A 144,179-nucleotide genomic window follows, 5' to 3' on the forward strand; every position below is an offset into this window, starting at 1 on the left:
GACTACTTTACAAACCTTGCATCCCCAGACTAAATCTCACTTGATCATGGTGTATGATTTCTGCAAATGTATTACTGGATCCAGTTTGCTAATATTTTGTTGAGGATTTTAGCTTCTATGTTCATCAGAGATGTTGGTCTCTAGTTTTCTTTGTAGTCTTTATCTGGTTTTGGAATTAAGATAATACTGGCCTCATAAAATAAGATTGGGAGTCTCCCTCCACTTTAGTTTTTTGGAATAGTATGAAAAGAATGTTAGTTTTCTTGGACTGCTTGGTAAAATTCACCTGTGGAGCCATCCAGTCCAGAACTTTTGTTTGTTGGAAGTTTTTTTATTACTGCTTCAATTTCACTATCTGTAATCTGTCTATTTAGATTCTCTGATTGACCTGATTCAGTTGTGGAAGATTGTATGTTTCTAGGAATTAATACATTTTATCCAGACTGTCCAATTTATTGGCATATAGTCATTCATAATATTTTCTTAGAGTGCTTTGTATTTCTGTGGTGTTAGCTGTTACTTCTCCTTTATCATTTCTGATTTTATTTATTTGGATCCTCTCTCTTTTTTCTTGACAACTCTGGTTAAAGGTTTGTCAATCTTGTTTATCCTTTCAAAGAACAAGCTCTTGGTTCCACTGATCTTTTGTATTGTGTTTTTAGCCTCTATATCATTTATTTCTGCTCTGAACTTTATTATTTCCTTCCTTTCTTCCACTCACTTTGTCCTTTGTTTGTTGTTCTTTTTCAAGTTCCTTAAGTATAAGGTTAGATTGTCTATTTGAGATTTTTTTGTCTTGAAGTCCTAGCCACAGCAATCGGACAAGAAGAAAAAATAAAAGGCATCGAAATTAGAAAGCAAGAAGTAGTTGTCATTGTTTGCAGATGACATGCTACTGTACACAGAGAATCCTATAGACTTCACCAAACTACTAGACCTGATGAATGAATTTAGTGAAGTAGCAGGATACAAAATAAATATCTAGAAATCAGTAGCATATATTTTTTTTTAGAGAGACAGTCAGAGAGAGGGATAGCTAGAGACAGATAGACAGGAAGAGAAAGAGATGGGAAGCATCAATTCTTTCTTGCAGTTCCTTAGTTGTTCAGTGATTGCTTTCTCATATGTGCCTTGACTGGGGAGCTACAGCAGAGCTAGTAACCCCTTGTTCAAGCCAGTGACCTTGGATTCAAGTCAGCGACCTTGGGCTTCAAGCCAGTGACCTTTGGGCTCAAGCTAACGACCATAGGGTCATGTCTATGATCCCACACTGAGGCCAATGACCCCTTATTCAAGCAAGTGAGCCTGCGCTCATGCAAGTGACCTTGGGGTTTCAAACCTGGGTCCTCTGCATCCCAGTCCAACACTCTATCCACTGTGCCACTGCCTGGTCAGGCTATGGTAGCATTTTTATACACCAATAATGATCTATCAGAAAAGAAAACGAAGAGAAAACAACCCCCTTCAAAATCGCTTCAAAAAGACCCTGACCAGGTAGTGGTGCAGTGGATGGAGCGTCGGACTGGGATGCGGAAGACCCAGGTTCGAGACCCCGAGGTCGCCAGCTTGAGCGTGGGCTCATCTAGTTTGAGCAAAAACTCACCAGCTTGGACCCAAGGTTGCTGGCTCGAGCAAGGGCTTACCTGGTCTGCTGAAGGCCCATGGTCAAGGCACATATGAAAAAGCAATCAATGAACAACTAAGATGTCGCAAGGAAAAACTAATAATTGATGCTTCTCATCTCTCTCCGTTCCTGTCTGTCTGTCCCTATCTATTCCTCTCTCTGACTCTGTAAAAAAAAAAAAATCACTTTAAAAAGAATAAAATACCCAAGAATAAATTTAACCAAAGATGTGAAAGACCTATACTTGGAAAATTATAAGACAGTGAAAAAAGAACTTAAGAAGATACAAATAAATGCAAGCATATATATACGTATGTGCTCATAAATAGGAAAAATTAACATCATTAAAATGTCCACATTACCCAAAGCTATCTATAGATTTAATGCAATTCCTATCAAGATACCAATAGAGTATTTCACAGAACTAGAATAAATATTCCAAAAACTTATATGGAACCATAAAATACCCCGCATAGCCCCAGCAATCATGAAAAAAAACAAAAACAAAGTTGGAGGAATGACACTACCTGATATAAAACTATGCTGCAAGGTCACAGTAAGCAAAACAGCATGGTACTTGCATAAAAGACAGACCTATAGATCAATAGAACAGAATAGAGAGCCGAAAAATCAACCCATGCCTATATGGTTAACTAATATTTGACAAAATATGGCAAGAACATACAATGAGGTAAAGACAGCCTATTCAAGAAATGGTTCTTGGGAAACTGGACAGATATGTGCAAAAAAGAATGAAACTAACCACTTTCTTAAATGATACACAGGAATATGCTCAAAAAGGATTAAAGACAAATATTAGACATGAAACTGTAAAAATTCTAGAAGAAAACATAGGCAGTAAAATCTCAGACATTTATTTCCTTCAGGTATATCTCCTCGGGCAAGGGAAATGAGAAAAAAGGTAAGTGATTGGGACTACATCAAAGGAAAAATTTTTGCAAGGAAAACCATTAACAAAATGAAAAGAAAACCCACTGAATGGGAGAACATATTCATCGATACATCTGATAAGGGGTTAATATTCAAAATTGATAAAGAACTTATAAAACTCAACATCAAACAAACAAAGAATCCAATTAAGTTATGGGCAAAGGGCCTGAATAAACACTTCTCCAAAGAGGACATACAGATGGCCAATAGACATATCAAGATGCTCAACATCACTAGTCATCAGAGATATACAAAAAGCCCTGGTCGGAGAGCTCAGTCAGGTGGCGCATCATCCTGATACGCAAAGGTTGCCGGTTTGATTCCCAGTCAGGGCACATACAGGAACAGATCAATGTTTCTGTCTCTCTCTCTCTCCCTTCCTTTCTCTCTAAAATCAATTTTTAAAAATCCCACAATGTGATATCATCTCACACTTGTCAGAATGGCTATCACAGATAAATCAACAAACAAGTGCCGGCGAGGATGTGGAGAAAAGGTTACCCTCATGCACTGTTGGTGGGAATGCAGATTGGTGCAGCCACTGCGGAAAGCAGTATGGAGTTACCTGAAAAAAAATAAAAATGGAACTGCCTTATGACCCAGCTATTCCACTTCTGGGAATAAATTCAAAGAAATCTGAAATAGTAATTTGAAAGAATATCTGCACCCCTATGCTCACTGCTGCATTATTGACAATAGCCAAGATGTGGAAGCAGCCCAAGTGCCCATCAGTAGATGAGTGAATAAAAAGGCTGTGGCACATTCACACAATGGAAACACTTACTCAGCAGTAAAACAGAAGGAAATCTTACCTTCTGTGACAGCATGGATGGACCTGGGGATTATTATGTTAAATGACTTAAGCCTGTCAGAGAAAGACAAGTTCCATGAACAAAGCAAACAAAATAGGAACAGACTCATACATACAGAGAACAGACTAACAGCTGTCAGAGGGGAAGGGGCTTGCGAGGGCTGGGTGAAAAAGGTGAAGGGAGTAAGCAAAGAAAAAACCTCATAGACACACACGACAGTATGGGGATTGAGGGGAAGGGGTGGGGAGGGAGAGGGGGTGGGGAAGGCAGAGGAGGGAGAGGGGGTGGGGGAGGCAGAGGAGGGAGAGGGGGTGGGGGAGGCAGAGGAGGGAGAGGGGGTGGGGAAGGCAGAGGGGGTGGGGAGAGGTTGGGGGAGGAAGAGGAGAGAGAGGGGGTGGGGGAGGCAGAGGAGGGAGATGGGTTGGGGGAGGCAGAGGAGGGAGAGGGTGGGGGAGGCAGAGGGGGTGGGGAGAGGTTGGGGGAGGAAGAAGAGAAAGAGGGGGTGGGGGAGGCAGAGGAGGGAGATGGGGTGGGGGAGACAGTGGAGGGAGAGGGGGTGGGGGAGGCAGAGGAGGGAGAGGGGGTGGAGGAGGCAGAGGAGGGAGAGGGGATGGGGAAGGCAGAGGGGGTGGGGAGAGGTTGGGGGAGGAAGAGGAGAGAGAGGGGGTGGGGGAGGCAGAGGAGGGAGATGGGGTGGGGAAGGCAGAGGAGGGAGATGGGGTGGGGAAGGCAGAGGAGGGAGAGGGTGGGGGAGGCAGAGGGGGTGGGGAGAGGTTGGGGAGGAAGAGGAGAGAGAGGGGGTGGGGGAGGCAGAGGAGGGAGATGGGGTGGGGGAGACAAAGGAGGGAGAGGGGGTGGGGGAGGCAGAGGAGGGAGAGGGGGTGGGGGAGACAGAGGAGGGAGAGGGGGTAGGGGAGGCAGAGGAGGGAGAGGGGGTGGGGGAGGCAGAGGAGGGAGAGGGGGTGGGGGAGACAGAGGAGGGAGAGGGGGTGGGGGAGACAGAGGAGGGAGAGGGGGTAGGGGAGGCAGAGGAGGGAGAGGGGGTGGGGGAGGCAGAGGAGGGAGAGGGGATGGGGGAGGCAGAGGAGGGAAGAGAGGGGATAGATGGTGATGGAAGGACAGTTGCCTTGGGGTGGTGAACACACAATGCTGTATACAGATGATTTATTATAGAATTACACCCCTGAAACCTGTATAATGTTATTAACCAGTGTTACCCCAGTAAATTCAAATAAAAAAATAGAGTATACGGTTGAGGAAAACAGAAAGGTTGTCTTTTTGATACTTTCAGCCCATTGCTTGCAGGCTCCGTGAAAAAACCAGAGGTTAATGCATTATTCATCATCCACTCACTGCCATGCCCCAGGTCACCACTCACCTTCATTGACAACTTTGATACCCCAATACAATGCCAGCCTCAGCTTAGGTGGAGTTTTGGTTTCTCTGAGGGAGACTTGGCCAGTGCCCTATCGCAGTTCTCTGATCTCAGCTCCAGTCGTTCTGGATAGTAGGAGCAGGGCCGGGGAGGAGGCAGCTCCATTGGAAAGTCATGGGCCACTCAGAATACGTGTGCAGTGCCCGTTCTGGGATCACATCAAGGCCTCCAGTCTGAGGACCACTCTATTTCTTCCTCATTTTATCACTCACCTCATTTCTGCTCTCTCCCCACAGTTGGTCATCAGTTCCTCAATCCCTCAAGTTCTCATCCTTTGTTCCTGCAAACTCCCAACCCTGGGTCAATTTAGTCTTTTGCCTACACACACACACACACACACACACACACACACACACCCTTCCTCCAAGGTAACTGGGTTTTCATCCTATTGGCAATCTTTGTTCACCTTTTCTTGGTTTCTTTTTTTTTCTTTTTTATAGTGACAGAGAGAGAGAGAAAGAGGGATGGACACGGACAGACAGACAGGAAGGGAGGGAGATGAGAAGCATCAATTCTTTGTTGCAGCTCCTTAGTTGTTCATTGTTTGCTTTCTCATATGTGCCTTGACCAGGGAGCTATAGCAGAGCTAGTGACCCCTTGCTCAAGCCAGCGGCCTTGGGCTCAAGCCAGTGAATTTGGGCTTCAAAGTAGTGACCTCTGGGCTCAAGCCAGCAGCCATGAGGTCATGCCTATGATCATGTGCTCAATCAAGCTGGCGACACCATGCTCAAGTCAGATGAGCCTGTGCTCAAGCCTGCAACCTTGGAGTTTTGAACCTGGGTCCTCAGCATCCCAGGCTGATGCTCTATCCACTGTGCCACCTCCTGGTCAGGCTCTTGGTTCTTTTATTAGTTGGTCTTTCTTTGTTATTTACCAATGTTGAAACTCTTTCCATGGTATGCATGACATCACTATCTTCTGTTTCCCACTACTTCTTTGACGACTAGACAGCTCCCTCACAAACTTCTTCCCAGGTTCTTCTCTCTGTTTTCTTTCCAAATGTTGAGCTTCCATGGGGTTCCATCTTGGCGTGCCTTCCCTAGCAGTGGTTCTCAAACTGGCTTCCTATCAGAATAACCCAGGGAGCTTTAATAAAGGATCATGCCTGCCCTTGGCTGGTGGCACAGTGGATAGAGTGTTGTCCCAGAGCACTGAGGTTGCCAGCTCGATCCGGGTTCACTGGCTTAATCCTTAGGACATTCGACCCTGAGATCACTGGTTTGACTTCTGGTCAGGGCATGTGGGAGAAGCAATCAAGTGGAACGAATTGATATTTCTCTCTCTCATCTCCCCCACTCCTCCTCTTCCTGTAAAAATTAAAAAATGATCATGCCTGGGTCCCATCATTGATTTGATTGACCAGTGGTATGGCCTGGGCACTGGGATATTTTAGTCCCTTCAAGTGATTTTAAGGTGTAGCCAAGGTAGAGAGCTTCCTTCTCCAGGTAATCTCATCTACTCCTACAATTTTAGCCGTCCCTATGCAGAAGATTCCTTAATCTCAACCCCTGGCTCCCAGTTTGTCTCCTGAGCTTTGGACCTTTGTGTTGGTAATATTCAGCCCCTACAGAGTCAAAGTCAAATGGTCAAGCTGAACACTTTTTTTTACCTGCTTTTTCATCTTGCTCTTCCTCATGTAATCTCAAACTTGAGATATTTACACATTATTAAATAGTGATTAAAAACAGACTCTATACTCTGGCCGGGTGGTTCAATTGGTTAGAGCGTCGATCTGATTCACCAAGGTTGCAGGTTCAATCCCTGGACAGGACACATACAAGAAACAACCAATGAATACATAAATAAGTGGAACAACAAATCGATGTTTTTACCTCTCTCTCTAAAATCAAATTTTAAAAACCAAAGCAAGCAAACAAACAAACAACACCCCCACAACCAGACCGTACCATCATCCACTGAGCTGACCACATCAGAAACCTCAGACTTATTCTTTCAGACTTCTTCTTGACTATTTCCCTTTACTTCCCCTGCTCCATCGATCACTAAATCTTTCTTAAACCCATCTGGTCATTTCCCCAAGTCTCTCTCTTCCAGTACCTAAATTTGGGTCTTTATTTGTTGTATCTTGCACAGTGATAACTGGTCCCCTGCTATCCATGCCCCAAAGGCTACAAGAATTATCGCTCCAGAATACAGTTCTAATTATATAACTCCCCTGCTACAACTCTCCAATGGCTGCCAATTGCCTACAGAATGAAGATCAAACGCTATGTATGGCTTAAAGCCTTTTCAGGATCTGACCTGATTCTTCCTTTTCTCACTCACCTCCCATTATTCCTCCAAAGAAACAAGTTCTAAACCTGTTAATTTCTCCAAGTCTCAGATACATCATGGTTTTCTTTTCTTTTTTTTTTTAAATTTTATTTATTCATTTTAGAGAGGAGAGAGAGACAGAGAGAGAGAGAAGGGGGGGAGGAGCTGGAAGCATCAACTCCCATATGTGCCTTGACCAGGCAAGCCCAGGGTTTCAAACCGGCAACCTCAGCATTTCCAGGTCAACACTTTATCCACTGCGCCACCACAGGTCAGGCCATCATGGTTTTCTATGACATAATAATGTTAAGAAAATTATATAAAATTTGGGAGTAAGATTACTTATCAAATAATAAAAATATTATTCCATGTTCTTTCTTTCTTTATTTTTTTTTTTTTTTTTTTTTTTTTTATATATATATAAATAAATTTTTATTTTAATGGGGTGACATCAATAAATCAGGGTACATACATTCAAAGAAAACATCTCCAGGTTATCTTGTCATTCAGTTATGTTGCATACCCGTCACCCAAAGAGAGATCGTCCTCTGCCACCCTCCATCCAGTTCTCTCTGTACCCCTCCCCCTCCCCTCCCCCTCTCCCTCCTTCCCTCCCCCCACCCCCCATAGCCACCACACTCCTGTTCATGCCTCTCAGTCTCGCTTTTATGTCCCACTAATGTATGGAATCCTGCAGTTCCTGTTTTTTTCTGATTCGCTTATTTCACTCCGCACAATGCTACCAAGACTCCACCATTCCACTATAAGTGATCCAATGTCACCATTTCTCCTAGCTGAATAATATACCATGGTGTACATGTGCCCCTTCTTCTTCATCTAGTCCTCTATATTTTTATAGTGATTAAAAGCCTTTAAGCAAACTCTTGGCCAATACAGCAAGAATCCATAAATGAGTAGTGTCCTTAACATGTTCCCCAAGTCCAAGTTGGCCCCCTCACCATGCCAAATCCCTGAAAAATGCAACCCAACCACAGTTCAGTCTGTTAGGAGCTGTCACAGGGAGCAGGAGTCCAGGAAAGTTCCCCACAGGAAAAGTCCGTATGGCACTGGAATTGTTGTCACCATTCTATACTTTGCAGCTCATGTCCAAGTCCCAATGACCGCTGCTTCTAGCTGGTAATGATTCAGGTAGACTGGAAAAAGCCATTTGCAGCATGCGTGGATATGGAGCTTCTGTTCTCCTCTGCCTGGAGAGTTGAGACCAGGTTGCTTTTCCCTGGAGCTCTGTGACTGTGGCCTGGTAAAGAGAACCTTGGGGCCCTGGCCGGTTGGCTCAGCGTTAGAGTGTTGGCCTGGCGTGCGGGGGACCTGGGTTCAATTCCCGGCCAGGGTACATAGGAGAAGCGCCCATTTGCTTCTCCACCCCCCCTCCAAAAAAAAAAAAAAGAGAACCTTGGGATACACTAAGCTGGGTGGCAAAGGTAAATTCATAATACAAGTTGGCAAAAGGAGGAAAGAGAGCTCTAAATTAAGAGTAGGTCCCAGCCTGAAATATGAGTGGGGCATTGAGGTAGGAGGAATAAAGGAAACACTATATATTAAGCAAAGCAGCAGAAAATAGGACTATCAACACCCACAACAGAGATCTTTGAGGGAAGAATAAAGAACCTGACTATTCAGGCAAAACATAGTTAAGTGGCCCTTGTGCAAATGAGATCAGTTTACCTGCTTCTTGGAAGAAATACCCTAGGCTCGTCCAGTGTCGTAGATGGGGTCGACGGCCCTGGGCACCTTCAGCCTTCAGTGGCAAACTCCAGCATTCTGGGCAAGGTTAGGTCATAGGTGGCTGGAGCAGGCCTGGAAGAGACTGAACCCTCCCTTAGAGGAGCGAGGGGGAAGCCCACCTTCCAGTGTCCCTGTTTCCTCACAGCAGAGGTGTCTAAGCCTGGCAGGCTTTAGCTCAATGACCTTCCTTTCCACTATTGAAGCAGGACCCAGATGGCATCCTATGAGACCCCTTTGGGGTGCTGGAGCCTTTAAGGGTGTATCCTAAAAGCTGGTAGTTCCCCCTGATCTCTATTGGGCTTTTTCTGCCTCTAGGTATCTTAAAAGCCATTCTCAGAAGATCTCGCTGAGGGGTTTGAGGATCCCCATCCGCCTATATAAATCTTTTCCGTATATCTGGAGCTATTTGGAAAAAAGACAGAACAGTGTTATTAGCTAGATCTAATAAAGAAGGTAGATTTGGTGTCTCCTGTTCATCAGCTTTCAAAAGAAATGTAAATTTTTTTTTTAAAGTAAAAAGCATGATATGGTAGACCCGTCGGAGTCATTGGCCTGGTGTGCAGGATTCCCGGATTCGATTCCCAGCCAGAGCACACAGGAGAAGCGCCCATCTACCTCTCCACCCCTCCCCCTCTCCCCCCTCCCGGTCCCTCTCCTCCCGCCCACAGCCAAGGCTCCACCGGAGCAAATCCACCCTGGGCACTAAGGATGGCCCCATGGCCTCCGCCCTAGTTGCTAGAATGACTCCGGTTGTAACAGAGCAACATCCCAGATGGGCAGAGCATTCCCCCCAGTAGGCATGCCAGGTGGATCCCAGTCAGGCGCATGCAGGAGTCTGTCTGCTTGCCTCCCCATCCCCATCCTCAGAAATATACAAAAAATAAATAAATAAAAGAAAAAATACAAAAAAAAATACAAAAAAAAAAAAAAGGGGGGGGGCATTCCCTTGTGCTAAAGCACCAGGAAGCATGGAGTGAGCTTGAGTATGTCCTATGAAACATGGAGCTCTATGTTTACATATAAGTCTTTGAAGAAGGAGGAACTGCTGAAATAGTTTGTCAGCATTTGTCCCTAAGACAGCAGTCTTTATAGTGGGAACACCATACGTAAATATTTGCTGTCTGTCTATAGATTAAGGGGGGAATATGGCCAATGCTGAAAAGCCATGATCTTTGTGCCCCTCCCCTCCCCCAACCCCCTCCCTCTCCTCCCCCCACCCTGTAACCCCAACACTGTTGTTCATGTCTCTGAGTCTCATCTTTATGTCCCACCTATGTGTGGAAACATATAGTTCTTAGTTTTTTCTGATTTACTTCTTTCACTCAGTATAATGTTATCAAGGCCCATCCATGTTGTTGTAAAAGATCCTATGTCATCATTTCTTATGGCTGAGTAGTATTCCATAGTATATATATACCAAAGCTTTTTAATCCACTCATCCTCTGATGGACACTTGGGCTGTTTCCAAATCTTTGCTATTGTGAACAATGCTGCCATAAACATGGGGGTGCCTTTCTTCTTTTCAAACAGTGCTATGGTGTTCTTGGGGTATATTCCTAACAGTGGTATAGCTGGGTCAAAAGGCAGTTCGATTTTTAATTTCTTGAGGTATCTCCATACTGTTTTCCACAGTGGCTGCACCAGTCTGCATTCCCACCAGCAGTGTAGGAGGGTTCCCTTTTCTCCACATCCTCGCCAGCACTTATTCTGTGTTGTTTTATTGATGAGCGCCATTCTAACTGGTGTGAGGTGATATCTCATTGTGGTTTTAATTTGCATTTCTCTAATCATTAATGATGTTGAACATTTTTTCATATGCCTATTGGCCATCTGTGTGTCCTCTTTGGAGAAATGTCTATTCATTTCTTTTGCCCATTTTTGGATTGGATTGTTTGTCTTCCTGGTATTAAGTTTTACAAGTTCTTTATAAATTTTGGTTATTAACCCCTTATCAGACGCTATGTCAAATATATTCTCCCATTGTGTAGTTTGTCTTTTTATTCTGTTCTTATTGTCTTTAGCTGTGCAGAAGCTTTTTAGTTTGATATAGTCCCATTTGTTTATCCTGTCTTTTATTTCACTTGCCTGTGGAGACAAATCAGCAAATATATTGCTGCGAGAGATATCAGAGAGCTTACTGCCTATGTTTTCTTCTAAAATGCTTATGGTTTCATGGCTTACATTCAAGTCTTTTATCCATTTTGAGTTTATTTTTGTGAGTGGTGTAAGTTGGTGGTCTAGTTTCATTTTTTTTGCAGGTAGCTGTCCAGTTTTCCCAACACCATTTGTTGAAGAGGCTGTCTTTACTCCATTGTATTGTCTTACCTCCTTTGTCAAATATCAGTTGTCCATAGAGCTGTGGGTTTATTTCTGAGTTCTCTGTTCTGTTCCATTGATCTATGTGCCTGTTCTTATACCAGTACCATGCTGTTTTGAGTACAATGGCCTTATAATATAACTTGATATCTGGAAGTGTGATACCTCCCGCTTTTTTCTTCCTTTTCAGGATTGCTGAGGCTATTCGTGTTCTTTTTTGGTTCCATATAAATTTTTGGAATATGTGTTCTATGTCTTTGAAGTAAGTCATTGGCATTTTCATTGGTATTGCATTGAATTTATAAATTGCTTTGGGTAATATAGACATTTTAATGATGTTTATTCTTCCTAACCATGAGCACGGTATATGCCTCCACTTATTTGTATCTTCCCTGATTTCTTTTATCAATGTTTTATAATTTTCTGAGTACAAGTCTTTAATCTCCTTGGTTAGATTTATTCCTAGGTACTTTATTTTTTTGGTTGCAATGGTAAAGGGGATTGATTCCCTGATTTCTCTTTCTGACAGTTCATTATTAGTGTATAAAAATGCCTCTGATTTCTGAGTATTGATTTTATATCCTGCCACCTTGCCAAATTCTTTTATCAGGTCTAGTAGTTTTTTGACTGAAACTTTAGGGTTTTCTATATACAATATCATGTCATCTGCAAATAATGATAGTTTTACTTCTTCTTTTCCAATTTGGATGCCTTTTATTTCTTTTTCTTGTCTGATTGCTGTGGCGAGGACTTCCAGAACTATGTTGAATAAGAGTGGTGAAAGGGGGCAACCCTGCCTTGTTCCTGATCTTAAGGGGATAGCTTTTAATTTTTGCCCATTGAGTATTATGTTGGCTATGGGTTTGTCATAGATGGCCTTTATCATGTTGAGGTATGTTCCCTGTATTCCCACTTTGCTGAGAGTTTTGATCATGAATGGGTGCTGGACTTTATCAAATGCTTTTTCTGCATCTATTGAAATTATCATGTGGTTTTTCTCCTTTCTTTTGTTTATGTGATGAATCACATTGATTGATTTGCGAATATTGTACCAGCCTTGCCTCCCAAGAATAAATCCTACTTGATCATGGTGTATGATTTTTTCCATATATTGCTGGATCCGGTTTGCTAATATTTTATTGAGGATTTTTGCATCTAAGTTCATCAGGGATATTGGCCTATAATTTTCTTTTTTTGTGTTGTCTTTGCCTGGTTTTGGAATCAGAATTATGCTCGCCTCATAAAAGGAGTTTGGAAGTCTTCCTTCCTCTTGAATTTTTTGAAATAGCTTGAGAAGGATAGGAGTTAGTTCTTCTTTGAATATTTGGTAGAATTCACTTGTGAAGCCATCAGGCCCAGGACTTTTCTTTTTGGGGAGTTTTTTGATAGCTGTTTCAATCTCATTTGTTGTAATTGGTCTGTTTAGGTTTTCTGATTCTTCCAGATTGATTTTTGGAAGATTATATGATTCAAGGAATTTGTCCATTTCATCTAGGTTGTCTAGTTTTTTGGCGTACAGTTCTTCATAGTATTTTCTTACAATATTTTGTATTTCTGTTGTGTCAGTTGTTATTTCTCCACTCTCGTTTCTAATTTTATTTATTTGAGTCCTCTCTCTTTTTTTCTTGGTGAGTCTTGTTAAAGGTTCATCGATCTTGTTTACCTTTTCAAAGAACCAGCTCCTGGTTTCATTGATCCTCTGTATTGTTTCTTTAGCCTCTATGTCACTTATTTCTGCTCTGATCTTTATTATTTCCTTCCTTCTACTAGCTCTGGGCTTTACTTGCTGTTCTTTTTCTAGTTCTTTTAGATGCAGGGTTAAGTTGTTAATTTGAACTTTTTCTAGCTTCTTGAGGTATGCCTGTAATGCTATAAACTTCCCTCTCAGGACTGCTTTTGCTGTGTCCCATAAATTTTGAGTTGATGTATGCTCATTATCGTTTGTTTCTAGGAATTTTTTAATTTCTTCTTTGATCTCAATGTTAACCCATTCATTGTTTAATAACGTGCTATTTAGTTTCCAAGTGTTTGAATGTTTTTCAATTTTTCTATTGTGGTTGATTTCTAGTTTGATGCCATTGTGATCAGAGAAAGTGTTCGATATGATTTCAATCTTCTTAAATTTGTTGAGCCCGCTTTTGTGCCCTAACATGTGGTCTATTCTAGAGAATGTCCCATGAGCGCTTGAAAAGAATGTATATTCTGCTCTTTTAGGGTGAAAGGTTCTGAAGATATCTATTAAATCGAGTTCATCTAATATGTCCTTTAAGTCTGCTGTTTCTTTGTTAATTTTCTTTCTTGAGGACCTATCTAATGATGTTAATGGGGTATTGAAATCTCCTACTATTATAGTATTGCTGTTGATCTCGCCCTTTAAGTCTATCAAAGTCTGCTTTATATATTTAGGTGCTCCTATATTAGGTGCGTAGATATTTATAATTGTTATATCTTCCTTTTGTATTGCTCCCTTTATCATTATGTAGTGGCCTTCTTTATCTCTAACTATGGTCTTTGTTCTAAAGTCCATTTTGTCTGATATAAGTATTGCTACCCCAGCTTTTTTTTCATTTCCATTTGCGTGAAATATTTTTTTCCATCCTTTTATCTTCAGTCTGTGTGCATCTTTTGATTTAAGGTGTGTCTCTTGTAGACAGCATATGTATGGGTCCTGTTTTCTTATCCACGCAGCTACCCTATGTCTCTTGATAGGATCATTTAATCCATTAACATTTAAGGTTATTACTGATATGTAATTGTTTATTGCCATTTTTTTTCTTTAAAACTGTTTTTCTCTTTTGCTATATTCTTTTTTTCCTTTGATCTGTTTACAACAGGTCCCTTAGCATTTCTCGCAGCCTTGGTTTGGTTGTAGTGAAATCCTTTAGTTTTTTTTTGTCTGTAAAGCTTTTTATTTCTCCTTCAATTTTAAATGATAGCCTTGCTGGATAAAGTAGTCTTGGTTGTAGGTTCTTGTTCTGCATTACTTTGAATATTTCTTGCCATTCCCTTCTGGCCTCAAGTGTTTCTGTTGAGAAGTCAGAAGTCATCCTTATGGGGGCTCCTTTGTAGGTGATTGTCTTTTTTTCTCTAGCAGCTTTTAATATTTTCTCTTTATCATTTAGCTTTGGTAATTTAATTATGATGTGTCTTGGTGTTGGTTTCTTTGGATTTCTCTTTAATGGAGTTCTCTGTGCTTCCTGAACATGTGAAATATTTTCCTGCCTTAATTGGGGGAAGTTTTCCGCTATAATATGTTTGAACAAAGTCTCTATCCCTTGTTCTTTCTCTTCTTCTTCAGGAACCCCTATGATGCGGATGTTATTTCTCTTCATGTTGTCACAGAGCTCTCTTAGAGTTTCCTCAGACTTTTTGAGTCTCTTTTCTTTTTTCTGCTCTGCTTCCATGCCTTTATTTATTGTGTCCTCTAACTCACTGATTCGATTCTCTGCTTCATCCATCCTGCTTTTAATTCCTTCCATTGTATTCTTTATTTCAGATATTGTATTTGTCATTTCTGTCTGATTCTTTTTTATTATTTCAATGTCCTTTTTTATATTTGTTATCTCTTTATTTAGGTTTTCGTAATGGCCATCTATGGTGGTTCTAATATCTTTGAGCATCCTAACAATCGTTATTTTAAACTCTGCATCTGGTAATTTGGTTATATCTGATTCACTTAGGTCCTTTTCTGGGGATTTCTCTTGGTTTATTTGTGCTGTATTTCTCTGCCTCCGCATTTTCTCTTCACGAGAGTGGCTGTGATCACGTGCTCGGGTGCACAAGGGTTGGTGGCCTTGGCCTTTGCCCCGCCCCCGTGTGTGATGTTATGCTCGGTCCTGAGGGCACTGGCGAGCACCTTTGCTCAGCTGCGGGTCTCTGCTTGTTTCCGAGCTTTCGCCCTGCCTTTGCAGGATGATCCCACTCAAGGAACAGCTGCTAGCCTTGGCTCTACCACCAGGAAAGGCTGCGTGCCCAAGCTCAGCTTCGTAGCAGAACTCCGCCTCTTCTGGGCTTTTGGCTCCACCCCCGCGGGAGGAGCCTGCTGCCAAGTCAGACCGCAAGCCTGGGTTGCACAGGCGGGGCAGGGATGTGCTCCTCTGCCCTTGCTCCGGGGCTGGTTTCTACCCTTTCTGGGTTTCCCGCCCTTCTCCCGGAGGCTGGATTACAGGCTGCCGGCAGCTGAGCTTAGCCGCTTTTGCACGCCCCCTTCTCCCTAGCCGGGCAAGATTGAGCTCACACCTGAGCCCACTGGTGGCCAGCCGGCTTCCGCCCCTGCCAGCAGAACCGCAATTTGTCTCCCGCTGCTGCCCGCTCTCCGGTGCGCCCTCAGCCGTGTGGGTGGGGGCGTTGCAGCTCGGACCCTAAGACTCACTACCGTAGACCCGAAAGCTCCCTCCTTCTATGCGACTCTGCTCTGAATGCCGCGGGGGAGCTTGTTTGGCTGCTCTCCTGCTTCCCTTTGCTGGTATTGCTGTTTCCGGGGGAAATATTCACTTCAGCTTTGGGGAGTGACTCGTCCCAGGGGTTAGAGTGGCTATCTCCCAAAAATGTTTCTCCCTATGCCTCCTAGATTGCACTCTCTTCCTGTTACTGTGGTTCTCTCCCCTCTCCCTCCGTCTCCAGGAGCCCCGGGTGAGTGTTTGTGAGAGAGATGTTCTGCGTGGTCCCTTTAAGAAGGATCCTGGGTCTGAGAAATCAGACTCTCTCACAAACAGTATCCTGACTTGTTTCAAGCTAAATACTGTCCTTATGCTTCTTCTGGGCTCTGGGGCTGCAGGCTGTGGCTTTGTTCCTGGGGCTCAGGGCCCTTTCCCCTCTGCTAAACTCACTTCCCGCCACGCGAGTCTCTCCCTGCTGCCGTTCGCTCCGAGAAGCTGGGCAGCCCTCTCCGCGTTTCCGCTTTTCCTACCAGTCTCTGGGTGGCTTCTTCAGCGTTCCTGGGTTGAAGAGTCCTTTTAGTTTAGTCCAAAGTTGGTTTTTCCAGTTGATAGTTCATAAAATTAGTTTGTAATCCACATTGGTTCTGGGAGGTAGATGCTGGTACGTTCGCCTACTCCAGCGCCATCTTGTCTCTCCCCCTCTTTATTTTTAAAGATTGTATTTATTGATATTTTAGAGAGAGGAGAGAGTGGGAGGTTGGAGAGGAGCAGGAAGTGTCTTCTCATAGCTGCTTCTCGGATGTGCCAGGGAAGCCTGGGATTCGAACTGGCGATCTCAGCGTTCCAGGTCGACGCCCGTATCCACTGCGCCACCGCAGGTCAGGCAATTCCATGTTCTTTCAATGCTGTACTGAAATATTCTCAAATAAGTACTCCTGTGTTACAGCAGTACTGTCCAATAGAGCCACAATAGAAAAAGAAGTAAAAATAAACTGGAGAAAAGGATATTAATAACGTGTATTGTTTTACCCAGTATATTCAAAGTATAAGCCTTTCAATATGTTAAAAAAATTGAGATATTTTAGATTTTCTTTTTTTATCCTAATAATTCTTTAAATCCAATATGTGTTTACCCTTATGGTGTATCTTCAGATGCTACATTTTCTTGAAAAGCATTTAATCTGTATTCAGATTTCATAAAATTTACAGTTGAAAGAAAGTAAGTTTAGATATATCCAAGTTGCATCAACATATCTACAAATTTTCACATAACTGCATTGAGTACCAGAAATCATTTCCCTTTAACATTTACATCCATATGAATAAAACTCATTTTTTTGAAGAATTGATTTGACTTTGAAGCAAAACATGTCATTTTCAAAAGCACATCTGTACAAGTGAAGTAAATTCACTAATTTGTGTCAACTCAGTATTGTTACTGTTAAATTGAAAGCAGTATTGTGCTATTTAAGTAGCAATTCTAGATTTATCAATACAAACAAAGCATTCTTCAAGTTTCCCTACAGTTTTGACAGCTGATTTTCCTAATGCTGCCTATAACAATCTTCTGCGTATTGTTTCATGTTTAAAAATATATATAAAAGTAATTATTATTGATTTAAATCAAGCAAAGTTTCAATTTCAACATAAACTCTTGTACTTGACCTGTCAAGCTAAATCACAAATAAGCTTTTCCTGTCTGTGGAGCTTTAAATTTATCTTGTTCATATGCAGTGTGATATCCATGAAAAAAAAAACATGTAAATCACATGATATTTTTTTTTTATTAATGAGTTTTTGGTAAGCATTCCTTTTGTTTCAAGACAATCTCGAATTGAAGTTAATAGCCCAGTAAAACTTTGTAAAACTGTTTGTGGCTCAACCAACGAGCATTGGCAATGAACACAAGCTCATTAAATTCATTGTCTACTTCTCTCAGTGCTTCCATAAACTAGCGATGAGTCATACAGTTTGCACATATGTGCTCAACAGTTTTAACAACCGTTTCCATGACGATTTTCAGAAATTGAACACAAATATTTTCAGTGTATAGCATAAGTGACATGAAGTCACCAGAAAACATCAGTCTTTTCTTTTAAAATTCCAACAAATCCAGAATCTTGACCTAACAGCTAGAGTACCATATGTCATGATATTTAAAACAAAATTATATGACTAAAGTTCTGTTTTGACAGATGGAAAAGGTTTTAAAATATCTATGCCATAATGTTTTTACGGTCTGAATTGGCATTTCTTTGCAAGTATTAGAGAGTCATCCTAATATGCCAAGGTTGTGGGCTCAATCCCTGGTCAGGGCTCATAAAAGAATCAAGCAATGAATGAAACAACAGATCTCTCTCTCTTCCTAAAGTAAATTAAAGAAAAGAAACCACTTGCCTGACCTGTGGTGGCACAGCAGATAAAGTCTCTATCAACCTGGAAATGCTGAGGTTGCCGGTTCGAAACCCTGGGCTTGCCTGGTCAAGGCACATATGGGAGTTGATGCTTCCTGCTCCTCCCCCCTTCTCTCTCTCACCTGTGTCTAAAATGAATAAATAAAATCTTAACAAAAAAAAATTTAGTGTATAAAAAAAAGAAACTGCTTGTCTGTGTAACAGACTGACTATGCAGGTACTTAAAGCATTTAAAAAGCAATTTAATGGTAGAGACGTAAATTCAATAAGTTGTTTAGCTATATTTAGTCAATTATTTGGTTCACCAAATATTTTAGAGCCTCACTCCATACTTTACAAAATGTATATATTTTTTTATTTTTTATTTTTTGTGACAGAAACAGAGAGAGTCAGAGAGAGGGACAGACAGGAAGGGAGAGAGATGAGAAGCATCAATTCTTTGTTATGGCACCTTAGTTGTTCATTGATTGCTTTCTCCTATGTGCCTTGACCGGGGGGCTACAGCAGACTGAGTAACCCCTTGCTCAAGCCAGCGACCTTGGACTCAAGCTGGTGAGCCTTGCTCAAACCGATGAGCCTGTGCTCAAGCTGGCGACCTCAGGGTCTCGAATCTGGGTCCTCTGCATCCCAGTCTGATGCTCTATCCACTGCACCACTGCCTGGTCAGGCCAAAATGTATATTTTTTAAAAAGTTAAATTGCCTGACCTGTGGTGGCGCAGTGGATAAAGCGTCGACCTGGAAATGCTGAGGTCGCCGGTTCAAAACCCTGGGCTTGCCTGGTCAAGGCACATATGGGAGTTGATGCTTCCAGCTCCTCCCCCCTTCTCTCTCTCTGTTTCTCTCTCTCCCTCTCTAAAAATGAATAAATAAAATTAAAAAAAAAAGTTAAATTAAAAATAACCAGAATGCACCTGGCCAGGCGGTGGTGCACTGGATAGAGCATCGGACTGGGATGCAGAGGACCCAGGTTCAAAATCCTGAGGTTGCCAGCTTGAGTGCGGGTTTGCCGGCTTCAGCACGGGGTCACTGGCTTGAATGTGGGATCTTAGACAGGACCCCATCATCACTGGCTTAAAGCCCAAGGTCGCTGGCTTGAGCCTAAGGTCACTGGCTTGAGGAAGGGGTCACTCAGTCTGCTGTAGCCCCTGGGTCAAGGCACATATGAGAAAGCAATCACTGAACTAAGGAGCTACAACAAATTGATGCTTCTCATCTCTCTCCCTTCCTGTCTGTCCCTATCTGTCCCTCTCTCTGACTTTCTCTCTGTCAAAGCAAAACAAAACCAACCAACCAACCAACCAACCAACCAACCAACAAAAACACCAGAATGCAATTCAGGTGAATTTGTATCACAAACCCATAACCAACATTACTCTTTTTTATTTGAGATAGGATTGGCATATAACATTGTGTTAGTTGCAAGTATACACCATATTATTTGGTATTTGTACATACTGCACAGTTACTTCCTATTGTTGACATTTATTCAAAAATTAATCATGTCTTTTTGTTCTCAGTACAATACAGGATAATTTACTGAGGTATCAATGTAGGTTCTATTCATTTTTTATTTTTTAGTGATTTGAGAGAGAGAGAGAGAGAGAGAGAAACACTGACTTAATGGTTTAATTCTTGAATGTGCCCTGATTGGGGAGTCAAACCTGCAACCTTGGCGTATTGGGATTATGCTCTAAACAACTGAGCTACCCAGCCAGGGCTGGATTTTATTCTTTGCATCAAGCAGGATTTAGGGAACAGGGACACTGTGCAGAAAGTAGAAATGATTTAAAGGCAACTTCCCTTTTTCAAGTCTTTATTTTTAAGCCCAAGCTCCTTGAGGGAAGTGTGCTAGGTTGAGCAATGCCCACCTCTAGACTCCATCAATGGTTTTCTTTGAATTCTTTCAACATATTTCAGATAAAACATTCCTTCCTTGTAAAGAAGAGAGATTGGCCTAACCCAGAGATTCTCAACCTGGGGTTCAGGAGATCAGTGACCTTGAAAGACACTTCCCTTCATTTTCACTGATCTCTAACAGAAGTGTTTCCTTCATCTGAAAATATAAGCATCAAACCACAGTCATGTTAGCAGGCCCTGTGCCTCATCACCAATGGAAATCACAAGTACTTTCATATCACATGACAGTTGTGGTAGATATCTTGAAATATCTTTTACACTGCCACTTAAAAATTATAGTAGAGTGCTGCTAGATCTAGTTATTTAATAGATCAAATAAGGAAGTATATATAGCCTGACCTGTGGTGGTGCAGTGGATAAAACGTCTACCTGAAATGCTGAGGTAGCTGGTTCAAAACCGCAGGCTTTCCCCATCAAGGCTCATATAAGAAGCAATTGCTACAGTGCTACAAGTTGATGATTCCTGCTCCTTCACCCCGACCTTTCTCTCTCTAAAAAAGTATATATATGACATGTATATATTTAATACCTTGATAACCACATTTTTAATGTATTGGTTTCCTTTATATTCCTATATATGATGTTTTAAGCATGCAAACACATGATTTTGAAAAGCCAAACTGAACAGGCTTCTTGGCCTTTGAAACAAAAACATTTTGAGCCCTCAGACTAAATACTCTCAGGCTGTCCGTGCTCACATTGGTGTGCACACAGAATCTCTTTCCATCCCTCTGGGAAAATAGCTCACAACTTAGATGATTATCTCTGTGACAAGGTTACACTGACATTTCAATCATTCCCTACTGGTCTCAAAGTGCCGCCACCTAGTCTGCAAGCTGAAATGGCCAAACCTTTAAACTCAACCACAGAATGGACCAGAAAAGCCAGGTCTTCCCCCTGTTCTGCTGTCTAATCCTGAGAAAGTCATTTAACTTCTCTGAACCTCATCCATATACATAATTAGATGATCTTTAAAGTCTGTAAGTTGCCTTTCCAGTTGTAAAATGCCCTACTTCTGAACTTTTCTGTCCTTCTGCTGGTATGTTCCTTGGGATTCGGTTCGTAGTGCTTCAATTCATTCATTCATTTATCAGATATCGAGGTGGGGATGCTTACAAAACTAAGCTAGAGGGTTCTGGGAAATATTTCCAATGACTCATCTTGGAAAGGTTTTGAAGGATGAATAGAAGTTCATTAAGCGAGGAGGGGATCAGGACATTCCAGGCAGAGAGGACACTTCCAAGGCCCAGTGTGCTCGGGGCACATAGCACCCAAGGGGCTTGAGACAGGTTCAAAGGGGACCAGATCTGTACTGAGTCTGGATTCCCTGGCTTATAAAAACTGAAAGAAGGATAAAAGCAGGCAAGGTAGCATGGCCAAGTTTGTGTTTTGGAAACATTGAGCCCTGAGATCAATGTGAAGAATGGAGAAACAGAGATATCACTTAGAAAAGAAGATGCAACATTTGAGCTAAGAGACAACAGAGACACGAATCAAAGCACTGGCAATGAGAACAGAAATGAACGAAAAGAGCGGCAGGAGACGATCTTGATGAGGAATTGGGCGTGGTGATGAAGAATCAGCGGGGCCCCTCGTTTCCAGTGAGGACAACTGGGTGAAGGGTGATATGGGAAGGGGTGCTGTTATTAATCAGAACGGGCAATACAACAAAAATAAAAGGCTCTCTGGGAAAGAAAGCTCCATTTTGAAATGTTGGTTGAAGGAGACTGTTTGAGTTCTGGTGAAGGTATGCCTGGAGACCCAGAATTATAAACATCAAATGAGGCAACTGAGGCCATTTCACTGGCTTCCCCTTCACCGCCATCTGCACCGCCATCTGTCCAGCCTGGGCACTGCTTCACCTTACCCCGCCCCTTGGGTCCCACTCCTGACTTGCTATGAAGGCTCACAACTGCCTCCTCCTCACTCCTACCTTTCCAACGGACCTTGTGTTACTCCCGAACACATCTATGCGCTAGAGCACAGGCAAAACTGTTGTTGCAAAGGAACCGCAAAGTCTGATAGCTGCTATAAGATAGGAGTTTCTCTCTCTCTTACACAGTACAGGGCCTGCAGGGCAGCTCTGTCCCACCAGCACATATAGGAACCTTGGCTGATGGGCAGCTCTGCCCTCCTCATCCTCCCTGTAGGGCCCAAGGGACTGTCCCAATCATTGCTATTTGCCAGTTCGTGGGGGGAAAAATCAGGGCAACCACCTTCATCTTTAGGGAGATGAATACACATCAATTCTGTTGACATCCCATTGGTCCAAACTTGGTCATCTGACCACACCTACCTTCAAGGGAGATTTACACAGTTTCTGGAGTCTCTTTGAGTCTGTTCTGTTGTTTATTTTTCCTGCTGGTCCTTGCTCAAGGTTTTCTGTCTCGTATGAAGGCTTAGTTCTCTTTGTGTGCTGGACATTATATAGAAAAAATTATTTGGAGAAATAATTTGATGTGTAGGTTGATACAAGCTTCCTCTAGAAAAGATGTTTTGTTTTTTCCAGGATCACCTTGGTCCGTGTTCAAGACTGGAAACTTTCTAAAGGAACCATCTGCAGTTCACCCTTACTTCTAAGGGGTGTACGCAAGTGGAACAGGGACCGGGTTACCAAGTCTCCACCCTTGTTGGGTCCTGATCTGACCCTTGTCCCCCTAATCCCATGAGGTTGCTAAAAAAGACAGCTCACCCTGTCGGTTGTTTCCTTATGATCAGCTAATGACTCCAACACAAAAGCGGTCCAGAGTGGCAGGCTTGTTCCCCCTGGGTTCTCGTCCTCTACTGCACCTCATCCCAGTAATTTGTCAGCACTTCGTTAGCTATTGATGCTTTTAAAAATGTTTAATTGATACGTAAAGACACATGCAGCCCCATGTTCATTGCAGCATTGTTCACAGTGGCCAGGACATGGAAACAACCAAAAAGCCTGTCAATAGATGTGAAGATGTGGCACATATACACTATGGAATACTACTCAGCCATAAGAAATGATGACATCAGATCATTTACAGCAAAATGGTGGGATCTTGATAACATTATACAAGGTGAAATAAGTAAATCAGAGAAAACCAGGAACTGCATTATTCCATACGTAGGTGGGACATAAAAGTGAAACTAAGAGACATTGATAAGAGTGTGGTGGTTATGGGGGGAAGGGGGAGAGGGATATGGAATGGGGGAGGGGGAGGGGCACAAAGAAAACTAGATAGAAGGTGACAGAGGACAATCTGACTTTGGGTGATGGGTATGCAACATAATTGAACGACAAGATAACCTGGAGTTGTTATCTTTGAATATATGTATCCTGATTTATTGATGTCACCCATTAAAAATAAAATTATTCAAAAAAAAGATGTTTAATACATTATGTTCAGCAGGAAGGATGATCTGAGTTCGCTAGTGTGACATTATGAAAATTGGAAGGGTCACATCTTTATAGTTCCCAGAATAATGTTCCTCAGGATTAGGTCCACGGACCACGATGGCAAAGTCACATGTCATGCTTGCTAAAAGATGAGATTCCAGGGATGCCATCACAGATTCCCTTCAGAACCTATAGCACTAAAACTCAGACAGATGCACTTTTGATAGCTTCTTAGCCTATAATTACAAAGATTTACGTTTGAGAAATTTTGCCCCCGAGCCTAGCCCAGAACCCTTGGCAATAGGTACGAACAGAACTTGGGCTGACTCTTGTTTAAAGGTCAGGCAGGGCAGAGGAAAGCACATGTGCCTCAGTAAGAATTTGATCAATGTTTAAACCTCCTATCTCTTCTCCATTTAAAAAAAAATCCTCCTTCAGATAACATGATCCTAACAAAACACTCTCAAGAACCAAGCCCCGACTGAAAGCCAAAGTCTAACCCTGTGACACTCACCTGTCTCAGGAGGAGCATTCATTTTGATCGGTCATGGATGGCAGCAGGTATTTCAAGCACCTGTTAGTCACTAATGAAAGGTTTGATAAAGAAGTTAGATTACCCGCCCCAGATGGTCCAAGCATCAGCCCCACATGGGGGTTGCCAGGTGGATCCTGGTCGGAGCACATGTGGGAGTCTGCTTTTCTATCTCCCTTCCTCTCACTTAAATAAAAAGATAATAAGAAAAAGAAGTTAGGTTACCTGAAGTTATCTTGACCCTAATTCTACTGGTAAATCCAATTATGAACTAGTCTCAAAAAAGGAATCTGTGAAGCTGTATCTTTTATAAAATGTTGGCAATGATGAAGTCCCCCTCCCAATATTATTATCTGGAAAAATAAAGACATTAATACTATGTTAGTCTGCAACATTATTCGGAAATTTTACTGGTCTAAGAAATCTATAGCCTGATCTGTGGTGGCGCAGTGGATAAAGCGTCGACCTGGAAATGCTGAGGTCGCCGGTTCGAAACTCTGGGCTTGCCTGGTCAAGGCACATATGGGAGTTGATGCTTCCAGCTCCTCCCCCCTTTTCTCTCTCTGTCTCTCTCTCCTCTCTAAAAATGAATAAATAAAATAAAAAAATAAATCTATAGATCTCTGAATCACTGACTGGAATTTGAGTGGCTACCCAAGCCACTCCAAATTCCAGTATTCAAGACATTCCGCCTGCCTGCTAATGTCTCTGCAAATAGCTGGCTAATCTGCATTCCACATGTCAGGAACATGATTAATTATCTATTTGGATTAGCCAACAGAATCGATGTTCCCATGTTTCTGTGACACGGTTACTTAAATTTCTCAGCTTTGGTCATGCTTTTGAGTTACAACGCTTTCCAAAATGTTTGCCTTTGCTTTCTCGCAAAAAAATAAAATAAAATAGCCAAGCAGTCTGTGAGCGACACGTTTAGATTTCTCATTCTGCACCAACAATGTAGTGTCTCAGATTCCTCCAGCTTTAAAAAGGCAAAGCTTTGCATGAGTTCTGGTGTTTTCCACAGCTGAATAACCTTAATATGGAAACATGCTCATGTTACACAGCATAGATTTCAACAGAAAGGTTTAGAAAAATGTGAGCGTTTTAATCAGATGATCTTACTCTCTCCATGGAAAATGCAGCTCCGTGGGGAATCCGCTTGTCAGAGCAGGCTTTGTTCCTTCATAATTTTCGTTTCCTTCTATTTTTCTCTAATCAAGGGGATACTTCACAAACCATCTAAATAGGGAGGATGGTATTACAAATGAGCTGTTATGAGGTTTTTAAAAATCAGACCTGTTTTGAAAACCACTGTCAGTGGGAGAGCGGCTTCCAAGTGAACTGTGCCAAATTCCTTAAACTTCAGCCAACTCTGACTATGCGTTATCGATGAAATAGTGTTTGTTACTTCAGGAACCTAATAGGCTAGCGCACATTTCATGGGCTACGGTAACCCCTGTAACCCATGGAGACGGAAAAATAGCACATGCCTCTATGGTTTCGTTTAACCAGATTAATTTGCTTTAGTAATGGAATAATTTAGACCTAATTAAATCTATCAAGATTATGATCCTAAAGAATGGGTAATTTGTGAGTAACAAAATAGCTCTAAAATCTGTGGGTTTGGAGCAACATCATAACTTTAGGTTTTTAAACATAGCCAATCTAAGGCAGAAACCTGGATTTGCTTTAACCCCGCCTCCTGTGTTTCCCTGGGCTCTTTATAAATTCATTCTTGGCTCTTCGTTGCATCAGCTCTCAGCAGCCTGGGTTGTGTGTCTATTAAGATGGGTGGGATGGCCTGACCTGTGGTGGCGCAGTGGGATAAAGCATAAACTCGGAACACTGAGGTTGCCGGTTCGAAACCCCAGGCTTGCCTGGTCAAGGCACATATGGGAGTTGATGCTTCCTGCTCCTCCCCCTTCTCTCTCTCTCCTTCTTTCCCTCTCTCTCCTCTCTGAAAATTGAATAAAGTCTTTAAAAAAAAAAAGATGGGTGGGATGGATGCAATGTTTGATTATGTTAAAAAATTACCTGATACTTGAAAACAAGGCAAAAGGATGAGTGCTTGTCCTTTTCATGTTGGACGAGGCCCACCCAAGGATTATTCAGTTTTCCAGGGGAGAACTGTTGCTTAATTAACGCTCAGACATGTTAACTTGGAGATTTTTGTCCAGTGGAGATGCAAAAGAATTCTGTGCAAGGGAAGTGATAGCCCCAAAGGTTACTTCCCATTTTGCTTCTCATTTAGCAAACTTATTTCAGCATGTTTTTCCTTTCTGAACATATCAATTTCTGTTCTTTGAATTCTCCTTTGTACCAGAGTTACATAAAACCTGTGACATTCTATAGTTGCATTAGGGTTGTGTTTCGAAAATTACATTGTGCCCATATGAAGAAAAGACACGGAGCTCACAAAACACCACAGAAAATGAATCTCATTACTTTACTTCATCCAATTTCACCTCTCTGGGGAACACATTTTATAAGAATGAAATCAATGCATTTTGATTCTACCCTTTAAATGCTATTTCCTGGTAGCCTTCTGACAGAGACAGAGTCATCAAGCTTATTGTCCTTGGAAAGAAAAGGACAGACAGGTGCTTGCCAGAGCAGAGGGGCCAGTCACCAGTCAAAGCTGATTTTCTTGACCGCTTTTTAGTAAGACAATGTACCTAAATACCAGGCATTTTTAGAGAAAGGGATTTCTAAATAACAAAGCCTCCTTTTTAATACACAGGCCCTGTGTTCAGAATAAAAGGAAGCCCCCCCCCCCAGGCTGTAAAGAAGAGAGGGGAAAAGTACTCTCCCACTTCTGGACTCAGCTGTAGGGAAAAGAAAAAGGGAATGGATTCTGGGAGGGAGGTATTAAGACACAATTGTCCCGATCTCCTGCTTCTAGGTCGAAGTAACAGGGCAGAAAGTATGTCAGCTGTGTTGCTGGGAAATCAAGGGAGAGAAGGGGGCAGGTCTGGATCTTGCTTTTCTTTGGGGAGATTAACACCTGTCCTTTGCCACTATGAGGTCAGGAAACCACAGCCCTCCCCCAGATACCCAGATGCCTTCTCGGAGAGGAGCAGAGGGAGTGGCAGAACTCTTACCTGTTGAGCCCTTAACTGAGTCATACAAGTACAAACTGTTTACCTACAAAGACATTTTAAATTATCAGATTAAACTGAGGTTAATAAATTGGACACAATATTGTCCCCCTCCCCCCACTTCTACCTAACAGATGGAAGCTTGTGAGGCCAATCAGAGTAAACTTAGAGAAATAAGGAAGCTAGTTTTAGCCCAGCTGAGTATGTCGTAAATTTTACAGGTTACCCCCTCTGCCTGTGAAGCACGCTCCTCTACCCTCTTGGGGCCATACACAACCAACAAATCCATCGTTACTTTTCCACTTCATGAAGAGCACTGTCCTATTTCCTTGTGATCTCTTGTCTCCATGTGACATATCTGTGAACTTTCTACAATTCTTGTATCTAACAAGATCAAGTTGGCTACCAACTCCAGGAGCAGGTACCAGAAGCACAACCACTTGGATAACGCATTTGTTGATGTCTCCCTTGAGTTTTTTCAATATTTGGTTACTAAATTTTGAGGCTGTTATTAGGTGCCATTCATTAAATATATCCTCCTCTCTCGGCCCCCTTTGGGCTGGATTAGGACCACGTGACTAATTGTGGAGCGGAGCGCTGTGCTGCCGGTGTGTGACTCTCCAGAGCTCTTTTCCCTCTGATGTGGCAACTGGCAAAGCTTGAAATGGCTTCTGAGTCACCGTGAGGAGCGGAGCTCCCAGATGACCTGTGATGGACAAGTAGTGGGCGGGAAATACACTGTGTTCTCTGGGCTTGCTTGATACCACACCAGGATTTAGCCTGTCTGTCTAAGACAGGTGTTTTAATGAAGGGAAGGGATTTGCAAGGGATTTCTTCTAAAGATGACAGTGCCTGGTGCCTTCTTCTAAGGGGTCACCTCTTTATATGTGGATGTTCTTTCAGAGCAAAAAAAAGGAAAGACAACTAAAAATAAAAATGTCAAGGTGAGAGGCAACAAGTGTTTATTTCAGATCCAAAAAACAAAACAAACAAAAAAAACCACAACAACTTCTGAAAGCTCTTATTCAGACAGAAACATGAACAGTGTTCCAATTAGGAAGTGAAGGTGAGGGATATTTATGAGAAAAGAGAAGGGGAATGATGACATGAATAGAAGGAAGGAATGTCTATGGGTGTTAATAAGTTAAGGAAGGAATTTCAATAGGTACAGATAAACTAATGGGGAGAACAAATAATTTTCCTTCCTCCTACCTTCTAAGTTCTTTTGGCTAGACTAATAATCCATTTATATTATATTTATATTTTTAAAAATTCACACAAATGAAAGTCACACAAATGTCAATAAAAATTCAGGAACATAAAGCACATTCTCCACTTTATGTGGCCTGCTAGCTGGATGTCCTTTGCCATAATGGTTACACGTTTGGCATGGAGAGCACACAGGTTGTTGTCCTCACAAAGGCCAACTGCACAGGCCTCACCTGCCCCTGCAAAGCACCAATAGCTGCACGCTGGAAGCCCAGATCTGTTCTGAATCCTGAGCAATTTCTCGCACCACACACTGGAAGGGTAGTTTGTGACTCAGAAGTTCAGTGGACTTCTGATAATGTCAAATTTCAATAAGCGATACAGTACCCTGGCTGTAGCCACAGGTTTTTTCACGCCTCCAGTGGAAGAAGCGCTCTTGGGAGTGCTTCAGTAGCCAGCAGCTTTTTCCACAGTTCACCACCTGTTGGTTTGTGGGCATTCACCTTTCTAGGAGCCATGGTAAGGAGACCTCAGGACTTAACCCCTTTCTCCTTCAGCTGGTGCTCGGCGAGTTAGAGGTGATGCTGGCGTCAGACAGCGATGGCTGTTCAGTGGCTGTGAATACCCTGAGTCTTTCATTTCTTAAAAATAATCAGCCTGAGCCCTGATCACTTTCTCAGTGGGTTAAGGCACCATCCAGAACAGCAAGGTTGCAGGTTCGATCCCGGTCAGGGCACATACAGGAAGTGACCCATGAATGTACAACTAAGTGAAACAACAAATGAATGCCTTTTTCTCTCCCTTCCTCTCTCTGTCTCTCTAATATAAACAACAACAACAACAACAACAATAATAATAATAAAAGAATGTCAAGAAAATAACGTAAAATAATCTTTTTTTAAAAGGCATATTTTGGGGTTGCAATATCTGTTTCTCTTCACTAACATAGTGATGCTAATTCTAAACAATGTCTTTAATTTTCTATCCTATAGTCATGTCTGTTTTCCTTTTATCTTTGCAAACAGTTGTTTGGGATACAATACTGCTTTAGGTCCCCAGAAAGGTTATTTTGCTCTAATGTTTTTTTGTTTGTTTGTTTTTTCTGTATTTTTCTGAACCCGGAAATGGAGAGAGACAGTCAGACAGACTCCCGCATGCGCCCGACCGGGATCCACCCGGCACGCCCACCAGGGGCAACGCTCTGCCCACCAGGGGGCGATGCTCTGCCCCTCCAGGGCGTCGCTCTGTTGTGACCAGAGCCACTCTAGTGCCTGGGGCAGAGGCTGAGGAGCCATCCCCAGCACCCGGGCCATCTTTGCTCCAGTGGAGCCTCGGCTGCGGGAGGGGAAGAGAGAGACAGAGAGGAAGGAGAGGGGGAGGGGTGGAGAAGCAGATGGGCACTTCTCCTGTGTGCCCTGGCCGGGAATCGAAGCTGGGACTTCTGCACGCCAGGCCGACGCTCTACCACTGAGCCAACCGGCCAGGGCCTTGCTCTAATGTTTTAACATTGCAAAGGTTTGAGGAGTGAGATGTGCAGAACAGTCCTCTGGGATGGCAGCTCCAACTCCATTTTAAAGTGTTCTGTTTATATTATTTTCCACATAGGAAAACAGAGGAAACAAAATGTAGAAGAAGACCCTGGCCGGTTGGCTCAGCGGTAGAGCGTCGGCCTGGCATGCGGGGGACCTGGGTTCGATTCCCGGCCAGGGCACATAGAAGAAGTGCCCATTTGCTTCTCCACCCCGCCCCCCTCCTTCCTCTCTGTCTCCCTCTTCCCCTCCCGCAGTCAAGGCTCCATTGGAGCAGGGATGGCCCGGGCGCTGGGGATGGCTCCTTGGCCTCTGCCCCAGGCGCTGGAGTGGCTCTGGTCGCGGCAGAGCGACGCCCTGGAGGGGCAGAGCATCCCCCCTGGTGGGCGTGCCGGGTGGATCCCGGTCGGGCGCATGCGGGAGTCTGTCTGACTGTCTCTCCCCGTTTCCCGCTTCAGAAAAATACAAAAAAAAATGTAGAAGAAAATAGGTCCACCATCCTATTCTGCAGTCGTTGCTATCATTTTGATGTATTTCCTTTGTCTCTTGTTAAATACAGGGGTCCTCAGTTTATGACAGCTCCATTCCTACGACAGTGGCGTAATCCAAATTTCGGTGTGAGTTGAAACACACCCTAAGCCTAAGTCACTTACCTATCCCAACACAGTTGTAAAATCATAATCTAGAACAGAGGTCCCCAAACTTTTTACACAGGGGGCCAGTTCACTGTCCCTCAGATCGTTGGAGGGCTGGACTATAAAAAAAAAAACTATGAACAAATCCCTATGCACACTGCACATATCTTATTTTAAAGTATAAAAACAAAACGGGAACAAATACAATATTTAAAATAAAGAACAAGTAAATTTAAATCAACAAACTGACCAGTATTTCAATGGGAATTATGAGCCTGCTTTTGGCTAATGAGATGGTCAATGTGCTCCTCTCACTGACCACCAATGAAAGAGGTGCCCCTTCTGGAAGTGCCGCGGGGGCCGGATAAATGGCCTCAGGGGGCCACATGCGGCCGCTGGCTGTAGTTTGGGGACTCCTGATCTAGAACATAAAAACACAACTAAGCCAAAAATGGTGTAGGTAAGCATACTGGGGGATGCCAACTCCCTCACTCACATGACACTTGACTAAGTATCCTTTTGCCGCATGCAAACAAATTAGTCCACCATGTAGCCCGTAATGGCATAAGCTGAAACACTCAAGTCTCAATTTTTTAAAGTTTTTACGGGCGTGAGCGTTGTGAATTTGAAACGTCTTATGTCAAGACCCTCGTAACCTGAGGACTGCCTGTATAGATAATTCACACTTACATATAATCCCTCCACTGAAATACCTACCTATTTGGGGAGAATACCTTTCAGACATATATTTATGGAAGTAAACATTCTTACCTCATCCTATTCCTTTAAGGAATTTTTAATGTATGCACTTTTTAACCTGCATTTCACTTTAAAGGCATATTTTGAACATGCTGTCAAATTAATAAACATGTTTCTACATAATTTTATTGGCTTTTCATTTTTGTGTTGCATAGATGGATCATAATTAATTTGACTGGTCCCTATATTTGAGGTGTTGGACAGTTGAGTTGTTTCTACTTTTTTACTGCAAACCATTAAGACTGTTTCTACTTTTTTTGCATGGTGACTAATTTCCTTCTAGTCAATCATTTCTCGAGGATTATCTCTTAGAAGTGGAATTTCTGGGTACACAGCTTTGATTCTACTAGTTTATAGGATTTTACTTGATTTCTTTTTTTAAGCTATAATAACCATGCAGTGAACAAAGCTCTCATATTCTGTTCTATATTTTAACAAAAATATTTTCCCATGTTATCATGTATTTTGTAAAAGAAAATTTAATATTGTTCAGTGGACATAAATCTGAGTAGATTAGTCAGTTTAATTTATCCATTCCACTATTTTAGTTGTTGGACAGTCAGGTGGCTTCCAGTTATTCAATGGGATAAAACACTTTTAGGATCACCTTACTGTAGGGAGCCTAGTACATATTTAGGATGATTACTTTAGGATAAATTCCCAGAAAAGTAATTAATGCCTCAAAGGCCATGGACATGTTTGAAGTTAGTTAATAAGTACTGATGAGTCGCTTTTTAAACCAGTTATATCAATCTACATTGTAATGTGTCATGTCTTATCATGACAAATTATAGGCCATATTACAACAGCCTCATAGAGTGCAGAATAATATTCCTTAGAGATCTTTAAAAAGAATGCACACTTTCTTCTCTGTGTTCCAAGTCAGACTTTAAAAGACATAAATGAAGTTTGCCAATTCTCAATTAGAAAGAAACGGCCCTGGCTGGTTGGCTCAGTGGTAGAGCATAAGCCCAGTATATGGATGTGTTGGGTTTGATTCCGAGTCAGAGTACACAGGAAAAGCGACCAGCTGCTTCTCCATCACCCCCCCTCTCCCTTCTATCTCTCTTCCCCTCCTGCAACCATGCCTCTATTGGAGCAAGTTGGCCCCAGGCATTGAGGATGGCTCCATGGTCTCACCTCTGGCACTAGCTTGGTTGCCGAGCAATGGAGCAGCGGCCCCAGATGGGCAGGTGATACCCTGGTAGAGGGCTTGCCGGGTGGATCCTGTTGGGGCGCATGCGGGAGCCTGTCACTCTGTCTCCCTGCTTTTCACTTAAGAATAAATAAATAAGTAAGTAAAAAGACATTTAAATTACAACTAACAAAGAGGTTAACATGAACATGGTGTTCTTTACCTTCTAAGACTTGGACGGTGGCTTTCTTTCCAATTGAAATGTTTTGATATTATCTCTACAAGCTAGGTAAGTGTCTATTCTACAGACAGAAAAATATTAAGGCACAAAAACATTTTTAAGTGACTTTCTTAGGGTTATGTAATTTATACCAAACTCACATCTAGAGTCCACACCTTGGGGAGACTCTTTGCAATGTCAGTAAAGTTCAGATTCACCACTGGGGTAGGAACAAATTTTCTTCTATCCTTCTGGGTTCTTCTGGCTGGACTAAAAATCAAATAGACATGAAACAGATTAGCAAGTGAAAATTACCAAATTTAATTACATATGAACATATAGGGAAACCCACATACATGAGAGGTTCAAAGACAGAAAGGGAAAATGAGGTACATATGACATTCTGTGCTAAGGATGAGGTAGGGTGCCTGCGGCTTGAAAGGGGAGGAAGGTTGCTACCAGGATAAGAAGACCGGATGTTTGGTAATGAGAAGTTTGTCAAAAAAGTTACTTTTGATGGTAATGCTTATTACGGGTAAAGCCCCAATTTATTTTTATTTATTTATTTTTTCATTTTTCTGAAGCTGGAAACAGGGAGAGACAGTCAGACAGACTCCCGCATGCGCCCGACAGGGATCCACCCGGCACGCCCACCAGGGGCGACGCTCTGCCCACCAGGGGGCGATGCTCTGCCCATCCTGGGCGTCGCCATGTTGCGACCAGAGCCACTCTAGCGCCTGAGGCAGAGGCCACAGAGCCATCCCCAGCGCCCGGGCCATCTTTGCTCCAATGGAGCCTTGGCTGCGGGAGGGGAAGAGAGAGACAGAGAGGAAAGCGTGGCGGAGGGGTGGAGAAGCAAATGGGCGCTTCTCCTGTGTGCCCTGGCCGGGAATCGAACCCGGGTCCTCCGCACGCTAGGCCGACGCTCTACCGCTGAGCCAACCGGCCAGGGCTAAAGCCCCAATTTAAATTAAGGGAGAGATGAGTTTCTCTTGAGCGGAATGGAATCAGGGTCTTGATTCCACTCAGCTCAAACATGTCACAGTGGCACACCTTAGACAGCCATCTCCTGAACCCCTTTGCCTCCAGACAGACCAGGTAAACATTTTTTTAAAAGAGCGAGTTCCAGGAAGGAAAGCTCCCTCTAGATTTCATCTTTGCAGGAAAGAAAATATTATAACACCAAAGGAAGAAATTCCTAACACAAAGCAATACATACAACCTAGACTTCGACCTAATACTTTGTAGTTTATAAGAAGCCAAGCTTCCCCTGAGAAGCTGTTGAGATGATTTTAAAAGGATAATGATCTATTCTTTTCTTTCTATGAATTCTAATGAACAAAGAACCAATTTGTGTTATATTCTAAATATCCAGGTGCTTGGCGTAGTAGGCCAGTTTCTCAGTCCTGGTGCTGCTGACGTTTTACACTGGATCATTGTTTTTGGGGGGCTGTCCTGTGCACTGTGGGATGATTAGTAGCATTCTTGGCCTCTACCCACTAGATGCTAGTGGCACCTTGATCCCTCCCCCATTGTGACAATCAAAAGTATATCCAGACATTGCCAAATGTCCCCTGGGGGACACAATCATCCTAGTTGAGAACAACTGGTGTGGTACATATGGTATACTTAATTCTATTTAATAAGCTCTGATTATGCCTAGATGAATGACAGATGGAAAAGAGGGAGCACTTGGACACTAACACACTTTAACAGGTAGTTTCATATTAATTTTTTCAATAAAATTGTAATGTTTTGAGAAAAGTGTCTTAGCAAATAAATGGGAAAGCAAAAATGGACATCAATCGCTAAGTATAGTGTTCTAAATCTGTAAACTAAATGTGTGAGTTCCATATAAATTACAGTAAATCTGCAATGTTAATGCAGTTTTCTAGCAAAAATGTTTTTGTTCATATTGTAGTTACCTGTGAATAGCTATTTTATCATTAAATTTGGCTTTTTCTGTTTTATTAAGGTATTACCCAAACAATTTTCAAAGCTGCTTTGCTTATGAATTCTACTTTCAATCTGGAAGACTCACATGGCATTTCAAATAGGACAATTTAAAACCTTCACTATAATAAAAATAAATGCCACATTTGAATTAGAATCATTAGCAAAGACCTTAACTAATAAAGATTGGCAGTATTAACTTTTTTTTTTTTACATGCTGCAAGAGAGAGAGAAATAGACAGACAGGAAGGGAGAGAGATGAGAAGCATCAACTCATAGTTGTGTCACTTTTCAGTTGTTCATTGATTGCTTCTCATATGCCTTGATGGGGGGGCTCCAACTGAGCCAGTGACCCCTTGCTCAAGCCAACAACCTTAGGCTTCAAGCCACTGACCATGGGTCATGTCTATGATCCCACACTCAAGCCGGTGACTCTGCACTCAAGCCAGTGACCTCAGGGTTTTAGACCTGGGTCCTCAGTGTCTCAGGTCAATGCTTTATCTACTGCACCACCACCTGGTCAGACAGCAGTCTTATCTTTGCCCTTAAAATTTAAAACAATTATTTTCTGAATACATTCTAATAACCATGTCAATAAATTTGGCCCAAAGTTTCCACCAATACCTATCTTCACCATTGTGGTGTGTCTTTCTCATACATGATGAACAACTCTTTCTGACACTGCAATACCCAATGTGTCGCCAGGGCACCTGTCAGGCCTGTATCCTGAGAGCCTTCACTTACTCCAATGTCATAAGGACTTCCTCATGTTTATGCTCAGTAACTGCCCTCCAAATAGCTGAGGGGAAATTAGTAAATATTTGGCAGAAAATAGTTTTCTCCTGCACTGTATTTAAAACCTCCTTAGAGCAGTCAAGTTGCTTTCAGCTGTGAATAATAATCTCCAAGTAAAAACAGGGAGCTGTATGGTCTTACCTAACGAGGTGAGGCAGATGGGCGTCCCAGGCTAACCAATGTCATTGGGAAGCCACTCTTTCCATCCCCATTCGCTGCCAGCCTTGGCACGTTCACTTTTGTCTACTGCTTAACGGCTGCAGTGGGCCTCCTGGCTCCCAGAGCCCAGGAAATGACAGGAAGGAAGAGGTGGGAAAGCAAGTTCTTAGATCACTTCTTTTATTTTTTTCTTTAAGATTTTATTTATTTTACAGAAAGAGGAGGGGGGAGTGAGAAGTATCAACTCATAGTTGCTTCACTTTAGTTGTTCATTGCTTGCTTGTCGTTAGTGCCTTGACCGGGTAAGCCCAGGTTTTCGAACCGGCGACCTCAGCATTCCAGGTTGACATTCTATCCACTGTGCCACCACAGGCCAGGCTTGAATAGCTTCCTTTCATCAGGCTGGAAAATCTTTCTAGAAGAAGTGCTGCTGAAAGGCTCATTGACTAGACCTGGGCACATGGCCAGCCCTACCTGCAAGGAGGGTGGGAGAGAGTGTCCGGTATTTTTAGCCTCGGCTATGGGACAGACCCTGCTGGAAGGGAAGAGAGAGGAGTGGTTTTTGGGTAGGCAACCGAAAGTGCATGCCAACTCATATTTTCAGAGAATGCCCCTCAGTCTAAACCCTGTGATATGACCAACATTCTAAGAGCATGTGAAAGAGCTGCCCCTTCTCTGTATTTCCTGTTTTGATTTGAAAACTGAAAATGAGCTTCAAGAAACCCAATTCAGTATGAGAAATATTAAATACTACATAAAGAAACCACAAGGAGGTTAAGGTTTTAAGTAGGTGGCTAAAATAAAAGCCGGCTTGATTTTCCGTTCATAAAGGTAATTTTTTTTTAAACAGAGACAGAGAGAGAGTCAGAAAGAGGAATAGACAGGGACAGACAGGAACGGAGAGATGAGAAGCATCAATCATTAGTTTTTCGTTGCGACACCTTAGTTATTCATTGATTGCTTTATCATATGTGCCTTGACCACGGGCCTTCAGCAGACTGAGTAACCCCTTGCTCGAGCCAGCGACTTTGGGTCCAAGCTGGTGAGCTTTTGCTCAAACCAGATGAGCCCTCGCTCAAGCTGGTGACCTCAGGGTCTCGAACCTGGGTCCTTCCACTCTATCCACTGTGCCACCGCCTGGTCAGGCTCATAAAGGTAATGTTTTTAAATCCTGTGTGTTGCTTTACTTCCACAGAGCTTGTAATGTTCAAAAACATGCCCCAATGGGATTTTTACAGACACACTAACAGGAAATCAATTAGTATATGCCAAAACTTTCCTTTTCAGATCGAGACGTTATTTAACATCATCTCTCCAAAGCGTGCCAGCAGTCCCGGCTCAGAAACACTCGGGAGATTCCCTTCTGTTGCAGGTCTTCTGGGCACCCTGGCTCCAAGTAGACTGAGGCCGGTTGGAACACGGCCCTTCTTCTTTGGGGCACACAGTGGATGTTCTACTTCAGGAATGGTGGCGAGTGATCCAGCAGCAGCTCTTACCAGACAAGGAGATGAAGACCTTCCGATTTCCCGGGGCTTCTCCTGACTTGCCCACATTCCCTGCTGGGCTCTACAGCCGGGTTGGCCTCTGAAACTGTGTGGCTTGATCGAGGTGAAGGCCTGGGCATGCTAGTGAGAAGGGACCGACCGTCTCACCTTCTGAAAGTCAAGGGGGGTGGTGGCAGAGCCAAAACTCGGACCGAAAACATTTCAATTTCTCCTCCTTTTAGCCTTTAATGTTTACGTGAATTAGGTAATAATCAAATAGCATGCAAAATAAATGTATTTCCAGTGCACTCAGAAGACATCAAAGATTGAGACCAATCATCTGAAAAGTTCATTACCATGTGACGAGTCACCTTTATTTTTCTCAGAGAACAAAAAAATATACAAAACACTTACCAAAAGACAAGCCCTTTTCCTCTCTTCAAAGAACACTGCGTGCACAGTTTTTAGAGTGGGGAGCTAACTCCACATGCCTACAACCCACATGCCCGCTGTGTTTGCCAGGTGCGGACATTTCGGAAGTTACGTCTGGCTCCCGTTGCAACAGAACCAAGAACAATTGTGCTTGTCCATCTCCTGGTCTCCGGGAGCTGAGAACAGGAGGGAAACTGGAACAGACAGGTATGGAAAGGATCATTTTCTACTTTAGAGTGGCCCGTGTCTATCCACAAGAGCTCACTGAGCGGTGTTAGGAACTAAACGCTATGAGGGTGGCCACAAGAATAAGCAGGGTTGCAGTGTTGTGGCCCTCAAGGAGTTTATAAACCAGGAAAGGAAACAGGCCTCATAAGGTCATAGGTGAATGTCATGGGCACAGATGAACTCGAGTAGGTCACATGCTATGAAAAGGATAAACCTTGCAAACATTATGCTAAGTTAAATAAGACATTACAAAAGGGACAAAAACCGTATCTTCTACTTATATGAGGTGCCTAGACTAGTCAAACTCACAGAAAGAATGATAGTCAGGGACTGGGGGTGTGGGGACAAGTGGCGACCTCAGGGTCTCGAACCTAGGTCCTTCCACTCTATCCACTGTGCCACCGCCTGGTCAGGCTCTTTTGTTAGTTTCCTGTTCATCTTTTTGAGCATTGCAAGCTCTGTGGAGGTAAAGCAACACACAGGACTTAAAAACATTACCTTTTTTTTTTTCAAACAAAAAAGTGGAGTTAGTGTGTAATGGGCATAGAATTTCACTTATGCAAGATGAAGAGTTCTGGAGATGGATGGCGGTGATGAGACAATGTGAATACACTCAACGCCACTAAACTGGGTACTTAAAATGGCTAGAATGGTAAATTTTGTCATGTGTAGTTTACCATGATTACAAAAAACAAAACAAAACACTTGAGGAGAGATATTAAATTTTGGTGTAAAATAAAGAACACAAGATTTTGCCTTAAAACAACCTGAATTCTCATCTTTGCATTTCTACTGTGTGGTCTTAGCCAAGCCATTTAACTTCATTAAATGTCCTAACCTATAGGGCAGAGAACATGATTTTTTAAAATTGATTTCAGAGACACGAGGGAGGGAGATAAGAGAAAGAGAGAGAGAGAGAGAGAGAAGCATTCACCAGTTCCACTTAGTTGTACATTTATTGGTTGCTTCCTGTGTGTGTCCTGACCAGCTAAGCTACCCAACCAGGGCCTGGAAATAATTGCTTCTAAGGTTATTGGGAGAATTCAGAGGTATGAAAAAGCCACTTAGCTAAATGTATGGTATGATACAAAAGAAGGGGAGGAGGGTAGCTTTCATAAAATGTAGAATAAGCAAGTTAATATGCATTAGGGAATAGCATTTATTGAGTGCCTACTATGTGCTTATCTCAGTTTATATAGCAAAGTTTGAAGGTATCATCCTTGCAAAGATGAAATGAAGACATGGAGATATAATTTGCCTAAACTGAAAAAGCAGCTGTCTTTCAAACAGCCTCCCTGTTTCCACTCATAGGGAGTTGTGAAATAAAAAGGTGTGGAACTAGGAAGTAGAACAAAATAGAAAGTTAAAAGGTAGAGATGATCAATAGATGCAGAAGCTGGTTCTTTTCTTCATAAAATCATTTTATTTTGAACTAATTTCAAACAAAAGCTTCAAGGAGAATACAAAGAACTCCTTCATACCTTTCATCCAAATTCAATGACTGTTACCACTTTGCCGTATCTGCTTTGCTATCTCTCTCTCACGCCCTCTCTGAACCATTTAAGAGTCAGTTTCAACATCATAAGCCTGTATTCTGCCAGAGAGAAATAACTTTCCTCTACCCTCTTGGGTTAATGATTTTGGGCCTGCAAATTAAACTAACAAAAGACAGATTAGCAAGAGAAAAAAACATATTGAATTATATACATAGCACAGAAGTTTACAAAGAAATGTGACTGGAGGCGGTTAGAATTTGGGGCTTATCAACCCTCTTAGTAGGGGATAGGGAGATACAGGCCCCTTCTAGGAGAACAAATGACCTCTTAGAATGTGGGAAGGAAAAGGCACTTATGGGAAAACAAATAACTTTTTGGAAAGATAAATGGGCCCTTAGATTAGGTAGGTGGGAGGTATATTCTCTAAGATTTTCTTTTATTCTTTCTTTCTTTCTTTCTTTCTTTCTTTCTTTCTTTCTTTCTTTCTTTCTTCTTTCTTTCTTTCTTTCTTTCTTTCTTTCTTTCTTTCTTTCTTTCTTTCTTTCTTTCTTTCTCCTTCCTTCCTTCCTTCCTTCCTTCCTTCCTTCCTTCCTTCCTTCCTTCCTTCCTTCCTTCTTTCTTTCTTTCTTTCTTTCTTTCTTTCTTTCTTTCTTATTAAGTGAGAGAAAGAGAGGCAGACAGACAAACTGCTGCATGAGCCCCAACTGGGATCCACCTGGCAAGCCCCCTACAGGGGCAATGGTCTGCCCATCTGGGGCCGCTGCTCTGTTGCTCAGGCAACCTAGCTATTTAAGCGCCTGAGGCGAGGCCACAGAGCCATCCTCAGAGCTCCGGGTCTATTCGCTCCAACACAGCCATGGCTGCAGGAGAGGAAGAGCAAGAGAAAGAGAGAGAACCGAGAGTGGGAGGGGTGGAGAAGCAGATAGGTGCCCCTCCTGTTTGCCCTGACCGGGAATTGAACCCAGGACATTGACACGCCAGGTCAATGCTCTACCACTGAGCCAACCAACCAGGGATGATAAACATTTTAAAGAAAAAATAATTTAAGCATTCTATTCAATTAAAACACATGAGATACATCTCAATACATTGTTTACTGAACTGAAAAAGTATAATTGCCTCATATAAATAAGAATGATTTATCAAATGAGAGACATTCTACTTATTAAATTTATTCTCTCTAATGCATGTAAATTTATATCTTTTCCAGGCTAGTATAAAATATCATGACTGGTTAATCATTTGGGAATAAAAAAACACAAGATTATATCCCGCCGTGGGATATTTGCCCTGGTCAGATAGTTCATTTGGTTAGAGCGCTGCCCTGAAGCACAGAGGTTGTTGGTTCAATCCCTGGTCAGGGCACATACAGGAGCAGATCAATGTTCCTGTCTCTCTCTCTCTCTCTCCCTTCCTCTCTCGCTAAAATCAATAAATAAAATTAGGAAAAAAAAGATTATAGTCTGGCCTGTGGTAGCTCATTGGATAAAGCACCAACTTAGAATGCAGAGATCATAGATTCAAAACCACAGGCTTGCCCGGTCAAGGCACATACGAGAAGCAACTACTACAAGTTGATGCTTCCTGTTCCTCCCCCATTTTCTCTCTCTCTCTGAATCCTATCTCTAAAATTAGTAAATAAAATTTTATTTTATTTTATTTTTTTATTTTTGCATTTTCTGAAGCTGGAAACAGGGAGAGACAGTCAGAAAGACTCCAGCATGCGCCCGACCGGGATCCACCCGGCACGCCCACCAGGGGGCTACGCTCTGTCCACCAGGGGGCGATGCTCTGCCCATCCTGTGCATCGCCATGTTGCGACCAGAGCCACTCTAGCGCCTGAGGCAGAGGCCACAGAGCCATCCCCAGCGCCCGGGCCATCTTTGCTCCAATGGAGCCTTGGCTGCGGGAGGGGAAGGGAGAGACAGTGAGGAAGGCGCAGCGGAGGGGTGGAGAAGCAAATGGGCACTTCTCCTATGTGCCCTGGCCGGGAATCGAACCCGGGTCCTCCGAGTAAATAAAATCTTAAACAAACAAAAAAGATTATATCCCTACTGTGCACCAACATCAAAATATTTATACATTGCAAGTAGATGAAAGATTTGAATGTTTGAAAAAATAAAATCACAAAATTATTATAAAATTGTATTTATGAAATCTTAAAAAAGACTTTGAAAATATACCATCAAAGGCAAAGATAAGGCAAAGATTGACAGACCGTGATATAGAAAAACATAAAAGAATTATATTTTAATAAAGTTTTAATATGATATATTCACATGTAACAAATCAAATGCCAAATCTGGACAAAGGATGCGGATAAACTAAAAGAAGACAATGGCCAAAACATTTATAAATGTTCAACCTTTTCTATAATCAAAGAAATGCAAGTTAAGATGAGATGTCACTTTTGCATACCCAATTACCAGAAAATGGGCACAAGGCACTATGGATATATAAAACTCTGTCCACATTTCAAAATAGCAATTTTTATTTCAGGCTTATTTCAAGAGTTTCTAGAATTAAACCAAAAAAAAAGTGAAAGAAAGAAAACACCCATAGATATGTAAAAATATTTAGGTATAAGGATATTCCTTATAGATTTGTTTTTAATTTTGTAAAATTAGAAATAATATGGGTTGATTAAATTATGGTATATTTAACATTGCAATATTATATCGCTATAAAATAACGCTAGAATATAAGTAACATTGAAAAATGCTTGTAAAACATTGTCAGGTTGAAAAAACAGCCTACCAGTTCATCAACAATTGCTTTGATTTAACATGTTTCTTACAATAAAAGTGTATTTCTTTTCTAGTAAGAACTGTTTCACTATAAAGGCCAAAATTACATTATATATCTCCTTCTCTTCCAATTCTGTACTCCCCAAGCAAACTGATTACCAACCTTTTTCCTAGATATTTGCATCACACAAGAGCAGTGCCCTGAACACGAGAGATGAACATGCTGTAAATTGCAAAGTTCTAACCTCCACTGTAGATTTCTGGTGATGCATAAAGCCTAGAAAGAAAATTAGAAGCTATTCAAGATGGAAACAAAGTGGTTGAAAGGCAGGAGAATGCTAGGGATAAAGTCAGAAAGTCAGAGACCTGTAGAAGAAGCTATGGTGTAGATAAATGGTTAAATGTTTGCAAACCATTTGTAAAATTGTGAATCCTGGGTGATGAACAGGAGTAGGAAGGTGATTAGTATTGCAGGGAAGTATGGGCAAAGGATGATGATAAAAAAATCTACAAAACAACACATTAAAAAAAATTTTAACTCCTTTTCTAAACAAAAAAAATGCAAATGAAAATAAATGTTAAGCCCGACCAGGCAGTGGCGCAGTGGATGGAGCGTTGGACTGGGATGCGGAAGGACCCAGGTTAGAGACCCAGAGGTCGCCCGCTTGAGTGCGGGCTCATCTGGTTTGAGCAAAGCTCACCAGCTTGGACCCAAGGGTGCTGGCTTGAGCAAGGGGTTACTCGGTCTGCTGAAGGTCCACGGTCAAGGCACACATGAGAAAGCAATCAATGAACAACTAAGGTGTCAAAACGAAAAACCGATGATGCTTCTCATCTCTCTCTGTTCCTGTCTGTCCCTATCTATCCCTCTCTCTGACTCTATCTCTGTCCCTGTATAAAAAGAAAAAAAAGAAAAAAGAAAATAAATGTTAAAAAAGCATATTTGGACAGAAAATATCCAGACTGTCCACAGATAGCTTTCTGTTGCCTGACTTAGTCCTCAAAGTCCATCCCACCATGAATTCGCTTCTATACTGGTTTGTCTTAGTGCATCTTTTAAAGATACCAGATTTAAATGTTTGTTATTATCAATAAACACATCCATGAACACAGGTTATTTTAAACCAAGTCTTTAGCCAACATCTTAAATATTATGACTTTAGGTTCATTTTGATTGGGAGAAGTTTAAAAGGGTCAAGGCCTGGGAGATATTCTGGACAACCAGAGCCAGCTTGAAGACACTGGGACAAGGCATACCAACAGGAGGCAAGATTGAGCACCAGGGTAGGCTGACATGGCAGGAAATTCATGTCATAACTCTGCATTCAGAAAATAAGGAATTTAAGTATATAATAACTGGGGCATGACAGGCACCATGGGATGAACTTTATGTAAACTTCTGTTTACAAACCTTATAAAGAAAAAAGAATTATGACATGTCTATTTTGGAGATAGTTTACATTATACAGAAAAATAAACCTGAATTTCCTGCCTCTCACCATATACAGAATGAGGCAACAGTAGATTTACAGTTGTTCATGTGGGAAATATAGTAATTAATAATAATTAATACGAGAATAAAGTTTCGCATACTCACAATTGTAAACCTACTTTTGCCCCACCCTGCATTCTATAAATTAAAGATCTCACTATGAAAGTACAAGCTAAAGCAAACAGAAGAAAGTGTGGACTACTATGATTTTCAGATAGGGTAGGACTTTTTTAGTAAACCCAAAAAACACAAACAATGAATTAAGAAATCAATGGATCTGATTACATCAAACTAAACACCCTTGTTCAACAAAGGACTTCATAAAATTTTCAGATGGGTAATGGGCTGGGAAAAATTACTTGCAACATCTAAAATGGATGAGATAGATATTTAGAACATGGGTTGTTCCGTAAACAGTTAATTGGTAAGTATTTTAGGTTCTGCGGGCCATATGGCTCAACTCTGCTGCTGTGGGATGAAAGCAGTCCTAGATAATACATAGATGACTGACTGCGACTGTGTGACAATAAACCCGTATTTACAGAAATAGGTGGTAAGCAGGGTTTGGCCTGCAGGCTGTAGTTTGTTAACCTTTAATTAAGAACATTCAATGGATAACCAGGCAGAGGATATCAATAAGCAATTGGCAGAATAAAAAATCTAAATTGCTACACAAGTATATGGATGTGCAACTTTATTAATAATCTGAGAAATACAAATGAAAAAGAATTGCATTTCACACCCAATAGATGTCAGAACATAAGCCCTGGCCGGTTGGCTCAGCCGTGGACTGTCGGCCTGGCGTGCGGGTCACCCGGGTTCGATTCCTGGCCAGGGCACATAGGAGAGGCGCCCATTTGCTTCTCCACCCCCCCCCCTCCTTCCTCTCTGTCTCTCTCTTCCCCTCCCGCAGCCGAGGCTCCATTGGAGCAGGGATGGCCCGGGCGCTGGAGTGGCTCTTGTCGCGGCAGAGCGACGCCCCGGAGGGGCAGAGCATCGCCCCCTGGTGGGCAGAGCGTGGCCCCTGGTGGGCGTGCCGGGTGGATCCTGGTCGGGCACATGCAGGAGTCTGTCTGGCTGTCTCTCCCTGTTTCCGGCTTCGGGAAAATGCAAAAGGAAGAAAAAGGGGAAGGGTGTAGGGAAATGGAACCCTCATGTGGCACGCGGATGAGTGTCAGTTACAGAGAGCCATTCCGGAGAGCAATCTGAAGTGCTAAGGGAAATTCAGTATGCCTTTCTGCAATCCACACAAAGGCAAGCTCTTTGATAAAGGGCAGCAGGCAACCTTACGACACATAGACATTTTTTACTTTGTAATTAGAGAAAATCTACATTAGCTTTATTTTTCTCATTTCAATGATAAACAAAAACATCATCAAAGACTCATTAGTTTCCAAACCAAATATTATAAACTATTTTCTACCAATGTGCTTTAGACATGAAGAAAATCTTAATATTCGTTTGTTTGTTTTTAAGTGAGAGGAGGGGAGATAGAGACTGACTCCCGCATGAGCCCCAACCAGGATCAACCTGGCAACCTCCGTGTGGGGCCAATGCTTGAACCAACTGAGCTATCCTCAGTTCCTGAGGTCAATGCTAAGACCAATCTCAAGCCACTGGCTGCAAGAGGGAAAGAGAGAAGGGGGAGAGTGAGGGGGAGAGAAGCAGATGGTTGCTTCTCTTGTGGACCATGACTGGGGATCAAATCCCGGACATCCATATGCCAAAGCCGATGCTCTATCCACTGAGCTAACTGGCCAGGGCCAAAATCTGAATATTCTTAGTGTCTAATTTCTTTTTATAACTTAGAGTTTAATATCTTTAAGAGGGGAATTGGCTTTATGAGGCCTGATTAATGGAGAGCAAAATTCACATGAATTTAAAAGAAAGTGAGATTATAATTTTATAGGATGCAGAACCAATTACAGGGCTCCAGTCATAGATCCTTCTGGGTTTTCCCTACTCTATGGTGTCAGGAACACTTCAGTAGAAAAATTTGAGAAACAGTAAGCAGGAACAATGATTGAATATCCACCAATCTTTAGCTAAATAAAACTAAGATATAAGTGTGTTTTTCTCTCTTTAACGGGAAATTGCATAAACAATATAACCTGCTTGGTAATTAGAACTGCAACTTCCTTTAGCTATTTTTCTCTTACCTCCACCCTGAGAATAATCTATTGTATTATTCGATTCTGAAATAGAGGGTTTCCTTTCATTGAATTCATTTGCCATGGTCTGATAAAATAGACAATGGATTACTTAAATTACTTTGGCCTAAACACTAAGAGTAGCTGGCAAATTCAGTGATTAAAAAGGCTGTCTCAAAGAAAGTATATCACATGCTTTACCTTAAAAATAATTTGTTAGGCCCTGGCCAAGTAGCTCAGTTGGTTAGTGTCACTCTGATATCTTAAGGTTGTGGAATGGATCCCTGGTCAGGGCACATACAAGAACCAACCAACAAATACATAAATGGAAAAACAAATTGATATACTCTGTCTGCGACCCCATCCTTTCCTTCTCTCTCAAATCAATCAATCAATAAATTTAATTTTTAAAAAAAATGTTATTCCACTTTGTCCCAGTGCTTAAAATCACTTCAGAGTTGAAACAGCTATGACATCAAGGAAACATTTTTCTTCCTAGCCTTTTATCACACGCTCATTTAAGGGTCTGAATATATTAGAGCAGGGGTCGGGAAACTTTTTGGCTGAGAGAGCCATGAATGCCACATATTTTAAAATGTAATTCCATGGGAGCCATACAACGACCTGTGTACGTTAGGCATTATCCAATAAAAATTTGGTGTTGTCCCGGAGGACAGCTGTGATTGGCTCCAGCCACCTGCAACCATGAACATAAGCAGTAGGAATGAATGGATTGTAATATATGAGAATGTTTTATATTTTTAACATTATTATTTTATTATTAAAGATTTGTCTGCGAGCCAGATGCAGCCATCAAAAGAGCCACATCTGGCTCGCGAGCCATAGGTTCCCGACCCCTGTACCAGAGCATATGAATACCACTGTTTGATTTGTTATTAAAAGAAAAATGGCCTGACCAGGCAGTGGCACAGTGGATAGAGCATTGGACTGGGATGCTGAGGACCCAGGTTCGAGACCCCGAGCTCACCAGCTTGAGCACGGGTTTATCTGGTTTGAGCAAAGCTCACCAGCTTGGACCCAAGGTCGCTGGCTCAAGCAAGGGGTTACTCGGTCTGCTGAAGGCCCACAGTCAAGGCACATATGAGAAAGCAATCAATGAACATCTAAGGTCTCGCAACGCGCAACGAAAAACTAATGATTGATGCTTCTCATCTCTCTGTTCCTGTCTGTCTGTCCCTATCTCTCTCTCTCTCTGTTAAAAAGAAAAAAAAAGAAAAATGGTTTTACATGGAATCACACACTTTAAACAGGTGAACATTATGGTATTTAATTGCATCTCCATAAAGTCACTAATAAAAAAAGGTGGCTTAGAGGTCTAACCTATGATGGTGCAGTGGATAGTGTCAAACTCAGACGCTGAAGTCACTGCTTTGAAACCCTGGGCTTGCCTGGTCAAGGCACATATGAGAGATGATGCTTCCTGTTCCCCCTTTTCTCTCTCTCTCTCCTCTCTAAAATGAATTTTTAAAAAATTTAAAAAATGTATAAAAAGGTGAAATAAGCCAGGCAGAAAAAGAAAAATATCATATGACCTCACTCACTTAAGGAATCCAATGAACAATGAGAACTGAGGAATGGAATTGAGACAGAGGAGGGATCAAAGGGACCAGAGGAAAAGAGGACAGAGGGAAAGGGGATGATAGATGGGATAAACCTGAAGGGAAGGGGAATGCATTCGGGGCAACACTAGAATCTATGTAAACACAATAAATTAAAATCAATGAAAAAATAAATGTAAAATCTAAAACTAAAATATTTCTAGATGAAAACAGAGGAAAAATCCCTTTAACCTTAGGTTGGGCCAATAATTTTTAGTTTTAATGCCAAAGCACAATTCATAAAAAAAATTATAAAAAGGTGGTTTAGATCAGTGGTTCCCAACCCCCGGTCCGTGGACCGGAACCGGTCCATGGGCCATTTGGTACCAGTCCACAGAGAAAGAATAAATACTTACATTATTTTCATTTTATTTATATTTAAGTCTGAACGATGTTTTATTTTTTAAAAATGACCAGATTCCCTCCGTTACATCCATCTTAAACTCACTCTTGACGCTTGTCTCAGTCACGTGATACATTTATCCATCCCACCCTAAAGGCTGGTCCGTGACCCAAAACAGGTTGGGGACCACTGGTTTAGATAATCAATTACCTAGTCCAGTAGCTCTTAATTGTAGCACAATGGGGCAGAGGTAAGGAAGAGTGGAATGAGGCCAGCCAATCAAGAGCTGGGCTAGATTTCTGGCCTATTTTATCTGGCCCTCAGTAACCTAGAAAGAGGATGTTTGCATGTGTGCATGTGTGTGTCTGTGTGCACACATGTGCGTGTGTACGCATGGGAGAGAGACAAGCTCTGTGCACACAGGAGGAAGCAATAGGGCAAAAGGTCAAGGAGAACCAAATGTCAGAATTGAGACAGTTTTCTTTCATGAATATCTAATAACAGACTCACTCAAAGAAGACTTCTGTCAGACACTAATGAAAGGAGACACGGTAGTCCTCTTTCTTCATTCTTAAACAGGCCATTTTCAAAGCAGCAGCGAGAGCACAGGCGTCTGATGGGAAAAAGACTTCTTTCCACAGCCTGTAACAGCTTTCACATGCAGACTGCTTGGGGTGAAACCTGAAAGCTGCTTTTCGAATCAAGAATTTAAAACCACTCAGATCATACTGTATGTAAAGGGGACAATTTTGATAGAAAAGAATACACATATTTTAAAAAAGACAACACACGGATGATGATGAAACGTACAATGCCAGTACACATTTATTTATTTTTTTATTGCTAAACATCAAATGCTAGCAACTAAGATATCTTCAAGTTAAATCCTAATGAATTACAGAACAGTCAAAAGATTTAGAGAAAAAAATCTCTGTGCACCATTAGTATTTGGACATTCAATAAATACCATAGGACAAACTGATGACCAAGAGCCACATATCCATGACACACGTTTACAAGTTACTGTGAGAACAAACCAAACAATGACCTACAAGAGTGATTATCAAAAGGTCAAGTTTAACTTTGTGTCTTTCCAAACTGAGATGCTGAAAAGAATAGACATTCTTTACAGGTTGTAGGTGATTTTAAAAAAATCCTCAAAAATGTAAACAATGCAGAGTAGGAACACTGAAAATGAGTTTTGTTGAACAAAGTGACAATACAGAAAGTACACGTTCTTCAAATCCTCAAAATAATTCATTTTTCTAATTGCTGTACAGAAACCAAAATGGATTTTCATAAAAATGGTAACACACCAGGGACACACGGACCTTCTGAATTATTTTTTGTTAACAGATATTTACAGTAAAGAGTCAATAGTTTCTATAGCTTACTTAAATAGATACATGCTTTCCTAATCCATAAATAACACTAATCGTCATCCATTCCACCACATTTATTAAGTAGTTATGATGTCTCATGCACTGTCAGGGCTGCAAAGAGGAGTATGACATGGTCCTTGCTCTCCAAGTGCCCTCAATCAAGCTGACGAGATAACACGTAACATTTCATTCCTTTCTCACGTGATGACACCATTTCTATGCAAATGGACTGATCTGCTCAACACCCTAATAGAGTGGTTCCCAAATCCTGACCCTATGGAGCAACAGACCAAAGTGTTTAAAGGCTACAAGAAAGTGATATTTGGTTGTTGTTTTTCTCCACCCAGAAAAAGAAATTAATGGGAAGGATTTCCTCTATTGTTTCTCAGTTAAAAACAAAAACAAAAACAACTGACCTGCACATATACATTTTCATTAGTAAACTGCTTAGTTCATGTCATCGAATTCATTATGCAAGTATTTCATGGCATTCCCTAAGTTCTACACAAACAGGTCTGATCATTACTCTGCTAATACACTTTGATCCTGAACGACTATCTGTCTGCATAAAGAACAAGTGCTTTTTTCCTGGGATAAACCAATAATGTGTATGGTTTTACTAGTGGTAGTAACTGATGACCTTCAGTCATTAATTAAATGTTAAAATCATGCTCAATACATAATTTGTATAAGAAGGCAGGCAATTGTGTGATAGAATCTAGTTTGTTGAAAATAACAAGTTTTAGTGCCTGAACAGCTTAGCAAGTCAATGATTTGAAAAAGATGAAGCCCACGGAATACCCCACTTAGGAAGAAATTGGCTACAGGACTGAGTGTTCCTGAGTGTATGAGAGAAGTATATATTTGTCATCAAAGAAAAGCATGCTCACACACTCCAAGAATGGTGGCCTGCTGCCTTTCCAGACTTCCCAGGGCTGCACCTCCAGCCCAAAGCCCTCAAACTAGGCGGGGCTTCTCAGGGCTTTAGAGCCGGTTCCCAGTCTCAGGCAAATCCATGTTTGAACTCCTGGGTAGCCGTTCTCGCTGTACTACCGAGTCTTCTGTGGACCCACTGAGGTAGCTAAGGGGAAAGATGGAAAGCCAGGACTAGATGTTTTATTGCCCAACACAGAGAAACATGGAAGCTGCTGGTGAAAACAGAGCATAGCTCAGAGCTGAAGGTAGTTGTTTCTTAAAGATAGGAATCCAGAAGCTAGGGCTCAGATAGGCCAGCAGCACAAGAGAAAATGTCTACCCTGGAAGGGTTCCAAGCTTCAAAGCTCTGCAGAGAATGGTAACCAGGACTGCAGAGGTCCTGTGTTGTGTCTCGTGATGTCAAAAGCCCCAGCTCAGTTCTGAGGTTCAACCTTAACTGCCGCAGCTTACATGCTGCAAGTGGAAGACACTTCCTGCAGCATGGAAGCCATTCTAAATGTCAAGGCTAAGTATAAGTATTGCTTTGAGAAAATGCGTGCTCATATATCCAAGAGGTAACTTGTGAGGTGAAACTTGTCTTGAGATATTGTAGGCCCTACTTCCTACCTACTTTGTTCACTTAATTGGTATCATTTGACAAAGATTTTCCCTTTCGTGTCAGTAGATTCTTTTATAGAATTTTATCAATTTAATTGTAATCAGACCTCACTTATCAGAGTACAAAACAATACAACATTAAATTTTAAAATACTTTTCAAACAAGACAAAGGGCAAGAGATATAGGCCAAGAAAATGCTCACTCTTCCACTTGGCCAAAATCTGGTCTCCTTCAAATCTGGACTCATGATACTTTCTTAAGACGTCTCCCCCAATTAATTCCACCCAATTCTGTTCTCCTTTAAACTTTTGCAACATCATATGTGGTCACACAAAATGGCTTAACAAGATTCTGCACTTGTTTAAAAGTTGTTCCCTATGCATCTGCAGTTTGTAAGGTCAGTCTCTGAAACTAGAACACAGCCGAGGACTACACCTTGCATTTCCTCTGCTTGTCCCCATCCCAGAGTTTGGCTACTCTGCATATAGGAGGAGATGAAAAGTTGTTGGCTAACATGTAATTTTAAGGGAACACTTTATATTTCATACCAAGTAATGGTTTTCTATATTGCATATTGTAAGTCAGAGATTCTGTCAGATGAGTGTAAATATTACCGTGCTGTAACCATCCAGAGTCCCAGGGTCACGTTGGCAGCCAAAAGCACACTGCCACCAAGCAAGATGAAAAACCCTATCAGATCTCTCACATCATTGTCTCCAATCACTGTGGTAAGGGTAGCATCCAGGAAAGAGTTTAAAATCCACTGTCCATCCAGAGCAAAGCAGGGTACTGCGTTAACAATAGCCAGAGCTCCTGAGAGAGAAATTAGGTACCTGGTTAAAATCAGTTAAGGAGCAGACTATGAGGTCTGGGTGGAAATCACATTTCCAGGAGTCAAAAGAAGGTATTTTACTAGGACTGGATTCAAGATTATGGGTGACTTCCCTTCTTTCTTTCAATCCCTGCGCACCAGTACAGGCCATTTCTTCTTAGGTCTCTACTATTTAAAACAAATAACATATTATTTTGAGGTTCAAAACCTTGACTAGAAAAATAAAGGCCAACCATTTGTAGGCTAAGGTAATTTATAATAAACTCTTAGAAGGACTGTCTTTCTAATTCTTTAATGATATCATAAGGAACGAAATTTGCAAGGAGTAAGACATAAAAGAAAATTATCTTTTGATCCTGATAAAGTATTACCTTATATTAAAACAAAGATTAACTCATTGAACTCTATTTTGTGATCATCTACAAAGCTATAATGTACATTTAATGATAATGTAAATAAAACCATTTTACTATCATTTATAAGGTTATAGTGTAAATCTGAGTCAGAGCTGCAATCTACAAGGTACAATCTCAATTCTATGCATTTTTAGTAACTGTTCATCTGTTTTCCATTTCATTTTTATGCATATCATTGAGGAAAGAAATTAAAAAGATTTAAAAATAGCAAAAAAAAAAACCCTTCAAACAGTTCAGTTTATTTTTTATTATTATTATTTTTTTTTGCATGTTTCTGAAGCTGGAAACAGGGAGAGACAGTCAGACAGACTCCCACATGCGCCCGACTGGGATCCACCCGGGACGCCCACCATGGGGCGAGGCTCTGCCCACCAGGGGGCGATGCTTTGCCCATCCTGGGCATCGCCATTTTGCGACCAGAGCCACTCTAGCGCCTGAGGCAGAGGCCACAGAGCCATCCCGAGCGCCCGGGCCATCTTTGCTCCAATGGAGCCTTGGCTGCGGGAGGGGAAGAGACAGAGAGGAAGGTGCAGCGGAGGGGTGGAGAAGCAAATGGGCGCTTCTCCTGTGTGCCCTGGCCAGAAATCGAACCCGGGTCCTCTGCACGCTAGGCTGACGGTCTACCACTGAGCCAACCGGCCAGGGCTTTAATTTTTTTAATTTAAAAAAAATTTTTTTTTTCTTTTTCTGAAGCTGGAAACAGGGAGAGACAGTCAGACAGACTCCCGCATGCGCCCGACCAGGATCCACCCGGCACGCCCACCAGGGGGTGAAGCTCTGCCCCTCCAGGGCGTCGCTCTGTTGTGACCAGAGCCACTCCAGTGCCCGGGGCAGAGGCCAAGGAGCCATCCCCAGCGCCCGGGCCATCCTCACTCCAATGGAGCCTTGGCTGCGGGAGGGGAAGAGAGAGACAGAGAGGAAGGAGAGGGGGAGGGGTGGAGAAGCAGATGGGCGCCTCTCCTGGGTGCCCCGGCTGGGAATCAAACCCGGGACTTCTGCACGCCAGGCCGATGCTCTACCACTGAGCCAACCGGCCAGGACCTTCAGTTTATTTTAATACTACATAACAATCATTTAAAAAATTTCATCTTGTAACTGTAAACATAATAAGCTAAAGAACACAAGAGAGCCTGACCTGTGGTGGTGCAGTGGATGAAGCGTCGACCTGGGAACACTGAGGTCGCCGATTCGAAACCCTGTACTTGTCTGGTCAGGGCATGTATGGGAGTTGATGCTTCCTGATCCTTCTCCCCCCCCCCCTTTCTCTCTCTCTCCCTCTCTAAAATGAATGAATAGATTTTTAAAAATCTAAAAAAACAAACAAACAAAAAAAAAACACAAGAGATTTTGTCTGCTGAACCGCTATTTCTGCACCAGAAACTGGTTTGCCTTCCCTTGTGCATTCAGTTCCTCCATTTGCTCAGGACCACAGGCTCAGAGGAGGCGGACTTCATCACTGCACTAGGAACTGAAGTTTTCATCCTTCATAATTCAACTCTCAATTTCTATTCTGGGTTCCTTCCCTTGTGTATCCTAAACCTTTCTCCCTCCCTGATCAATCTCTCTCCTCTGACTTCTTCCCTTCTAGATACAATCTGATCTTTCTCAATGTTGAAACCTCTTTTTTAGTTGCTAGTAATTAACTGATATTTTTAAGGTCTATACATCTTAGTTTCTCCCCTATCAACTGTATTCAAGGTAAGACTGATCAAGTCCCAAGTAACACACTTTTAAAACATTTTCATACCAGAAAGGATACTTGACAAATGTCTCCACAACCACAGGCAGATCTATGCTTAGAAAGTTAAAACGTGGGATAAAACTGGTGATGCTCACTAAAAAGAGAAAAATAGGAAGAATGCATATTATTCATAGAGAAACAACAGCATTATGAATTTTACCATAAAGTCAAAGGTGGCCTAGGCTATTAAATTGGTTGAGAAAACCCTTCTCAAACATTTTCTGTGGGCTAGCCCCAAATTGACTATATACTAATACAGAGATTGACTTAATAAACACAGAATTTACAACAAGGGACCTTACCCTTTCAAAGAGATATAACTTGAAAATCGCATTAACTACAACTACTATACCTTTCTTGTCCCGTTTTTTTCTTCACTGCCAAAACAAGGATTAAGACTAGAGAATTTTTAAGGTCTTTCACTCTGGATTCCATCGTCTTGCTTTTGTTTCAAACATTTAAAAACTTTCCTGTAATTAGGTAGAACCCACAGTACACATTTCTGAATTACCCTAAGAGGGCACCTTTCTTCCTTTGACGATATGAATATTTGTAACCTAGTCACTTACTGTAAAACTCCAAAATAAGAATGACCTGGGTTGTATCTCAGGATATGACCATGAAGCATGAGAACCTTTTAAAGCAGTGGTCTCCAACTTCTTTTGGGCCACAGACCAGTTTAATGTCAGAAAATATTTTCACGGACCGGCCTTTAGGGTGGGATGGATAAATGTATCATGTGACTGAGACAAGTGTCAAGAATTAGTCTTAGATGTAACAGAGAGAATCTGGTCATTTTTAAAAAATAAAACATGGTTCAGACTTAAATATAAATAAAACGGAAATAATGTAAGTTACTTATTCTTTCTCTGTGGACTGGTACCAAATGGCCCACGGACCGGTACCAGTCCGTGGCTCAGGGGTTGGGGACCACTTTAAAGAGTAATATAAAACCCACATGTCCATCAACTGATCAATGAACAAAGAAAAATATACAATGGAATATTATTTGGCCATGAATATGAAGGCTACAACATGAATGAACCTTGAAAACATTATGCTAAGTGAAAGAAGCTGGTCAGTAAATATTCCAAGTATGTGAAATGTGAAGAACAGACAAATTTATAGAAACAGAGAGCAGATTAATGGTTGCCAAAGGCTGGGTGGCAGTGGGGAGAAATGAGGAGTGATTGCTTAATGGCAACGAGGTTTCTTTTTGAGGTGAAAATATTCTGGAACTAGATTTTGATAATGACTCTATTAAAAACTACTGAATTGTACACTTTAATCGTGTGAATTGTGTGGGACATAAATTATATTTTAATAAGTTATGAAAAAAGGAACATAAAAATCTTATAATACAAAATGAGTTAGACTATCTGATCTTCAGTCCAGTCCTGTTGCTACTGTTCAAATAATTATGCTGGCCCACTTTTGAAATGATGTTCACATAAAATTCATGTGCCATACACAAATTACTTTATTATCACATCCCTATAGCGCCTGGCATTCTCTGGGGCATGCTGCTCTTGCCACTGTTTTGGGAGCTGTGATATATTTACTAAACTTTCACCAAATATCTGAGAGATCAGCTGTGTGACTTGGGCATAAATGGTGGAGAAGGAAAAATGCATTACTCTCCAAAGGCAGACATGGGATTCAGCTCCATCTTGCTTTATAAATTCAGATTACTTCCCTACTGCCTACATTTTATTTAATGCTTTAGAATAAGTGAACAACACCTGAAACTAATATGACACTATACACCAATTGTAACTGAAAAATTTTAAAAGCAAGTTAACAAGACTTTGAAAAGTGATCAAATTTATAATAAATAAAACTAATGCAAGGATTTATACTGAGTTCCTACGACTGAGAATACATGTCATCTTACTGATTTCCGAGGCTCTACCACCATAATACTCACCTGTGTAGTGCAGGTGCAGTGGATGTCCTACGTACAGCATATCGATTTGAGGTGGGTGCTTCACTTTTATTAAGCGAGTGTGTGTTTCCAAAGAGGGTATTATACAGAAACTTGAACTTGAACCTTTCTTACAATCTTTATTGGTTCTACAAACTTGGGTGGCTTCAACTGCTTTTCGGGCAGGTAGGCATGTATGCTAGGAATAAAATATTAAGTAGTCAATACTAAAAATGATGAAAAGAAAAACACCAAGTTACAGTTCTTCAATATATTTCATGTCACTCATCATTTTAGGAAAGAAGTTCATATAAAAGTGATGCCATTTATGTGTACCTACTATAAATGAGATTTAAGTATTCTACTTTGTGCAAATAAGATACTGCCACTATAAATTTTTAAAGATTCTCAGATGAAATGTAAATTTTAATAAAATGATACAAAGCAAAAGGGAGACATTTTCATAGATTCTATTTAGCTCTATCTGTTTATCTTATAATAATCATATCAGACAAGCAAGACAGTGTCAGGGACAACTTACCAAACGCTTGTTAAAATGATTTCTGTAGGAAAAGCACACATCTGTAAGGCTCTGATTGTTACAGCATTCAGTTGAACCATCTAGCCGTTTGTATGCTAAAGAGAAATAGTTTATTAGAATCTGTTATATAGAAGTACATTGTAATAAAATTTTCTCTTGAGACAAGAGCAGTAAGCAAAAATGCATATGAATTCAGAAACAACTGGAGAATTCAGAGCTCATCTTGATGGCTACTCACTATAGAGTTTACTTTTATGTTAAAAAATATGTCCAATTTGAAATTAAGAAGCAGCATTTAGGCCCTGGCCAGTTTGCTCAGTGGTAGAGCATTGGCCCAGCATGTGGAAGTCCCAGGTTCGATTCCTGGCCAGGGCACACAGGAAGAGCACCCATCTGTTTCTCCACTCTTCCCCCTCTCCTTTCTCTCTCTCTCTGGCTTCCCCTCCTATAGCCAAGACTCCACTGGAGCAAAGTAAGCCTGGGCGCTGAGGATGGCTCCATGGCCACTGCTGCCTCAGGCGCCGGAATGGCTCTGGTTGCAGCGGAGCAACTTCCCAGATGGGCAGAACATCGCCCCCTAGTGGGCATGCCGGGTGGATCCTGGTCGGGCACATATGGGAGTCTGTCTCTCTGCCTTCCCGCTTCTCGCTTCAGAAAAAAAAAAAAAAGCAACATTTACCCGAAGTTAGCTATCTTCATATAACTTGCCCACAAAGCTGGATCTATAGAGTCTCAGTGGGTTTTGCAATAACTCAGACTGGTCAAACAGATATTTAATGAGCCACTATTAGCTGTCCTAATGCCACTGATCCAGTATCACTACTGAGCTCTTGTGCTGTGGTGTTAGCAAAGAGGGTAGGCCAAGAAGGCCCCAGAGGCTCTCATCCCTAAGGATATCACTGTTGTAGCTGTCTCAGTTCCAGGCTTACCCTGGGCTCTCGTCCTGGAACCCAGGCAGCCCAATTTCACCCAGAGCTGTGTACACATCTGCCCGCACACCAAGAATCCAGTTACTATTTTTGGAAGACGACAGAAACTGTTTAATCCCACAATGAATTTATTTTTTAAAGTTCTTTGGTAGACTGCTTCTCTGCTATCTGGAGCATAAGGAAGCTAAATCATGGACACAGCTGGCACAGAAAAGGATTTCCATGTATTTATTTTGGAAGATTTCCTGCATTCAGCACATCAAATATGTAAAGCAAACGTTGATGTATGTCAAGGACCAATTAAATTTAGAATCTTATATTCATGCTACCACATGCTTAGATGTGCTGAGGAAGACAGACTCAAGAACAAAGTTTCCAGTATAAAAAAGCTTTCCTAGCACAATGTCTTCAAAACACAAGCATGGAAATATTAGTTGCTACGTAATGTGATTTTATAAGCACTATATATCTTAGCCAAAGGTTTTTGTTTGTTTTCAAATAGTTATTTTTTAAACTAGATTATTTAAGGAAGATATCTTGCATTGGCCACACTGGATCTCCCCATCCACCGTTGCTCTCTCTCCTTGATCAATACAAAATGAAGAACAAATCAGGTAAAGCAAACTAACAAATGCATCAATTTCTCCTCTGTAATGGTTGACTGTATAGATAGTTTTGTTAAGTTCTGGGTGACAAATCATATATAAATATCCATTGACCACTTTGATGATGTTCTATACCAGGGATCCCCAAACTTTTTACACAGGGGGCCAGTTCACTGTCCCTCAGACCGTTGGAGGGCCGCCACATACAGTGCTCCTCTCACTGACCACCAATGAAAGAGGTGCCTCTTCCGGAAGTGCGGCGGTGGGCTGGATAAATGACCTCAGGGGGCCGTAGTTTGGGGACGCCTGTTCTATACCATTTGCCTTTGTATTAGTAATCATTAAAAAAATTTACATTGGATGCTTGATCCCTAACTTTCCTTGGAAGATGGTATATGATACAGAATGCAAGCCAAGAATTTGATATTACTGTTGATACAGTACTGTGGTGACACAAATGCTTAAAGGGGCCAAGAAAATACCAAATAAATGAGGTAGATAGTACATGGAAAAATAGGAAGTGGCGGGGACTGTAATCAATTAGAAAATATATATCACAGTCTAAGAGGTTAGCAGGCAGGCTAAACAACTTAGGGCCCAGTTCAACAGCTCATCCATTTTATTCCAAGATAAATCAGAAAAATAGACCTTCATGTAAACCCTCTTGTCGGGAGCCGATCCACAACTGCTGGCTGACAAGGTCACAGCAGGAGAAGACCCACAACTGCTGGCTGACAAGGTCACAGCAGGAGAAGACCCACAACTGCTGGCTGACAAGGTCACAGCAGGAGAAGACCCACAACTGCTGGCTGACAAGGTCACAGCAGGAGAAGACCCACAACTGCTGGCTGACAAGGTCACAGCAGAAGAAGATCAAAAACTGCTGATTGACAAAGTCACAGCAGAGAAGACCAATGGCTGCGGGGTGACAAAGTCACAGCAGTGAAGACCAATGGCTGCGGGGTGACAAAGTCACCACTAAGGATAGGCACAACGATACTCCCCCCTTTGACTTTTTAAATTAATCTGGCCTTATATCCCCCCTTTTCTGGGTGTGTGCTATTATTTGTGACACAGGGATAATAATACCGTACTTTCCCTGTAGATTCGTAGTGATTTCTTTGGAAATGAGACAGAGGATGTGAGTTCCACAGAAAAGCCTGTAAGCCCCTTGAACTGGGCTCATAGACATAAGAGGCTGGCTATGATATCCCTCGTAAAGGGTTAAGTCTGTAGGAGAATTCCTTCTTAATCATGTTAAAAAGAATAAATTGTGTCTTAGGAGGCAGTGGCTGTGCACAAAGCACCCTTCAGCCTTCACTTAACATTTTTTCCTCCCTAGCCTTTTCATGTGATAAGTAGAGAAACATTCCTTTCTTCCTGCTTCTTTAATCTGCAAATAGTGTTATATTCTGAGAAGAATAGAGTTAGAACTTAACTAGTGTTTAAATATAATAAATAAGTAATATTTGATTAGACAATAGTATCTTATATAGATATAGTAGGATGGCCCATTGTGTGGCCTAGGATGAGAGCGTAGTTAGCAAGAAAAGAATGTTTTACTAAGAGAATTGTCTTTTGACTAAAGGCAATTGCTAGGCTTTCTCAATGAGATGTTCTCATGAGATTTAAAAATGTAGGGAAATCCATGGAATGTCTTGTGTTGCTGCTGGGCTATCTTGCAAGTGCACTCTGCATATCTTTGGGTGAAAGCTATTCTTGATGTTATGTTAATTTCTTTAGAGGCAAGCCTTTTAGAACTAATACTCTAAAAGCTTTTACTGATGTTGTTATCGCTATTCAAGTTATTTTGTATTTTGAATGATTTGCTACCTGGTTTGTGACTCATAGATGTAAATTAACTGTTATCCGGAAACATGAAAACATAGTGAAACAAAAGTAATAATTAACACCATGTGATTGTAACTTGGTGTGCGTGTATAAAAAGGGAGCTATACTAGCATTTGGTAGAGATGCCTGGCAGTAAATGCTAACCGGAGAATAAAGAGAAAGAAAAGAATTCGGCTCTCTCACTCGATTTCGCCGACGCCGTCTCCTCCTGTGGGACCCCTGGATCCCCCCCGGGGCTGGACCCCGGCACCCTCTTGAATTTTAAATATTAGCAGCCACTTCTTTTTTAAATGACAGTGGAAGCCAAACCAAATACATCTGCTCAGGCTGGATTTGGCCTCTAGGCTCCCGCCAAGTTTCAAACTCAGGGTAATGGCTTCTTCCTATGGTGATTATTCCAACTAAAACATAAATCCATGACCATGGCTGTGCTGACAAGATAAAGTATTTCCTGACACGCAGAATTTTCCAATAAAAAGTTAAATATTTTGTTACCATGTGAGAAGTAAACTAGTTCTTGTTTATCAATTTTGAGCCTGACCAGGTAGTGGCAGAGTGGATAGAGCATCGGACTGGGATACAGAAGACCCAGGTTTGAGACCCCAAGGTCGCCTGCTTGAGTGCGGGCTCACCAACTTGAGCGCGGGCTCACCAGCTTGAGCGCGGGGTCACTGACTTGGCATGGGATCACAGACATAACCCTATGGTTGCTGGCTTGAGCCCAAAGGTCGCTGGCTTGAGGAAGGGTTCACTGGCTCTGCTGTAGCCCCCCCCCCCCAGTCAAGCCATGTATGAGAAAGCAATCAATGAACAACTAAGGTGCTGCAACGAAAAACTGATGCTTCTCATCTCTCTTCCTTCCTGTCTGTCCCTATCTGTCTGTCTCTGTCACACACAAAAATATATATTTTTTAAAGTTGTAAGTCTAAAAAATATTTTATTTTAGATTTTTTTTTCTACTGGGTCAAATTAAAAAACAAGTTACTGAATCAATTTCTTAACATAAGACGAGGAGGCCACAGACAATTTTCACATTAAGGTACTTCTATTAATTACGAGAGGTTTATCCAATTCTGCTGCGGAAAGAGCATTCAAGACTGCAACAAGAGGTTCCAGAGGCATTCATGAGTTCAGTTTAACTCGATATAAAGATTAGAATTGTCCCTTAAATCTCCTCAGTCTGGAAGACAGGAAAATTTAAGACCAGACCCGTTTCGCAATTCCACTACAGGGAGAACGTACATATTCTGAATGTACTCTAAGATGGGCCCTAAGATAGAGAAATCGCCTAGTCTTCAAAGGATATTCTAGACCAGAGGTGATTCTGGAATAAGGTTGGAAAGAGATTTTTCAATCTATAGTTCAAAGTCCCAACTACTTTCTATCTCACTAAAATGAACAGAACAATGTTCTTATCCTAGCTTATTAAACACATAAATATAGTTAGAGCTCCAAAACAGGGAGAGGCAAGACGATTTATTCTAAGTTCTGCAGTAGACTTTATACCAGCATCACCTAGTAACAAGTAGTTTAAAAATTATAAAACAAACACACACACACTCCCACTCTCTCTTTACCATTTAGGATAGCAAAGAAACCTTGGCTTATAACTTGATGTTTACAATGGGAAAAGACACATTTCCCCCCAAACATTACAGATTTGGGTATTAAAAACAATCTGGGTATTCAAAACATGGGGAAAAAAATTCCTGTTGTTTTCTTTTTATTGTCTTAAACTAGGTCGGGAAGGGTCTTTTCTCACTTTAGTTAGATATGTAAGACAGAGTAATATTCCTGTCACCAAGGAGTTATGGGCATATACCCTCACCTCTTCTTAATGGGAATAGGCTTTTCAAGGGGAATGCCCGAGTCTGTATGAATGGAGTAGTTGTATTCAGTACTCAGTATCATTCTTCTTAAAATGTAGTTCAAACACTGGACTCACTGAGTATAGTCTTTCTTACTCAAGGTAATGCTTTCAGAAAAGAATAAAGGAATTTTGTTTTATGCATATATGAAATGAACAGTGTTCCTTCAAACTAAAAGAGAGAGGATGCAAACTACTTGTTAGGAAAATAGCCCCCCAAAAGAGCCAGATTAGTAGGTCTTGTCCTGAACTTTTAGTTCCATTCAAATCACTAGGTAGCATACGAACACCCAGCAATCTTGAAAGCAAAGGCTGGAATGAAAACGGGGAAAACGTTCTTGTTTTCTGTTCAGACTGGAAATAGACTGGAGATCTATTTCAGGTGCAAAGGGCTCCAAGCCCTCACCCGGTGTCCTTGGCCAGGCTTCCGGGAAGGGCACTCTGTCTCCAAGGAACGTACGGAGTAAGCTCCTTAGGCCTGCCCCATGCACCGAGGGCAGAGGCGGCAATCAAACAGCCTTGGCTCTGGTGCTGGCACTCACAGTTTAGCAGGTGAGTGTTTAAAAGTAAAAAAGGAAAGGATTAATATGGCTTTAGATAAGGAAAGAGTAAAAGAAAAAAAAGTTCCAACAATTTAATAAAATAAAGTAATTTCAGGTAGATTTACCTCATTTCTCTCATTTCCCAGAAATATGTTAGTACAGAGGGTCCTCAGGTTATAACATAGTTTTATTCCTACAACAGGGACGTGACCCGAATTTTGGTGTGAGTTGAAACACACCCTAGCCTGTCACTTACCTATCCTAATGCAGTTGTAAAATCATAATCTAGAACATAAAAACACAACTAAGCCACAGTAAAAGGAAAAGGACATAAATATGCTGTTTTGTAGTAACAGAAAAAATGATTCACGTCTCAATTTCTTAAACTTTTATGGGAGTGAAACATCTGAAATGCAGATATCCTAAATAAAACAAACCTATTGGAGAGAACTTTATCTGATTTCTGAGTCATTCTATACAGATTATACTAAATTTAGAGAAACTGGAGGAAAATGATAAATATTTAAGAAGTATGAAATAATGGATTATTTCTCTTAGAGAAGAACACATTGTGGGTTTTTTTGTTTTGTTTTTAGTGAGCGACAGAGACAGAAAGAAAAGCGTGATAGGAAGGGAAAGAAATGAAAAGCATCAACTCATAGTTGTGGTGCCTTAGTTGTTCATTGATTGCTTCTCATGTTTCTTGACAGGAAGGGGGTATTGCAGCTGAGCCAGTGACCCCTTGCTCAAGCCAGTGACCATGAGATCATGTTGATGACCCCACTCAAGCCGGTGACCTTGAGATTTCTAACCTGGGACCTCAGCATCCCAGGTCAATGCTCTATCTATGCCTGACCAATGCTACCACTGGTCAGGCACGTTGCGGGTTACATACTAACCTTCTGTCAACGGAAAAGTTTTGAAAGATGGTAAGTTGCTACTGAGAATAGGAAAAACTTACATTGCTTCTCAGCCTTTTGGCTAAGATCAAGTGGAGAATAGAAAAAATTTACAAATATTTCAATCTTAAAGAATCAGGTTAGCCCACTAAACAACCAACATCACCACAAGGAAGAAAACCAGCCACTATGTGCCTCTTAACATGATGAGCTAGAAGTACTGAGTACTATCTAGGAGTATTTCCCCCTCCCTGCCCAAATGGTTCTGAATATAATCAAGCCTCTAGACCTAATCACCACTTATAGGAAATATGGGAGATGTCTGAACATATTAATGACATTATGAGAATAAGATATAACCAGACAAATCCAGAATATGGGAAATCGAAAAAAAAACAAATTTCAACAAACAAATGAAATTTCTGAAACGAGAGAGAGAGAGAGAGAGAGAGAGAGAGAGAGAGAGAGAGAAAGGTTTAAAAGAGATACCATCCAACTGAAACAAACTAGCTACAAAAAATGATTAGGGGAAAAAACATAACAGGGAAAACCAACCTGTTATTAGAAATTATTGTTAATTTTGTTAGTTGTGATAACAGTGCTGTAGTCCTTTAAAAAGTCACCATCTGGGCCCTGGCCAGCTGGCTCAGCGATAGAGCGTTGGCCTGGCGTGTGGGGGACCCGGGTTCGATTCCTGGCCAGGGCACATAGGAGAAGCGCCCATTTGCTTCTCCACCCCCCCTCCTTCCTCTCTGTCTCTCTTCCCCTCCCGCAGCCGGTGCTCCATTGGAGCAAGGATGGCCCGGGCGCTGGGGATGGCTCCTTGGCCTCTGCCCCAGGCGCTGGAGTGGCTCTGGTTGCGGCAGAGCATTGCCCCCTGGTGGGCGTGCCGGGTGGATCCCGGTCGGGTGCATGTGGGAGTCTGTCTATCTCTCCCCATTTCCAGCTTCAGAAAAATACAAAAAAAAAAAAAAAAGTCACCATCTGCTTAAGACATGCTTAAATTTGTGGATGAAATGATAGGATGGATGCCTGAGATATAATTAAATACTCTCCCCAAAAGTGTGGTGCTTGGATAAAAAAGTTGGCAAACTGTTGGTAATTGCTGAGGCCCTAGCAGGCAGCTCAGCAGATAAAGCACCAGCCTGGCATATGGATGTCCTGGGTTCAATCTGCAGTCAGGACACACAGAAGAAGCAACCATCTGCTTCTATCCTTGTTCCTCTCCCCCTTCTTTTCCTCTTCCCCACCCACAGCCAGTGGCTTGATTAGTCTGTTGGGCTCAGGTGCTAAAAATAGCTCAGTATTTGAGCATCGGTCCTAGACAGGGTTGCTGGGTGCATCCCTGTCTGGATGCATGAACGAGTCTTCCTCACTTCACTATCTCCCCTCCTCTCACCTAAAAGAAAAAAAAATTGATAATTGCTGAAGTTGCAAGAAAGGGGCATAAGTTCATTTATACCACTCTCTTGACTTTTATGTATGTTTGAAAAACGTTTACAATAAAAGTTCTAAAAATTGCAAAATTACATTTGAAAATAATTTAAAAAATAGTTCTAACTACTTTGTCATTGTTGCACACAGCACTTTAGTAAAGTTACTCTTGATTATTAAACATATTTCCTAACCTCAGTAAATGTGGACAAGTATCCAGGGCATTTCTTGATTTAATGATATAGGTTGTGAGCATAATTTGTATTTTCCAACACTTTCAATAATTTGAGACTCCATAATTTTACATAAATCGTTGAGAAGAGTGATCTTTCAGAGCTAAAACAACTCAAAATAAACTTGGCAGCTTTTGAGAATAAACTTGCTTCACCCTGCCACCTGCTACACAGAACAACAAATCTGACTTCAGGGGATATTTTCAGAAGCCAAGATTACTTCCTCTGGATGCCTGCCACATAAAATAATTCTACCTCAAATAGCTCTGGACATGCCATCATCCATACAGCACAGGGATATTTAATTACCGACTTTAGTTAATTGGCTATGGTTGAGCTTGAATGCTGACTTAACCCAAGTTGTTTTTTTTCTCAAGAGTTTATTTAGAAAGTAGCACAATGTAAACAAATTGATGACAAAGAACATACATGTACCTATCTTAAGGGAGCTTAGTCCTATGGTGGCTTATTGCCATATATGGTTACAGTAAAAATGTTTAATAACCAGGATGGCATGAATTATAAGGACACTAGCTTTGATGGTGACACGGCCTATTTTAGCTCTGACTCAGCTCTGCTTACTTCATTCACTGGTTTTTAGATCAAGTTAATCCCACTCTTCATACAGCGGAGGGTCAAGATCCGCGAAGGCAGATGATGTCGAGTGAGCGTCTAAAAGGACTAGCTAGGTGCAGAACGGAGACTGCTTCCCGTTAGGGCCCTGGAGCGGGGCTGCAGGCTCCCCGGTCCCCGATACCCGGACCAAGAACAGCTCATCTAGTCCTCTTGCCCCAGGTGGTAGATAGAACCAGAATCTTTCTATGAGTTAACAGAATAGTCAGGTCAAGCCTTTTGGAACTTTCCATGCTCGGATTTTTCATGGGAGACATAAAATCTCAAACATAGATTTAAACATGGATTTTAAATCTTAAAAATCTTCCCATGGACCCTGACTTAATGTTGACATAGTTAATGAAATCTTTCACCCATGAGAAACAAACAGAAGTATCCCTTGACCAGTAATAACTTGCCAATATCGACACACATACACAAGATTAGGGCATCAGCGTTATCTTACTCAGGCACATGTCAAACGAACCACTGCTTTCACTGTGGCAAACCTCTTGTGGTAAGAGAAGTACGAACAGAAACCAAATCCAGGAGTGGCCGTGAAGGTATATCTTTCAGAGGCGCGGGGTTTTTGTTTTTAAATATGCTCCATGCTACAGGCCAACCACATTATTAGGAAGGCATTTGTGACCTTCAGATCAGAGGAACATCAAGACTGCCCCGCAGTCACCTTTTCAGAACTTGTGGGCAGTTCAAAAACTATGCATTGGATAGTGTTTGAACCGATATCACTCAGGAACCCAAAATAATCCAGCAATCTGATTTTCCTCAACTCTATTTTGGTCTTGAAGGAAACCATTGAGAGTTCATCGAGAGAAGGTTAAAGGGAATGGTATATTGCTACTGAAAATAGTTTACAAAGGGATCATGTGTTACGTGTTTACTTAAAAGAGCTTAATAAAGAATCTGTAGAGTGTGTTGGCTTAAAACACACACAAAGAAGATACCACTAGTACATTCACCTTTCTGAATAACCACCACTTGCAAGTCGGCCGCATCTGCACGGTTTAGCTCCTTCACAAGGTTCCAGGAGTCCAGGCGGGAGAGGCGACTTGCATCTGTATTTTTATAGTTGTCTTTCACCTGGCACAGAACAAAGTGGTGCAACCATTCAAGGTGTCTGCCCCCACTGTGCTCACTGACCCTTTTTCCTCCATGGAAAAGCAGTAATTAATGTGAGATAGCCTCCTACCCAGCAGTTGCTGCAAATACAGGGGTGGGTGGGCAAAAGGAGGTCTACAGTTGTTTGTATGAAAAATACAGTAATTAGTAAATAATAAACTCTTTTGCGTACTCACAACTGTAAACCTGCTTTTGCCACCTCTGCATTCCATTCAGTACAGTCCACTTCAGTGATCTTGGCCTCTGTCTAACCAGGGAATTCCCTTTTAGCGAGTTCTTCCCAAGGAGGAGACAGACTCTTATAACGACTACACCATGGAGCACAGAACTTGGTGATGGTCACTCCTTCTGCAGCGGTGTCATCTAAGTTATTTTCTGAGCGCCAACAGTGCCCTCGTCGGCCTCGGGCTGGGCAGCCTCACAGGCCTCTGAGGGCTGCAGTCTCAGGGGTACCTGGTCCGCACACTGGAGCTGCGATGCCACAAACTCTCCGTGAGTCCAGATACGGCTTTCCCTTGGACTGGTCAATATTTGTTTTACTGTCTTGGAACCAGAGGAAAGTAGGAAAGCCACAAACCTGGCAGCCTGTATAGAGTTCATAGTGTGGTTGGTGGGCAGTCGACTTTGCCAATCTTGGCAGTTTCGGAATGTTCAAGGCCTAGAGCCAGCGGCTCCCAGGTCGGAGCCAGAGCTTTGTAGTGAGCACACCATGGAGTGAAGAACTTGATAAAGTGGTCATGGCGTGTGACCTGCAGCTCAAAGTTGCTTGCTAAAAGCTCATATAGCCTCTGGTCGGTTCTATTTGGGACTCTGGTGTGGTGGAATCCTCATTCAACGTCTGCAGTATCAAATCATCCAGTGTCCGGAAGTCCTGAGGGCTTTGGTACTTTGCAGCTTCTTCCCAGGCTTGAAAAACTTCAAGGTGGGGTATCCTCCCATGCCCTGGAAAGTGTACCTGTCAGAGATGGCCATGCAGTCCCTTTAGCCACATAGATGCTGATATCGTCCATGCTGTTTTATTCGTCCTCCAAGTCATTCCAAGTAGGGTAGAGCTGTTGGCAACGCCCACACTAGGGCACAAAGAGTGTGACAAGTGTGTGGAGCTCTGGATTCCACGCATGAACATGCCGGCCATGTACAAGTGCTTGGTGTGCAGGTCCTGCCCAGCCCCGCAGTAGGCCCAACCGCTGCCACATCAGCTTCTAGGACCTGGTACCCCAGTGCCTGCCGCCATCATGGCCAAACAGCGGCACCGCAGCTGGCTCTATTGCAGCTGGGTTGGGTGCTCTGGCAGCGGCAGTGGGGCTGTTGGTTGTCGCCTGGGCAGGGGGTAGGGGGTGGGGGGTGGGGGGAAGAAACTGGTGCATTCTTGCCACTGGGGGTAGGGAGCTGGCGCATTCTTAATGCAGTGTGGGGGGGGGCTGGCACGTTCTCACCATATGGGGGGCTAAGGAGGGCTGGCGTGTTCTCTCCATGGGGGAGGGGGCGCGGCAGGCATGTTCTTGCTGTGGAAGGGGTGGGGTCTGGCGTGGCCTTGGCGAGGGGCTGGCGTGTTCCCTGCCTTGTGGAGGGGCTGGAAGACACCAGTTTCTTCCCCCCACCCCCCACCCCCTACCCCATGCCCAGGCTACAACCAACAGCCCCACTGCTGCTGTGAGAGCATCCAACCCAGCTGCAATAGAGCCAGCTGCGGTGCCGCTGTTTGGCCATGGTGGCGGCGGGCACTGGGGTACCAGGTTCTCCCCATGCGGGTGGGGTGGGGGGCGGAGGGGGATGTGTGGCTGGTGAGGTCTTGCTGCAGGAGGGGGTAGGGTGCGGTCTGGCGCAGTCTCAGTGAGGGGCTGGCGTGTTCCCTGCCTTGTGGGGGGTCTGGCGCGTTCTACCCATGCGGGGGGTGGGGCGGAGGGGGATGTGTGGCTGGCGAGGTCTTGCTGCAGGAGGGGGTAGGGTGCGGTCTGGCAGTCTCAGTGAGGGGCTGGCGTGTTCCCGCCTTGTGGGGGGCTGGCGCGTTCTACCCATGTGCTGGGGTGGGGGGGGCGGAGGGGGATGTGTGGCTGGCAAGGTCTTGCTGCAGGAGGGGGTAGGGTGCGGTCTGGCAGTCTCAGTGAGGGGCTGGTGTGTTCCCGCCTTGTGGGGGTCTGGCGCGTTCTACCCATGCGGGTGGGGTGGGGGGGTGGGGTGGAGGGGGATGTGTGGCTGGCGAGGTCTTGCTGCAGGAGGGGGTAGGGTGCGGTCTGGCGCAGTCTCAGTGAGAGGCTGGCGTGTTCCCGCCTTGTGGGGGGCTGGCGCGTTCTACCCATGCGGGGGGTGGGGTGGAGGGGGATGTGTGGCTGGCGAGGTCTTGCTGCAGGAGGGGGTAGGGTGCGGTCTGGCGCAGTCTCCGTGAGGGGCTGGCGTGTTCCCGCCTTGTGGGGGGCTGGCGCGTTCTATCCATGCGGGGGGTGGGGTGGGGGAGGATGTGTGGCTGGTGAGTTTTTGCTGCAGGAGGGGGTAGGGTGCGGTCTGGCGCAGTCTCCGTGAGGGACTGGCGTGTTCCCGCCTTGTGGGGGGGGGCTGGAGTGTTCTCCCCATGGAGGGGGGGTCGCAGTGGGGTTGGCGCAATCTCAGCGAGGGGCTGGAGTGTTCTCGCCACAGCAGGGTGTGTGGGCAGGGTGGGGGGTGCAGTCTGGCGCAGTCTCAGCGAGGGGCTGGCGCATTCTTGCCTTATGGGGGAGCTGGGGGGGGTCTGGTGCATTCTCCCCATAGGGCGGGGGTTGGGGGTCACAGCTGGCACGTGCTCCCCGCAGCAAGGGGCAGGGTGGGGTCTAGCGCAGTCTCCGCTAGGGGCTGGCACGGTCAGGGCTCGCGCCTTTCCGTAGCGGTAGCGCAGCTGGCGCGAACACAGCAGGGAGAGAGGCTGGCGTCTTCATGCTGCGGTGGAGGGGGCGAGGGGCTGGCGCCTTCTTGCCATTGTGGCTGGTCTCCCTAACGGCGCCCACCTGCCACCCTCAGGGTATACAAGTGTTTTTTTGCTTTTTCTTTTTAAATGCGTAAACAATTAAGATACTAGACCCTGGCCAGTTGGCTCACTGATAGAGCATGCACCAGGCATGTGGAAGTTACCGTTTGATCTGGGTCAGGACACACAGGAGAGGCGACCATCTGCCTCTCCACCACCCTTCCTCCTCCCCCTCTGTAGCCATGGCTCCACTAATTATAGCATGTGGGCCCTGGGCACTGAGGATGGCTCCATTGAACCAGTAGCTCCTGTTGAACCTCCTCAGGTGCTAAAAATAGCTCTGTTGGGGGCGTCCACAGATGGGAAGAGCATCGGTCACAGACGGACATCTCAGGGGGGATCCCTTTTGGGGCATATATGGGGGGTCTGTTGCTTTCTTTCCCCTCCTCTCACTTAAAAAAAATACAGCCTGACCTGAGGTGGCGCAGTGGATAAAGCGTCAACCTGGAAATATTGAGGTTGCCGGTTCAAAACCCTGGGCTTGCCTGGTCAAGGCACATATGGGAGTTGATGCTTCCTGCTCCTCCCCCCCCCCCTTTCCTATAATAAATAAATAAAATCTTAAAAAATAAAAATAAAAAAATAAAACAATTAGACACTAGAGTCCTGAAACTCAAATATGGTATTATGAAATTAGACGTTCAATAAATATAATAAAAGGAAACATATTAGTACATGGTTTACAAAGAATGTTTACTAATTTGGGCCTGTTATTACTTTGCTGATTTGTTTTAAAGAAATTAGAACAAAACTGCCTGACCTTTGGTGATGCAGTAGATAAAGTGTCGACCTGGAACACAGGTTCGCTGGCTGGAAACCCTGGGCTTGCCTGGTCAAGGCACACATGAGAAGCAACTACTGCGACCTGATGCATCCCGCTCCTCCCCACACCCATCTCTTTCCTCTCTCTAAAATCAATAAATAAAATCTTTAAAAAAGAAATTAGAACAAAACACATCTAGAGATATAATGTAAAATTGATTACTGGCCAGTACTGCTGCTTGAAGCACTGTTACTCTGAGAGCGATACACATACCTCTCACTGGGAAGCTTAACTGCTGTAAAGTCGATGCACTTATGCAGTAACCAATTTGGGGTTCATAGGCGATGGTATCTAGACATTCATTCCAATCTTGTACATTAGTAACGGGACAATCCTGTAGATGGGTAACAAGGTCTCCCACGAAAAGGCCCCTGGGTCCAACTGCAGGTGAGTCCTTGGGAAGACGGCAAAAACAATGTGTGAAAACAAGCTATGATTAAGCTTAGCAAATAATAAAGACAATGAGTTGATTAAGTAGTCTATTTTGAATCTAGAAAATAATCGAGCTCTGAATCCAAAATGTATAATCCTACAAAATTAAAACAAAACTCAACAATTATAGTTACTTTTCCTACTTCTCAAAGATTTTGAATTTTCTGCAAATGCAAAAAACAAAAATCCACTTGCCAGCTGTTAAAATAGTTTTTTTATAAACTGGTAATTCATTTGTATTTGTGTGTGTGTGTGGGAAAGTAGTCCACAGAATGCCTTCATTTTCCTATGTCTTCAGCAGATGAAATTGGAAGGCAAGTCCTTAGCTACATACAGTACCAAATAGGTGGAAGATACTGTCCGCACAATGAGTATGTGAGTCAGTTGCTCACAAAGGCAAGTTTCCTCTTCCCCATGTCTGAACAGAGGATTGGATGCCATTGACTAACGGACTGAAATACAGACTTGAAGACATAAACTCCCATGAAATGTTCTGGCCGGCTAGCATAAGTGTCATCTTTCTTCTTCTTCTTTACAATTTTAATTGCCTTTGGCCTGACCAGGCGGTGGCGCAGTGGATAGAGCATCGAATTGGAATGCGGAGGACCCAGGTTCAAGACCCCGAGGTCACCAGCTTGAGCGCGGGCTCATCTGGTGTGAGCAAAAAGCTCACTACCTTGGACCCCCAAGGTCGCTGGCTCGAGCAAGGGGTCACTCGGTCTGCTGAAGGCCCGTGGTCAAGGCACATATGAGAAAGCAATCAATGAACAACTAAGGTGTCGCAGCAAAAAACTAATGATTGATGCTTCTCATCTCTCTCTGTTCCTGTCTGTCTGTCCCTATCTCCCTCTCTCTGACTCTCCCTCTCTGTAAAAAAAAATAATAATAATTGACTTTGTTGGGGTGACACTGCTTAATAAAATTATATAGGCTTCGCCTGACCAGGTGGTGGCACCGTGGATAGAGCGTCAGACTGGGATGCAGAGGACCCAGGTTCGAGACTCCGAGGTCGCCAGCTTGAGCACGGGCTCATCTGGTTTGAGCAAAGCTCACCAGCTTGGACCCAAGGTCATTGGCTCCAGCAAGGGGTTACTCGGTCTGCTGAAGGCCCACGGTCAAGGCACATATGAGAAAGCAATCAATGAACAGCTAAGGTGTTGCAACACACAATGAAAAACTAATGATTGATGCTTCTCATCTCTCTCTGTTCCTGTCCGTCTGTCCCTGTCTATCCCTCTCTCTGATTTGCTGTCTCTGTAAAAAATAAAAATAAAATTATATAGGTTTCAGGTGTACATTTCTTACTTAGGAATAGAAACATGTGACTCGAAGCAGAGTTACAACAGTACGTAAACAGTTAAGGTAAATGGTGCATTTTATCAACAAATTACAGGTAGAAGATCTTGAAACTATCTTTGTAATTCAGAACAGAAACGGTTTTTAGTACTTTTAGTATTTTTGAAAAGAATGTGTTTCACAAAACTGTTTGATTTAAAAGGGCTGCCACTAATTCCTTCAGGAGAAACTGAGCATACTATGAGGAGAACTTGAATAAAAGTTCCTGACATAAAATTTGAAATGTTACATCACAAAATGTGGTGAGAGAGTGCCCACGTCCCCCATTACTTACCTCAGCAACTTCGGTGATCAGCACCCCGACTCCAGTGTAGTAAAAGGGCAGGAGAATCACAGGGAGGAGGACCAGAGCTAAAATACCCAGGAGGGCAAGCACAAAATTATGCCAGATTCCTGAAAAGAGGAAAAACGGAATAAGCTCAACCAGGGCCAGGAATGACATAGGTTCTTGGATCTCATGACAACTGAGCATTCTGATAAATTAGTAATCAGAAGCTGTGAGGCACCTAGATCTACTTATTAGTATAGCAGACAGATGTTCTCCTAGAGGCCTCTTCCAGTTCAGATATTAAAATGTAAAATAAGCATGTTAATACCAAATTAGGAAGACCACATGCTCATATGATTTAACACTAATAAAATATATTCTATCATATATACCTGAATATGTTTTTACTATACCTTCTTTTCAGAAAATGTATTATTACATTATTAATGCAAACATACCTGTGATCTTTGAAAGGAATGTCAGAACTATTCAAATAAAAGCTAAGATGAAATAAACATTCATTCTTGCTGAACTGGGGTATGGAACGCCAAATGGTACTTGGAAAAGGAGATTGTTCTGAGGAGAATATTATCGGTGGGCCAAACACAGTCTGTGTCTAACATCCTGCCACAGACTATAAGCAATCTCATCATAGTCAGAGATGTGTAGGTGAACCCAGTGGAGTACTGGAGCCTGCTCCTACCAGCTTGCCATAGCCAACTGTGCCCATTCCTTCCCTATTCCTTCTTCAGGGACTTCAGATGGGCACCCTAAAACTGGCCATTGTGAGACCATGAATTTACAAGACAGAAACCAGCACATGTTACATATCAGAGCTCCCCGCCTTCCCCTTCAGAGCCAGGTGTTGAACATACACTAGCATACCATTATCCAACCCCTCCCTCCATACCCATCCTTCCTCTCTCCTATTACTTTCTGTCCCAGAGCAGGGTGGGGGCACTATTAGCTCTCTGAACAGTAAGATTCTCAGCTGTGCAGGTCTGTCCCTTACATTACAGGCTATATAGCATTCCTGGCTCCATCCATTAAATACCATAGCACTCTCCTGTCACACAACCAAAGAATGCCTTCCACCCCACACATTCCAAACATTCCCAGGAGGATGACTGACATCAGTCATTGAGAACCAATGTTCGCCTGACCTGTGGTGGTACAGTGGGTAAAGCGTTGACCTGGAAATGCTGAGGTCACTGGTTTAAAACCCTGCGCTTGCCTGGTCAAGGCACATATGGGAGTTCATGCTTCCTGCTCCTCCCCCCTTCTCTCTCTCCTCTCTCTAAAATGAATAAAAATAAAATCTTAAATTCAAAGGGTGTTTAAAAAAAAAAGAGAGAGAGAACCAATGTTCTAGAATGATAGAAATGTAACCTGAACACATCTCCCGGACTCCCAGGAAGCTGAGTATGGTTATATGACTGCTTTGAACAAGAGGATATAAGTGGAAATGATGGGACTATTCTGTCCCACTGGCTGGAATGCAGCTCTATGAAGGAGCTAAACCTTAGTCCCTAACACAGAAGCTACATGTTGGGAATATTGGAGCTACCAAGACAAAAAAGGCTCGAGTCCTGCAAATCCTAGACTTGTATCAGTGCTGAGCTACTTCCATTTGGAACGTTTTATGAGAGTTTAAGCCTGTTATTTTTAGATATTACAGCAGCCAGATACCTAGCTAATGCATGTTCCACATACCATATTCACATTGTTAAGATGTTCTTCTCCCCTTTTTGAGCGTTTTATGTTTTAGGTTGTTAAATTCCAAAAATATCCAGAACTCTAGTCCAGGACATACGAGTAAACAGTATTTACTGTTCTATATACAGTTTGTTTATTTATTTATTTATTCATTCATTCATTCATTTATTTATTTTAGAGACAGAGAGAGAAAGAGAGTCAGAAAGAGGGATAGATAGGGACAGACAGGAACGGAGAGATGAGAAGCACCAATCATTAGTTTTTTATCATGACACCTTAGTTGTTCATTGATTGCTTTCTTATATGTGCACTGACCGTGGGCCTTCAGCAGCCTGAGTAACCCCTTGCTCGAGCCAGCGACCTTGGGCTCAAGCCGGTGAGCTTTTGCTCAAACCAGATGAGCACGCGCTTAAGCTGGCGATCTCGGGGTCTCAAACCTGGGTCTTCCACATCCCAGTCCGACGCTCTATCCACTGCGCCACCGACTGGTCAGGCAGTTCTTTTATTTTCTTTAAAAAAATTTTAATTTATTGATTTTAGAGAGAGGAAGAGGATAAAGAGAGAGGGCCATCAATCTGTTCCTGTATGTGCCCTGACTGGGGATCGAACCAGCAACTTTCGTGCTTGGGCTGACATTCAATTAACTGAGCTCTCCAGCTGGGGCTGGCAGATAGTTCTTTCTTTTAAAGCCACCAAAGGTGGCCCTGGCCTGAGAGCTCAGTTGGCTAGAGCAGTGTCCCAAAGCACAGAGGTTGCGGGTCCGATTCCCTGTCAGGACACATACAGGAACAGATAGATGTTCCTGGATTTTTTTCTCTCCTTTCCTCTCTCTCGAAAATCAATTAAATATATTTTTCTAATTTAAAAAACTCACCAAAGGTATCAAACTATTAAGAACTATATTTTGCTTTTACATTTATCGATTTTGGACTTTTCCCTTATCTGCACATTCATATCTATCCCATTACTTACATCCACTATAAAGTAAACCATTTTTTTAACATACTGATTTATAAGGTTCCCTACTTATGATCACTTACGCTGTTTTAACTTTTTCATATCATGCTGCAACAAACAGCTTTGCTCATATTGTTATGCATCTAATTAAATATGCATTTGTGAGGGCATGAAAAATTGCATAGAAATGGAACTGTTGGGTAAAAAGTATGTGCATTAAAATTGACCTCCCATGAGTGCATTAAGTTATGTTCTCATAATTGGCATCTTTCCCACCTTCTAAACACTGGATGTTATAATAATTTCAGACTTTGCCATCTGCTGGATGAAAAGTAAAACCTCTTTGTCTTTATTTATATTTCTTTACTTATGAGTGAGTTTGTACAATTTTCATGTTTATTAAAAGACTTTCTATTTCCTTTGAAAACTATTTCTATTCATTCCGTTTACATTTTTGGACGGGGCTGTTTCTTTGTTTTACTAATTTGTATATATTATTATTTGCAATATATACATTGAGGAATTTGGTCTTTTGTAAGAGGTATTATAATTTATTCCTCCAGTGTGTTGCTTGGCTTGGTTTATAATCCTACCCATGCAGACATTTTAAAATTTGGTGTGGACAAATTGCTCCTTTGTATTAAGCCTTTTCCAGTTCAAGTTTATAGAGAATACCTGTTTTCTTGTATTGCTTTTATAGCTTCATTAAAACTAAATAAATAAAGGAAAACAAATAACAGTACAGTTCTTTGACCTACTGGAATTTACTCTAAAGATGCTAATTTTGGAATGCAGCTATAATGCCGCCCCCCCCCCCCCCGCACCCTCCACCAAGTTGCTAGGCCCAACACAATTCCACAAAATAATCCATCCCCGCTTAGATTTGCCATCATTACCATGAGGTAAATTCAGCCTCCCCCCCTCACGCCAGGAATGAAACAGCCCACATGCTTATACCCTCTCACTAATTCTACCACCCAAACAACAGTCAGGGGGCATGCAGCAGCGCTGATTACTCAACTCTGGGCAACCTCCTATGTATTTTTTTTAAGATTTTATTTATTCATTATAGAGAGGGGAGAGAGAGAGAGAGAAGGGGGCAGGAGCAGAAAGCATCAACTCCCATATGTGCCTTGACCAGGCAAGCCCAGGGTTTTGAACCGGCAACCTCAGCGTTTCCAGGTTGACACTTTATCCACTGGGCCACCACAGGTCAGGCAACCTCCTATGTCTTGACAGGGATGTAACTGGTACCAGACCACCTCTCTAGATTCCGTACTTGCCCATACTGACTAAGAAGCAACAACGGTGGTTGAAAACATACATCTCCTTTATTTATACACTCTCTTGTACACTAATATACACACATCAAAGGAAGCCATTACAACTCTCACTTTCTCTAGAGCAGGGTTTCTTACTGTTGGCATTTTGGTGCAGAGAATTAGTTGTTGCATGGCACAGTGGATAGTGTTGATCTAGGACGCTGAGGTCGCCAGGCTTGAATCCCTGGGCTTGCCTGGTCAAGGCACATAGAGGAATGACTACTACAAATAGATGCTTCTCGCTTCTCCCCCTCTTTCTCTCTCCAAAAATCAATAAAAATAAAATCTAAAAGAAAATTAGTTGTTGTAGAGGCCGACTCATGCATGGCAAGATGTTTAGCAGCCTCCTTGGCCTCTACTCCCTAGATGCCAGTAGTATCCTCCCTATTTTCTAGCTATAGTATTAACATAAGTAAGTCTTCCTTTTTGCTTTCTTTAGAATAGGTATTTTATTTTTTGCCTTTTCTACTATATAAGGTATACATATCAAGTGTTAAAATAGTTAATATAGCCTGACCAGGCGGTGGCACAGTGGATAGAGCATTAACCTGGAATGCTGAGGATCCAAGTTTGAAACCCTGAAGTCGCCAGCTGGAAGCCCAAAGTTACTAGCTTGGGCCCAATGTTGCTGGCTTGAGCGAGACGTCACTGGCTTGGCTGGAGCCCCTGGATCAAGGCACATGTGACAAAACTATTAATGGACAATTAAGGTGCTGCAACAAGTTAATGTTTCTCATATCCCTTCCTGTCTGTCCCTTTCTCTCTTGCTTAAAAAACAAAAAGTCAATATATAGACAACACAACTACAATTGAGCACCACTCTAAGTGAAGAGGCAAAGAAATTACACTAAATAACACTACTTGGCAGTATTTGGGGAAAAGAAAGACTAAAAGATGTTTAAATTGACTAATACTATTAAACCCCACATACTATTTAATACTTCACATTCATAATTCAATGCAGCTAAAAGATAACTAAGCAAAAGGTGTTAATATCAAAGAACACAACCAGAATTAAGAGCAAACAAAACCTCTTTATTTCACATAAAGATACTTTATGTGTGCATATAACTATTTACTCTCTTAAACAAAACCTACAGCAAGCAAATTCATCAACCTTCCCCTCAAAAAACATAAAATTATGAAACATATCCCTAAAAGTATAAACATGAACACTTACAAAATACAGAACTTTTAAAATGTATAAATAGGCAAACTTGAATATGAAAAGTCCTATTTTTAGCACAGTTGCATAAAAACAGTCTTTTGATATGAAGTTCATGAATTATCCTCCTGTTGGGATCAAACTTTACAAACACACCATGTTTTTCAAATATTATAGAACAAGATAAAACACCTTAACAATGCAATGTCATGAATATATTTTTAAACTTTTTTCACTTTTTAACCTTTTACTATTCTATCATAACATCTTCACAATGAAACGACATATATTTAACCTTTTAAAACTTTTTACCCTTTAATTTTTATAACTAATTATCAAAATATGACCCTTACATAGGTAGGAATCACAAAAGCGTTTCTCTCCTATTTACTGGCTAGTTTTGCTCCTACCATGGGTAAAGATATGAGATTTTAGATTAGTCGACTGAGCAAACTTCCTATTACAACCACTGAACGGGCACGCATAGGGCTTGTCACCGGTATGGATTCGCACATGCGTGCGCAGATTGAAATCCAGGGAAAAGCATTTCCCACAGCCTTCGAAGGTGCACTGAAAGGGCTTCTCCCCGGAATGCACCAGATGATGACGTTTTAGTTTTGAGCTCTCCACAAAACCTTTGCCACATTCTGCACAGACGTGGGATTTCGGACCGTGGGTGTGCAGGTGTTTTCTCATTGACGAAGGATCCCTGAACATCTTTTCACAGTGTGGATTAGCACAAGGTACAGGTCTTGGAATATCATCGCTGGGTTTCTTTGGCTTCATTCTAGTAAACTCTGCCAGCTGTTTCGGATCTGATAGGTCAATGCCAGGTAGTCCTCCTGGAGGAAGTTTCTTTCCTGTCATGTACTCAAAATAATCAGGAGATGAGCCCTCTGAAGTGCCGTGGCCATCAGGCTCCGGGTTTCCTGCACTGTCTGAGGCCCACCTGGGGACGGACAACTGCCGCCCCAGGGTTTGTCCACGCCTCAGCTTCTGCTCCCGCTTCCTGCGGCCTGCCTCCGCGCTCCTGCCTCGCGCCACCCCGGACTCCTCCTCGGACTCGGACTCGGCCTCGGAGTCAGAGTCAAAGTCAGAGTCTGTGTTGGAGTCGGAGTCGGAGTCGGAGTCCATGCTAGAGACTGTGCTAGAGTCTGAGTCTGTGTCGGAGCTGGTGCAGGTGGAGGAGCTAGTACTGGCGCTGGTCTCGGCCTTAACCGCGGCCCCGGCCCCGGCCTCCGCCCTAGCCTGGGCCTCCGCCTCAGCCCGGGCCTCCAACTCAGCCCGGGCCTCGGCCACCTCCTTGGGGTCGGTCCTAGCCGCGCCGCTGCTGGGGACTCGCTTACCGCCGGAGCTCCTGGGCCGGCTGCAGCTCCTCCTGCTGTAGCTCTGGGCCGCCGCGGTCAGCGAGGCCAGCGTCTGCCGGAACGCGAGCTCCTGCGCGTCTAGCTCAGCCAGCTGTTGGCCCTGGCAGCCGGCAGCCCGCGGGCCACTGGGCTCGCAGCAGTCCACCACTTCCTCGCGGGTCTGCACCATGATCGCCTCCTGGTCGTGATCCCCGGAGGCCGAGGTGATGAAGAGCGGCTCCAGCGCCAGCAGCGGCGAATCGAGGTGGCCACCGTGGACCCAATCACCGTGGATCCAATCGCCGGGAAGCTCCTCGAAGGCCCCCTGGAAGGTGGCCGCCGCTGTGGAGCGCACGGGCCCAGTCGGCAGAGGAGTATTCTCCACAGGATTGGCCTGCACGGCAACAGGCGCCGCAGGGGCGTTCTCCACCCGCATCTGCCGCAGGTCCATAAAGTCGGCAGGCACCTCCAAGCTCTCCATGGTCAGGCAGATCAAGTTGTCTGAGTCCATGGCTGAGCGTGTGAAGCAGCTTTCACTGCTGGGCGGAGCGTGGGTAGCGGAAGGTCGCGGAAAACAAACGCTGGGAAAAAGCGCGCGGGCGAGCCCGAGCTCCCGAAAAGAGCGCGAATGCCTGGGAATTGCGGGAGGTGCAATATACAAGGCGGCAAACGCGGAGCATTCTGGACATCCTGGCACCTGACGCATGCGCTTCCCTACACCCTGGCACGGGACGCAGGCGCACATCCACTCATATCCACGCACATTCCGACACACTCGCGTATGCTACCCCTCTCACCCACCGAGATATTGCTTTTTGAGTATTGATTCAGTAACTAGGCTCTTTACTGAATTTTTCTCTATTTCATATATTTTTATTTTATATACCCCCCAGGCATATAACAGAATCTGAGGATAAAATAAAAACCTAATGTTCATGCTATTTTCTCCTAATTGCACTGACCCACATTTACAGGCCATTTAATAGTATCAGTGATAGGTGATTGTGGAATTGCTTATCTTGTTCTTTAATAGGAATATTTCTAAGTGTTCTATCATTAGGATATATCCAGCTATTTCTACTTTTACTAAGGATTTTTGTTCTTTAGTCATTAATGGATGCTGAATTTTGTTAAATATTTATTTCAATATCTGCCAGAATATTTTCTCCCTAATGATTAATAATGTTTACCACATTCAAATATAGACTACCTAATGTTGAACCATCTTTGCTTTGTTTAGATACACCATGTGACTAGAGTTTTCTGATGCTTTTAAAAAAATATTTATCTCTGTTATATTGGCTTTTTAAAAAATCTCAGTATCTTTATGCGATCTGGAAAGTTTATACTAAATTGGAATTAAAAGGAAAAATCTTTTCCTTCAAAATTTGAAAAAATTCCACCTATGAAACTTTCAGAGGCATTCTTCATCAGCTAATTTCTTAATCTAACCCATTGTAATTAGCCCATGTATATATTTTTTTCTATGTTCTCTGGGGTTTATTTAGGCTAATTATTTTTAAAATAATCATCCAGAGACTTGAACTTTTTTTGCAGAGATGGACAAAGAACACTTTTAGAATTCTTTTCATTTTCTCTGTATTAGTTGTCATCTGATCGCTAGTTCTGTCTATAGAAGCTTTTCCCATTATTTAATCTTTTTTTTTCTTCAAAGAACTCGTAGGTTTAACAGTTGTTTTTCTTTTTTTCAATTTATTATTTTCTGCCTATATCCTTACTAACTATATCATTTCTTTTTTTTTCCTTTTTAGAGAGAGAGAGAGAAAGAAAGAGAGAGAGAGAGAGACAGCATCAAGTCATAGTTGCGGCACCTTAGTTCATTGATTGCGTTCTCATATGTACCTTGGTAGGGGTGTGGCTCCAGCTGAGCAAGTGACCCCTTGCTCAAGCCAGGGATTTTGAGCTCAAGGCAGTGACCATGCGGTCATATCTATGACTCCAAGCTCAAGCTGCTGAACTGGCCCTCAAGCTGGTGACCTTGAGGTCACCAGGGTTTTGTACTTGGGTCCTTAGCATCACAGGCCAACGCTCTATCCACTACACCACTGCCTGGTCAGGCCATTTCTTAACTATAGGGGGGCCCTCGGGTTACGACAGTCTTAACCTATATTTTGAGTTTACGATGCTCACTCCTATAAAAACTTTGAACTTGTTTGAGCATGGCAGAAGAATATGCAGTAATGTGGTGTATGAGTGAGGTTGTTGCTGTCACTCATTTTTTGTCATTTTTTTCTGTTGCTAAAGTACAGTGCACAGTAGTACAGTATACTTATGTCCCTTTCCTTTTTCTGTGGCTTAGTTGTGTTTTTATGTTCTAGATTATGATTGTACAACTGTGTTATGATAGGTAAGTGACTTAGACTAGGGCAGGCATAGCAAACATATAGCCCGTGTAATGAGTTTATGCGGCCCGCGATTAAATTTTTAATATTCTCCGCTACTTTACAATCTCAGCTACTCAGAAGTGGAAGCGTCTTTGAGTATTGGAAATCGAGATATTTAAGAAGATAGTGATATGCGGAAAATAATTCCGCATGTGACTAATCTAGAGTTAACTTCCAATAATTGGTTGGATGGATTCGCGATGCTTCTTTATTTTTTAAAAAAAAATCTATTATAAATTACAACTTCTGTACTCTATACGAACTGTTTGACGTTTAGCAGCAATGTGAAAGCCACATTCTTTTAGGTGGAGTTTGCCAGTGCGCACCCAAGATCAAACAATTTGTTATTTTTGTGGTCAAGTGTGCTGAATCAAGTGGCATTGTAGCACAGACAATAGCTGCAGTTGATAACTGAAAACATGTCCAGGCTGTTTGTAAAATGAAATAATTGTTTTATTTGTGATATAACCCCTTCAAGCTCATTCAATTAAATATTGTTTCAATTGATTGCGATACAGTTTGGACATTTATACGGTACATAATTATATTTTTATTAAAATGTTTTTATTAAAATAATGCTGTATATTAAAATTTTTTTTACTCACTTACACTTATCCATAAACAAATTACATAATAAAATTTTGTTTACTTAAACGAATCATTTTTGTATTTAACATTTTTTAATTTTAATATTTTGTCCAGCCCGTGAAAAGTTTTCTTTCTAATCTGGCCCGGGGGCAAAAACTGTTGGCCACGTCTGGGCTAGGGTGTGTTTCGACTCACACCAAAATTTACGGTATGTCACTGTCATAAGAATGGAATTGTGTCGTAACCCAAGGACCCCTTATATTTTAGTTTTTTTCTCATTTTTTTAAAATTTAAAAAATGTTTTTTCAATTCATTTTGGGGGGGGGAAGAGACGGAGACAAAGAGAGAGAGGGAGACAGAGAGATAGAGACAGAGAGGAGAGAGGAGTAGGAAGCTTGAACTCCCATATGTGCCTTGACCAAGCAAGCCAGGGGTTTTGAACTGATGACCTCAGAGTTCCAGGTCCACATTTTATTCACTGAGCCACCACAGGTCAGGCCTCACTTCTTTATTTGAAATCTTTCTCTTTTTTTTACAGAGACAGAGTCAGAGAGAGGGACAGATAGGGAGAGACAGGAACAGAGAGAGATGAGAAGCATCAATCATCGGTTTTTCACTGCAACACCTTAGTTGTTCATTGATTGCTTTCTTATATGTGCCTTGACCGTGGGCCTTTAGCAGACCAAGTAACCCCTTGCTCTAGCCAGAGACCTTGGGTTCAAGTTGGTGAGCTTTGCTCAAACCAGATGAGCCTGCGCTCAAGCTGGCGACCTTGGGGTCTCGAACCTGGGTCCTCTGCATCCCAGTCAAACACTCTATCCACTGCGCCACCACCTGGTCAGGCTTTATTTGAAATCTTACTTGATTTACTTTTAGTTCTTACTTCATTAATAACCGCGTAAGGCAGTAAATTTCGCTTTTAGCAAAACTTGACACATTAATTAGTTCATCATTATTATTTTAAATTTCATTATTATTTTTGAGTGCATTGCAATTATAGTTTTGAATGAAACTGGACAATTTTTATGTTTCATGAGCACTGGAAAAGAAATTGTGGTATAAAGTGTGACATATCTATTTTTACTTTATAAGAGCTTCGATGATCTGACTTTTTCATACCTATGTGCCATGTGTTGAGAGATACGAGTCTCTCTTATTAGACCTATTTTTTTCTTTGTGCTTTTCCCATTTTTGTTTTGATGGTTTGTTACTTGATACAGTAAACCAATAGCAAATTACATTTTCATTGCGGACTATATTCCATGATTACTAAGTGCCCCTTTGTCTCATTTAATACTTTTAGTCATACTTTCTATTCACGTGGTATGTTCTGTTCATTTTACTTTCAATCTTTTAAAAATTCTGTTGGTTTTATTGTTTTTAATGAAGAAACTAAAACGTAAATTATTTTGCTCTACTACTTTTGACTCGGATTTCTTTTTTAAGAGAGAGAGAGGCCCTGGCCGGTTGGCTCAGCGGTAGAGCGTCGGCCTAGCGTGCGGAGGACCCGGGTTCGATTCCCGGCCAGGGCACACAGGAGAAGCGCCCATTTGCTTCTCCACCCCTCCGCCGCGCCTTTCTCTCTGTCTCTCTCTTCCCCTCCAGCAGCCGAGGCTCCATTGGAGCAAAGATGGCCCGGGCGCTGGGGATGGCTCTGTGGCCTCTGCCTCAGGCGCTAGAGTGGCTCTGGTCGCAACATGGCGACACCCAGGATGGGCAGAGCATCGCCCCCTGGTGGGCAGAGCATTGCCCCCTGGTGGGCGTGCCGGGTGGATCCAGGTCGGGCGCATGCGGGAGTCTGTCTGACTGTTTCTCCTTGTTTCCAGCTTCAGAAAAATGCAAAAAAAAAAAAAAAAAGAGAGAGAGAGGGGGGACAGACAGGAAGGGAGAGATGAGAAGCATCAACTCATAGTTACGTCATCTTAGTTTTTCATTGATTGCTTTCTTATATGTGCCTTGAACGGGGGCTCCAGCCAAGACAATAACCCCTTGGCTCAAGCCAGCGACCTTGGGCTTCAAGCCCAAGACATGCAGTCATGTCTATGATTCCACACTCAAGCCAGCAACCCTGAGCTCAAGCTGGATGAGCCCTTGCTCGAGCCAGCAACCTCAAAGGTTTTGAACCTGAGTCCTCAGTGTCCCAGGCCGACACTATTTACCATGTCATCACTGGGTCAGGCTTGACTGAGATTCTTATAAACTGAATTTATCAACCATAAGATGAGATGCTTTCATTTGTGATGTGAGTACCTTCCAGAAAACCATTAACAACACATAAATGAATAAAAAAAATTAAGACTGTTACCTGCACAAAATATCCTTAGCTGCTGGACTGGTGATATAAGTTGCAGATGAGTGGTGAACAGATCAACAAATGCTCCAGGATAAATAATGAAGAGAAAAATCCCAAAGCCATTAAACCGAACTTGTTCCCTAAGAAATCACATAAGAAAAATGAATCGACTATTAGTATTGCATTTGTCAAAATAATAATGCATGTGATCTTAAAACTTCATACTGCATTTTGAATTCTTGCTTAAAAAGCAAGTTTCTGCCCTGGCCAACTGACTCAGTGGAGAAAGCATCAGCCTGCTGTGTGGATGTTCTGGGTTTGATCCCTGGTCAGGGCACACAAGAGAAGTGGCCACCTGCTTCTCTTCCCCTCCCTCTCCTCCTTCTTTCTCTCTTTCCCTCTCGCAGCCAGTGGCTCGATTGGTTTGAGCATTGGCCCCAGGCGCTGAGGATAGCTCAATTGATATGAGCATTGGCCCCAGACGGGTTGCTGGGTAGATCCTAGCTGGGACGCATGTAGGATTCTGTCTATCTCCTCTCCTCTCACTTAAAAAAAAAAGTTTCTCTGGACACTCAAAAAGTTATGCCTACATATATGATATATGATATATATATATATAATATATATATATCTCATAATTTTACAATAATGTACAGAGTTGGTAATATGTGAAATTGCAATTGCATTTTATAAAACAGAGCATTCTGAAATAGACATACAACTGCAAAATTTTTAAAAACCAACATGCTGAATAACTTTAAACTAGACACATATATAAGAAAAATCTAATATTTCTATGAGAAACATTTTTATGGTTTATTCTGAATTTTTATTTTCTGAGGACACAATATAAAAGAGTTCATGTAAATTATTAAACATTTATGTTTGCTACAGCTATTATAAATGAAGGTGTAAGTTTAAGTGTTATCCTATTAAATTAATGTTAAACTAAGTACAATAGTACAATTAAAAATGCATAATGCAGCCCTGGCTGGTTGGCTCAGTGGTAGAGCGTTGGCCCAGTGTGTGGATGTCCTGGGTTTGGCTTTTGGTCAGGCACACAGAAGTGACCATCTGCTTCTCCACCCCCCCTACTCCCCCACTTCTCTCTTTTCCTCCAGTAGCCATGGCTCAATTGGTTCAAGCACATCAGCCCCAGGCACTGAGGATGGCTCCATGGAGCTTTTGCCTCAGGTGCCAAAAATAGGCTGGTTGCAAGCAGCCTCAGATGGGCAGAGCATCGGCCCCAGATGGGGGTTGCTGGGTGGATCCTGGTCAGGGTACATATGGGAGTCTGTCTCTCTATCTCCCTTCCTCTCACTTGGAAAAAAAAGAAATAAAATGTATAATGCTCAGACTGTCCTTAGGAGAACTATCAATTCATTCTCTAAAAATGGATTTATACTTAATAGCTTCATAAGACCAAATAGATATTCTAAAAAAAGAGCATCGCCTAAATACAGTGTGTCCGTAAAGTCATGGTGCACTTTTGACCGGTCACAGGAAAGCAGCAAAAGACGATAGAAATGTGAAATCTGCACCAAATAAAAGGAAAACTCTCCCAGTTTCATACCTATTCAGTGCAGTTCGATGTGGGCTCACGCACAGATTTTTTAGGGCTCCTTAGGTAGCTATCCCGTATAGCCTCTACAGACTCGTCACTGACTGATGGCCTACCAGAACGGGGTTTCTCCACCAAACTGCCAGTTTCCTTCAACTGCTTATCCCACCGAGTAATGTTATTCCTATGTGGTGGCGCTTCGTTATAAACGCGCCGATATTCATGTTGCACTTTGGTCATGGATTTGAATTTAGCGAGCCACAGAACACACTGAACTTTCCTCTGTATCATCCACATCTCGAATGGCATGGCCGTGGGCTGCTCCACTGTATACACAGTGTTATGTCATCATCTGCACATGCGCACATGCTGCCACATCATCCTATAGAAACTGGGAGGGAGTTTTCCTTTTATTTGGTGCAGATTTCACATTTCGATCGTCTTTTGTTGCTTTCCTGTGACCGGTCAAAAGTGCACCATGACTTTACGGACACACTGTATATTGTGCTATCACTTAATACTAAATATATAAGATAACTTTAAAATTTGCTTTTTCTTGGCAGTTGTGATTTTGTAAAAAAAAAAAAAAATTACCCACATTATACTGTGAATTGTTAAACAGTTAACAATGCTTTTATACGTAAAACCCTAAGGGCTGCAGTGTTAAAAATGTGGAAGCAAAGATGAAAGAGATTGGAAAAAAAAACAGTAGCCACCCAATCAAACCACTACATGGCACACCTGTGTAACAGTATATGCTCTGTCAAGATGAGGGTTTATTGCCAGTCTATACACCCTTGTTCATAAGCAACAGGAAAGTAATGTGCAGTGATTAAATCTTGTCATCTAAAGCCTTTTATATGGAGCATACACTGAAGAGATAAAACACACTCCCATCAGTATGTGTGTTCCTTCCGGCAGTATCAGTGGGAGCGAAAGGGAATTGTGACTCACCTTTCTCCCATCATGATTTTATAGGTTTAGGAGCTTCAAAACCGTCAGGTATAATTATGATACCTTTTGGTAGTCATGACAAGAGGGCGAGATATTTGAAACAAGTCCCAGGTCTCAGCCTCCCTTATCCTCTACTTGGCTGTCTAGATAGGCTATGATATAATATTTGTTAACAGAACCAGAGCTTTCAGGGTTCTTGCTCTAGCTAGCAGAGGCCATGAGTAGAAGCAGGAAAGTATTTCAGCTAAGCCAAAGAAACTAATAAGAAGGCAGTGTAGAGGTTAGCATTCTGACCCAACGATGAATAGAAAGATTAGGTTTCAAGACTGGATGAAAATCTTGAAGCACCATGAAGATATAACCACATTGGCGGAGGGCAAAGGATAAAAAGACCAGACTATAGATATGCACGTAGCTATACCACATGTTAGCAGCATATTCATCAATATAGAAATCTCCTCTGCAAAAGGACGTTAAAATAATAATGGTGGCTATGCATTGGGTAATTTCCACAGAAAGAAAAGTATCATATGTAGCAGATCTTAGTAATAAAACTTCCTAGATGAGGAGGTTTATTTCTAGAAAGAAAAATGTAAACATCATTACCTAATAGCTGCTATCCCATGTCCAATTTCATGTACAACACCACTAATGAGGACTGCAGCGAAGAAGTAGGTCAGTTGGTTGACGGGTAAATTTATCCCAGGAACCTGTTCACAGACACAATGATAAATACACACTTGCGCACCAAGAGACCACGATGCTCACTCTGTATCAAAGTTTAAACTTCCAAGCTCAAAGTTCTATAAACTAAAAATAATGTGAGTATTAATGGTTCACTTTTTCATTTCTATCATAACAGAAGTAAAAACACCAGTCAGTTTTTCGAACTCGGCAGCTTTTGAATTAAGCACACCAATCTAAAGAGAACAGGAAACACCAGGTTAAAAAGTTGAAATTTTAGCTTCCTAAAGTCTTTACCACGGGAAAGAATTAGCCTGGCAAAGTGCCAGAGAGCAGGGACTGTTAAGTGACACTGAAGGAGCCAGCTGGAAGCCTGATGTGGGAATTCTTGTCACAAGTCCTAGTCCTTCCTCTACATTGTTATTGCAAGGTCCCAAGTACTTATGTGAGTAATATAGGATATCCCCACCCCCATCAATGAATTTCCTTTTAGTACTCTTCAAGCTCTATGAGAGTTGTTAACGGTAGTCTATAAAGTGCCTTGTTGGTGTGGAAGCACCATGCCCTCCATTTCTTTGATTCTGTCAGTTTGTCCAGTACATTGGTACTAGCAAAGTGATACATAAATATTATATTAAGATTGAAATTTAATGTAGAAGGTAAGGCATTTGGAATATAATACTTATTAAGGACCTGTGAAGAATCGAGTTGTCAGCCCTGGCCAGTTGGCTGTGGTAGAGCATCGGCCCAGCCTGTCGTTCTGGGTTCAATTCTTGGCTAGGGACACAGGAGCAGTGACCATCAGCTTCTCCTCCCCTCCCCCCCCCCCTCTCAACCCCCTCTTGCAGCCATGGCTTGAGTGAATTAGCCTTAGGCACTGAGAATGGTTCCAAGGCCTCTGTCTCAGGCACTAAAAAATGGCTTCGGTTGCAACGGAGCAACAGTCCCAGACGGGCAGAGCATTGCCCTCTAGTCGGCTGGCCGGGTGGATCCCAGATGGGGCGCATGTGAGATTCTGTCTTTCTGCCTCCCCTCCTCTCAATAAAATAAAATAAAAGAATCAAGAGTTGTCATGCAATCATGTGAGCCTAAGATGTTGTGCACACATATATCATTGCATACACAAGGGACGTTTGCTATTTAAGATGGTATGGAAAATTTTTTTCAGATACCCAAGAATCTGCTCATAAGACAAATACTCCCAAGTTATGTCATCTGTTAAGGAGAGCCTCTATAAATTAGGCTAAGTGGGGCATACCAGGCATCATCACTATTGATATACTGAGCACCTCTTTCTCACAGTGCAAGGTTAGGACCCTAATGGTATCCTTCTGGAGGAAATTCATTCTTTGTTATTAATTATTGTTTTAAGTTAATTATAAAATGTTTAAAGAAGGAAAACTTGAAACCTCAAAGAAAAATCGAAACCTGTAATCTTGCTCCCAGAACACAAAACAAAAAACCATTCTCAATGTTTTAATGCATAGCCTTCTAGTCTTTTCATGTACACATATTTTTATAAATTCTACTTTTATTATAAATGTGGTTTTGAAATCTGACCCTTTCACTTAGTTTCACAAACATCTTCCCATGAGTATTTTCTGATTCAACATGTTTTTAATAGCTGCATTGTATTATATGGAATAGATTGCTGGGCATTTGTTTTAAAAGTGTTTGTCCTGACCAGGCGGTGGCGCAGTGGATAGAGTGACGGACTGGGATGCCGAGGACCCAGGTTCGAAACCCCAAGGTCGCCAGCTTGAGCGTGGGCTCATCTGGTTTGAGCAAAAGCTCACCAGCTTGGACCCAAGGTCGCTGGCTCGAGCAAGGGGTTACTCGGTCTGCTGAAGGCCCACGGTCAAGGCACATATGAGAAAGCAATCAATGAACAACTAAGGTGTTGCAATGCGCAACGTAAAACTAATGATTGATGCTTCTCATCTCTCCGTTCCTGTCTGTCTGTCCCTGTCTATCCCTCTCCCTGACTCTCTCTCTGTCTCTGTAAAAAAACAAAAATAAAATAATCTTTAAAAAAAAGTGTCCGCTCTTATAAACATATTTAACACATACACTCAAATATTTTGTAAGGAATAAACTCTTAGACAAGCATGGTTGGTTCAGGTTCCAGAGAAATATCACTTGGGTTTGACATTCTGGCTTCATCACTAACTAGCTAAGTGACCTGGAGGAATTTTGATTATTCCTCTAGCACTTCAATATCCTCATTATTAAGGAGAAATTAACTGCATTTATATGAAAGGGCCATGCTGAGGATTACAGGAGAACACTTGTCCAATATTTACTATTTTGCCTCACAGATAGGGTAACAAATGCTATCATTACACAAAATTTAAAGGACTTTGATTTGATACCCATCAAACTGTTCTCTAACAGCAGACCCAGGCATAAAATTTGGGCAAGCTCGTTTTATTTAAATCTGCAATTTCAGAGAAATAAAAAGCATCCCACTGTTCAATTTCTTTTTCTTTGATCATTATTAAAGCTGAACTTTCCCCTACTTTTGACCACTGAGAGGACCGATAGCTCTTTTGAGGGTAGTCCACTTGTGACTTGTCTGTTTTTTTCTTAGAGTGCTCATATTTTTCTTTTTAAAAATTTTTAAAGATTTTTTACTTATTACTTTAGAAAGAGGACAGAGAGAAAGGGAAGTGGTTTGAGTGGGAAGCATCGATTTGCAATAGGTGCTTCTCGTATGTCTTGACTGGGCAAGCCCGGGGTTTCAAACCGGTGACCTCAGCGTCCAGGTCAAGCATCCAGCTCAGCGTTATAGCATCTGTGCCACCACAGGTGAGGCTCACATTTTTTAAAATCTGTAATATCACTTCAAATATCAATTATCAGTCTTCCTGTAATACATGTCACAAATGTATTCCCAAGGTTTTTTTTTGCCTTTTAATTTTATTTTGCTTTTCGTTTTTTGATATATAAAATTTTTATGCTGTCAAATCTATCAATATTCATGGTTTCTGCCTTTAGTTTTATGCTTACATCTTCCTCATTCTGTGTTCATATAAACAGAAACCTGTTTTTTTTCTTTAAAGGTCTTAGGATTTCATGCTTTAATTTTAATTAACTGGAATTTATTTTGTGCACAGCAGAAGAATTTCACTTTTAAGTCCCCTTTAGTAACAGAAGAAGAGATTCAAACCATGCTGCTAGGACAGCTTTCTAAATTCATTTGTAATTCCAAGTTTCCTTTCCCTAGTTTTTGTAATCATCACTTTTAGTCTATATATAATATTTCATTTAATGGCAATCTCATAATTTAACTGCTTATAAATTGCATATTGTGGTTGGTTCCAATTCTTCGTAAGAAAAAATAACGTTAGGAACAAGAGCTTCATTAACAGGTTTTTTTCTGTATTTGAGAACCTTTATAATGCTCACTCTGTAAGGTTCTCTTTATGCAGACTGTACTAAGCAGCTCCTTTTAGGAATATCAGCGTATGTTTCTACATGCCAGCTCTCCTCCCAGGCTGCTAGGTGTCTTTCTGACCAGATTCACAGTCTCCTTTTCTCTGACCTCTCTCTGTTTATGTACGTAGGATTAATCTCCATATATTCCCTCTATATCATAAAGTATTCCTGGTTACTTTACAAATAAATGAGCAGGCTTGACCCAATAGGACAGTGATTATCAATCATAAGGGCACACTGGTGTATCGCAAGAATTTTTAAAACATGCAAAACCTGACTATTTAGTCAGGGGCCCTCAGCTCCTTTCCCTTAGATTAAAAAAAAAAAAGACAACAGACAATAGCCATCTGGTATGAATGCCCTGTCTTGAACCATAAGTATATAAGTCACATAATAGAGTTGCATCTATATTGGTCATGTCACATAAGGCTGTGTCTGATTGGTTAATTCTTGGTACCAGAAATCCTTATATACAAATATAGGCACCTGATGTTTATAAATTTTTTTAACAACTTATCTCTGATTTGTTTTTAAATTCTTTTCTTAAGCATTTTAATGTTATTTATTTTGTGACAGAGACAGAGAAAGGGACAGGCAGAAAGGGAGAGAGATGAGAAGCATCAATTCTTTGGTGCAGCACCCCAGCTGCTCTTCAGTTGCTTTCTCCTATGTGCCTTGACCGGGGGGCTACAGCAGACCGAGTGACCCCTTGCTCGAGCCAGTGACCTTGGGCTCAAGCTGGCGACCTCAGGGTCTCAAACCTGGGTTCTCTGCATCCCAGTCCAATGCTCTATTCACTGCGCCACCACCCGGTCAGGCTGTTTATAAATTTTTATTTTTTCTTTATTCATTTTAGAGAGGTGAGGGGGGGGCAGAGCGAGAGAGAAGGGCAGGGGGAGGAGCAGGAAGCATCAACTCCCATATGTGCCTTGACCAGGCAAGCCCAGGGTTTTGAACTGGTGACCTAAGCATTCCAGGTTGACACTTTATCCACTGTGCCACCACAGGTCAGGCTAGGCACCTGATTTTTTAAAAAGTCACTGGAGCAAAGAGTAGGCAATTACTAGTACTTATTGTTTTTGTAAATCAATCAAAGTTATACCTATTTTTTGTCAGATAGGCAAAAAATATATTCTTTGGTGTGCTGCAGAACTTTAGTAATTACATAGTTTATATGTGCCATGAGATGAAAAACATTGAAAATCGCTGCAAGAAGGCATTGGTTCTTTCTATTTTACAGATGTAAGAATGAGATAAGGTAAGGATTTGAGCATGACTGTACCAACAGATGGTAGGTCTTATTTGCTGGCAACAGTATGAGACTGCCCATCTGTCTTGGCCATGATCACACAGGGTATTAGATGTACTAGAATACTGATCTCTCAACAACAGAGTGCCAAGTTTTGAGAAATTAATACTGAACAAGACTGTAGGGAACTACAGAGTAAAGAGAAAAGTAGGTTCTCTAAGCTACTAGAGCTCATTTCAAAGTCAGGAGATAGTAACATCCTTAAATGTATACAGAAACATGTACAGCGGACTGCAGGGGGCAGCTGACTTCTTGGTGCTTCCAAAGCGTGACTCTCCTAACACAGTCAGTATGTTTGTGAGCTCTATAAATACACTGATAAGCAAAAAGGAGAAATAATTTCTTCTTTGCACATTCTCCCATTCTAATCCATCAGGCAGACGGGACACTGTTCAACTGATCATGTTTCCTCCAAATCTGTTTCTCTACTGTCCCCTTTATTGGCAAACAATAACTAATTCAATAGCCTGACTTATCATAAACTCTTCCTTATTCCTCGAGCCTCACATTCAGTTAACCGACAAGGCCTGAGAATTCCAATCCAAAAGATCCCTTCAATTTACCCCCTTCTTTCTTTTTACCATTGATTTAGTTTAGATCTTTATCACTTCCACCGTGAATTGTTCCAGCTGCCCTCTTACATGGTCTCCCCATCTTACATGTTACCCTACTTTGGTTCATTTTGTATAGATCTGTTATCTACAGGTAAAATCAGAACTTAGAATGGCCCTCCATAACCCAGACCCTATCTGTAGCTCCCATCTTGTCTCCGGGACCATATACCTTCCACTATCTGCCTCCTAGTCACAGGTCAAAGTTACTGTACAGTGGCTTCAAGTATTGCTTTCTCTTAAGGAAGTAGAGTGTAATGCCCCTGAGGTCAGTGGTGGATGAGTGACAGACCCTCCCTCCAATTTACTAGCTGTGACCACAGGCAAGTGATTGAATATCTCTGTGCCTTGGTTTTCTCATCTGGGAATCACTTCCAGATTGTTGCAAGAATAAAATAAAATGGGCAAAAACCCCTCACACAACAGCACCATATGTTAACTAGGTTTTATTTTTACCATTATGATTTCCTTCACCTTTCCATGTTACGTGATTCCCTATGTCACTGGGAGGCTCAAGTGCCACCTTCCTCTCCAGGCTACGCGGACTCTCCTCAGCCTTCCCCGGAAGCACTCCTCTGCACTGTCCCCAGTGCCAGGCACCCCTTAGCATGCCTTCCCTATGTCACTGGGATGTTCAAGTGCCACCTTCCTTGCCAGGCTATGTGGACTCTCCTCAGCCTTCCCCCGAAGCACTCCTTTGCGCTGTCCCCAGTGCCAGGCACCCCTTAGCACGCCTTCCCTATGTCACTGGGATGTTCAAGTGCCACCTTCCTTGCCAGGCTACGCGGACTCTCCTCAGCCTTCCCCCGAAGCACTCCTCTGCGCTGTCCCCAGTGCCAGGCACCCCTTAGCACGCCTTCTCTGTTCCCACAGCACCTGATGCTCCGTCCTACTCTAAAACGACCAGAGCAGCTCTTTCTCTCCACTAAAACATCCACGATGGCTAGGAATGGATTTTGTTCCCTGTACAAGCAGGACTCAACACAGGCCCAATAGGCAGAATATACTCATTCAATGTCTGCTGAAGAAACAGTCATCTCTTCTGCGGACTCACCTGGAGAGTCCTTTTACACTCTAAGAAAGAGCTATTACCATAGGAGAGACTCTTTATCATTCTCTACCATGATTTTGAAATTTTCCCACAGTGACCCAGCTGATAGTAGAGGCCACAGAGAGTTAAAAAAAATATGTGTCACTTAACGCTTAAATAGTCTACTCCATTAATAAGAATATGATTAAAAACATAACATCCATGACTAATGGGAATAAAAACTATAAATATAAAAAAATCTAAAATAAAAGTTAGCCAATGGTAAAATACCCTTCCAAACTCTGGAGATATGAATTGATAAGGTATAATATGTGATTTAAAATGAAAATTATTATAAATAATTCACAAAGGAGTATAACTCAGCACATTATTCTTTACATCAAAATATCAGTGACCTTTCAAAAAGATCTTATACCTTTAATTAAAAGGATATTATTGGTTAGAATATGAAAGCCATGTAGAGGAAAGGGGAAGAGAACACTTTGCATAGGATGAAAATGAAATTTACGCATTATAGAGCCCTTAAGTCATGATGCTTACTCCTTTATAACAATCATTTAACATCTCAAAAACCCATGTAATTGTCGACAGTCTAAACGTCCAAATAATGATCATTTGTTCTATTATTACTATTACTGCTACTGCTATGACTACATATTGCAACAATTCCATGCTATATTCTTACTCACATTTTTGTGTAAACTGGTAATTTGAGAAATCATGAAACTGTTCATTTTTTTCATATTTATATTATGGATAGGAATTATGCTATCCAAAAAAACTAAGTTATATATATATATATATATTATATATATATAATATATATATAATATATATATATATATGTTTCAACAGTTACTTAAGGCAAAAAGAAGGCACTTACCACAACTTGTAGCACTTGTTCATTGTGAAGTGAGGAGGAAGAGGAGGAAGAGGAAGAGGAGGAGGAAGAAGAAGAAGAGGAGGAAGAAGAGGAAGAGGAGGAAGAGGAGGAAGAAGAATAAGAAGTAGAAGAGTCAGCCATCATTTGTGCTAAAGTTTGCATCAGTGTTTTTCCCAGGAGAAAAAAAGAGCTAAACATGGCAATTACGCCAAAAACCATTCCAAAATTGAACCTGTTAAAAGGAAAAAAATTGCATAAATGTACAATTCCTCATAATTCATGGACTAAACAAATTCATCGACCAGCCACATTTCAAAGCTTCAAAATGTGTACAAATTCCAATACCTCATCCCCTTTCTCTTAGCTGAACTTCAGATCTGTAACTAAAGCACAGGCACTAGTTTCTTTAAGCCATTCTAATAACTTACAATTCTCTCATAACCGAAGAGGCTAAAGATTCTAACCGATAAAGAGTTTGTTTCCACTGTCTTTTGCTCATTTACATAGCACTGTTTTCATCTGGTTCTCATATTGTTATGAAAGTTCTTTTGACATTAGAGACATCCATTCTTTTCATTGACTGATTCTGTCACTTGCACCCTGTTTTAGTATTTGAGCTTAAATACTAACACGGTAAAATTTAATGATAGGTTTTTACTTTTACTGTTTAAATCAGGGGTCCCCAAACTATAGCCCATGAGCCGCATGCAGCCCCGAGGCCATTTATCCACCCCCGCCGCACTTCCAGAAGGGTCGCCTCTTTCATTGGTGGTCAGTGAGAGGAGCACAGTTCCCATTGAAATACTGGTCAGTTTGTTGATTTAAATTTACTTGTTCTTTATTTTAAATATTGTATTTGTTCCTGTTTTGTTTTTTTACTTTAAAATAAGATATGTGCACTGTGCATAGGGATTTGTTCATAGCTTTTTTTGTAGTCCGGCCCTCCAACGGTCTGAGGGACAGTGAACTGGCCCCTGTGTAAAAAGTTTGGGGACCTCTGGTTTAAATAATTAGAAGTTACCTTTCTAACTATTATAGTTTCTAAGTTTTTGATAAGTTTTTCAAGGAACTTGTTCATTTCACCTAAATTGTCAAATTCATAAGCACAGAATTGTTCACAATAGTTTCGTTTTTAAAAAGGTCTGTGGAATCTATACTGACGTTCCCTTTTTCAATTCTGATCTTTAGTTATAAGTGTTCTCTTTTTCTTGATCAGTTATGGTAGGGGTTTATTAACTATTAATCTTTTCAAAGAAGCAACTTTTGGCTTTGCCGATTTCCTCTACTATGTACTTTCTTTTCTTCTTTTAAGATTTTAAATCTTTATTTATTTTAATTATTTTTTTAAAGTGAGAGGAGGGGAGACAGTGAGGCAGACTCCTGCATATATCCTGATGAGGATTTACCTGGCAACCCCATCTAGGGCACATGCTTGGGAACTGGACTATTTTTAGTGTCTGAGGCTGATGCACTCCCAATAGCAGTATCTTCAGTGCCTGAGGCCAATTCTCAAATCAATCGAGCCTGGCTGCAGGAGAGAAAGGGGGGGGGGCGTGAAGCAGATGGGCGCTTCTGCTGTGTGCCCTGACTGGGAATTGAACCTGGGATGTCCATATGCCAGGCTGACACTCCATCCACTGAGCAACCAGCCAGGGCCTTAAATGTTTATATGTATTGATTTTAGAGACAGAGGAAAGGAGAGAGAGAGAGAGAGAGAGAGAGAGAGAGAGAGAGAGAGGAACAACCTGCTCCTGTAAGTGCCCTGAGCAGGGACTGAACCAGCAACCCCTGCACCTTGGGATGATGCTCTAACAACTGAGCTATCAAGCCACTAGGTACTTTCAATATTTCCCTGACTTCTGCTCTTGATTATTTCCTGCTTTTCATTTCCTTTGCTTTGATTTTCTGATGCATTTACCACTTTTTGATGACCTGACTATTTACATTTAGTTCTACTCCATTTGGAGCTACACTTTTTAACAAAAAGGAATTTAGACAAAAGCCTCCTAGCAGGGGTCTTCAAACTTTTTATAAAACCACCCACTTTTGCAGTGCTGGTAGACCTGGTCCCTACCGCGCAACCAAACAGCGCTGCGATTGGCCCACCGTGAAAGCTGGACCACCCACTAGTGGGCGGTAGGGACCAGGTTGACCAGCACTGCAAAAGTGGGCGGTTTTTATAAAAAGTTTGACGACCCCTGCTAGGGTCCTCAGAGATCATCATAACACCCTAAACATAAAGGACATAAACTCCTTGATTTAAAAAAAGTTAAACTAAATGGGCACACCTGGAATTTCATGGGGGCTCCAGGACCACAACGCTGCAATCTGGCTAGCCATTTTACCACTTGGTTTGTGCATATGCCTTATTGTTTGTTACATATTTTAAAAACCCTTCCCCTGAAGGAGTATCACAAAAGAAGTCTAAGGGAAAACCTGCAGACTTTTAGGCACCCCATGTGTCCCAGGACCCTCATTCCTCCTGTGTGATGATGGGGGCGAGAATTCTCCAGGATTATTTTCCTGATGAAAAAGGCTCTGTATGTTTTGCCTTTCTATTAGTGTATAATGTACAGAATAAAGTGCACAAGCCTGAAGTGTACAGCTCACTGAAAATTTACATATATGCATGCATGGATCTATCATCCAGATTAAGATACAGAACCTTGATATTTAATGTATGCAAAAGCACAATGATGCAGTTCCATGTTCTATAAAACCAGAAAGTTTTTATACTGTCAACATCTTAAATCTCAGTAAATTGAAAAAATGATCGGAACAGTTCAGTTAACAAGCATTTGTCCTGATCACAACGACTAATTTAAACCAAAAAGAGAAAATGAAGCATACCACTGATAAAGCATCCGCGCTTTCCGCCGTCCCCAACTGTAAAAGGCACGATTGAAAACAGCAGTTTGCCATCTGATGTGAAAAGGGGAGATGCTCAATCCGTTGTTTTCCAGCCAGTCTTCATAAGAATGTTTAAAATATACAGATGACTAAGAGAGAACGAAAAGTTCCGCACCATTTAATTTTGAAGAATAATTTATAACGTTTAAGAAAATAAAAAATTAGTATTTTTCCATAGGAAAGCACGACACTCACTGACCAAATATTTATAATTTTAAAGCTACATGTTCATTCCTCAGGATATGAAAGTAAAGGCCTCAGACTAGCTGGTCTGCTGAAGTCAGGGTCTGGCAAACTATGGCCCATGGGCCAAATCCAGCTTATAGCCTGTTTTTGTACTACCTATGAGCTAAGAATGGTTTTGATTTTCAAGAGACTGTAAAAAGACAACAGACCCTGTGTGGACTACAAAGCCTAAGATATTATCTGTCCCTTACAGAAAAAGTTTGCTGACCTCTGCTGGGAACAGCACTGTCCAAGAGAAATATGTCGACAGCAAATGCTGGCCCACATGCATAATTTTCAATTTTCTAGTAGCCAAATTTAAAAATGTAAACAGAAACAGATAGATTTTCAACTCAAATCAATATAAAAAATATTGGACTGGGTGACATCAGAGGAATGGCAGCATGAGAGATTCCCTTGGTCTCTCCCCTTGAAGTTTCAATAATTGGGACTGCTATAATTCAACAAAGGACTCCCTGCTCAACACAGAAACACATCTGAGATCCATGCACTGACAATCTGAAGTTGGACCAGTGGGAGCTACAGGGGAGGCCACAAGGGAACCAAGCTGAGATAAGCCAGAGGTATAGCCCTGCAGCTGGGAGCTCAGAGGGGCTCAGCCCGGAGAGGGGAGGAATCAGGTCTGGCAAGCACTTCCTTCAGCTGTAAGGAGCAGAGATTTAATGAACATTCCTGCAGGAGTTGGCAGTAAGAGCTGCAGCTGAGCCCAGTGATCTTGGCAGGGATGACATACAGAGGTGCGGCCTCGGTTATCTGGCAATTGGCATTCCAGAAGAGACACAAAGCCCAACACTTCGGCACCCCTTAAATTCCCAAAGCTCGTCTCCCTTCAGCCCTCCTGTGGCGTTGCAGGGCACATTATCTGCAAACCCAAGAACTGGTACTACAGAATCACTTTTCCCTGAGGGACAGGCACACCCTACGACTAATCCCAGGTTCAGGAGGAGGCGCAGGGAGTACACTGTGGAAGTTCACTGGTCACCACTGCTGGGAAGGCAAAGCAACAAAAGAGGTGGCTGGGTTCCCCCAGCACAACCCACCTTCAAGCTACACTGCCAGCTGTGTCTAGCTGCAGAGGACAGCCCTGGGATTTCACGAATTTGGAGCCACATGACCCACTGAATTCCCCTTCATGGTTGGTCTCCTGGGACTGGGGACCGGACCACAGGAGAGGCATGCACCTTCTCAGAGCGCACAGGCCATTTTCCCACTGAAAAGCCAGAGAAATGTAAAAGGACTAAAAAACTTGTGATACAGCGCCACCTACTGGATAACAATAAGACTTCTTTTTACCAATCTACTAAAGAGATTCCACTGGTACATAGATGCCTAGAGAGAGAAGGAATCCCTCAAATAACATGAATAACCAAAGTAACAAGGCAGCTCAGAAAGAAAATGAAAAATATCCATAAAACAAACTTAAAGAAATATGTAACTTAAATGATAGAGAATTCAAGATTGCAGTTCTGAAAAAAAATCTCAAAAAAAAAAATTCAGACAGGAAATTTAATGAACTCAGAAAACAAATCAACAACAGAACAGAGAGGCTTGAGCATAAAAAAAAGACCTCTACAAGAACTACCTGACTCCATCAGAAAGAGCAATAATAGGTATACCAGAAGAAGAGAGGGAGAGCGACGCCCCGGATGGGCAGAGCATCGCCCCTTGGTGGGCGTGCCGGGTGGATCCCGGTGGGGCACATGCGGGAGTCTGTCTGACTGCTTCCCCGTTTCCAGCTTCAGAAAAATACAAAAAAAAAAAAAAAAAAAAAAAAAAAAAAGAAGAAGAGAGGGAGAAGGGGGCAGAGAGTCTATTCGAACAAATAGTTAATAACTTCCAAAACCTATAGAAAGATCTAGATTCTCTAATCCAAAAAGCAAATGGAATACCTAATTATCTCAATTCAAAAAGGTATTGTATTAAAACTGTCAAAACAAGACAGTAACCTATAAAGGACAGTCTATTAGCTTATCATCAGACTTCTCGGCAGAAACTCTACAAGCCAGAAGAGAGTGGAACCAAATATTCAAACTATTGAAAGAAAGAAATTACCAGCCAAGAATAATATGTTCAGCAAAGTTATCCTTTAGATATGAAGGAGAAATAAAGACTTTTTCAGACATACAGAAGCCGAGGGAACTTATCACCAGAAGACCTCCATTGCAGGAAATATTCAAGGGGGTTATTCTATCTGAAAAAAAGAACAAAAGGTCACAAAATTATGAGTAAGAACACCAACAAACTTACAGCATAAACAGGAATAATTTGTGACAACAAAAACATAAAAGGGGGGGTAAAGGTCTGAATTTTCAGAAGAGGATGGAGATCAGATACATTCAAATGAAAAAAGGCTACTATATATATGAAATTTTCTTTTTCATAAACCTGATAACCACACACACAAAAACCCAAAACTAAGACACATTACTTAAAAAAGGAGGAAAAGGAAGAAAAAAGTATGGAATTCTACCACACAGAAACAATAGACAGAAACACAAAGGAAAAGAACCAAAAGAGGCATAGTACTGCTACTAGAAAACAAAGGCGAAAATGTCTACAGAAAATCCTCATACATCAATAATCACTCTACATGCAAATGCACTGAATTCACAAATAAAGAGGCACAGAGGAGCCAACTGAGTCAAAAAAAAAACAAAACAAAGCTCAACCATATGCTGCCTTCAGACACAGCTAAGTTACAAAGACAGATAGATACAAAGTAAGAGGGTGGCAAATAATTTTCCAGAGAAATAGCATCCATAAAATGCAGGTGCAGTCTACTTCTATCTGATAAAATAGATTTAAAGATAACAAAGGGAACAAGAGGGAAAGATGGACATTTTATAACACTAAGGGGGACATTACCACTAGAAAACATAACACTTCTCAATATATATGCACTCAGGGAGTACTAAAATATATAAAGCCACTACTAACAGAACTAAAGGGAGAGACTGACAAAAACACAGTCATAACAGAGGATCTAAATACTCCACTGACAGCTCTAGAAAGATTAACAAAACAGAAAATCAATAAAGAAATATCAACCTAAAATTACACATTAGACCAAATGGACATAATTGACATTTACAGAGCCTTCATTCCAGAACATCAGTTTATACATTCTTTTCCAATGTACACAGAACATTCTCAGATAGATAGTGAGGAGCCCAGAGGAGCTACTGTGCCACTTCACCAGCAGGTGTTGTAAGGTACCAAAAACTACAAAATTAATATTAGTATTTTAAGAGGCTTGAAGAACATTTTATTAATTTGGGTCAAGGGGTGCAGAGAAATTGTGAGAAATAGTCTCTGTACTGTGATTGGCATAACCAGGATGGCCCTTCGCATTGTATTGTAAATGCAAAGGGAAGGAAGCATAGATTCCCTGACATTCCACCACACCTGTGAGGAAAGGGGTGAATGGCTAGCCAGATGCAGGAAGAGAAAAGCCAAAATAAACCTTTTCTTATAGCAATGAGCCATTTGCGGGCATTTGTCCCCACGGAAACTATCTCTCCTATGTAAATGTGTGTGGTTAACATGTGTGACTCTGGACAGAGAGATGGTGGATAAACACTAGAAAATATAGGAATGCTTTTAATATGTAAAGAGACATCTTTCTACCATTGTGTTGGCTTGTAAATTTTGTTTTCTCCAAAATGATGTATGGCTTGCAAATTGAACATGGTCCTATCATGTTAAAGGACATATGACTATAACCAATAGTGGTAAAGGGCTCCTAATTACAATTTTTGCTTCTGTACTTCCCACTTACAGAACTATAAAAACTAGGTAGAACAAAGGGCCAGCACACTCTCCCTCAGATTTCTGTTAGAGTTGCCGCCGCTTGGCCAAGCTAGACAATAAAGCTTTGGTGTGTAATTGATGGACCTTTTTCCTGTCTTCAATGTTTCAGGTCCCTCCGGATTAGGCTTAACAGATAGTATGTCAGGTCACAAAACTAGCCTCAACAAATTCAAAAATACTAAAATTATACCAAGCATATTCATTGACCACAATGCTTTGAAATTAGAAATCAACTGCAAAAAGTAAAGAAACTCACAATTATTTGGAGATTAAACAACATACTACTAAAAAATGACTGGGTCAAAGAAGAAATAAAAGGTGAGGTCAAAAGATGACAAATGAGAATGACAATAAGACATTATCAAAACTTTTGGGATGTAGCAAAAGCAGTAACAAAAGGGAAGTTTATATCATTACAGGCTTATATCAAGAAATGAAAGATCCCAAGTAAAAAACCTAACATTGCATCTTAGGGAACTAGAAATACCAAAAGCAACACAAAGGCAGTAGAAGAAAGAAAATAATTAAAATTAGAGCAGAACTGAATGAAAAAGAGAACAAAAAGACTACACAAAAATGTAATACCACAAAGAGTTGGTTCTTTGAAAACATTAATAAAATTGACAAACCCCTTGCTAAACACAATAACAAAAAAAAAAAGACTGATAAACAGATTCAGAAATGAAAGAGAAGTTACCATGGACAGCACAGATATACAAAGGATTATAGAATACTATATGCCACCAAATTCACTAACCTATAAGAAATGGATAAATTCCTAGAAAAATGTAATCTTCCTAGACTGAATCTTGAAGAATTGGAAAATCTAAATAGACCAATCAACAGTGAGAAAATAAAAACTACTATCAAAAACCTCCCAAAAAATAAAAGTCCAGGACTAGACTGCATCATTAGTAAATTCTACCAAACATTCAAAGATTTTATCCATCCTTCTCAAACTCTTTCAAAAAACTAAAGAAGAGGCAATACTTCCTACCACATTTTATGAGACAAACATAACCCTGATACTAAAAGCCTGGCAAAGACAACACAAACTCACACAGAAAAACATTACAGACCGATACCTCTGATAAATAGATGCAAAAATCCCAAAAAAGTACCAGCAAATAGAACAATACATTTAAAAAATAATAATCATTGCCTGACCAGGTGGTGGTGCAGTTGATAGGGGGTTGGACTCAGACAGGGAGGACCCAGGTTAAACACCCTGAGGTTGCTGGCTTGAGAATAGGCTCATTTGGCTTGAGCATGGGATCATAGACCAGGGACATGACTCCATGGTCCCTGGTTTGAGCAAGGGGGTCACTTGCTCTGCTGGAGCCCCCCAGTCAAGGCACATACAAGAAAGTAGTCAATGAACATCTAAGTTGTTCCAACAAAGAAGTAATGCTTCTCATCTCTCTCCCTTCCTGTCTGTGTGTCCCTATCTGGCTCTCTCTCTGGCTCTCTCTCTGGCTCTGTCACAATAACAACAACAACAACAATAATAATACATCACAATCAAGTAGAGTTCATTCCAGGGGCACAAGGCTGCTTCAACATATGCAAACCGATCAACATAATACAGCACATTAACAAAACAAAGAATAAAAATCACATGATCTTATCAATAGATGCAGGAAAAACATCTGATAAAAGACAACATCCATTTATGATTAAAACACTCCATAGAAGGAAAGTACTTCAATATAATAAAAGCCATATTTGACAAATCATTAGCTAATATACTCAATGGTGAAAAACTGAAAGCTTTTCCTCTAAAATCAGGAACAAGGCAAAAATAGCCCTTCTCTCCACTCTTATTCAACATAGTACTGGAAGTCCTAGCCAGAGCAATCAGGCAAGGGAAAGAAATAAAAGGCATCCAAATTGGGAATGAAGAAGTGTCACTTTTTTCAGATGACATGATTCTATATATACAAAACCCTGAAGACTCCACCAACTATCTATTAGAAATAAACAAATACAGTAAAGTTGCAGGATACAAAATCAATGTACAAAAGTCCACCATATTCCTACATACTAATAATAAAATTTCAGTAAAAGAAATGAAAAAAAAATCCTTTTGTAATTGCAATAAAAAATAAAATACCAAGGAATAAACTCAACAAAGGATGTGAAGGACCTATATACTGAAAACTACAAAGCATTAAAAGAAATTGGAAAGGATTCAATGAAATGGAAAGATATTCTGTGTTCATGAATTAGAAGATTCTCAACAGTTAAAATGTCCATATTACCCAAAGCAATATACAGATTTAATGCAATCCCCATAAATCCCAATGTCATTTTCTAAAGAAATAGAATAAAAAATCATCAGATTCATATGGAACCACAAAAGACCCCAAATAGCCAAAGCAATTCTGTGAAAAAGAACAAATTCTGTGAAAAATATCACACTACCTGACTTCAAACTGTACTACAAGAAATAATCAAAACAGCATGGTGGGCCCTGGCCGGCTGGCTCAGCGGTAGAGCATCGGCCTGGCGTGCGGGGGACCCGGGTTCGATTCCCGGCCAGGGTACACAGGAGAGGCGCCCATTTGCTTCTCCACTCCCCCCTCCTTCCTCTCTGTCTCTCTCTTCCCCTCCCACAGCGGAGGCTCCATTGGAGCAAAGATTGCCTGGGCGCTGGGGATGGCGGCCTCTACCCCAGGCGCTAGAGTGGCTCTGGTTGCGGCAGAGTGACGCCCCGGAGGGGCAGAGCATCGCCCCCTGGTGGGCGTGCCGGGTGGATCCCGGTCGGGCGCATGCGGGAGTCTGTCTGACTGTCTCTCCCCGTTTCCAGCTTTAGAAAAATACAAAAAGAAAAAAAATAAAACAAAACAAAAACAAAACAAAAAAAACCCAGCATGGTGGCCCTGGCCGGTTAGCTCAGTGGCAGAGCGTCGGCCTGGCGTGCGGGAGTCCCGGGTTCGATTCTCGGACAGGGCACACAGGAGAAGCGCCCATCTGCTTTTCCACCCCTCCCCTTCTCCTTCCTCTCTGTCTCTCTCTTCCTTTCCCGCAGCCAAGGCTCCATTGGAGCAAAGTTTGCCCGGGCAATGAGGATGGCTCCATGGCCTCTGCCTCAGGCACTAGAATGGCTCTGATTGCGGCAGAGCATGCCAGGTGGATCCCGGTCGGGCGCATGTGGGAGTCTGTCTGACTGCCTCCCCGTTTCCAACTTCAGAAAAATACAAAAAAACCCAAAACAAAACAAACAAAAAAACAGCATGTTACTGGCAGAAAAACAGATACACAGACCAGTGGAACAGAATTGAAAGCCAGAAATAAAACTGCCACGTATAGGTGCAAATAAATTTTAAGAAAGGAGCCAAAACACACAAAAGAAAAGAAAGCCTCTTCAATAAACAGTGCTGGGAAATTTGGAAAGCCACATGCAAAAGAATGAAACTAGATCAGTTTGTCCCCACATACAAAAATTAATTCAAAAGGATCAATGACCAAAATACAAAATCTGAAACAATTTACATAAAATAAAACATAGATACTAACCTCATGGACCTTGGTCTTTGAGAAGATTTTTTGAATTTGACCCCAAAGGCAAGGAAAATAAAGACAAAAATAAATAAATGGGATTATATCAAACTAAAAAACTTCTGCACAGCAAAAGAAACTGGTAACAAAAAGGCAGCCAACCAAATGAGATGGTATGTGCAAACAATAGCTCTGACAAGAGGTTCATATTCAAAACACATCAATAATTCATACAACTCAACACCAAACAATCCAATTAAAAAATGGGCAGAGGACCAAAACACTTCTCTCAAGAAGACACACACATGGTCAACAAATATATGAAAAGATGCTCAACTTCTCTAGCTATTAGAAAAATGCAAGTCAAAACTACAGTGAGATACCACCTCACACCTATTGGAATGGCTGCAACAAGACAGGTAATAACAAGTGCTGGAGAGGTTGTGGAGAAAAAGGAACCCTCATTCACCGCAGGTGGGAATGTAAACTGGTGCAGCCAGTATGGAGAACAGTCTAGTGGTTCCTCAATAAATTAAGTTACCATATGATCCAGCAATCCCTCTGCTATCTATCCAAAACACTTGAAATATTCATTTGCAAAGATATATGCATCCCTATGTTCACTGCTACACTCTTCATGGTGGCCAAGATATGAAAACAAAAGTGTCTGAGGGATTAAGCAGAGAAAAAAACCCCTCATAGATACAGACAACAGTATGGTGACTACAAGAGGGACAAGAGGGAAAGGGGCGGTGCTGGGGGAAGGTAGAAGAGGGGAAAGGGGGAATAGTGATGGAAGGAAACTTGACTTGGGGTGGTGACACATAATACAATATACAGGTGATGTATTATAGAATTGTAGACCTGAAACCTGTATTTTATTAATCAATGTCACCCCAATAAATTCAACTAAAAATGTCCTTTGATCGGTAATTGGATAAAGAAGTGGGAGCTATACCATGGCATACTACTCGGCCATAAGAAAAGATGAAATACTGTCATTTGCGACAACATAGATGGACTTCAAGAATATTATGTTTAAGACAAACAAGTCAGACAGAAAAAGCTAAGAAGCATATGATTTCACTCATATGTGGGATATCAAACTGAAACTCATAGGCACAGACTATAGTATGGTGGTCACCGGAGGGAAGGGGACACAGTAAAGGATAAAGGGGGCTAAATATACGGTGATGGAAGATGATTTGACTTTGGGTGGAGGGCACACAATGCAGTATACAGATCATGTGTCATAGAAATCTATAGTTGAAACCTATATACTCTTATTAACCAATGTCACCCCTAATAAATTGAATGAAGAAATTTAAAAATTGTAATAATTTACAAGTCTATTTATACAGTAAGTTTTTGAAATCCGGTTTCAACTTTAGTTACAGCCCATGTCAATTCAGAGTAGCCCCATTTCAAATGCTTGATGGCCAGATGCTGTTCGTGGCTACCATGCTGGACAGAGGTCTAGAAGCTTTGTTACTATAAAAAGAAGTATTGTGTTATACTTTAAAAAGACCCCAACCAATCCAACAGAGGGCAATCAGTTCTATCCTTTCCTGAGCAACAACTCTAAGAAATCAGGCCAACACTGACCATGTAAAAGTATAAAACTTACCTAAGGCCATCTTGGTTTCAGTAACTTCTCTTACATTCCTCAGGGCTGGTGGGATAGTGGCTTATATACAGCCTAATAAGTTTTTATCCTTAGGGAAATCTGAAGTCCTTGAACAAGGATTTCAAACAATGTAAGGCTGTTTTTCATACACTGACCCCTATTACCTCAGTTACAGAAAGTACAGTAAGTATTTTGTCACATCCACGTCCATCCATTTGAGAAACTTCTCTCTAGAAGAATATTTCATCCCTATTAGTCATTAAAAAATGACCTGAGCCTGAATATAGGTATCCATTTGACTTTGGATCATTAATGTTCTCTACTCTCAATCTTCAAATGGAGTTTTGGAAACCTGCTTGTTTTCTTAGACTTGGAAAAGGAGAGTGACATACCCTACCAGCAGGAAATCCTACCTAGAAGAACCAAGGGTGGAAGAGCAAACCCTGTTGGAAACAGAGGCGCTGAAGGTGCAGGCTCTGAAAATTCTGAGGTCTCTGCATTCCCCAGGCAGATACTCTGAATGCAAGGTTTTTTGCTCAAGGAATGGTTGGTTGTCTTAGGGAGCCAGGAGCTATTACTGAAATTAAAGTGCCATCCTGATCACCTTACACACTTGACCAGAGACTAGAGGTTTTTGAAAAATTCTTTTTATTTTAAATTTTTGTCACACATGCAACATGAAGAAATTCTGTGGCTTTGTTTTTTCTACATAACAAAATCACTGTTCAAAGAATCAGCGGTCTGTACCACTTACCATGTGTTCAGCACTAAGCCAGGAGGAAGCACCTGGTGGATCCTGTGACCATGCAGATTCTGATTCTCTAGTACAGGGAGAGAAACTTCCAGATGATACAAGTGCTGCTGGTCCTTGAACCTCAGGTATAATGGCAAGTCTTTATGTGGATGAACTAATGTAATCTTCTCTACAATATCAGGAAATCCTTGCTATTACGACCCCTATCTTAAAGATGAGTGTGATTTGCACAAGGTCACAACCACTATAAAGTGGGAGAGCCCAGCCCTTGCTCTAAGGACTCCACTGTGTAACCGCTTCACTTTGCAAGTTCAAGTGCCACAAAGAAGCACAAGTACCATTTCATTTCACTATTAAACCTAAAACACATAAACTAAACTATTTAAAACGGTATTCATAACATGGTGTCACTATTCAAAATTGGAATTTTTATTAAACATTTGAGAATTTATATGATTTTATTCCATACATATACTTAGCCCCACCCTCCAGTATTCAATTCCAAAAGGGTGCTTGAAGCATGTGGTCAGACATAACTGTGGCTACCTTTCGCAAATAACTGGAGAATGGATCACACAGCCAGAGGTTTTGTTTGTGTGTGTGTGTTAATGTGAAGAAGCGGGTGCAGGTGCAAATTAGAATTTGAGAAGTCAGAACTAGTTACTAACTCCCTGCTACTAAGTACCTACTATTGCACTTTGAAGTACTGTATCGGCGGTGGACTAGCAAACAGCATTGGTAACACTTGGGAAGTGGTTAGAAACATACTCTTAGGCTCCGCCCCAGACCGGATGAATCAGAAAGTGCATTTTAACCGGAACCCCAAGATGATCGTGTGTACTTTGAAAGTTTGAAACCATGAATCTAAATCACCTGATTTAGATTCATTCAAATGCTACAGTCTCTATAGAGGGTCGTGGTCTTAAAGATAATGAGGGAAAACAATGCCATTCCTCCTAGGCGGACGTGTTATTTTCCTCCCTGGGTACTGCAGCAGACTATAGCTGGGACCCGGCCCTCCCAAGACCACTACCGTCGCCCCCCGGGCCGGACCCTAAGGCTGCGGGGCGTCCAACGCCCCGCAAAGCCACTGCGGCTGCTGCGCAGGCCGGCACACCCCTCCCGCGGCCCGCCAAAATTTACTCCACGGGCCCGGGGGTCACGAGGAAGGCCGCACATGGGCACCCACCGCACAGCTTCCAGCCCGGGGGGCGCGAGGTAGGAGAAGAAAAAAGGCCTCGGGCCTTGCGCCCCGGCGCTGGGTACCGCGGGCTTGGGCCGTCGACCCGTGGCCCTCACCTTCAGCACCAAGTCGGTCAGGTAGACGGCAGTCCAGCCGCCCACCACCACCACCACCAGCGACACCGGAATCATGGCAGCGGAGGGAAAGCGAGCCCCGGCGTCCTCCTCCCTGCGAGCCGCGCAACGCCGACCGCGCGGTGCCTACAACCGCACCACCATCTGCACAGGAACAAACCTGCTACCGGCTCCTTTCTCGCAGTGGCGCCGTTTCCCTCCGGGCTTTTCCGTTTAAACACGGTCGGGCGCGTGCGCACCGGAAATGGATGCGGGGCCCATTTTTGTGGGCACTCGGGCGCTGTCGTCCCAGCATCAGTTCGGCGGCGGCGCCTCCCAGCCCTTTAATGATTTCTTAGGCTTTGTCCCTCCCTGCTGTCTGCTCTTCATTCTCTCCAGTTCTGGTTTGGGATCATCTGAAGTAATAAACATCTCCACCTCCCAGACCTTGTTATAGGTATCCAGGATTAAGTTACAGTACTTTTATTCTTTTTATTGAAGTGTAATTTACATATAGAGAAGTCATAAATGATACAGATCTTAACTGTCCATTTCGATGAGTTTTAGTCACTATCAGTGTACCCTAATCAAAATAAAGAATATCTCAAGAATTTCCTTGCTGGTCAACTCTGTCTCCCCTTCTTTATGTTTAAAGAACTATACAATAGGCACTCTTTTGTGTCTGGTTTATTTTGCTCAACATAATACAGGGTGGGGCAAAGGCAGGTTTACAGTTGTGCGTATGGAAAATAATATAATAATAATACAAGAACAAACTGTTCCGTGTACTCACAACTGTAAACCTACTTTTGCCCAACTCTGTATTTTAGAACTATAGGGAAGGAGAATTTGCGACTCCAAAATGTCTCTTTTTGTCATATTATTGTAAACTATAAGAGAAGCTCTGAAAACCAAGCAGAAGTTACCCTTTTGTAAGAGACATTTACATTTATGAAGGTAATCTTCATTTGCAAAGGTATCTCTCTGTACCAGGAAGAATAGATAAATCCCTAGAAACTCTTATCAAGGAAGTCAGACTTAAATCTGCATAACAACCTTACCTTTGTTTACTTTGCTTTTCCTGGTCACCTCTCAGAACTGGCCTCCTCCCATCGCTAACATATTTTGTCTTCAGCTGGAGATGGTATTTAAAGTGGTGACTTTAGCCATTTTGGGGGATTTACTCAGTTTTCCTGGATCTACAGGATATTAAACTTTTGATTGTTTTGCTTTCTGTTCTGTCTCATGTCAATTGACTTAAACCAGCCAGAAGAATCTAAAAGAGAAAAATAATTTTCTGTTGGGCAGATAAAATATATTATGCTCACTTTGTTAAAGATGCGCTGCCCACATGGAAGCCTGTCGCCCAGGTGATATTTTTTTTAAAGATTTTTATTTATTTATTTATTTATTCATTATGGAGAGGGGAGAGAGAGAGAGTGAGAGAGAGAAGGGGGGAGGAGCAGAAAGCATCAACTCCCATATGTGCCCCGACCAGGCAAGCCCAGGGTTTTGAACCAGGAACCCCAGCGTTTGCAGGTTGACATTTTATCCACTGCGCCACCACAGGTCAGGTGCCCAGGTGATATTAATGTGGGTTGGGGGCAAGCTGAGGGCAGGCAAGACCCTTGTAGCCTGGGGCTTGGTTTTAAGACAGCCTTTCCCACCCTATTTGATGTGGGGTGGTACAATCCCATCATGCCCCAGATAAGTGACTTTGTATTAGAGACTTCCCTATTTTGTATATTGGATTAAAGGTTTTGATTCCTACACTATAAAATGGGAGCAGAACAGGAGCTTGTCTCTTAGTTCCTGAGATTAGCATTAGAGGAGAGAGCTGAGAGCAGAGAAAAGCCACGTGGAGGAGGCCTGGAGAAGCAGCCAAGATGGCAGAGTGCTGAAGGAAAAGCCTAGTTTGTGCAGGGAGAAGGAAAGGGATGGGGATCAGAAGTGAGTAAGTCTGGTGAGCTAGAAACCTTTGATTCTAGGAAACTCGGATAAAGTCAGTAGCTTTGTGAGCACTGAATGAGTGGGTTTTGGAGCCCAGTGTGTATTTTTACTTGCCCGCCAGGTGCAAGCTAGGATTAAAGATGATGGCCCACCAGTTTTTGGCTCCATTGTTTCTTTACCGACTCTCCAAATCCAATGCGAACCTGCTTGGGCCAGGCGGCTGTGATGGTGGCTGTGGCTACTGGCTTTACACTCCCCAACAGTGCTTTATTCATATTGTTGATTAAATCAGGTTCTTTTCTCAACCTCTTCTATTACCAAATTTAAAGTTGGTGGTATGGTTAAGAGAAATTGTAGCACCTGACCATGTGGTGGCAGGGTGGATAGATCATTGGATTGGGATGCAGAGAACCCAGGTTTGAGACCCTGAGGTCGCTAGCTTGCTTGAGTGCAAGCTCATCTGGTTTAAGCAAAGCTCACCAGCTTGAGCCCAAGGTCACTGGCTCCAGCAAGGGGTCACTGGGTCTGCTGTAGCTCCGCCCCCCAGTCAAGGCACAAATGAGAAAGCAATCAATGAACAACTAAGGAGCTGCAACAAAGAATTGATGCTTCTCATCTCTCTGCCTTTCTGTCTGTCCCTATCTGTCCCTCTCTCTGACTCTGTCTCTGTCACAAAAAACCCAAAAAATAAATTGTAGCTCTGAACAAGCTGAACATACTTTTATGTTGATGTATTCCTGATTACATATTGAACTGGAACAGTGGGTCTCCACTTTGGTTGTACTTTAGGATCACCAGGGAGCTTTTAAATTTTATTTTGAAGTTCTGTAGTTTAGAGCAATTGAATCAGAACTTCAGTGTAGTACACAAGCATTCATATTTTTTGAAGCTCTGTAGGTCATTCCACTGTGCAGTCAAGAATGAGAACCAGTGAACTAGACAGCTCTAATAGGAAGGAAAACTAGTATTTATGGAGTGTTTTTCTGCATTCTCTTAATGTTCAAGTCTTTCAAAGTTAGTCTAACTTTTCTGTAAAAGCAGCAATGTTGGGCAGATAAAATATATTATATTCACTTTTTTAAAGATGGCGCTGCCCACGTGGAAGTCCGTTGCCCTGGTGATAATATTAGTTGCCCTTCTTGCTTGGGATGGGCGTGCTATATTAATGTGTGTTGGGGGAGGGCTTTCATGTCAAAAGGTTTTAAAAGGAGACATCACGTTGTTCTGGAGAAGAGTGACTATGTTCTAGGAGGAGCCCATGCTGGAGGAGAGCAGAGAAAGGCCAAGTGGAGGAGAGGAGAAGCAGCCAAGATGGTGGAGTGATGAAGGAGAAGCCAGTTTGTGCAGAGAGAAGGAGATGGGGAACAGAGGTGAATAAGGCTGGTGAGCTAAAAACCTTTGATTCTAGGAAACTCAGATAAGTCAGTGGCTTTGGGAGCCCTGAATGGAAAGAGAAGTGTTTTCCCACTGTGTGTATTTCTTGCCCACAGGGTGTAAGCTAGGATTAAAAGGTAATGGCCCACCAGTTCTTGGCTCCATTGTTTCATTACCGTCTGTCCAAATCAAATGTGACCCTGCACAGGCCAGGCGGCTGTGATGGTGGCCGTGGCTACTGGCCTCACAAGCAATAAAAATACTAATACAAATATTGAGAACATAATATTATCTTAAGAAAAGTATCCCAAATAAAAATGCACATCCATAACACTCTCTAAAGTAAAAATAAAGTATAATACTAGAGACCCATATTACAGATATTGCTACTGGTTTGCCTTACTGTCCATATTTATCCTAGAGTTTTAATAATTTAGCACCAGAACTCTTTACCTTCAAGAAACCTTATGACTCATCTCTTATATACATTTGTGTATATGTGTTATTATAAAATGTTTGAATTTATTTTGGACATAGCTGGGTATAATTCATAAGAGTTTATATTCAACCATGCTATAACTCTACAGTTTTCCACTTACAGATATTACAAAAGTCTTAGTGTAGTTTTAGGCTTTGATAACTTCAAAAGTATAAATGCTACGTACTTATAAAAAGTATCACCCATATGTTTACTTAAATTTCTTTCTGTCCTGGGTTCAATTCCTAGTCAGGGTATACAAGAGAAGTGACCATCTGCTTCTCTTCCCCCTCCCACTACTTCTTCTCTCTCTCTTCCCCTTCCATAACCAGTGGCTCCATTGGTTCAAGTGTAGCCCCAAGTACTGAGGACAGCTCAATTGGTCCAGCGCGTCAGCCTCAGGTGCTAAAAATAGCTCGGTTGATTCAAGCATCGCCCCAGACAGGGTTGCTGGGTAGATACTGGTCTGGGTGCATGGTCTATCTATCTCCCCTCCTCTCCCTTTAAAGGAACAAACAAACAAAAGCCTTTTTCATACTTACTTTGTGAATTTTGAATAATTTTATTTAAATTCCAAAAATTTTAGGATGGCAAAAAGTGACTGAAAAAAAGATGAAAAAACACTGTTCAAAAATTTCTAAGACCAAGTAAACATGAAATAAATTCAAATATTTTTACTTTTGAGTGATGTTTTTTGTAAGTTTGTAGAATTTTTACTTCTGAAGTTATTAAAGCCTAAAACTACATTAAGACTATTGGTACACTGTTGTATTTGTCCTGACCTTTGCTCCTATATAATTCCTGTAGTTTTTAATACTGTTCTTCCCTGTGAGGAGAGTATTAACTTAATTGGAATGTCAAGCCTGACCAGGTGGCAGTAGATAGGGCATCATATGGAATGCAGAGGACCCAGGTTTGAAACCCTGAGGTTGCCAGCTTGAGCGCAGGCTCATCTTCTCAAAGTGCAGGTTCATCTTGCTTGAGTATAGGCTCACCAGCTTGATCATGGGATCATAGATATCACCCCATGGTCACTAGTTTGATCCCAAAGGTCGCTGGCTTGAAGCCCAAGGTCGATGGCTTGAGCGTAGGCTTGAGCAAGTGATGGCCCCCCAGTCAAGGCATATATGAGAAAGCAATCAATGAACAACTAAGGTGCCACAACGAAGAACTTTTGATGTTTCTCATCTTCCTCCCTTCCTGTCTGTCTGTCCCTATCTGTCTTTCTCTCTGTTTCTCTGTCTCTCTGGAAAAAAAAAAGAGTTGAAATGTCTTCTCTTTTGTCAGTCTGAAGCCTTGTCTGGACCACTTGCTGGGACAAGTACCAGATGCTGTATGGCTATCTGATTACCCAAAATATGTAGCAAATAAGTTGATTGTGTTTTTCTGTTCCAAATCTAAAAATTTACTTATTCAACTGACTTAGTGTTCTCAGCAGGGACCCAGCAGTCAAAACAGAACACTGAATTGAACCCTGCTGGTTTCTGGAATGTATCAGTAGTGGATGCCAGCTGGTGGCAGCAGAATGGACAAGATAGAGGATGTAATACGGCAGCAAAAAACATGCCTGAACTCCAAAAGTTTAAGGTATTCTTCCTTAGAATAAATTTGGGCCCTAATTTACAAATCATTTCATGCTATATATACCTCATTTTCCCTTTCTATCCCTGAAACTCTTATGTTTGTGGGGTGTCTAACTTGTTCATGTATATGGGGTCCCCAAACATATATATGTAATTAAATTTGGATATTCTCTCTAGTTAATTTGTCTCAGTTTTGTTGAAGTAGTCCCTCAAATGGAAGCTTCTAGTATCAGATGAAGAAAATATTTTATGAATCTTTTCTGAAAGTGTTGTCCTCACGTATATTTTTTATTCCTAATATGTTTTGCCTGCAATTACTGTTTTCACAGTCACATGAACAAAATTTGTCCTTAAACGACAGTTCTGCCTGACCAGGTGGTGTTGCAGTGGATAGAGCGTCGGACTGGGATGCGAAAGGACTCAGGTTCGAGACCCCGAGGTCATCAGCTTGAGCGCAGGCTCAACTGGTTTGAGCAAAAAGCTCACCAGCTTGGACCCAAGGTCGCTGGCTTGAGCAAGGGGTTACTTGGTCTGCTGAAGGCCCGCGGTCAAGGCACATATGAGAAAGCAATCAATGAACAACTAAGGTGTTCCAGTGAAAAACTGACAATTGATGCTTCTCATCTCTCTCTGTTCCTATCTGTCTGTCCCTATCTATCCCTCTCTCTGACTCTCTCTCTGTCTCTGTAAAAAAAAAAACAACCAACAAAACAAACAAAAACTGATGGTTCTAACAATGTGGCTTTCAAGCAACCAATTGTCTTCGTTTTTCTGTCTGCATTTCAGTTTCATTCCATGAACACCGTATTGGCTTCTTCCTGGAGTATACTAAGAGCATCTAGTAAGAAATGCTTGCAATACTTGCCTGGCAGGGGAGATACCATGATCACGAAGGTGGTTTTCCCAGGGCGAAGCTTATCCATTGCACTCCGGATGTGGTGACCCCTGCGATTTCCTCAAATGTGGGAAATTCGACTGTATAACTTGTGGTAGTGGGGGACTGCGTTCGCGCTCTCCCCTAGGAAAAAAAAATGCTTGCAGTCTGAGAGCATGGGTTTGGTTACCTCTTCCTCAGTTTCTAGCAAGCAAAGTAGTTTCTTTGCAAGCAATTTTAATAAGTTGAGATATATTGTTTTCACCTAAAGAAGCTTACTATTGTGGTTTTGTTCAAGATAGCTTTTAAACATGTAGTGGCCGCTATTCCATCTTGTTTAAACATTGTGTTATATATACATATGACAAGGCAATTCCAAAATCTTTGGACATCATGTATTTTTGTCTTTGCCTGAAGTATGATGACGTAGCCTACTATCTTTCTGCTTATAGACAATTATAATTGCTTTCTGACTATAGTAATGACAAGTATATGAATAAAACATTGTATCTTTATGATTCCCAATCATTCTTAGCCTTTACCATGCTTGTTCCATTATCAGTAACAATTGTCATGTTTAATAACTGATTTTTCCATCCTATGAATGAATCTTTACTCAGAATGTATTATGTTGATAGCCATGTGAGACCTCAACATCTCTCAACAATTAAACAGAAGTAGAGTCTAATTAAATTACCATACTATCAGCTTAAATGATTTGTAGTTGTTCCTGTGTATCTAAATGTGTGACATCTAAGATAAAGTATCACATTTAGTAATTTCATAGTCTTTCTGTACACAGCAGAATACAACTCAAGAAGTCTTATCATAACACATTTTCCAGAAGGAACTTAACAAATCGGATTTATAGCTTCAGCAAATCTGAAAACTCATCTTCAACTCTTAAAAATAGTGTACAGTCTGTATTAGGAGTTGTAAAATTATGTTCTGAGGGTCAATTCCAGCCCTCTGCCTGTTTTGTAAATAAGATTTATTAGAACATAGCCATGCTATTTTGTTTGCACTGTCCATGGCAGCTTTGCACAACAATAGAGTTGAGTAGTTGTGAGAGAGACCTAATGACCCACAGAGACTAAAATATTTACTATCTGCCTGGCCTGTGGTGGCGCAGTGGATACAGCATTGACCTGGAAAGCTGAGGTCACCACTGTGAAACCTTGTGTTTGCACAGTCAAGGTATATATAACAAGCAAGCAATGAATAACTAAAGTCAAACTAAAGTTGTTACTTCTTGCTTCCCCCTTCTCTAAAATCAATAAATAAACTCTTTTTTAAAAATATTAATTAATATTAATTAATTAATCAGAGTTGAAGATCTGTTGTTTATAGTAGATACCATGTTAGAAGAAGCTGAAAACAAAGAAAAGGACAGCAATATGCCAAACTTTCAAACTTTGCAAGCTATTGTTTCTCACTTCCAAAAATTATTTGATGTGCCTTCTTTAAATGGAAAGAGCATGAGGAATTTTTTCCAGCATTTCAGGCATTCACTAATGATCTACTTGAAATCTTAGAAATTGATGACTTGGAAGCCATTGTACCTGCAGTAAAGAAATTAAAAGTATTTTCGTACTGAAAACCAATCATTTTTACTGTGTAAATTGCATTCTTAACATTCTAAGTATTTTGTAGGATTGGTCTTTTGAGACAAGGGTTATAAAATGTATTTACTCTCAGATTTCATCCCCTTTTTACTATTAGCTCCTCTATTTATATGATTTCAATGAACTCTGAGAGTCTTATGTAGAAAACAGTTGTTAAGTTAAAGTAGTAAGTTAACTTTAGACCCTTTAATCATTTCTTAAGCAATTCTTAAGTGCTTAAAATTTAAGATTGTTTTAAAGTATAGTGTGTGAGTAAAAGAGAATCTCAGGGACAGGATGAAGTAATAGAAAAGTTGCATTTAAGTTCAGAGTGTAGTGACCTTTCTGGATCTGGGAACAAAGAATGCCAGTGGCTCTCTTACTTCCAGCCAGTAGGAAGGTATTGCTTTCCTGGCAGGAAAATGGCACATTCTCTTAAGCTATCCCTCATGGCACTTGTCCTTTCAAAGAAGGAGGAAGAAAAGGAGTAAGGAGAAAATGTGTTAGGGTAGGAAATGAATTATGAGGTAACATAGATGAGTAAATAAAAGACATAAAGAAGTGGGGGGGTTGGGTTTTTTTTTGCAATCTTGATGTAATATACTTTTTATATGGGCAAGAAATCTTAAATAAAATTAATAAAAAATATTAATTATTTGGCCCTTCAAAGAAAAAGCATGCTGACTTGTGATCTATAGAAATATCAATAAAATTTTTCTTTAAATTTTAGCTTCCCTAGCCTGACCAGGCAGTAGCGCAGTGGATAGAGCGTCGGACTGGGACACAAAGGACCCAGGTTCAAAACCCCAAGGTCGCCTGCTTGAGCACAGACTCATCTGGTTTGAGCAGGGCTCACCAGCTTGGGCCTGAGGTCACTGGCTTGAGCAGGGAGTCACTTGGTCTGCTGTGGACCCCTGGTCAGGGCACATGTGAGAAAGCAATCAGTGAACAACTAGGGTGCCGCGGCGAGGAGTTGATGCTTCTCATCTCTCTCCCTTCCTGTATGTCTGTCCTTGTCTGTCCCTCTCTCTCTCTGTCACAAAATAAAAAAAAAATAAATAAATTTTAGCTTCTCTAGACATAGAACTATAAGAAATAGACCTTCTCATAAAGTCTATTCTTTTGAAGTTTGATAAGTGGGAATAATTTTTTTTTTTTTTTACAGATACAGAGAGAGTCAGAGAGAGGGATAGACAGGGACAGACAGGAACAGAGAGAGAGATGAGAAGCACCAATTATTAGTTTTTCGTTGAGACACCTTAGTTGTTCATTGATTGCTTTCTCATATGTGCCTTGACCATGGGCCTTCAGCAGACCGAGTAACCCCTTGCTTGAGCCAGCGACCTTGGGATCAAGCAGGTGAGCTTTTGCTCAAACCAGATGAGCCCTTGCTCAAGCTGGCAACTTTGGGTCTTGAACCTGGGTCTTCCACATCCCAGTCCAATGCTCTATCCACTGTGCCACCACTCGGTCAGGCAGGAATATAATTTTGATAACCTTATTTTGCTCTAACACTTTAATTTTATACTTGAAAGTCTTTCATTTTTATTTTTTGTAGAGAGAGAGAGAGCTGGAGACAGGAAGGGAGAGTGATGAGAAGCATCAATGTGTAGTGGTGTCACTTTAGTTGTTCACTGATTGCTTTCTCATATGTGCCTTGATGGAGGGTGTGGGGCTCCAGCCGAGCCAGTATCCTCTTGTCAAGCCAGCGACTTTGGACTCAAGGCAGCAACCTTGGACTTCAAGCCAGCAACCTTTTGGGCTCAAGCCAGTGACCGTGTGATCATGTTGATGACCCTTTGCTCAAGCCAGCAATCCTGTGCTCAAGTTGGCGAGCCTACACTCAAGCCGGATGAGCCCACACTCAAGCCAGCAGCCTCGGAGTTTCATTCTACAGTGTCCCAGGTCAATGCTGTATCCACTGTGCCATCACCATTCAGGCTTACATTCTTTATCATATCTAAATTGAAGATGATTTTTCAAGGATGCTGTTAACCAGGATTTGGGAATTTTTCCTGCTTATGAAACTTTCAGGTGGCAAACTGACTTTCTGCCATTAATTAACCCTTGAAAGATGTGAAGAATTTCCTACTGATACTTTTCCTTGTAAGGCTTATGGCCTAAGTAGAAGTAAATAACCACAAAAAAATGAATAGTTCTTTATTTTAGAGTTTGTTGTTACAGTGCAACCTAAGAAAAGCTAAGCAATGCAGATTCTTCTTTTTTTAATTGATTTTTAGGAGGGAGGTAGAGAGAGAAGGAGAGAAAGAGAGAGGGAAAGAGAGATAGAGACAGGAAAGAGAGAAGAAGGAGAGAGTCAGAAGCATCAACTTGTAGTTGTATCATTTTAGTTCATTGATTGCTTCTCATATGTGCCTTGATGGGGGGGGGGGCTCCAGCCAAGCCAGTGACCTCTTGCTGAAGCCAGAGACTTTGGGCTTCAAGGTCATTCACATCTCTGGATTTGTATTTTCTCATCCTAAATTTTTTTAAAACCCCTGAAGATTTCCCTCATTTTCTACTACTTCAGATATACATTTATGAAATATTTAAAATATTTAATCCATTATTTTATGTATTTTTGTCCTAGGAAATTTTTTTCAAGATGGCTATTATTTCATATTGTTGGAAATGGAAGTCCCTATGTATCTTTTTTTTAACTGTGGAAATTATATATAATATAAAAATTACCATTTTAAAGTATACAATTCAGTGGCATTAGGTATATTCCCAATGGTATGTAACAATCACCACTATTTCCAGAACTTTTTCATCATCCCAAACAGAAACTTTGAACTCATTAAATAATAACTGCCTATTCTCCCCTGCTCTCAGACCCTGGTTACCTCCTACGGGCCTCTTCTAAAAGGATAAGTTCCTGTAGATCTTTGAGACTATAACTGCTGAACTCCAGATTTCTCAGATTAAGGTTGAGAAAAAATGGTTGAAGACTATAAACTTAACGTTGGGGACTTATTCCAGGAAAGGGCTATTGATTAACTCTGTGTTCTGTGCCCATGACCAGTTCCTTTTAAAGGTGACACGTGCTGTCAATATCGTAGGAAAATACAATTTGATTCTTCTACCGTTTTCTAGAAGACATGCCTCTTTCCAATTTTATTTTTCCACCTTCAGCAAAAAACATGTTGCATGGAATTCCTGGTATGGGCTAGTAGATATTGCTAAGAAGAGAAAAATAAAATCATATTAAATTCTAGGTAAGGAGTCAGCTGTTTGTACTGGTACCTACTATCATTAAAAAGAAATTACTACTCAGTGGTATCTTCCCCTGGAAATTTCAATTCACTGCATAACTCAAGGTATGTGAGAGGACAAGAGACATTACTGGCTAAGCACTCTATTTCCCTCTATACAACTCTAGTAAAGGGAATTTTGTCTTTTGCATCCTATTCGAGATTTTTCAGGTTGCAGATTTGGGAGAAGGAAATAGACTTAAAGAGGTCAACTCCTACCAGCTGATACAGGTTACAAAGTGCAAAAAGTCTGGGGAGAGTTGTCCCACAAAGCGCTGAGGCATACTGGACATGCCTGGAGGCTCAAAGAAAGACACCTGAGGAGCAATTGGCTCCCAGCCCTGCCTGATTATGCTGGTGGCTCGGGCAGGCAAGGCCTTACCCAGAACCCTGCATTGAGTGGGGATAGAAGGGGGGAGGTTTGGCAGCTCTTAGAGCCTCTTGCTCTTCAGGCAGTAGCAGCGGCAACTTCATAGCTGAGTCCACAGGCTGCTGGTTCAGGAAGGAGAGACTGGGGGAGAGGCTCCAGGAAAATAGACTCTCCCATTGTCGAAGCCTGCAAATGCTCACAAGCCCCGCCTACCAATGGGACTGAAGCCTAGTATATATCATCGCCATAGCGACACATAAACTGCAAATCTCTACCTAAGAGTGCCACAGGGGCAGAACCTGGGGTACAGTGCCAGTGGCCAAAAAGAGAGAGAAAGAGAAAAAGAAAGAAGATAACTTCTCAAAACAAGAAAAAATCCACAGTCTTTATAACTTTTTACATTTTCTTCTTTTTCTTTTTGTATTTTTTATTCTTCTACCTTGGTCTTTTTATCCTCTTCCCATTTATTCTTTTCTTTCCATTTTGAACTTCATTACCAATAGGTATTACATTTTCCATTCTTTTTTTTTTTCTCTCTATGAGGGTTACATTCCAAAAAACTCTCTCCTTTTTTCCCCCATTTCTTCTTTTCTCTTTCACTTTTCCACTCATTTGATCCTCATTTACAAACAAATTATTTTATTTTGGATTCAAATTTTTTCTTTGTGGCATTTTGTGTGCTTTTTACTTCACTGTTTATCTCATTAGCATTCCCCTCAACTCCGGATTTCCATTCGATGTAGTTTTTGTTCCACTTAATACAATAGAATTTGCATCTTTCACTGTATTTTTTCTTCTTTTCTTTTTTTTTCTTCTCTTCTCTTTCACTATATCTCTCATTCGACCATCATTTACAAACAAATTATTTTATTCTTTTTTAAAATTAATTTTAATGGGGTGACATTGATAAATCAGGGTACATATGTTCAGAGAAAACATCTCTAGGTTATTTTGACAATTGATTATGCTGCATACCCATCACCCAAAGTCCAATTGTCTTCCATCACTTTCTAACTGGTTTTCTTTGTGCCCCTCCCCTCCTCCAACCCCCTCCCTTTCCTCCCCCCACCCCATAACCCCCACACTCTTGTCCATGTCTCTGAGTCTCATTTTTATGTCCCACCTATGTATGGAATCATATAGTTCTTAGTTTTTTCTGATTTACTTATTTCACTCCGTATAATGTTATCAAGGTCAATCCATGTTGTTATAAATGATCCGATGTCATCATTTCTTATGGCTGAGTAGTATTCCATAGTATATATGTACCAAAGCTTTTTAATACACTCGTCCACTGACAGACACTTGGGCTGTTTCCAGATCTTCGCTATTGAGAACAATGCTGCCATAAACATGGGGGTGCATTTCTCCTTTTGAAACAGTGCTATGGTGTTCTTGGGGTATATTCCTAAAAGTGGGATAGCTGGGTCAAAAGGCAGTTCGATTTCTAATTTTTTGAGGAATCTCCATACTATTTTCCACAGTGGCTGCACCAGTCTGCATTCCCACCAGCAGTGCAGGAGGGTTCCCTTTTCTCCACATCCTCGCCAGCACTTATTCTGTGTTGTTTTGTTGATGAGCGCCATTCTGACTGGTGTGAGGTGATATCTCATTGTGGTTTTAATTTGTATTTCCTTAATGATTAGTGATGTTGAGCATTTTTTCATATGACTATTGGCCATCTGTATGTCCTCTTTGGAGAAGTGTCTATTCATTTCTTGGGTCCATTTTTTTATTAGATTGTTTGTCTTCCTGGTATTGAGTTTTACAAGGTTGTTTTTTTTTTATAAATTTTGGATATTAACCGCTTATCAGACATATTGTCGAATATGTTCTCCCATTGTGTAGTTTGTCTTTTTATTCTGTTTTATTGTCTTCAGCTGCGCAAAAGCTTTTTAGTTTGATATAGTCCCATTTGTTTATCCTGTTTTTTATTTCACTTGTCCGTGGAGATAAATCAGCAAATGTATTGCTGCAAGAGATGTCAGAGAGCTTACTGCCTATGTTTTCTTCTAAGATGCTTATGGTTTCACGACTTACATTTATGTCTTTTATCTATTTTGAGATTATTTTTGTGAATGGTGTAAGTTGGTGGTCTAGTTTCATTTTTTTGAAGGTAGCTGTCCAATTTTCCTAACACCATTTGTTGAAGAGACTGTCTTTACTCCATTGTATGCTCTTACCTCCTTTGTCAAATATCAATTGTCCATAAAGGTGTGGATTTATTTCTGGGTTCTCTGTTCTATTCCATTGATCTATATGCCTGTTCTTATGCCAGTACCAGGCTGTTTTGAGTACAATGGCCTTGTAGTATAACTGATATCTGGAAGTGTGATACCTCCCACTTTATTCTTCCTTTTCAAGATTGCTGAGGCTATTCATGTTCTCTTTTGGTTCCATATAAATTTTTGGAATATGTGTTCTATATCTTTGAAGTAAGTCATTAGTATTTTAATCGTTATTGCATGGAGATTATAAATTGCTTTGGGTAATATAGACATTTTAATGATGTTTATTCTTCCTAACCATGAGCACGGTATATGCTTCCACTTGTTTGTACCTTCCCTGATTTCTTTTATCAATGTTTTATAATTTTCTCAGTACAAGTCTTTAATCTCCCTGGTTAAATTTATTCCTAGGTACTTTATTTTTTTTGGTCAAAATGGTGAAGGTGATTGCTTCCTTAATTTCTCTTTCTGACAGTTCATTGTTGGTGTATAAAAATGCCTCTGATTTCTGAGTATTAATTTTATATCCTGCCACCTTGCTGAATTCATTTATCAGGTCCAGTAGTTTGTTTTTTGAAAAAATTTTTTTACAGGGACAGAGAAAGAGTCAGATAGAGGGATAGATAGGGACAGACAGACAGGAATGGAGAGAGATGAGAAGCATCAATTATCAGTTTTTCATTGTGACACCGTAGTTTTTCATTGATTGCTTTCTCATATGTGCCATGACCACGGGCCTTCAGCAGACTAAGTAACCCCCTGCTTGAGCCAGTGACTTTGGGCCATGCTAGTGAGCTTTTTGCTCAAGCCAGATGAGCCCTCGCTCAAGCTGGCAACCCCGGGGTCTCGAACCTGGGTCCTTCCGCATCCCAGTTCGATGCTCTATCCACTGCACCACCACCTGGTCAGGCAGGTCCAGTAGTTTTTTGACTGCGACTTTAGGGTTTTCCATATACAATATCGTATCATCTGCAAATAATGATAGTTTTACTTCTTCTTTTCCAATTTGGATGCCTTTTATTTCTTTTTCTTGTCTGATTGCTGTGGCTAGGACTTCCAGATGTATGTTGAATAAGAGTGATGAAAGGGGTCAAATTCTTTAATTCTTGGTGCAAATTTTTTCCTTGTAGCATTTTGTGGGTTCTTACCTCGTTTTTTGCCTCTTTGTCACTTCTCCCCAACTCAGGACCTCCATTATATGTAGTTTTAGTTCTATTTAGCACAATATAATTTTCAGTTTTCACTGTAGTTTCTCAAAAATTTTTTTAAATTTTTTTACTTTTTTATTTTATCTTTATTTTTGTATTCTTTATCAACTCTTATTAGTGTTATTAACAATACCACTTTCAAATGCTATTAAGAAAAAATAAATATCATGGATACAAAAGACAGAGATGTAGCTCAGATAGATGAGGAAAAATCTATAGAAAAAAATTTCAGTAGCTTGGAGACGTTGGAGTTAAATGACAAAATTTAAAATTGAAATCCTAAAAATACTCAGGGATATACAAGAAAGCACAGAAAGACAATTTAGGGAGCTCAAAAAACAATTCAACGAACAGAAAGAATACATCACCAAGGAAATTGAAACTATGAAAAGAATCAAACAAAGATAAAAAACTCAATTCATGAACTGAAAAACCAGATAACAAGCTTAGCTAATAGAACAGCTCAGATAGAGGAGAGAATTAGTGACATAAAAGACAGGCAACTAGAAGTACTACAAAGAGAAGAGGAGAGAGACTCACAAATTAAAAATGAGAAAGCCCTATAGGAATTGTCTGACTCCATCAGAAAGAGCAACATAAGAATAATGGGTATCTCAGAAGGAGAAGATAGAGAAAATGGAATGGAGAACTTATTCAAATAAATAATAGACGAGAACTTCCCAAGCCTGTGGAAACAACTGAAGCTTCAAATTCAAGAAGCAAACAGAACACCGAGTTATCTTAACCCTAATAAACCTACTTCCAGGCACATCATAATGAAACTGGCACAAACCAATGACAAAGAAAAAATTCTCAAGGCAGCCAGGGAAAAGAAGAATACAACATATAAAGAAGGCCTATTAGATTATCATCAGATTTCTCAGCAGAAACTCTACAAGCTAGAAGAGAGTGGACCCCAATATTTAAAATCTAAAAGAGAGGAACTTCCAGCCAAGAATACTATACACATCAAAGCTATCCTTCATATATGAAAGAGAAATAAAAACATTCACAGATACAGAAAAGATGAGGGAATTTATCACTAGAAAACCCCCATTTCAGGAAATACTAAAGGGGGTTTTCTGCCGAGATACAAAAAACAAAACAACAAGTAAAAGCTCCATCAAGAACACAATAAAGGCCCTGGCCGGTTGGCTCAGTGGTAGAGCGTTGGCCTGGCGTGCAAGGGGTCCCGGGTTTGATTCCCAGCCAGGGCACACAGGAGAAGGGCCCATCTGCTTCTCCACCCCTCCCCCTTTCCTTCCTCTCTGTCTCTCTCTTCCCCTCCCGCAGCGAGGCTCCATTGGAGCAAAGATGGCCCAGGCACTGGGGATGGCTCCTTGGCCTCTGCCCCAGGCTCTAGAGTGGCTCTGGTTGCAACAGAGTGATGCCCCGGAGGGGCAGAGCATCGCCCCCTGGTGGGCAGAGCGTCGCCCCTGGTGGGCGTGCCGGGTGGATCCCGGTCGGGCACATGCGGGAGTCTGTCTGTCTCTCCCCGTTTCCAGCTTCAGAAAAATACAAAAAAAAAAAAAAAAGAACACAATAAAATAAAATTTAATCTGTGACAACAAAAACAAAAAAGGGGAGAGGACAAAGATAACAGTAGCAAAGAAGGATGGAGTACAGAAGCACTCATGAGATAATGTACTACACAATGAAGATGATAGGTACCCTTTCCATTACTTAATAATAACCACCCCTGAAAAAACCACCATAGAAACACATGGCTTGAAAAAAGAAGCAACAGTGAAAAGAAGTATGGATTACAACCAAACAAAAACAAATGATAGAAAAACAGAAGAATCAACAAGATACAAAACTATCAGAAAGCAATATATAAAATGGCAATAGGAAACCCTCAAATGTCAATAAATATACTAAATGTAAATGGATTGAACTCACCAATAAAAAGACAAAGAGTAGAAGAATGGATTAAAAAAGAAAATCCAACTATATGCTGCCTACAAGAAGCACATATAAGTTACAAGGATAAAAACAAATTTAAAGTGAAAGGCTGGAAAAACAATACTCCAAGAAAATAACATCTAAAAAATCAGGTGTAGCAATACTCATATCTAACAATGCTGACTACAAGACAGCAAAGGTAATCGGAGACAAAAATGGTCATTTCATAAAGATAAAGGGGACATTGAATCAAGAACACATAACAGTTCTTAATATATATGCACCAAACCAAAGAGCACCAAAATATATAAGACAGCTACTGACTGACCTAAAAACAAAACCAACAAAGATACAATCATACTTGGAGACCTCAATACACTGCTGATGGCTCTAGATTGTTCATCCAGACAGAAAATCAATTAAGAAATATTGGCCTTAAACGAAACACTAGAACAATTGGATGTGATAGACATCTACAGGATATTTCATCCCAAAGTGCCAGAGTATACATTTTTTTCTAGTGTACATGGAACATTCTCAAGAATTGACCATATGTTGTGCCACAAAAATAACATCAATAAATTGAGAAGGACTGATATCATACCAAGCATATTCTCCGATTGTAAAGCCTTGAAACTAGAATTCAACTGCAAAAAAGAGGGAAACAAACCCACAAAAATGTGGAAACTAAACAACATACTTTTAAAAAATGAGTGGGTCAAAGAAGAAAAAAAACAGATCAAAAGTTACATACAAATGAAAATAACAATATGACATATCAGAATCTCTGGGATGCAGCAAAAGCAATAATAATAGGGAAGTTCATATCACTTCAGGCCTATATGAACAAACAAGAAAGCCCAAGTAAACCACTTAACTTCACACCTTAAGGAACAAGAAAAATAAGAACAAAGGCAACCCAAAACCAGCAGAAGAAAAGAAATAATAAAAATCAGAGCAGAAATAAATGAAATAGAGAACAGAAAAACTATAGAAAAAATTAATAAAACAAGGAGCTGGTTCTTTGAAAAGATCAACAAAATTGACAAACCCTTGGCAAGACTCACTAAGGAAAAAAGAGAAAGGACTCAAATAAACAAAATCCAAAATGAAAGAGGAGAAATCACCACAGATATCATAGATATACAGTGGTACGTTGAGATAGAATTTAATTCATTCTGTAACCGAGCTCGTAAGTCAGTCAACTTGTATATCAAACTACCGATACTGGACCTGTGCCCCAACATGCCAACTAGCAGCAGCTTCCTGAATCATGACTCATATCTCAGAATTTCTCTCGGATCTCGAACAAAAATACAGACCAAGTTGCTGCTTGTATCTTACAAAATTCGTATGTTGGTCTGTTCGTATCTCAAAGTACTACTGTACAAAGAATTATTGTAGAATACTATGAAAAACTATATGCCACCAAATTTAACAATATAGAAGAAATGGATAAATTCCTAGAACAATACAATCTTCCTTGACTGAATCATGATTAAGCGGAAAGCATAACCAGACCCATAAGCAGGGAGGAAATGGAAACAACTATAAAAAAATATCCCCAAAAACAAAAGTCCAGGACTAGACAGCTATACTAGTGAATTCTACCAAACATTCAAAGAAGATTTAGTTCCTATTCTACTCAAAGTCTTCCAAAAAATTGAAGAAGAATCAATAGTTCCAAACACATTTTATGAGGCCAACATAACCCTCATACCGAAACCTGGCAAGGACAACTCAGAAAAAGAAAACTACAGACCAATATCACTAATGAATACAGAAGCTAAAATACTAAACAAAATACTAGCAAATCGAATACAACAACACATTAAAAAAATAATACATCATGATAAAGTGGGATTCATCCCAGAATCACAAAGATGGTTTAACATATGTAAAATGGTTAACGTAATACACCATATCAACAAAACAAAAACAAAAACCATATGATCCTATCAATAGATGCAGAAAAGGCATTCGATAAAATACAACACAATTTTATGTTTAAAACACTCAACAAAATAGGTATAGAAGGAAAATATCTCAACATAATAATGGCCATTTATGATAAACCATCAGCTAACATCATATTAAATGGCATAAAACAGAACTTTTCTCCTAAAATCAGGAACAAGACAAGGTTGTCCACTCTTTCCACTCTTATTCAACGTAGTGCTGGAAGTTCTAGCTGGAGCAATCACACAAGAAAAAGAAATAAAAGGCATTCATATTGGAAAAGAAAAAGTAAAAGTTTAACTTTTTTGATGATATGATCCTATACATTGAAACCCCCAAACACTCCACAAAAAGACTACTAGAAACAATAAACCAATACAGTAAGGTCACAGGATACAAATTTAATATGCAAAAGTCCACCGCCTTCCTATATGCCAACAATGAAACATTAGAAAACAAACTCAAAAAATAATCACCTTCATGGTTTAAACAAAAAAGATAAAATACCTAGGAATAACCATAACAAAGAATGTAAAGGACCTATATAATGAAAACTACAAAGCATTGCTAAGGGAAATAGAAAAAGAAACAATGAAATGGAAAATTATTCCTTGTTCCTGGATAGGAAGAATAAATATAGTCAAATTGACTATATTACCTAAAGCAATATACAAATTTAATGAATTCCCATCAAAATTTCAATGTCATTTTTTAAAGAAATGGAACAAAAAATCATCAGATTAATATAGAACTATAAAAAACCCCAAATAGCCAAAGCAATCCTAAGGAAAAAGAACGAAGTTGGGGGCATTACAATACCTGACTTCAAACTATATTATAGGGCCACGATAATCAAAACAGTATGGTACTGGCAGAAAAATAGACACTCAGACCAATGGAACAGAATAGAGAGCGTAGAAATAAAACCACATATATATGGTCAAATAATTTTTGATAAAGGGCCAACAACACACAATGGAGAAAAGAAAGCCTCTTCAACAAATGGTGCTGGGAAAACTGGAAAGCCACATGCAAAAGAATGAAACTCGACTACAATTTGTCCCCTTGTACTAAAATTAATTCAAACTAGATCAAAGACCTAAATATAAGACCTGAAACAATAAATTACATAGAAGAAAACATAGGTACTAAACTCATGGACCTTGATTATAAAGAGCACTTTATGAATTTGAATCCAAAGCCAAGGGAAGTGAAGGCAAAGATAAATGAATGGGACTGCATCAGACTAAGAAGCTTTTGTACAGTAAGAGAAACTGACAGCAAAACAAACAGACAGCCAACTAAATGTGAGATGATATTTTCAAACAACAGCTCAGATAAGGGCCTAATATCCAAAATATACAAAGAACTCATAAATCTGAACAACAAACAAACAAACAATCCAATAAAGAAATGGGAAAAGGACATGAACAGACACTTCTCCCAGGAAGAAATACAAGTGGCCAATAGATATATGAAAAGATACTCATCTTCATTAGCTATTAGAGAAATGCAAATCAAAACTACAATGAGATACAACCTGTTGGGCAGATAAAATATATTATGCTCACTTTGTTAAAGATGGCGCTGCCCACGTGGAAGTCGTCGCCCAGGTGATGATAATGTGTGTTGGGGCGGGCTGTGGACAGGCAGCATCCTTGTAGCCTGGGGCTTGGTTTTAGGACTAAGCCTTTCCCACCCTTTTTGATGTGGGGTGGTGCAATCCCATCATGCCTCAGATAAGGGACTTTGTATTACAGACTTCCCTATTTTGTATATTGGATTAAAGGTTTGGATTTCTACACTATAAGGTGGGGCAGCCCAGGAGCTTGCTCTCTAGGTTCCTGAGATTAGCATTAGAGAGGAGAGCAGGGAAAGGCCACATGGAGGAGACCAGGAGAAGCAGCCAAGATGGTGGAGTGCTGAGTGAGAAGCCAGTTTGTGCAGAGTTTGTGCAGGGAGAAGGAAGGAGATGGGGAACAGAGGTGAATAAGTCTGGTGAGCTAGAAACCTTTGATTCTAGGAAACTCGGATAAAGTCAGTAGCTTTGTGAGCACTGAACGAGTGGGTTTTGTAACCCAGTGTGTGTTTTACTTGCCTGCTGGGTGCAGGCTAGGATTACAGATGATGGCCCACCAGTTTTTGGCTCCGTGTTTCCTTACCAACTGTCTGAATCCAATGCGAACCTGCATTGGCCAGGTGGCTGTGATGGTGGCTGTGGCTACTGGCTTTACAACCTCACATCTGTTAGATTAGCTATTATCAACAAGACAGGTAATAACAAATTTTGGAGAAGCTGTGGAGAAAAAGGAACCGTCATCCACTGTTGGTGGGAATGAGATGTAGTACAACCATTATGAAAGAAAGTATGGTGGTGTTGGGCAGATGAAATGTATTATGCTCACTTTGTTAAAGATAACACGAGGAGGCCGTCGCCCAGGTGATATTAATATGTGTTGGGGTAGGCTAAAGGCAGGCAGAATCCTTGTAGCCTGGGGCTTGGTTTTGGGATTGAGCCTTTCCTACCCTTTTTGATGTGGGGCAGTACAATCCAATCATGCCTCAGAAGTGTCTTTGTATTAGAGACCTCCCTACTTTGTATATTGGATTGGAGGTTGTGAAGCTACAGTATAAAGTGGGGGCAAAACGGGAGTTTGCCCTCTTGGTTCCTGAGATTATCATTAGAAGAGAGAGCAGAGGAGAGCAGAGAATGGCCACGATTGTGGCTCCTGGCTTTACATTTGGTGTAGTCTGTGGCAGGATTCGATACAGATCAGCAAGGAGCCTTTGAGCGGTGGAGCAGAGGACTGGCTAGTGTTAGAGTTCCCCATGGCTGTCCTTTTGGGGACTGTAGGCTGGCTGACTTTTACAGCCATGTGTGAGGAAACTGAGAGCTCTGTGGAAGAGGCTGCCCGGGACCTGCAAACTGAGCAGCAGAAGGAGCTGGAGCAAACGTGGGAGAAACCGATGCTGACCCTGGAGCTGGAGGAAGCGCTGGAGGAGGAGGCCGACCAGGTTCACAAGATTCGCCTGGAAATGGAGCAGCTGCTGGAGGAGGATTCACAAGTTCGTGAGTTGCAGATTGCCCTGGATATTGTGGAGAGGCAGCAGCGGCAGGAGGCCAGGGCTGAGGCCGGGGCTGAGGCTGAGGCTGAAGCCGAGACCGGAGCTGCAAGGTCTGTGGAGCAGAAGGCGGCAGCGGCCAGGGGCTCGAGCCCGGCAGCCGGAGCTGGTGTTTTCAGTTCCTCTTTGGAAGATGAGGAGAATCGGGCTGGAGTTGCAATCCGCAGTCTCCAGAAGATGAAAGCCCAGCTGGAAGCAGCATCTACTACGGCCCTGGTAGGTCTGCAATTTGGGGTCATAGGGCAGGACGCCATGTGCCCCTCTTTGGGACAGTGTAAGACCTGCCAGGATGGCAGGAATGAGGGGGGTGGCTGATGCCCCATATTCGTGGACTGATTTCCTGGACTACGACCGGAGTGGGCATTGGCTCCTTTGTTGGATGGACTTACGGATTATGGATTTTGGACAATGTGAAATACCCTGATGGAGGTGGGGGGTGGCTTTGCTGGAAGCACTCCCCTGCCCCGGGAAACTTTTCCCGTAGGCCGAGAACATTTTGCACTTTGGGCAAAGTGCTCAGATACTGGTGAAGTGTACCTTTGTGATTGTTGAAACTGTATGATTTGTGCTGTTGTAATTTGTGTAATGTGCCTAATTTCCTTGCACAGGGATGCCGGTGGTATAGATTGTGGGTAGTAAAATGAGCATAGGGGTGGATTGTTGGGCAGATGAAATGTATTATGCTCACTTTGTTAAAGGTAACACTAGGAGGCCATCGCCCAGGTGATATTAATGTGTTTTGGGGTGGGCTAAAGGCAGGCGGAATCCTTGTAGCCTGGGGCTTGGTTTTGGGATTGAGCCTTTCCTACCCTTTCTGATGTGGGGCAGTACAATCCAATCATGTCTCAGAAGTGTCTTTGTATTAGAGACCTCCCTACTTTGTATATTGGATTGGAGGTTGTGAAGCTACAGTATAAAGTGGGGGCAAAACGGGAGTTTGCCCTCTTGGTTCCTGAGATTATCATTAGAAGAGAGAGCAGAGGAGAGCAGAGAATGGCCACGATGGTGGCTCCTGGCTTTACAGGTGTGTAAGGCCAGGACCCGTCATCCTGACCATTCACATGCAGGTTCCCATTGGATTTGGGCAGACGATAAAGAAATGGCGGAGTCAGAGGATGGGGGGCCATCCTATTTATTGGTGTCTCACTAAGACAGGCAAACCACAAAAGAAGACAAGGGAAAAGCAGAAAACCAGCTCTTCCCATGAAGGGCAAGGGATCAGGGGAGCCCCTGCAATTGTGATAGCAGGAACTGTGTGTCTGAGCTCCTGGTCTGTCCCACTTTATAGTGTAGAAAACCAAAATCCCTTAATCCAATATACAAACAAGGAAGTCTCCGATACAAAGTCACTTATCCAAGGCATAATTGGATTTCTCATGATAGTGCACCACCCAGATCATACAATCAGTCAAGGGTGTGGGGAAAAGCTTAGTCCCAAAACCAAACCTCAGGCTACAACAACCTGGCCTGCTTATAGCCTGTCCCCCACACCCATTATAAGTCACAAGCGAGCAAACATATATATCATGTTTTTTTTTTTGTTTTTTTTTATTTTATTTATTTATTTTTATTTTTTTTTATTTTTTATTTATTCATTTTAGAGAGGAGAGGGAGAGACAGAGAGAGAGAGAGAGAGAGAGAGAGAAGAGACAGAGAGAGAGAAGGGGGGAGGAGCTGGAATCATCAACTCCCATATGTGCCTTGACCAGGAAAGCCCAGGGTTTCGAACCAGCGACCTCAGCATTTCCAGGTCGATGCTTTATCCACTGCGCCACCACAGGTCAGGCCACATATATATCATGTTTACAAACTTATTTGACCAACAAGGTGGTTCCTCAAAGAATTAAAAATAGAGCTACCATATATCCCAGCAATCCCTCTACTGGGTATATACCCCCAAAACTCAAAAGCATTGCTATGTAAAGACACATGCAGCCCCATGTTCATTGTAGCATTATTCACAGTGGCCAAGACATGGAAACAACCAAAAAGCCCTTCAATAGATGACTGGATAAAGAAGACGTGGTACATATATGCTATGGAATACTACTCAGCCATAAGAAATGATGACATCAGATCATTTACAACAACATGGATGAACCTTGACAACATTATATTGAGTAAAATAAGTATATCAGAAAAAAACCAGGAACTGTATTATTCCATATGTAGGTGGTACATAAAAAAGAGACTCAGAGACATGGACAAGAGTGTGGTGGTTACGGGAGGTGGGGCAGGGAGGAAAGAGAGGGAGGGGATAGGGGGAGTGGAGGGCACAACAAAAACCAAATAGAAGGTGATGGAAGACAATTTGACTTTGGGTGATGGGTATGCAACATAATCAAATGTCAAAATAACCTGAAGATGTTTTCTCTGAACATATGTACCCTGATTTATCAATGTCACCCCATTAAAATTAATAATAAAATACCCAATCATCCTTTTAAAAAAAACAGATGGTCTGGAGAGGTGATGAGCAAAAGGAAAGCATTTAGTAAAAAGCCAAGCCCCAGCTGAAGTAAAGATTGAAATATGGAGGGAGAAAGGGAAAACTACCTGATTGATGTCAGAGAAAGTCTGGAGGTTTGGCGAGTGAGAGGTACTGTAGCAGCTCTGTGTGTGAGGGAATTGGGAGGAGAGGAAAGCTGGCTTGAGGGCTGTTACTATCAGGTATGATCTGGATCCCCTCTAATCGTCTTTGTTGATTTCTCTTTCTAAAAATTTTGAGATGTTACTGTGTGCTGTGCAGGAGGCAGAGTACAGAGTTGCAATTACTCACAGGTGGATTTTAGTGGGAAATTTATTATAATTAATAACAATAAAAATAATCAAGGCAAAATCAAAAGTGGTTTGAATTTATGTAACGTAAAGGAGAATAAAGAAAAAGAATCAACAAACAATAAGTTAAACAACATCACCAGACAGAGAAATATCAGCCCGGGCTCTAGAGTATATAAATAGCTAGTTAAAGCAATAGACTAAGAAAACGAGAATTATAAGTATGTACAAATCTCACCAAACTGTGGAGGAACACATCACCAGACTGGGAAAACCTCTACCTGGGCTCCAAAGTCGGCCAACCGCCTGTGCATATAGATGAGGAAGAGTTCTATAGAGCTTCAGGGGCTGTCTGAGACCTCATCTACTTTATAGAAAAATTTTGGCTGGAGGCTATTACATGAGAGCCCTTTTTGCATAGCCTCTAGGAACAAAGAAAGGTCACCACATTCCGGAATAATTAACTAGGGTGGCAGTCAAGTGAAAAGAAAACTCCTTGGCTTCAGGGGAAACTGCAGGAGGGCATCTTATCCCACCCTGAGTAAATGATTTAGTCATTCCTGCAGCCATTTTTTGTGACCCTTGTTGTTCACATTCAATTGAGTTCAAATTCATACTATTTTTATATACTGTTCCTCCATATACAAATGTACACTGAAGTGCCTAAATCTTGAGGATGAGGCTTGATGGAATTTTTACACATATTTACAGCTGTGTAACTACCACCCAGATAAAGATAGAGAACGTGCCAGCACCCTTCCTAGTCTGTCTCCCCCCCACCCCTACAGTAATTTATCTTCTGATTTTGTTGTAAAGTACCCGTACCTCAATCCACGGGTTTACGTAGAGACACCAAGTCCAGGACATCTTGAAGAGTTTTATTAAAGGAGGAGATTTATTAAATATGCTGGCCGCATATGGCTGCCATGGGGCAGTTGCAAACCCAAATTATGTGCGCCAAATATATCTCAGGGGCTGGTTATATACCCTTGATCACACACAGGCTGGGGAGAGCATGACATCATGGCACAAGCTTACAACATTTGTTTAAGGGGTACACAGAAACATTAAGACTTTCAAGGTAATACAATCAAAGATGTTTACAATCTTTCAGGGTTCATCTTCCCTCGTTTGCCTAGAGGTATGTTACTCTCAGGATTCCAGGAAGGGGAAGGAACTACAATCAATGTAGGGTGGTATGTAAATCCTGTCACCCATTGTAAGAGAAGAAGTTTCTTGTTTAACCTTTATTTTATATTTAAAACTAAATGACCCATTGTTATTGCAAGCCAGAAACTTCTATATTCTTCTTCCTCCCCTCCCCAAAGGAAGAACGGGACAGGAAAGCCTGACCTTTCCTCCTAAAATATCAATATTATTTTTGCAGCTTTTTGGTACCTTACTACAGTTTCTGTCACCATAGATTTGTTTTTCTCTGTTTACTTAACTTCATAACATTAGAATCATGTGATATGTACTCTTGGCGTCTGCTTTCTTTCACTCAACATTACATTTGTAAGACTGATCAATATTATTGCAGGTAGTGAAAGCAGCTATTTTTTTATCATTAGTATGCTACTGTAAAGCCAGTTGCCACAGCCACCATCACAGCCGCCTGGCCCATGCAGGTTTGCATTTGGTTCAGATAGATGGTAATGAAACAACAGAGCCAAGAACTGGTGGGCTATTAACTTTAATCCTAGCTTGCACCTGGTGGGCAAGAAATACACACAGTGGGAAAACACTTCCCTTTCCATTCAGGGCTCCCAAAGCCACTGACTTATCCAAGTTTCCTAGAATCATAGGTTCTACTTCACCAGCCTTATTCACCTCTGTTCCCCATTTCCTTCTCTCTGCTCAAACTCTGCACAAACTGGCTTCTCCTTCAGCACTCTGCCATCTTGGCTGCCTCTCCTCTCCTCTATGTGGCCTTTCTCTGCTCTCTTTTTTAGTGTAGAAATCAAAACCTTTAATCCAATATATAAACAAGAAAGTCTCTGATACAAAGTCACTTAGGGTGGGAAAGGCTTAGCCTTAAAACTAAGCCTTAGGCTATAACAACCATGCCTGCTTACAGCCTGTCCCCCACACTCAATGCAAACTATAAGCTAGAAAACATATATATCATATTTACAAACTTATTTGACCAACAGTCACAAATTACTTTTCTGTTATATACCTGGCAGATATTTGGTATTTACAGTGTTTGGCTATTATGAATAATAGTACTATGAACATTCTTGTATATATGTCCTGGTGGACATAACCACTGATTTATGTTGGATATATATCTAGGTGTGGAAATACTGGGATATAGAGTGGACATATCTCTATATTTACTGATTGCTGCCAAATAGGTTTTTTTTTTTAAAAAAAGATTTTTATTCATTAAAAACTCTCAGCAAAGTAGGAATAGAGGGAACATAACTCAATCTAATAAAGGCCGTATATGACAAACCCACAGCCAACATCATACTCAACGGGCAAAAACTATAAGTGTTTTCCTTAAGATCAGGAACAAGACAGGGATGTCTGCTATCACCACTTCTACTCAACAGAGTACTGGAATTCCTAGCCACAGCAATCAGACAAGAAGAAGAAATAAAAAGTATCTAAATTGGAAAGGAAGAAGCAAAGTTGTCATTATTTGCAGATGATATGATATTGAACATAGAGAATCCTATAGACTCCACCAAAAAAACTATTAGAACTAATTAATGAATTTAGTAAAGTATAAGGACATAAAATAAATATCCAGAAATAAGTAGCATTTGTCTACACTAATAATGATCTATCAGAAAGGGAAACTAAAAAAACAAACAAACCACAAAAACAAAACAAAAAAACGCAACCCCATTCATAATTGCTTCAAAAAGAATAAAATACCCAGAAATAAATTTAACCAACATGTAAACGATGTATACTCAGAAAATTATTTTCGAAACCCTGGGCTTGCCTGGTCAAGGCACATATGGGAGTTGATGCTTCCAGCTCCTCCCCCCTTCTCTCTCTCTCTCTCTCTCTCTCTGTCTCTCCCTCTCCTCTCTAAAATGAATAAATAAATAAAGTTATCAACTGTAATTAAAAGGTAAAAAAAAATTAAAAAAAAAAAAGAAAATTATAAGACACAAGAAAGAAATTGAAGAAGATACAAATAAGTGGAAGCATGTATTGTGCACATGGATAGGAAGAATTAACATTATTAAAATGCTCATACTACCCAAAGCATCTATAGATTCAATGCAGTTCCTATCAAGATACCAGTGGTATATTTCAAAGCACTAGAACCAACAATCCAAAAATTTATATGGAAACACAGAGAGCCCAAATAGCCTCAGCAATCTTGAGAAAGAAGAACAAAGTTGGAATCATACTACCTGATATCAAACTATGTTACAAGGCCATAGTAATCAAAACAGCATGGTACTGGCATAAAAACAGACATCTAGATCAATGGAACAGAATCGAGAGCTCAGAAATCACCCATGCCTATATGGCTAATTAATATTTGACAAAGGAGGCAAGAACATACAATAGGGTAAAGGCAGTCTATTCAATAAATGGTGTTGGGGAAAGCCTGACCTGTGGTGGCACAGTGGATAAAGTGTCGACCTGGAAATGCTGAAGTCGTCGGTTCGAAACCCTGGGCTTGCCTGGTCAAGGCACATATGGGAGTTGATGCTTCCAGCTCCTTCCTCATTCTCTCTCTCTGTCTCTCTCCCTCTCTGTCTCTCTCTCTCCTCTCTAAAAATGAATAAATAAAATTAAAAAAATAGTTTAAAAAAATGGTGTTGGGGAAATAGGACAGATGCATGCCAAAAAATAAAAGTGGACCATCTTGTTACACCATACACAAAAATAAAATGAAAACGGATTAAAAACTTAAATGTTAGACTCAAAACCATAAAAATTCTAGAAAAAACATAGTAAAATCCTGGACATGTGTCCTGGAAATATTTTTTTCTGATATGTCACCTCAGGCAAGTGAAACAAAATAAAAAATTAATACATGGGACCACAGCAAACTTAAAAGTTTTTGCATAGCCAAGAAAACCATCAACAAAATGAAAAGACAACCCACTGAATGGGAGAACATATTAACCAATACACGTGATAAGGGCTTAATATAAAATATTTACAAGGAGGCCCTGGCCAGTTGGCTCAGCGGTAGAGCGTCGGCCTGGCGTGCAGAAGTCCCAGGTTCGATTCCTGGCCAGGGCACACAGGAGAAGCGCCCAGCTGTTTCTCCACCCCTCCCCCTCTCCTTCCTCTCTGTCTCTCTTTTCCCCTCCTGCAGCCGAGGCTCCATTGGAGCAAAGATGGCCTGGGCACTGAGGATGGCTCCATGGCCTCTGCCTCAGGCGCTGGAGTGGCTCTGGTTGCAACAGAGCGACGCCCGGGATGGGCAGAGCATCTCCCCCTGGTGGGTGTGCTGGGTGGATCCCGGTCGGGCGCATACGGGAGTCTGTCTGACAGCCTCCCGTTTCTGGCTTTGGAAAAATACAAAAAAAAATATTTACAAGGAACTTACACAACTCAACACCAGAAAACAAACAAAAAACTGAAACAATCCAATTAATGGGTAAATGACCTGAACAGACACTCCTCCAAAGACATACACATGTCCAATAGACATATGAAAAGATGCTCAACATCACTAATCATCAGAGAAATGCAAATTAAAATTACAATGAGATATCACCTCACACTTGTTAGGATGACTTTCTTAAAATATTTTATTTATTGATTTTTCTAGAGAGAGAGGAGTGTGAGAGAGAGATAGAGAGAGAGAGAGAAAGGGGAGGAGCAGGAAGCATCAACTCCCATATGTGCCTTGACCAGGCAAGCCCAAGGTTTCGAACCGGCAACCTCAGTGTTCCAGGTCGACGCTTTATCCCACTGCGCCACCACAGGTCAGGCAAGGATGACTTTCATCAATAAATCAACAAGTGCTGGCGAGGGTGTGGAATCCTTGTGCACTGTTTTTGGGAATGCAGACTGGTGCAGCCAGTGTGAAAAGCAGTATGGAGTTACCTCAAAAAATTAAAAATGGAACTGCCTTATGACCCAGCAATTCCACTACTAGGAATATAGCCAAAGAAACCCAAAACAGTAACTGAAAAGAACATATGCACCTCTATGCTCATTGCAACATTATTAAATAGCCAAGATCTGGAAGCAGCCCAAGTGCCTATCAGTAAATGAGTGGATAAAAAAGCTGTGGTACATTACACAGTGGAATACTACTACTCAGCTGTTAAACAGAAGGAAATCTTGCCTTTTTTGACAGCATGGATGGACTTGGAGAGCATTATACTAAGAGAAATAAGCCAGTCAGAGAAAGGCAAGTACCGTATGATTTTACTCCTATGTGAAATCTAATGAACACAATAAACTCACAAACAATAGAAGCAGACTCCTAGAGAGCTCACAGATAGAGACTGACAGCTGTCAGAAGTGAGGGGGGTTGTGGGGCTGGGCGAAGAAGGTGAAGGGAGTGAGCAAAGAAAAAAGCAACTTACACACACGAGTGTGGGCATGGCAGGAGGGAGAGGGGGTGGGGGTGGAGGAGAGTAGAGGGTGAACAGAGGGTGACAGAGGGAGACTGGACTGGGGGGGACACACAATGCAATATACAGACGATGTGTTGTAGAACTGTGCACCTGCACCCTGTATAATTTTACTAATAAATATCACCCCAATAAATTCATAATATGAGAGAGAGGAGAGGGGAAAGAGAAAGAGAGGGAGAGAGAGACACACATCCATTTTATTGTTCCACTTATTTAAGCTTCCATTGATTGATTCTTGTATGTGCCCTGATCCAGATGAAACCTGCAACCCTGGCATAATTGGACAACATTAACCAACTGTGCTGTCTGGCCACGGCTCCAAACAGTTTTCCAAAGCAGATGTACCAATGTATATTCCCAACAGCAATGCAAGAAAGTTTATGTTGCTCTATATTCTTGCCTGGACTTGATTTATTATTTTTATTTTTTTATTTTTAGCGAGAGAGACAGGGATAGAGAGAGAGACAGAGAGAAAACAGGGACAGAGAGGCAGGAAGGGAGAGAGACAAGAAGCATTGATTCTTTGTTGCGACACCTTAGTTGTTCTTTGATTGCTTTCTCATATGTTCCTTGACGGGGGGGGGGGCTACAGCAGACTGAGTAACCCCTTGCTCGAGCCAACAACCTTGGACTCAAGCCAGCAACCATGGGGTCATGTCTATGATCCCACGCTCATGAACTTGATATTTTAAAATTTTTTAAATATTTTCCAGCTTTATTGAGATATTATTGACATACAAGGATTTTTATTCCTTTAATTTTACTCACCTTTAGAAAGAGATTAGAACGTCTTTTAAATGGGTTTTGTAGTCAAAGTCTGCTTCAGCATAAAGGATTCTAAGCACAGAATGAGTACATGAAGCTTTGGAAATTATCAGGGTCACAGGAGACCTGAGGTTCTGGGTTTGTGCAGATCCAGTTCAGCTGTTAAAGGAAGCGCATATTTGAGAAGAATTGAAGATCACTGTGCTCTTGAAGGGAAAATTTGATTTTGCAAAGATAGAAGAGTGGCTCATAAAAGTTGGATGGTTCGATTGAGAGCATACAAAACTGGCAGAACTGGCAGAAGACTGGGCAAGTGCATCTTTCTCTCAGACTTAGTGTTCATACAGTCATTAAACTTGAATGCGTATCAGAATCACTTGGAGGGCCTAACCAGGTGGTGGCGCAGTGGATAAAGCATCGGACTGGGATGCTGAGGACCCTGGTTTGAAACCCCAAGGTCGCTGGCCTGAGCTCAGGCTCATCAGCTTAAGCGCGGGTTCACTGGCTTGAGTATGGGATCATAGACATGGCCCCATGATCACTGGCTTGAGCTCAAAGGTTGCTGGCTTGAGTGCAGAGGTTGCTGGCTTGAAGCACAAGGTCACTGGCTTGAGCAAGAGGGTCACTTGCACTGCTGTAGTCCCCTGGTCAAGGCACATATGAGAAAACAATCAATGAAAAATTAAGGTGCTGCAATGAAGAATCGATGCTTCTCATCTCTCTCCCTTCCTGTCTGTCTGTCCCTGTCTGTCCCTCTCTTTGTCTCTGTCACACACAAAAAAAGAATCACTTGGAGGGCTTGTTGAAACATAGCTTGCTAGTCCCACCTCAAGCCTTTCTGAGTCAGCACGTCTGGGATTTGGGGGGCAGAGAATTTGCACTTCAAACAGTTCCTAGGTGATGCCCACACTGCTGATCCTGAGACTACCCTGTGCCACAAGAGCCACTGAAGTCCCCTTATTGCAATGTCCCAGGGAGAGACAGTGGTGATGGAGGAAAAGGTATTTGGACTTGGAATATACAGTGTGTCTGTAAAGTCATGGTGCACTTTTGACCGGTCACAGGAAAGCAACAAAAGACAATAGGAATGTGAAATCTGTACCAAATAAAAGGAAAACCCTCCCAGTTTCTGTAGGATGATGTGGCAGCATGTGCACATGTGCAGACGATGACGTAACACCATGTATACAGCGGAGCAGCCCACGGCCATGCCAGTCGAGATGTGGATGGTACAGAGGAAAGTTCAGTGTGTTCTGTGGCTTGCTGAATTAGAATCCGTGACCAAAGTGCAACGTGAATATCGGCGTGTTTATAACGAAGCACCAACACATAGGAATAACATTACTCGGTGGGATAAGCAGTGGAAGGAAACCGGCAGTTTGGTGGAGAAACCCCGTTCTGGTAGGCCATCAGTCAGTGACGAGTCTGTAGAGGCTATATGGGATAGCTACCTAAGGAGCCCTAAAAAATCTGTGTGTGAGCCCACATCGAACTGCACTGAATAGGTATGAAACTGGGAGAGTTTTCCTTTTATTTGGTGCAGATTTCACATTTCTATCGTCTTTTGTTGCTTTCCTGTGACCAGTCAAAAGTGCACCATGACTTTACAGACACACTGTATTTGAAGGTCTAGCCCAGGGGTCAGGAAACTTTTTGGCTGAGAGAGCCATCAGTGCCACATATTTTAAAATGTTATTCCGTTGAGAGCCATACAACGACCCATGTACGTTACGCATTATCCAATAAAAATTTGGTGTTGTCCCGGAGGACAGCTGTGATTGGCTCCAGCCACCTGTAACCATGAACATGAAAGGTAAGAAATGAATGGATTGTAATACACGAGAATGTTTTATATTTTTAACATTATTTTGTTTATTAAAGATTTGTCTGTGAGCCAGATGCAGCCATCAAAAGAGCCACATCTGGCTCACGAGCCATAGGTTCCGACCCCTGGTCTAACCAATAAAACTCAATATTACACAGTGGGATCATAAAATGTTCCTTAAGTAGGGTAGGGTTCTTGCTTGTGTGCTTTTGCTTTTTAGTTTTTAAAATATGAGTCATACAGTTTTTCAGTTAAAAATGGGCTGTAGCCTGACCAGGCAGTGGCGCAGTGGATTGAGTGTCGGATTGGGATGCGGAAGGACCCAGGTTCGAGACCCCAAGGTTGCCAGCTTGAGCACGGGCTCATCTGGCTTGAGCAAAAAGCTCACCAGCTTGGACCCAAGGTCACTGGCTCGAGCAAGAGGTTACTCAGTCTGCAGAAGGCCCGCGGTCAAGGCACATATGAGAAAGCAATCAATGAACAACTAAGGTGTTGCAACGAAAAACTGATGATTGATGCTTCTCATCTCTCCGTTCCTGTCTGTCTGTCCCTATCTATTCCTCTCTTTGACTCTCTCTCTGTCCCTGTAAAAATAAATTAATTAATAAAAAAATGGGCTGTAGAGTTAGATGGCCTGGGTTCAAACCGCAACTCTACTCCCTATCTTTCAAATTCATTTCTCATTTGTAAAATGTGAATAATATGAGCAGAGCTTCTTACAAGGAATAAATGAAATACTTCACTTAAAATACTTCCTAGTACGTGAAATGGATTTCTGATTGGTTCAACTTGGGACAAGTACACACTGTTGATCTGTAATAACAAGAACTGTCAAAATAAAATAAATAACAAGAAAATTCTGCATATATTTTCTGATGTTTTGGGTACCAAGAACATTTGCAGAAAATTAATTTTTTAATTTCAGTTTTGATTACTTTTACACAAAACATAAATTATGTCTACAATAATTATAATAAGTGACTTGAAAATTTTAGTCTGTAAGTTCTATACAAATTCTGAACAATATTCAGAATGGACATTTTATTCATTTGGATTTAATAGGTTTTGGTGAGAACTGCAAAGTAGATAGCAGCTGTACTTGGTACTTGAAAGTTTTCATCTACTTATTTAGCTATCTTATCAGTGACATAATTAAAAATGTTGAATTATTATCCAGTCAGCTAATACATTGCCAAAGGTCAAAATCGCTGACACTGGTTTTCAGCACATTGCCATTTCCAGAGCAAATGATGTAAAAGTTTTAAAACATTTTCAGAGCCCAGCAGAATTGTGGCCAAGTTAAGTTTTCATGCAGGAAACATGATGCAAGCATCTATTTTATTTCTTACCCTTTCAGAAAATGGGATTGTCCACTATATAATAATAGATAATTCCAAAAAATTTTTATGCATTCAAATAGCTATAAAAAGAACTAACCATTAGCCTGACATGTGGTGGTGCAGTGGATAAAGTGTCAACCTGGAAATGCTGAGTTCACCGGTTCGAAACCCTGGGCTTGCCTGGTCAAGGCACATATGGGAGTTGATGCTTCCAGCTCCTCCCCCCCTTCTCTATCTCTGTCTCTCCTCTCTCTCTCTCTCTCTCTCCTCTCTAAAATGAATAAATTAAAAAAAATTAAAAAAGAACTAACCATCAAAAGGCAATCATCTGTAGCAAAGGCATTTTATCTTTGTAGATGCCAATGAAGGTCTCATTTCTTTTTAAAAATAGGCAAAGATTATTTTCCTGCAAAATTTAAAGCCTCCTCGCATGATATAATGATCCAGGCTTGTTTTCTCCTCCAGTGGTTCTTCTTTTAAGTGAGAGAGACAGAGACAGAGAGAGGGACAGATAGGGACAGACAAACAGGGTGGGAGAGAGATGAGAAGCATGAATTCTTCATTGTGGCACCTTAGTTGTTTATTGACTGCTTTCTCATATGCACCTTGACCGGGACAGCTACAGCAGAGCAAGTGACCCCTTGCTCAAGCCAGCGGCCTTGGGCTTCAAACCAGCTACCTTTGCGCTCAAGCCAGCAACCATGGGGTCATGTCTGTGATCCCACGCTCAAGCCAGTGACCTTGCACTCAAGCCGGTGACCTCGGGGTTTCGAACCTGGCGTCTTCTGCATCCCAGACCAATGCTCTATCCACTGCACTGCCTCCTAGTCAGGCTGATTGTGATCACTTTGTAATATATAAAAATAACATCATTATGTTGAGGTGCTATCTTTCAAAATAGTCCTGGTCTGTGCCCCCGGCTGGATGCAAGACTGGGATGCCCTGAGGCCAGAGTGGATATGGCCACGTATACATGCTCCCTAGGCCTCGCTAGGACTTCTGTTTAGACAGCGTAGTAGTTCGGATAACCTGAGTGCTGTTCCGCTATAGAACACCTACACGTGCTGGATAAGACAAGGCAAGGATTCTCTAAGACCCACAGTTAGGAGAGTAAGGGAAATACTTCAGGGCCAAAGTTAGAACAGCCCCCACTGTTCCCCATGCTAAGCAGCTGCTAATGCTGTGTTTCCCCTGGAAGAAGAGAGTACTCCCATCTTTCTAAACAAGTACTCCTAGCTTTGGGCTTGGGTTTTAACTGCTTAGGGGACCAGAGAAGAGGCTCTAGGTGCAGACAGGATGGGGAATTGGAACCAAGAACCTCATACAGACGTGGGACCCTGATTGGGCCACAGTGGAGTAGAAAGCAAAGCCATCCAACCAGCTGAGGTCAAATTAAAGCAAAGCAAACCAAAACAATATGTATCTTTATCTCCATCGGAATGAATAATCACGTTTCCTCAGGTGGTTTTCAGCCAGAATCTACATTGCCTGGGTGGCCTTGCAGCCCCAAGCTCATAAATTAGCGTAAGAAATGGTCCGGGCCTGGGACCCTTGCCCGGCTCCTGGAAAAAGCAAATGCCGGATTCTCCTGAGGGACACAGTCTTAAAACAGACCAAAGTAAGGTTGTGGGGGGGCTCGGGGGTAATTTAAGTAGCACCCGTGTGCTCCTGGGGTGCAGTGTGGCTGAAGGCAGGGTGGCCTGCCGCCCCTCCGCCGTCACGTGCTCCCTGCAGACCTCGAAGCTGCTGGAGCCTGCCTTCTCCACGTGCTGCTTCTCTCGGTGATTCTAAGTACCTCACCCAAGAATCTGCTCAGTGAGACACAGTCAACAGGGGACTATTTCACCATCATGTTCCCAGTGCATGATATAGTTCGTGCCTTGCATAAGGTCTTACATATTGGGAGTACTCTTCACTGCTTCCCTTGAACTTTGGAATTGACCCAGATTAT

General features: G+C 41.6%; 2 protein-coding genes, 1 non-coding gene and 1 pseudogene across 5 annotated transcripts; 1 reads left to right on the plus strand and 3 right to left on the minus strand.

Annotated features, from left to right (window-relative positions):
• Positions 1–48,045: 48,045 nt before the first annotated feature.
• MBTPS2 (membrane bound transcription factor peptidase, site 2) lies at positions 48,046–108,253 on the minus strand. Of its 3 annotated transcripts, XM_066249356.1 has the most exons (12): positions 108,041–108,222; positions 99,102–99,240; positions 96,744–96,892; positions 93,894–94,125; positions 86,524–86,627; positions 83,415–83,542; positions 71,617–71,735; positions 69,768–69,948; positions 55,622–55,716; positions 55,084–55,279; positions 53,175–53,250; positions 48,046–51,000 (listed from the first exon to the last, which is right to left on the minus strand). In XM_066249356.1, exons 3-12 carry the CDS (start codon positions 96,755–96,757, stop codon positions 50,778–50,780), a joined length of 1,368 nt encoding a protein of 455 aa, XP_066105453.1. In that variant the 5' UTR covers positions 96,758–96,892; positions 99,102–99,240; positions 108,041–108,222; the 3' UTR covers positions 48,046–50,777. The 3 variants fall into 3 exon arrangements, with proteins under 3 accessions (XP_066105453.1, XP_066105451.1, XP_066105452.1); XM_066249354.1 differs by lacking the exon at positions 99,102–99,240 and having other exon boundaries at positions 108,041–108,253; XM_066249355.1 differs by lacking the exon at positions 99,102–99,240 and having other exon boundaries at positions 50,831–50,980; positions 53,163–53,250; positions 108,041–108,253.
• On the minus strand, positions 64,667–68,874 carry LOC136317298 (thioredoxin domain-containing protein 5-like; annotated as a pseudogene).
• YY2 (YY2 transcription factor) lies at positions 77,158–78,861 on the minus strand. Its single transcript, XM_066249935.1, has one exon. It carries the CDS (start codon positions 78,859–78,861, stop codon positions 77,158–77,160), a length of 1,704 nt encoding a protein of 567 aa, XP_066106032.1.
• A 6,026-nt stretch (positions 108,254–114,279) lies between the features above and the next one.
• LOC136317886 (U1 spliceosomal RNA) lies at positions 114,280–114,443 on the plus strand. The gene has a single exon (XR_010727904.1). It is a non-coding gene; the product is annotated as a U1 spliceosomal RNA (small nuclear RNA).
• Positions 114,444–144,179: the final 29,736 nt, after the last annotated feature.

The sequence above is a fragment of the Saccopteryx bilineata genome, chromosome X, assembly GCF_036850765.1.
Source record: "Saccopteryx bilineata isolate mSacBil1 chromosome X, mSacBil1_pri_phased_curated, whole genome shotgun sequence".
NCBI lineage: Eukaryota > Metazoa > Chordata > Mammalia > Chiroptera > Emballonuridae > Saccopteryx > Saccopteryx bilineata.

Excerpts from the sequence above, each read along its gene's own strand:
- YY2 (XM_066249935.1), bottom strand. The coding sequence starts at position 78,861 with ATGTGCGCCTGCGTCCCGTGCCAGGGTGTAGGGAAGCGCATGCGTCAG.
- MBTPS2 (XM_066249354.1), bottom strand. The coding sequence starts at position 108,115 with ATGATTCCGGTGTCGCTGGTGGTGGTGGTGGTGGGCGGCTGGACTGCC. Across the intron at positions 69,949-71,616 it reads TGATCACCGAAGTTGCTGAG|GACTCACCTGCAGTTGGACC; the intron begins GTAAGTAATGGG and ends CGTCTTCCCAAG. Across the intron at positions 55,280-55,621 it reads ATCATTTTAACAAGCGTTTG|CATACATGCCTACCTGCCCG; the intron begins GTAAGTTGTCCC and ends TTTTATTCCTAG.